The 141,236-nt window shown below is 46.8% G+C and overlaps 5 protein-coding genes and 3 long non-coding RNA genes across 14 annotated transcripts; 2 read left to right on the forward strand and 6 right to left on the reverse strand.

Moving 5' to 3' along the window:
* Window positions 1-247: 247 nt before the first annotated feature.
* LOC309352317 (maestro heat-like repeat-containing protein family member 7) lies at window positions 248-30,106 on the reverse strand (the record flags this gene model as incomplete). The annotated part of the gene is made up of 27 exons (XM_081880675.1): window positions 30,041-30,106; window positions 28,325-28,695; window positions 26,979-27,118; window positions 26,559-26,669; window positions 24,945-25,061; window positions 23,924-24,034; window positions 22,595-22,735; window positions 21,956-22,075; window positions 21,206-21,285; window positions 20,738-20,873; window positions 19,326-19,421; window positions 18,367-18,471; window positions 16,625-16,760; window positions 15,627-15,745; window positions 13,646-13,795; window positions 13,053-13,207; window positions 12,074-12,221; window positions 11,418-11,599; window positions 10,386-10,523; window positions 9,193-9,307; window positions 8,278-8,421; window positions 7,600-7,776; window positions 5,583-5,732; window positions 4,142-4,267; window positions 2,714-2,816; window positions 1,845-1,910; window positions 248-408 (listed from the first exon to the last, which is right to left on the reverse strand). Exons 1-27 carry the CDS (start codon window positions 30,076-30,078, stop codon window positions 248-250), a joined length of 3,636 nt encoding a protein of 1,211 aa, XP_081736801.1. The 5' UTR covers window positions 30,079-30,106.
* A 5,573-nt stretch (window positions 30,107-35,679) lies between these two features.
* LOC309352819 (aquaporin-7-like) lies at window positions 35,680-51,704 on the forward strand (the record flags this gene model as incomplete). Of its 4 annotated transcripts, XM_081881669.1 has the most annotated exons (7): window positions 35,680-35,791; window positions 39,286-39,406; window positions 43,191-43,317; window positions 46,472-46,609; window positions 46,857-46,975; window positions 47,606-47,823; window positions 49,756-51,704. In XM_081881669.1, exons 2-7 carry the CDS (start codon window positions 39,317-39,319, stop codon window positions 49,919-49,921), a joined length of 858 nt encoding a protein of 285 aa, XP_081737795.1. In that variant the 5' UTR covers window positions 35,680-35,791; window positions 39,286-39,316. The 4 variants fall into 4 exon arrangements, with proteins under 4 accessions (XP_081737795.1, XP_081737797.1, XP_081737798.1 ...); XM_081881671.1 differs by lacking the exon at window positions 46,472-46,609; XM_081881672.1 differs by lacking the exon at window positions 49,756-51,704 and having other exon boundaries at window positions 47,606-47,827.
* On the reverse strand, window positions 40,202-42,666 carry LOC309352919. The gene is made up of 2 exons (XR_014161480.1): window positions 42,584-42,666; window positions 40,202-41,435 (listed from the first exon to the last, which is right to left on the reverse strand). It is a non-coding gene; the product is annotated as an uncharacterized lncRNA (long non-coding RNA).
* On the reverse strand, window positions 51,673-62,812 carry LOC309352811 (tubulin polyglutamylase complex subunit 2-like). Its single transcript, XM_081881658.1, has 7 exons — window positions 62,609-62,812; window positions 61,019-61,098; window positions 57,560-57,647; window positions 56,551-56,682; window positions 55,833-55,946; window positions 55,210-55,370; window positions 51,673-52,057 (listed from the first exon to the last, which is right to left on the reverse strand). Exons 1-7 carry the CDS (start codon window positions 62,697-62,699, stop codon window positions 51,818-51,820), a joined length of 906 nt encoding a protein of 301 aa, XP_081737784.1. The 5' UTR covers window positions 62,700-62,812; the 3' UTR covers window positions 51,673-51,817.
* A 4,649-nt stretch (window positions 62,813-67,461) lies between these two features.
* LOC309352852 (maestro heat-like repeat-containing protein family member 7) lies at window positions 67,462-76,579 on the reverse strand. Of its 4 annotated transcripts, XM_081881732.1 has the most exons (4): window positions 76,457-76,505; window positions 69,673-69,759; window positions 68,419-68,498; window positions 67,462-68,227 (listed from the first exon to the last, which is right to left on the reverse strand). In XM_081881732.1, the coding sequence occupies exons 2-4, from the start codon at window positions 69,727-69,729 to the stop codon at window positions 68,005-68,007; spliced, it is 360 nt and encodes a 119-aa protein (XP_081737858.1). In that variant the 5' UTR covers window positions 69,730-69,759; window positions 76,457-76,505; the 3' UTR covers window positions 67,462-68,004. The 4 variants fall into 4 exon arrangements, 1 of the variants encoding a protein (XP_081737858.1); XR_014161422.1 differs by lacking the exons at window positions 69,673-69,759; window positions 76,457-76,505 and adding exons at window positions 68,831-68,952; window positions 69,995-70,418 and having other exon boundaries at window positions 67,462-68,498; XR_014161421.1 differs by lacking the exon at window positions 69,673-69,759 and having other exon boundaries at window positions 67,462-68,498; window positions 76,457-76,579.
* Window positions 68,197-69,786, forward strand: LOC309352872. The gene is made up of 2 exons (XR_014161428.1): window positions 68,197-68,316; window positions 68,736-69,786. It is a non-coding gene; the product is annotated as an uncharacterized lncRNA (long non-coding RNA).
* Window positions 76,580-81,977: 5,398 nt separating the features above from the next.
* LOC309352435 lies at window positions 81,978-88,664 on the reverse strand. The gene is made up of 3 exons (XR_014161316.1): window positions 88,623-88,664; window positions 87,413-88,252; window positions 81,978-84,980 (listed from the first exon to the last, which is right to left on the reverse strand). It is a non-coding gene; the product is annotated as an uncharacterized lncRNA (long non-coding RNA).
* Window positions 88,665-121,724: 33,060 nt separating this feature from the next.
* On the reverse strand, window positions 121,725-136,696 carry LOC309352813 (aquaporin-3-like). Its single transcript, XM_081881660.1, has 6 exons — window positions 136,499-136,696; window positions 125,372-125,498; window positions 124,623-124,760; window positions 123,352-123,470; window positions 123,004-123,221; window positions 121,725-122,005 (listed from the first exon to the last, which is right to left on the reverse strand). The coding sequence occupies exons 1-6, from the start codon at window positions 136,604-136,606 to the stop codon at window positions 121,819-121,821; spliced, it is 897 nt and encodes a 298-aa protein (XP_081737786.1). The 5' UTR covers window positions 136,607-136,696; the 3' UTR covers window positions 121,725-121,818.
* Between the last annotated feature and the right edge of the window lie 4,540 nt (window positions 136,697-141,236).

The following is a 141,236-nucleotide window of genomic DNA, read 5'->3' on the forward strand; positions in this document are numbered from 1 at the left end:
CATATAAAAACAATGGCATTCGGAAAGGGAAAAGTTGAAGCGAAAAGGTTGATTCCTAGAGAGAAAGGCAGACCACACAGAAAGCAATGTCTAGAATCTTCATTAAGTTCTCTAAAAGCGCTCTCAATTCAAATGGAAGCCCAGCTGCTCTGCAGCTGCTCTTTATGGCACTAGAAAAGCAAGGAGCCCTGCTCCTGCTTGCCTACGTTTTCTGAAGACCTCCTTCTGGGCATGCCAATTCTTGGTCTCACTGCCTTGCCATGTTGTTTTTTAGCATGGACAGGAGATGTTGGCTGGGTACAATCTTTGGATTGATCCGACCCCCGCAGCGTCTAAAAAGCTCCTCGCTGGCAGCCACTGCAGCGTTTGACACAGCCACGTCCAAGTCACCCTGAAGGTCCAGGAGAGCTGCAATGGAAGAAGGAACATGAGAACCACAGCAGAGTCCTCCTGGATCAGGCCAATGTCCTGAGTCCTGTTCTCACAATGGACAACCAGATGCGCCAACAGGAAACCCATAAGTGGGACCCCAGCACAGGAGCCCGGTTCCCTCCTCTGGTTTCCCGCAACTGGTGCTCAGAAGCATTTCTGCCTCCAACTGTGGAGGCAGAGCAGAGCCATTGTGGCTAGGAGCCATTGACAGCCTCTCCTCCAATCCTCTCTCAAAGCCATCCAAGTTGGTGGCCATCGCTCCCTCCTCTTGTAAGTTGCCCTAAGAACACGGTTATAAACCACACATAGATGTTTAAAGAGATAAATTCAAAAGAGGGACAGGGCTACATCTTGTCAGGAGCGAATGCCCCTCATGATAAGGACAGAAGGAGCTGCCTGAAACAGAGTTAGGCCCATTCGGTTGCTGAGCTCAGTATTGTTTACGTGGAAGATGTTTCCAGGACTGGCTGTTTTTTGATGCGGAGATGAGGAGGATTGACACACACAGACCCCCCCCCCTTACCATTGGCTCTGCTGACTTTGGCTGATGGGAGTTGTAGTCCAACAAGATCTGGAGGGGGCTGATGGACAGGACAGGAGAATTGCAAAACAGCGGGGTTGCAATGGCAAAGAAAAGCAGCCTGGGAAGTGAGCTGGGCTCCCTGAGTAGCGCATGCCATTTTAGAGGATGAAATGTGTTTATAATATGTTTTTGGGTGTGAGGAATTAAAATCTGCTGTTATTTTTGTGACTGAACAACATTTAGCATGGTAAGTCTATGTCTGATGAAGCAGAAAAAAATGCTTTCGGAAACACCAAAGAATTTTAACTTCTGAAGATGTAAGGTAATTGCGTTAATACTGGAATAAAAATAACTAAGTTCCTAGCAATCGTTTATAATGATTTCTATGCAATTTTACACTCATTTCACTGACCAAGCAAAAGCAAATCATATGCATTTCACCCAAACAACATCTGAATTCCCAGGTCATGTTACAACTTTTTAGCACCCCTCGCTTTCTGAATTTGGAAGCTGAAAAATTCAGCACACCCTACTGTGACAATTCATTTCGCCTTGGCATTGCTAGGTAAATTAATGCCAGGTGTTAGAGAGAGAAAGAAACACAGTTTCTGTTCAAGTCCAAGTGTACAGAAACAAAACTTTTGTTGTTAGGTCTAATCCAACTATATTATACTTTTCCAGTGCAATTTCTTGCCCAGCACAAACTCATCAGATTTCCCGTCATGTTAGTGGCTAGAACAACATGGGAATCACAATCCAGAAGGGAAACGAGACTGCAGGGGCTGATAGTAACTAAAGTGAGATAATCTGGGATTAATGAGATTGGAAAAAGTAGTCCTGTGATGAAAAGATCCCTGCAAGGAAAAGAGCCGGTTTGATCCTTACTCACCCAGATAAATGTCGTCAATTTGTTTGGTGCTCACCAAGTCGGGTTTCATATACTGTGCATTGCATGCTAGACGGATCAATAGAAAACGATCAGTTCCTGCATTTGATACTTTGTCCAGCTTAAAAACATTCATCAGTCCTGAGGCACATAGGCTGTTGGTACTCTAGAGAAGGGGCTAACAACTTCTGGATCACTTTAACAATTTGCTGGTTTAATCGTAGGAACCTGGGAAGCTGACGGATGCTGGGTCAAAGCATTGGTATGTCCAGCTCAGGACGGTCTACACTGAGTAACAGGGGTTCTCCAGGATTCCATACAGGGGAAATGGTGTGGCGTAGTGGGGGCTACTGGGGGGATTGCCCCAGGCACAAAAAGGTTGAGGGGTGTGTCTCTGTTTTAATACAGGCAATCCTCATTTTGGGTGGGAGCTATGTTCCAGACCCCCACACGCATTGGTGGGGGCCGCGTAAAGCATTCCCCCCCCCTTGTTTGCCCTGCCATACCCCACCCACATTCGACCCTTGCTCTGCCCTTTTAGTGACATCTTAATGATGTTTCGGTGACGTTTTCAGGCCACTTCCAGTGCGCACGGTGCACCAATCGCAAGAAACCAGTCACTGCCTGTATTTAAAAGTGGTAACCCACCCTGGGACCTTGGGGCAAGGGCCGGGTAAACAGCAACAATGGAGAAGCGCCTGACTTTCTGGGTGCAGCCTCCCTTTAGCGCTCTCCTTTGGACAGAGTTAGGCAGCGCATGACACATGGAGTTGCATCCCTGCCTCTCAGCCTCCAGGTTTTCCAGCTGAAATCCCACTTCTGGCTCATGCCCTGAAACCCCCTTTCCTCTCAAGAGCCTTGTTTTCAATTACCTATCAATATGGTCGCCGCCTCGCGATGTGCAGGGTTCCTGCTCTTTAGGTATTCCATCATCTGCGTCAGCATGTCCGGCAACCTCTGCCTGTATCTCCACAACTGGGGGGAGGGGGGAGTGGACAGAAAGGCAACCGAGGTGCCAGATTAGTCTTTTGTAAAACTCCAGCTTCTTCACGCATTTCTATCCCTCCTGGTGGCCAAACAATACTTGAAAGGTATGACCTAATTATTTCCGAATTGGCCACCCACAGTATTACTACTGACTTTATATTAATACAGAATCATACTCATTGCCCAAGTATTAAGAGCACAGAAATTTTTAGTTGGTTTAGTTGGCAGAACTATGGAGGCAGAGCAGAGCCATCAGAGCAGAGCACCCTCCATGAATTTGTCCTATCTTATTTTAAAGCCATCCAAGCTAGTGGCCAGCTGTGCGTCTTGTGGCAGTGAGTTCCATAGCATAACTCTGGATGTGACAGTGTTGCTGGGCCTCTGTTTGCAGCTATGCTACACATAGATAATAGTGACAAAATGTCTTAGAAGTCATTTGTGGTGAAGAAGGCAAGGGCAAGCTGGTGGCTGCGGCTGGCTGATGCTGATGCCACAGATACAGACACAGGGAGATGAGAAGGCAGATACTGCAGCCACATACCCTCCAACATTTCTCTGATGAAAATAGGGACGTACCATTCCATAATGATAATTTTACTATTTATACCCCACCCAACTTAGTGGGTTGCCCCAGCCTCTTTGGGCACCTTTCAACACACATAAAACCATAATAAAACAATAAACGTTAAAAAACCTCCCTATACAGGATTGCCTTCAGATGGCTCAGAGGTAGGGTAACTCCATACCCTCCATCATTTCTCCAATGAAAATAGGGACATCCTAAGGAAAAGTGGGACATTCCGGGATCAAACCAGAAACCAGCATGGCTTCTCTAAAACAAGGACGTCCCTGGAAAATAGGGACACTTGGAGGGTCTGCAGCCACAGCTAACCCAGGGAGATGCACATCAATACACCACAATGGCATAAAACTGGGGGGTTAATTTAGCAGAGGGAGAGAGGGAGAAGCAGCTGGGAGTGCTGCAGCTGTTGCACACCATCTTTCTAAGAAAAATCAACACACACACACACACACACCATTTCTCAAGAGTCTATTTTGAAGAATTTCATCTAGATATTCTTCCAGTTCCTCACCCAAGCCGTGATCTGGGGCATTGCGGTGCATACAAAATAGTAGCCAGGCAGTAGAATAAAATAAGCCTGAAACTCCCACTGCCCACACCAAACACACACAGTTTGGGAGGAAAGTAAGTGAGTCCCAGACTTAAGAAATGGTGAGGAAATTTCTTCTCTTCTGAAGGAAACTGGTGAAAGAGTCTGGAGGGAACAGTTGAGCATGTTAATTTTACTCACAATGTACTTGCAGATAACTGAGAATCTGTAGTAGAGTCTGTCTTGCTGCACAGACTCAAAGATGTCAAAGGGCAGCTCCCCCAGTTTCAGGAAGGTGACAATTGTGTTAAGGACAAATCGACACTCCTAGAATTGAAAGGAGGGATGACATTTTACTTCACATCAAGCCCTAGGCTTGCAACAGCTTTGAAAATATACATATCTGCATTGAGGCCGCAATGCAAATAAAATGCAGACAGTAACCCAGATAGAGTTAAAAACACAACTAGCCCACTGGGAATTAAGCACCTGGAAACCCTGAGAGCTCACCTTGGTTTTTAACAAGCATCAAAATGCCACTAATGTCGGGGCTCACCTGCACTCAGAAGGGAAGTGCTTCCATAGAGAGGAGCCACCCTGAAAAAGACCCTCCCTCTGGTTACTGGCTGCTAAATGAACCTCCACCAGGCTGGCCTAGTCAGCTGATCACAGTGGCAGCAGAGGTGTCAAGGCTTAGCTTCCAAACCCAAAAACTCAAGCCTTGATGTTTCAAATAGTGTCTAATGACCAGGTTTTGAAACCAACCCTGCAGGGCTTCCACTCCTTAAAGCTAACCAGCCTGGATCAGAAGACTTCCAGAACCAACTTCCTTGGAAGGTGGTGGCCTCTCTTTCACGGAAGGTTTTTAAGCAGAGGTTGGAGGGCCATCCGTCAAGGATGCTTGAGTTGAGATTCCTGCATTGCAGGGGTTGGACTAGATGTCCCTCGGGGTCCCTTCCAACTCTGATTCTGTGGTTCGATGACTCTGATGGTTCCAACCTTCTGCAGAGCAATCCCAACCACAGCATGGTATCTGCAGAGCAAGTGACTTGAGCAAGGGAAAAGGGGGGGGGGAGACCCCAGGATCTCTAACTTATCTGACCTGGACAGAAAATTCCTTTTTTAACCTCAGGTGTGGTGATGACTCAGTCCCCAAGCACAATTGAGGCCCACCCATTCAGTGGCGTAGCATGGGTTGTCAGCACCCGGGGCAAGGCAAGTAATTTGCGCCCCCTAACCCGTGGATTTGTGCCCCCTAACCCGTGGATTTGCGCCCCCTAACCCTAACCCCCAGATGTTGCGCCCGGTGCGGCCGGCCCCCCCTGCACCCCCCACGCTACGCAACTGCACCATTCAAGACCAGTCTACGCATTACTTGATCTGTGGGGCAACATGGGATGATTCTCCAAGCCCTGCTGGAACACGCAGAGCAATGCTCCTCGTGTGGAAATTCCCAGGAGAGGGGAGAGTTCTTCAGCTGCAACAGATGCTTCGAGGACCACCCAGCATTGGTATCGTAAGGGGTTTCCCAGGCAGAGAAACATTGCTCTGCGTTCCAGCTGCGTGCGAGAGTTGCCAGGGAGAAGGAGTTTGCCAAAGGGGCCAGGATATGCCCAGACTGGCCCTTCCAACCTCAACTCACCTCTCCACTCACAGGGTCAGTCAGCTGGATTATCAGGGGGACGAGGCTCCTGATGACAATGTCCTCCACCCTGTTTCTGTGCTCTTCCTTCACGCTCCTCAACAGCATCCCGAAAAGACTGATGGAGCAAAGCCTGAAGTCATTGTCCTCCTGAGGAGAGAGAGGAAGAGAACGCCAGTCAGTCCCAAGTGCTGTGCAGGGCAAACCCGTCTCACAGGTTTCAGGGAGTTTAGCTGAGCAAACGCTTCTCGTTCGCTATGGGTCTGGTTGTTTGAGGGTGTTAGCTGGGCCCACACACAGGGGACCAACCCCGGGGGCCTTTGCCCACCACCGTCAAGGAGCTTAACGGACTGAGTTCATCCTGGTGCATCTAAAGTTCTGCCAGCATCACCTGCTGGCAGACAGAGTCACCTGAAGTGCAGGTGAAGCAAGAAGTCTTGCAGATTAGGCCAGTGGGATCACTTGTGGGGGGGGGGTGAAAGAGGGGGGCTTGAGGTATAAATGCGGCATGCGTGCGGCACATGGCGTGGCACGTGTGCATGACATGCGCATGCTGCACAGCGCCAGCCCCCTCAGTCGCGGGGGCAAGCCGGCACAGCTGGTGTTCTGAATTTCACTATGTTATTATCTTCTTTATTTTTTCCCATAAGTCTTTATTAAGGCTTTTCCATAATATAAGAAAAGAAACTGATCTAAATAAAAACAGAAAGACAAACAGAAATGCAGAGTCTTCTCTCAAGGGTAGCTCTTAACCCTTGTCTCACCAGGAAAGAGGTCAACCCTCCCAGCCTCTTCCCTGTCTCTCAGTCAGGGTCCTTCACCAACAAGCCATCACCTTCCTTGGAGCCCAACATGGGCGTAGCCAGGATTTATGTTGGTGGGGCAGTATTTATGTTGGGGAGGGGGGGTGTGGCAGAAGAACCAAGCTATCTGTGATGCGATTGGTCAGTTAATTAAGTATTTTTATTTATTTACTTGATTGAAGGGGAAGTTGCCCCCCTCCCCCGTTGACCATGCCCAACGAACACAAGAATCAATGGCCCTGAGCAGAAGACCCCAAGGAAAACAAAGGAAAAGAGAGAAGAAAGAAGATGAAAGGAAGGAAGGAAGGAAGGAAGGAAGGAAGGAAGGAAGGAAGGAAGGGAGATAAAAAGGAATTTCGATTTTGTGTTATCATATTCCTTAGTGGGTCGTGCAAACCTCTATTCTGAATACAGTGGGAACTTGGTTCTCAAACACCTTGGTACTCAGATGCCTTGGTTCCCAAATGCCAAAAACTTGGAAGTATAAGTGTGCAGTTTTTGAACGTTTTTCGGAAGCCGAACGTCCGATGTGGCTGTCGGCTATTTTTTTCAGGGCACTTGTGCCACGGTTTTCGAACATTTCAGAAGTCAAATGGACTTCCGGAACAGATTAAAGTTCGAGAACCAAGGTACCACTGTATTTGGCACTTTTGTTTTTGCTATTTATTTTGCATTTTTGTTTTTGAGGCTTTTTTGGTTAGTTTTTGTGACTGTTTGGAACCTAGTTCAGCTACTGATAGATTGATTGTGTGACTGTGGAAATGGATAAAAGTCCCCCATCCAAACAAGGACTATCATCAGTGCAGGTAAGAAAAAAAATCATTTTAATTTTTATCATCTACAGTACTGTCTTATTTATTTTATAGTACGGTAATTGATTATTGCTTTCATTTTATGGATCAGTGGTCTCGTTAGAGAGTAAAATTCATGTTAAATTGCTGTTTTAGGGGTTGTTTTTAAAAGTCTGGAATGGATTGATCCATGCTGCATTACTTTCTATGCCTGAGTCCACCTTGGTTTTGAAACGCTTTAGTTTTGGAACGGACTACGGAACGGATTAATTTTGAGAACCAATGTACCACTGTGATTCTTTTCATAGTGTTGGGGGCACTGGGGATGAGGCTATGGAACCAAAGGGGCAGCCCCCCCCCCCCAGTGTTTGGGAAGCACCAGGGCACGGATGAAGCCCATTTCGAGTAGGCTTGTTGACTTACATCATTGAAGTGTTTCAAGAGTTGAGGGTAAAGGTTGCAGCCGGCCAAGCTGTATTCCTCCCCCTCCAAGTGCTGGAACATGAGTTGCAGGCACTTGATGGACTCCTTGGCAATACTCTTGTCCGGATTGTAAGCGCAGTTGATCAGGGGCGAGATGAAGGGATTCAAGGACTCTTCCTGAAGGAAGCAAGGAAGCAGGTGAGGGAACACGGTCATTGCAGAGAAGTCAGCGCACGCAGACGCAGTTTGCACCCAGAAAGCCACAGTGTAAGCATTACACAAAAGTAAACAACCCAAGTGGGTGCTCTCTCCTGAGTCCTTGTGCAGGGTGGGGGCCTCCAATAGGGGAAGGGGCCAGAGCTGGAGCGTCTGCTTTGCATGCAGAAGGTCCTGGGTTCAAGTCCTGGCATCTCCATGCAGGGTTGGGAGAGACTCTTGAAACCTTGGGGAGCTGCTGCCGGTCCGTGTGGGCAACCCTGAGGTAGCCAGACCATTGGCTTGACTCTCTTTAAGGCAGCTTCCTTCCTGTGCTTATCTGCACCTGAGAATAAGGCTGCAGCAGAACAAAGGAATCTCATTTTAACAGCCTCATTGAAAGGCTGATATGGCTACCTCAAAGCGTTGTGGGGTTAATTTGTACACCGCTTCCTAATGTGCCCCCCGCCACCAATCTCTTACCTCCAGCTGGTGCTGCAGCATGTAGCCCAGTCCTCGGATGCTGAAGAGCTGCATGAGGGGGCTGGCTTGCCCCATCCACTCCTTCAGGACGTCCATAATGTCTTGCTTCACGAAGAACAGGCCTATCTCTGAGTGGAAAAGGAGCTGCGGAAGAAAACACTTGATGTGTGCAAGGCCAAAGAAAGCAGGGAGGGCAGGGGGAAATCTGTGCCGCGGAAACCGAAGTCCTGTACCCCATACCCTCCAAGTGTCCAAGTTTTCCAGGGACAGCCCCAGAATTACGAAAGCCAACCGGAGCTGCCAGAGCTGCCAGGGGAGGCGGATAAGCCAGAGCTTGTCCCCAATGCCAGTGGCGGCTGTGAGCGGGCCTCTCGTTGCCCCTCCATGGCATCTCCGTGGCCACTGCTGCTGGCCTCCTCCCTTGCGCAGCTGGTAGAGCAGCGGTTCTCAATCTGTAGGTCCCCAGATGTTGTTGGACTACAACTCTCATCATCCCTGAGCTCTGGCCTTGATAGCTAGGGATGAAGGGAGTTGTAGTCCACTGACACCTGGGGACCCACAGGTTGAGAAAGGCTGTTGTAGAAGCTGTTGGAAAGCAGGTGAGGAGGAGAGGCGAGGCTGTGGCCACCAAAGCCCAGCCCTGTGTGCCATGCTGGCTCTGAGGGGCAGGCAGAGGGCAGGCCCCCCCAGGGTGGGAAGAAAGGGGGAGCAAAGCGCAAGGAGTTAGATAAGAGCTGAGGGCAGTGTGCATTAACTAAGGCCTGTAGAAATTGCTGCCCCAGGCAGAGGGCAGGCCTGCCAGCCATCCATGGTGGCGCAGGAGACCTTCTCACACCCTCTGCTTTCCTTGCCTGCCTGGGTGCAGTTGTTTCAAAGCAGGAGCGCCTGCAGGCATCCCCCGTTTCCGACTCTCACCTCCGTGAAGAAGGCCATCCCAACCGTCCTCTCCTTTACGTCGAGGCGACGCAAGTAGCCATTGGCCTGTTTGAAAGTTGTTCTGAGGTGCACTTTGGAGAAGGTGAATAAGGTCCTGAAACACAAAATCAGACACAAAGGATGCAGAAGCCTGAAGCTGGCAGGAAGAACCACTAAGTGTTCCTGAATAATAATAAGAATAATAATTCATTACAGTAGTGCCCTGCAAGACAAATGCCTCGCAAGACGGAAAACCCGCTAGACGAAAGGGTTTTCCGTTTTGGAGGCGCTTCACAAAACGAATTTCCTATGGGCTTGCTTCGCAAGATGAAAATGTCTTGCGAGTTCCTGCGGTTTTTTCCCCTCCCCCCCCTTTTTCTAAGCCGATAAGCCGCTTATCCGCTTATCCAATAAGCCGCTAAGCCGCTAAAAGCCGCTAAGCCGCTAATAGCGCTAATCCGCTAAGCCGCTAATGGGCTTGCTTCGCAAGACGAAAAAACCACTAGACAAAGAGAATCGCGGAATGGATTCTTTTCGTCTTGCGAGGCACCACTGTACTTGCACCCGGCCCACCTGACTGGGTTGCCCCAGTCACTAGTCTGCTCCTCTCCAATTTCACCCAAGTCCTATCTAGCTCTCTCTGTCAAGGAAGGATGTTTGAGAGTGCAGGGCAGTTTCTTGCAAATAAATCTCCAAAGCCAGCAGAGTTTTCAGTGGGGAAGGGGAAGGTTCATTACTTCACTACCCCATATATACCCACTCAACCTCTTTGATTGGTGGACTTGGCACTCTTTCAGGCACCACAGAATGCCTGCTCTGCATTTAGTGTGTCAGCACCTAAACTTTGGAACTCCCTGCCTATTGATATCAAACACTGTACTCTTTTGGGCCCCTGCTAAGAACGTTCTTGTTTAGACAAGCCTACCCAGATGTTTAGAAAGCTGGTGCAAATGTTAATCTGGTTTTAGTCTATTGTTATTTTAACTTTTCCAAAGTCTCAAATTATTGTTGTCAATTTTTCTAATCAATATTTTCCTATTTTTTCTTTTTAACTGCTTTGAAGTTTGTTTATTACAATAAAACAGCATATACATTTTCTGAAATAAATAATAAGTTTATCCCCATTTTCTAGAAAGCAGGCCTTGGTGGGCTGCTCTTCGTACCTCACCTGCCAGTCCTTTTCACCATCTTACCTTGTCAGAAGACGAATGCCATCGAAAAAGCTTTCTGGGTTTGACAGCATATCCCAGCACCTTTGCACCCCCAAAATGTTGTATTCTTTGACGTAGCCACCACATCCAATAAGGTTTTTCAGAGCTTGCACAGTGGTCCTGAATCAAGTGAAAGAATTAAGAATATTATATTTATTTATCCATTTTAAAAAAATTGTATACTGCCCTTCACCCGTAGATCTCAGGGCAGTTCACAACACAAAAATACAAGATAAAAAGCACAAAATAAATAATAAAAAGATGAACAAACCAAACCAATAACTCCTCTCCCTCTCACAAACACAGCTGAAAGGGCGTAGGGTGTTAATCTGCCAATGGCTTGACTGAAGAGGAACATTTTGGCCTGGCATCTAAAGGTATATAATGAAGGCACCAGGCAAGCCTCCCTGGGGCAAGCATCCCACTAATGGGAGCCACCACAGAAAAGGCCCCTTCTTGTGTTGCCACCCTCCGGACTTCAAATGGAGGAGGCACAGGAAGAGGGGCCTCCGATGATGATCACAAGGTCTGGGTAGGTTCATCTGAGGAGTTTTAGGTCCTTGACACCTTGCAGTCTCGAGCTGCTTGGCCTGACGGATCCAGCCACAACCACCAGCCCCCGCAGCCTCTCACATGTTTCCAGCACAAGCTGCAACCTTTTGGCTGTGATGGAGACTTAAGGTTTCATGACACGTGAGTCGTGCCACACCAAAATCAGCCCATCGGGCGGGAGAGTCTCCAACATCCTTTCCCACCCTAGTGTCCTTCCGATGTTTGGGACTACAACAACTCCCATCTTCGCCACAGTCGTGCTGGCTGGGGCTGGAGGGAGTTGGGGTCCAAAGCGACTGAAGAGCACAGGGGTTGGGGAAGCCTGGGTCTCTTAGCTACCCAAGCTAAGCAGAACCTCCATGTCCAAGTGAAGCCTATCTCTTGGGGGAGGGCTTGGTCAGGCTTGCAAGCGCCCAGAGAGAGAAGGGAGGGCCCCCCCAAATGCATGAGCAGGTCCCTTACGCCAGCGGCTGGAGATGCGAAGGGGGCTCCGGCATGAGACTTGTCGCCCTCGAAACTCTTCTGCTCGTCCCAAAAAGAAAATAGATCTGAGTGATAAGGGCAAGCAGCAGCTGGGGGAACTTGTTCTGCAGTACATCTGAAGCCTCAGGTAGTGACAGGATCAGGCACAAAGCATTGGTAGCCTGGAGGGACAAGGACAGGAGAACAGCATTCAGCAGAGGACATTGTCAGATCAAGATCTCCCAACTCTCAATAATAATAATAATAATAATAATAATAATAATAATAAATTTTATTTATACCCCGCCCTCCCCAGCCGAAGCCAGGCTCAGGGCGGCTATGCAGGATGTGACTCAGACCCCTGGTCCATCTCACTCAGTACTGTATACACTGACTAACAGTGGCTGTCCAGGGTTTCAGGCGAGGGACACCCCGACATGGAGATTCTGGGGCCCTTCTGCACACAAAGCAGGTGTTCTGCCCCTGAGTCAGGGCTGGGCTCCAGGAGACCCCCCCCCCCAGAGCGATGGACTACTAAGAACCCCAGAGGCCAGTTATTAAGATGCAACCCACCCACCCCCCAACCAGAAGCCCCCAGCCCCATCCAGCTCCCATTCAAGAACCACCCAGGAGAGAGAAACGGAGTGTTTTCGTACCGCCATTGGCATTTGAGAAGTGCTGCGTCGCCTGTACGTGACTTCTGCGTTGGGGTCTTCATCCTGTAGCCTTTTCAGGAGGGGTCTCAGCAGCTTGATGCTGGAGTACGGATCGGAGACCAAGGCCTTCCAGATCGCCGCAGCACTTCTGCAATTTTTCAAAACAGAATTTCCCCTTTTTCCTTTTCTTAAAAAAAGTCAGGCTTGTATTTGCTTTATATCACCCATGCATTAGCAAAGAAAGAAACTACTATTCCCCTTTTTGAAATGTAACTCATTATGAAACTGAAAAATAAATGAAGAAACCCCACTTAAATTCAGCTCTCCCCATTTCCACATCATGAAAACTTTGCAGATTTTCATATCCAGTTTTGCCTCTTAAACACCTTTTGCAAATCAATCTCCTCTAATTTTATGTCTTTCTATATGTTATTTCCACCAGTTCATGCATTTGTGTGCCTACTTGTGTGTGTGTGTGTGTGTGTGTGTGTGTGTGTTTGTGTGTGTGTACTACTTGACTGGAGAACTGCATTGAAAAATTCAGAATAGTGTGAATTTTGAAATATGACAGTTCTCGTTATGGAAACTGCAAATGATGTAAGCTCTCACTTAAAAGTGACCCAAACTGAATTTGTTCCCTGTCCCTCTCAACTGTCCAGAAGGTGTGTGTGTGGAATACCTGGCATGGCTTCCACCTGAATCTTGAACAGAGGTTTGATCCACAGTTGGTACTGCTTTTCACAGCATGGAAGAAAGCCTCATTCCTACAGAGGAAGCAGCTTCCTGAGGGCAAAAAGTTGGCAGCTCTACTTGAAAAACCTGGGAGATGCCACAGAGTTGGGAAATCACCATCCATGGCTGATGGGCTGTGGCCTGGCTTGGTGGATGGCAGGTTATGCAGGGCATCTGAGATGCCCTGAGATTTGCAGGCAAAATGGATATATCCCCCCGTAACACACTCATCTCTTAAGGCCCTTACTCATCACACTCCAGCGAGCAGTCCAACAGGCTATCTACGACCGGGTTCAGGCGCTTCGCAGCAAGGTTGACTACAGCTGTGAGTGTCTCATCCTTCGTGCGGGTGTCTGGGATTCTGTGGAGATGGTTGTAAATCTCCTTCACAACGATGGGCAGCTGGAAGAAGATAAACGAAGACCAGGATGAGAAAGCGTGGTGAACATCCCTAGAAACAAGCTAATTCTACACCTGAAGAGAATGCAGTGGTGCCCTGCAAGACGAATGCCTTGCAAGACGAAAAACTCGCTAGACGAAAGGGTTTTCCGTTTTTCGAGGCGCTTCGCAAGACGAATTTCCCTATGGGCTTGCTTCGCAAGACGAAAACGTCTTGCGAGTCTTGCAAGTTTTTTCCCCTTTCCCCCCCTTTTTCTAAACCGCTAAGCCGCTAATAGCGCTAATCCGCTAATCCGCTAATCCGCTAATAGGGGTGCTTCGCAAGACGAAAAAACCGCAAGATGAAGAGACTCGTGGAACGAATTAATTTCGTCTTGCGAGGCACCACTGTGTTTCATTTAGAGGAAACCTGCTTCCCCCTGCCTCCGTTTTGAGCCTTACATCTTCCATGTCCATCCCACATTCCTCAAGGAAGGAACTCAGCAGCTTCCCTGCAGCCTGAGAGACGGCTCTGTCTTCCACTATCAGGTTGTCAATCGCCTTCAACACGACTTCGTTGATCTGGCTGGGCGTGAGGTGCTCCCCAAAAGCCTGGCACAAAGAAGAAAGACGAGGGAGTTTTCTTCTGCTCCGCATCTGACCCCTTTTTAGTAGTCCAAGGGCGCCTTCACAAACCAAGTGAAAGGCACATCCGCTCTGCCTTGCGGAGGGTTGAACTAGAGGACCCTCAGGGTCAACTTCCACCTCTCCAATTCTGATTCTATTTAAATGTTTATTTAAGTAATTGAAAGATTTCACAACAAACAAAACTAAGAGTCAGGTGACGCCTTCCTATTTTCGATCCACATCTAAAACTGGTTATGACATTGGAACATGAAGAGGTACAATCTAAAGTCAGACTAGAAAATAAGATACCGTATTTTTCGCCCTATAGGACGCACCGGCCCATAGGACGCACCTATTTTTTGGGGGGGGGTGGAAATCAAGGGGGGGGAAATTCCCCCCCCCCAGGTTTGCGCAGCCATCCCCAAGCTAGAAGAGGGAGACAGAGCGCTCCGTCTCCCTCTTCTGCCTTCAGGGACAGCCTCTCTAGCCTCCGTGGGGCAGCGGCTTGCCCCGCTGTCCCCCAAGCTTGAGGGCTGGCCAGCCTCCAGACCAGGTCCGGGAATAGCGGGGTGGTGGCGCTCTGCCTCCCCGCTATCCCGTGAGCTTGTGGGGCTGGCAGGGGGGGAGAAGCAAGCTTGCTTCTCCCCCCGCCAGCCTCCAGATCAGGTTGGGGAATAGCGGGGTGGCGGCGCTCCGCCTCCCCGCTATCCCCCGAGCTTGTGGGGCTGGCGGGGGGGGGGGAGAAGCAAGCTTGCTTCTCCCCGCCAGCCTCCAGATCAGGTCGGGGAATAGCGGGGTGGCGGCGCTCCGCCTCCCCGCTGTCCCCTGAGCTTTTGGGCTGCGGGACCTCCCGCCGGGCTTGCAAGGCTTGCGGATAGCTTCCTGAAGCCTGGAGAGTGAGAGGGGTCGGTGCGCACCGACCCTCTCGCTCTCCAGGCTTCAGCGAAAGCCTGCATTCGCCCATAGGACGCACACACATTTCCCCTTCATTTTTGGAGGGAAAAAGTGTGTCCTATAGAGCGAAAAATACGGTAACTGTTCTCACAGAAACAGAGAGGGCGAGTAATAGTGGATATCAGTTATATCTCTATCCAGGGCTCACAGTTGTGGCAGTGGCTGAGTAGTTTGGGGTTGGGATCTATCTATCTATCTATCTATCTATCTATCTATCTATCTATCTATCTATGGTTTTGTGTAATGTGACCTAAAGTCATACCTCGGGTTACAGCCGCTTCAGGTTGCATTTTTTTGGGTTGCGGACCACCGAAACCCGGAAGTACTGCTTTGTGCATGCGCAGAAGTGCTGAATCGCAAGCCGCGCATGCGCAGACGCAGGTTGCGAACGCTGCGGATTGTGAACGTGCATCCTGCACAGATCAGGTTTGCAACCCGAGTGTCCACTGTAAGTAGAATTTGGCATGCAATGTAGACCAACGGGCACTTGGCTTCAAAAGATTTATTCTAATACAATGTATTTCCATATGTTATTTACACTAATATATTCATTTTCTGGACACTTTTAGCTTGCACAATCCTTTTTGTATACACTGTTTGGCTGGGAAATGGCACTGAAAAACTCAAGGATGTGTGAATTTCAAAGGCGGGTTATGTTTCTGTTCTCATATTGTTTCAAGAAGCCTGGATTTGATAGCTTTGGCTTTAAATGTGAACTGCTCTGAATCTCTCCCTTATTCCCTAGAAGGCGTGGGCTGCCTGAGGAGGTTGGTGGGGCCCCATTTGCCCAAATAGACGGACCTCTGCTAACTGAGAGCTGGCTGCGGCCTTAGCAAGAAACAGTCCAAAAAGCCACACCTACCTTGGCCACTTTGGAGATGTCGGTGTAGAAGATGGCGGGCCCAGGGATGAAGAAGTCTTCTCGGTACCATTTGACCACGTTGCCTTTCCTGTTCTTATGCCTCATCTCCACCTTCTTAGCTAAACGAGGTCAGGGTTGGGGATATGCATGCAAAAGAACACAGCATTAGTGCTCCCTGCACAAAACCTCCAGTTTCCCCACTGCGACCCACAAAAAGATTCTCAATTTCACCTCAAAAATTATAACTCAGAACTGGGAAAGGTTCAGAAGGGGGCAACCAAAAGGACTGGGATGGTTGCGGAGCTCTATGGTCGCAGCATTTGGGGGATTTTCTATTTAGAAAAACGGCGAGGAAAAGGAGATACAATGTATGGCAAGGTGAAAGTGGAGAGAGAGAAAGCTTTCTCCTAACACGAGAACTCCTGGACCTCCAATGAAACTGAAGTTTCAGGATGGTCCTCCTCCTTGCAGTGCACAGTTAAACTTTGGAACTCCCTGCCACAGGAGGCGTTGATAGCCACGGACCAAGATGGTTTTCAAAGAGGATTAGGGAAATTCATGGAAGAGAAGGCTACCCATGGCTATTAGCCAGGATGGCTATGCTCGGCCTCCATGGTCAGAGGCAGCAAAGCACAGGAGAAGAAAGAGCTCCGGAGTTCAAATTCTGCTTGCTGGTTTCCCACAGGCATCTGGTCAGCCCCTGTGGGAACAGGATGCTGGACTGGGGTGGGCCACTGGTCTGATCCAGAATGCTTTTCTTGTGTTCTTCAGCAGTGAATCCCTCCCCTCAGACTGACCTCTCGTCTCTGGCCAATGGGGTGTTTGCGTTGGGCCAGGGCTGGCACGAATTCTGGCCCTCCTGAGCTCCCATCACCCCCAGCAGCAGCCAGCATGGGCAACACTCAGGGATGATGGGAGTTGGAGCAGCCTCTGGAGGGCTACAGATCTCCCACCCTGCGGCTTACAAGAAACACGCCCTTTCCCAGCATCGCCCTCACCCATTTTGGCTATCATGATGTAATGGAGATGGTACAAGGCCTCTGCTGACTGCAGGCCAATCTCCTTCACGTTGTCTGCGAGGTGAAGGGACAGCAGCGCCACCAGCTGTCCAAGAAGGGGGAAATCCTGGGATATCTAGGAGATGGAGAGAGAGAGATGCACAGTCAGCCCTCGTCCCACAGAGCCCAACAAGAGAAAACCATCTGGCATGCTTTCAGTTGGCAAAGGTGGCAGAGGGGCACAGGGCAAGAGACCCGTGCTTAGGTGGCCCACCCAAGGCTTGCCCCAGGGCTTTTTCCCCAGCCAGAACTCACTGGGACTCAGTTCTGGCACCTCTCAGGTGGCCGCTATTGCCAGTATAAGAGAATGAGGGAGGTGAGTTCATGGTGAGTCCTGGCACCTCTTTTTCTAGAAAAATAGCACTGGCTGGCACCTTCCTCTGGGATGGCCATGCCACACAGCTTTCATCTAGTTCACACCTGAACTTTCCAAAGCAATAGGCCAACCAAGACACAGGTTTTCCTTCAAAATCCAGAAATTTGGCAATGCAGTTCTCCAAACCACCACAACAAAACGCAGACATTACGGGAAAAGGTATACAGAAATGCACAATTCATAAAAGCAACATGCTTGAATCCTGGGTGGACCAAGTCTCTTTTTACCTGTTCAGAAGAAGCAGGTGTCTAGTTTCTGGTACCCCTGGATATATCTTGGCAGCAAGAGCCCCAAATATCTTCTAGGGCTGGGCGTGCCTTTTACCAGCTTGGTTTCGTTTGCAAACTATGGCTCTTCCTAGACAGGGACAGCCTGACCACTGTAGTCCATATTTTGGGAACCTCAAGGCTGGATTACTGCAATGTATTCTAAAGGGGGCTGCCCTTCGATCTGCTTCACAGGCTCCACCTCATGCAGAATGCTGCGGCCAGATGGCTGATGGGGGCCTCGGGCTGAGAAAATGGGACACCATTGTTAAAACAGCTTCACTGGCAGCCCATCTATTTCTGAGGCAGATTCAAGGTTCTTCTATTCATTAACAAAGCCCTGACCATCTGAGGTCCAGGCTGCCCCAAGATGTCAGGAATTCGTATATCCCAGCTTGATCACTGAGAACATCTGTGGGAGTATTGTTAAACCAGACGGAAAGGAGGAGAGATGCTAACTTGCAATGTTAAGATATTTACATATATATATATATATATATATATATCTCCTCTCATGCACAGATGCAGAATCAATTTAACATCCTGGCTGAAATTTCCCAAGAAGCATCCCTCTGTCTGAAGTTGGAAATAGCAAGATGAACTAAATGGGTTTCTTGGCAAACCCAGCTAAGCGATTCTTCTGTTCTTATGATCTACGTAGGTCAGGAAGGGAATTTACACACACAACAATCATATTTGCTAAATTTACACACACAACAATCATAAATGCTAAATGGGTCAGTATAAATGCTAGCCTGTATCCAACCCTGTAACCTACCTTCACTGAATCTAGACTTACTTACCCTTTCCGGAGAAAATCTGACAAGTTAAAAACAAGTTAAAACAAGTTAAAAACGAAAACGAAAAGCCTATTGCCAAAGACCCATTTGTGATATCTAATCGGAATGATCTGTTTTTGTATTCCTGTGTTTTTATATTGTAAACCACCCTGTGATCCTCAGATGAAGAGCAGTATGGAAATTTAATACATTTTTTAAAAATCAAATATGAAATTGCAGCGTTAAGCCTTGGTCACTCACATCAAAGTCCAAATGCTCGGAAACATATTTCATCAAAAAGCTGGTGCTCTTGACAGCTCTTTCACGCTCATAGATTTTTGTGGAGTCAATCCAGCCATTTGTGTGCTGCGGGAGAGAAATCATCATCATTGCATGGAAGATAACCATTAATCCAGGTTTGCAAAATCACAAGGCTTCGGCTACTAGCTGGATCAATCATGCCGGGACCATAGAGGGGACAAATTGCAAAAAGGGGTTTTGTAAAGGAGAAAGTTTGCTGCAATTTGTTCTACATTCTTCTTCTTCTTCTTTTATCCCCCATCTTTTTCCCTGACAGGGACTCGGGGCAGCTTACAAACAAAATAAGAACAACTTGAGATATAGAAAAAAGAAGCCATTAAATGAAACACATTGAACATTAATAGAATTAAAAATTAATTGGCTCTTGGTTTGTTTTTGTTTTGTTGTGTATTTTGTGTTCTCATTTTGTATTTTCATGTTGTGAACCGCCCTGCGATCTGTCATTTGTGTGTGTGATAATTACAATAATACAACATACACCTCACCACACCCATAGTCATGGAATGCAGGAAGCATCCTTAAACCAAGCCCAGCCATTCATCCACCAACCTTGGTGTTGGCCACAGGTAATGATGATGGACAGCTGGCCCTTCGGGGTTTTAGACAGAGAGTCTTTTCCCAGCCCCACCTGGAGATGCTGAGGATTGAACCTGGGACCTTGAGCATGCAAAACAGATGCTCTACCCCTGAGCCACGGCCCTTCCCCTAATGCCATCAGCAGAAGACATATCTTTGAAAGGAAACAGATGTGTGCTTTGCACAAGCATTCCTAGCAGAACAGAGGCCCATTTCACCATCACCACCCACAACCTGTGAGTTGGCCACAGATGCCCCCCATGCAATCATTTCAACAGGATCTTCTGCCTCCCCCTGCTCTGACATCTTGGGGGCTCCCTTACCACTAATATATCCTGCAGCGCCTCCAGAGAGGGGGCCTCTGACAGCAAGCTGGTGAGCATGTTGAGGCAGGCGTTGACCGTTTGCTGATAAAAGTCCTGAAAGGAGAGAAGCAAAAGCAGTTAAAAGCTGAAGACCCCCGTGGAAATCCCATGTGCTCTGGAGCCTTCTAGTCCAGCATCCCCTTTCCACAGGGGCCAACCAATGACCCAGTGGGAAACCTGCAAGAAAGACATGAGCTCAACAGCGCCCTCCTGCCTTGGAAGTTTTTAAGCAGAGGTTGGATGACCACCAGTCACAATTCTATGGTTCTGTGCTGACTGGGGCCAATGGCAGCACATCTGGAGAAGCACACATTCTTCAACTCTATTTCTTTATAAAGAAAGAAGTCTTTTTGCAGCCCATAGCCAGAATGAGAAAAGAGGGAAAGAGCCATGGCGGGGGGGGGGGGGCTGTTGTGGTAAGACTTTATTCTATACCACCTGTCCATTGCCCAGGTGAGGGAACACCTTTTGAATGGCACACAGAATCAAGAGACTCACAGCAAGCTTCAGTATATTAGGGCTACTGCAATAGGGCAGCCTTGCCCACCAGCTGCTCAGCAAATTCGTAACAAAGCTTATGCAGGGGTTCAAACACAGCGCTCAAAGAGTCATAAAGATCAAACGTTCTTTGACATACATCAAGAAAGGTTACAGGTCATGGGATATAAAGATAAAGGACTCCACACTGGGCTCAACTTCCTTGGGGTGTCCCAAACCATTTGGCCCTAAGTATTGTACTTTAACCTCCATTGCCATAGCAATCAAATCCTCAGTGGGGGCTGTTGTTGTTGTTGTTGTTGTTTATTGAGAAGGCCTTGTGGCAGCTGCCTTACTGCAAGGGAGATTACAGGGAAGCAGGCAGAGGGCCTTCTTGGTAGTGGGGCCCACCCTGTGGAACACCCTCCTATCAGATGTCAGAGAGATACATAATTATACTTCCTTCTGAAGACATCTGAAGGCAGCCCTGCATAGGGAAGCTTTAAATATTTGATGTCTTGCTGTGTTTTAATTTGTTGGAAGCCGCCCAGAGTGGCTGGAGTAACCCAAACAGGTGGGCGGCGTATAAACAAGCAAGCAAACAAAATTAAATGCTACGTAGGAGGAAGGCATGAGAGTCACAAAATGCAGGCATGCAGAAATCATTTGTGGATGCATTCTAGGCAAAGGTTAAATGCAGTTAATACTGAAACATGATTAAAATCAAAAATACACACCCAAAGTCTCTGGTTGTTACATCATTGTGATGGGGCAAGTGTCTGGGGCAGCATTATTTGTAGCTTACACGGCCCAGACTCTCTGCCCTCAAATCATTTAACCTGGCAACCCCATTTTCCTCCATCCATATCCCTAGAAGCAGAAGGTCCAGTCACCTGGCTCTGTGATGATTGCGTGGGACTCCCGGCTTTGAGCTTTGTAAGTTTCAAGGACGGCAACGAAAAGACCTTCTTGATGCTTTTCTTAACTAGCTCAGACCGAAGCATGGAGTCCATAGGTGGTCTCACGGCACTGAAGGGGAAAGAGAAAGGAGAGGAAATGATCAGCACCCAGCGGTTCCTGGTGAGGAAATACGCAGTGTGTCTGGCCAAGTGTATGGCAAGGGAAGGGCCAGGAATAGGTGGGGTAGGGACAAGCTGTAGGGAGACTGAGAAGTACCATATTTTTCGCTCTATAACACGCACCCGACCATAACACGCACGTAGTTTTTAGAGGAGGAAAATCCGTAGGCATGCCACCCGTAGGCATTCCCTCCATAACACGCACAGACATTTCCCCTTACTTTCTAGGAGGAAAAAAGTGAGTGTTATGCTGCAAAAAATACGGTACCTCCCCGGACTTACGTCATGCATCTGATGGTGATGATGGCGTGGTGCAGGACAGAAATAGAGAAAGATCCCAGCGGCTCCTCTTCGATGACTTCCTGTTGTGGGGAAGCACACAGCATGTCAGAGACCTGGAGGCACCATCGCTGCCCCCACCACTCCAAGCCCTGAACGGTGCTCTCTCTCTCCAGCCCAGCCCACTTGACACCACCTTTGCAATTGGCAAGTGGTCCTCCTAGGGGAGAAGAGTAGGCTTTCTGGATCTGGGAATCCAATGCATCTTTCACCTGGACAGAGCTCTACCTCATAAGAACATAAGATCAGCCTTCTGGACCAGGCCAAGGGCCCTTCTAGTCCAGCATCTAGTTCTCACAGCGGTGAGAAACCAGGGAGCAGAACATGAGCCCAAGAGCCCTCTCCTCACCTGTGGCTTCCAGCAACTGATGTTCAGAAACATTGCTTCCTTCCTCTGCGGAGGTAGAACATAGCAATCATGCCTAGGAGCCATGGACAGCCCTCTCCTCCTGGGAGAACCTAGCCTCTTTTCCTTAGGCGCTGGTGACATCCTGCTGAGGTTGCCACAATGTAGGGCTGCCTTTCAAGAAGGTTTGGAAACTTGAGCTGGAGCAGAACGTGACCACCCAGAAATTGTTTGGGGCCAGATGGTCAGAACCTGCAACCCTGATATTTTACCAGAGCTAGACCTACACAGCTATAAAAAAAAACGCTCTGGAAAAAGCCCCCAGGAGATTCTTTTTCTTTACTCACAATGATGCAGATGGTGAGCTCCGCTTTGTGTGGGAAGATGACATGTCCCACATTTGTTTGCACAAGCGCCTTGGTTGTTAGAATGGCTGCCTTCATAAGGCCCTTTTTCAGAGCCTCGTCCTAAAAGGAGAAGGGATTTTATAAAATTGAGATTGAATCAAAATCACAAGGAAACATAAAGCCACACTGACCCTAACCCTAATTCTAATCCTTACCCTAACACTAACCCAACCCTAAAATTAACCCTAAGCCTAACCCAGAAATGGTCTCGTTAGAGAGTAAAATTCATGTTAAATTGCTGTTTTAGGGGTTGTTTTTAAAAGTCTAGAACGGATTAATCCATTTTGCATTACTTTCTATGGGAAAGCGCTCCTTGGTTTTGGAACGCTTTGGTTTTAGAACGGACTTCCATAATGGATTAAGTTTGAGAACCAAGGTCCCACTGTAATACCCCATTTGGTCCTACATGTGGAGTCAGTATACACCCCAGTCTACAACCCTTCGGTGGATGAAGCCAGAGACCCTGCCCTAGGGCACAGTCTGGAGGCATGTGGTGCAAGGACCTTGGCGGAGTTCAGGAGGTCTGCTCAGTGCCGAGAGAACAAACAACAGGAGTCCGTGGGGAAATGAGAGCCATACCTTCCTGGTGTTCTGGAATTGGAAGAGGAGCTCTGCCACGATGAGCTCGATGAAGCGCAGGAGGTCCTCAGGACGTGCCCCAAGAGCCATCTGCCCGTAGCAAAGCATGATGGTGATACTGGCATTCCTCTCCCCTGTATTCTGGAGGGAAAGGGTGGGGAAAGTGAGTTTGGGGCAACACACTCCTGGGTTTCATTTCTCTTGGCTCCTTTGCACAATCACAGTGAATATTAACCATCGTTTGGGGCGTTTGAAGTAACACTTGATGGAAGGAAAAGGTTCTGATCTCCTTCCACCTGGGTTGGAGGAGAAGTGGAGAGTCGGGGCACATGACCCCAAGGCCCCCTCAGGTTATGGAACTGTTATATCCACACGCAGTTACTATGCCTTTGTAATAATCCGCCTTATTTACAAATATATGGAGCTAAACACAGAGAGTGATACTCATCTATGCTTTGCTTCAAGTAGACCGGTGGAAATGAATGAGCCCAACTTAGTCATGCTCATTACATTCAATGGGTCTACTCTAAAGCATAGTGGAATGGGGCCAGCAGGCACTCCCATAAGGCAGATGTACTCTTGTCCAAGAGCAACTTTGGATGCACCCCATTTTTAAAGCTGGTTGCAGCTGAAACCTCTTCCCCTCTTTCTCTCTGCCTCTCCCAACCTGCCGACTGCCTTCTCTCTTGGGTTTTGCTCCCTCCCCTCAGTTGGAGAGGTGTCCCCCTCTTCCAAACTCTAAGAGGTTCTTCATTCAAAACTTTCGGACAGCGGAACACTCTCCCTCGGGAGTTTGTGAACTCTCCTTCGTCGGAGGTTGGAGGACCATCTGTCAGGGATGCTTGAGCTGAGATTCCTGCATTGCAGGGGGTTGGACTAGATGACCCTTGGGGTCCCTTTCAACTCTACAACTCCGTGATTCTATCATCTATGGTAACCAGGAGACAACCCCCCCCCACCAAAATTAGCTTCCACTATTGAAGAAATGCCAGCCAACCATCTGACAAACAACCTAAAAACATGATTCCCAAAACCTATGGAGGGCCGAGTTTGGGGATGCCAGTTCTAGATAATAGGAACCCAGAGACTGTTTTGTATGCTTTGGTGTGGATGTAGATAACCGCTAAAGACCCAATCTGCCAGGATCTTCTCAACCTGGTGCCCTTCCGATATTGTTGTGCTACAACTCCCATCGTGTCTAACCATTGGCCATGCTGTCTGGGGCTGATGGGAGTTCCAGTTCAAAACACACAGATGGGGAAGGGGCACCAGGTTGGGGGTGGCTGACCTACACTCTTGCAATGCTCCTTCCTCGTTTGACACTCTTACCTCAGACATCTCAATCTTCCTTGTAATGACTGCATGGCCGAAATCACGCAGTTCCATCAGCATCTGAGATAAATGGCAGTATGAAGCCACACCGACAGCCTCAGAAATTCCCTAGGGAGAATGATGCATGTGTTATAAAGGAAAAAACTGCTCCTTTTCCCTTATGGGGTGCCCAAGAGCCCATAGAGTCCTTTTGTAGGTTCTCTATCGGTAGGAGAAGATAACAGGCCAACCAGAGAATCTTGAGAAGCAAAGCAGCTAGTGCTCACAACCACACGCAGGAGGCAGGAGGGACCCCATACAATGACACGCAAGACATTTTGAATTTGCCCACCCTGGAGCCCAAGACCCGCCCCCCATATAACATACATACATACATACGAGAAGGGGAGATCCACAACAGAATCCTGTCTGACACAAAACCTGTTGGTGGGGTTACCTGGCTGTTAATGGGTTTACCTGGACAGCCTGGCTATTCTTTCGTGATGAAAACTACGGTACTTAATTCCTGTGTCCAGGTCACAGGCTCGCCCTATTCATATCTTAAATGTGCCCTTATGGCAGGATTTGTGAGCAAAGAGAAAATGGGGAGGTTTTTCTCATTTCCTCCCTCCTTGCAGAGAAACATTTGAGGTCAGTTTGGGAGAGACAAAATGGTTTCAGGACTTTTTCCTGTACTGTTTCAGACATGCGGTTTATGTATTTATTTATGTATGTGTTTGCTTGGTACATTTATTTTATATCTTAGACCGTATCATTCTTATAACACACGTCAATCTGCACTTTCAGAAACAATATTTGAGACAAAACATTGCTATCTTTCAAAATTTGCACAGGTAATTTTGTGATGCAGTCATGCAACCAATGTTTGAATAAATGCATATTTTAGGGGAAAGTGTTGCATTAAAAAAAATGTACAGAAATGTGCTCTATTAGTGGAATCTGCTGGCAAAAACGTGTACATTTGTCAAAACCGTGTAGCACTGCCTAGGACTTTATGGGAACACAGGAATTCACTCACCTCTCTGACTGTTTCCTCTTCAAGTGGCAACTTTAGAAGTAAGTGCAAGTAGAGGTGGACTGTATCTTTGTTCCTGGAATCCCGTAGTTTGAGTCCGTAGTATCTATAGAGGGCATTCTAAGGGTTGGGGAAGGTTTTGGTGAGTCACAGTGAGGAGACCCCACCAGTTACATAAACTGCTTTTCGAAAACCAAAGAATTTCAATTTTACCTTCTGAAAAGGTCAGGTAATGCTAAATAATAATAATAATAATAATAATAATAATAATAATAATAATGGATTGCAAGTACTAGACAATTGTTTTAACGATTTGTATGCAATTTGACACATAGTTTACTTACCACACAAAATTAAGTTATATAAATTTAACCACAATATCTTCTGAATTCCCAACTCATGCTACAACTCTTTAGTACCCCTCATTTGAGGAATCTGAAAGTTGAAAAGTTCAACATGTCCTAACTGCTCTGTTTCCACCTCTGGAGGCAGGAATTCTTCTGAATCCCAGTTGCAGGAAACCACAGGACGGGGGGAGGCCTCTGTGTTTTAATTCTGCTTTCAACTTTCCCATGGGCATCTGCTGGGCCACTGTGAGATAAGGATGCTGGACTGTGCAGGCCACTGGTCTTGCCCAGCAGGCTCCTCTTTCGTTCTTACGACACACTTTTGTTTTAGATGCACTAACCCTAGGTTCTTCCCACTTTTTAAGAAAACTAATACCTGCACCCGCAGCCTCTTATGGTCTCCCCACCCACCCTGCATGACTGAAATTGGGAGAGGGTGTTCTCTTTTCTGGCACCCCACCTACAGCACAGTTCTTGGTTGCCACGAGAGAGAGAAAACCTGAGCAGCAGGTTGCGTTCAGATGACCTCCTTGTATTCCCTGCGGGGGCAGCCAGAAGAGGCAGAGTTGGTCAACCTGCTCAAGGAGGGAGATTGCCAAACGCTCTGCCCCCTTTCTTTTCCCAAAGGGGGAAAGGGGGAGCCAATTGCTGTGAACCCTCGAGTTCAGAAGAAACCGGAGTTCCGTCTGCACCAGACATTAGAAGCACCCTCATGCCCCATGAATGGTCTTGCTTCCCCCACAGAATCCTTGTTCAAAGCTTCTTAAAATATTAGCATTAGATCAGGGTTTCCCAAACTTGGGTCTCCAGCTGTTTTTGGACTACAACGCCCATCACTCCTAGCTAGCAGGACCAGTGGTCAGGGACAATGGGAATTGTAGTTCAAAAACAGCTCTAGCTTGTCCCTCAGGGCCTGAGTGTGCTAAGCAGGAGTGGGGGGGATGACCCCCATGCTCCTTGAAGAAAATGTTTTGCTGGAAGTTTACCCTTCCAACAGGAGCTCATTCCAGGTGAATTGTGTTCATGTTCAAGCCAAATAACCAAAAGAGGGAAAGGTGGAGGTTTTGCTTGCTGACGCTTACTGAGGAAGCCTGCACTCTGATTGGCTTGGTAGTTCTGAGGGAGCTTTGCCTCTGAATGTTTTGTTCACTGTTTCCCTGCTATGTACAAGGCCTGTGCTAAGAAAGAAAGTAAAACTTCTCTGTTCATCTTTCCTCAGATTGTATGCTGCCCACCCCACCCGGTGTCATCTATGATACTCAGAACTTACCTTCTCATGTCCTGACTTAGAGGTCTTCTGCTGGCCAGGGACTGCTGCTCTCAGGTTTGAGGCAGCTGAATCCTGGGACAAGATAGTCGATTTTCTGTGGATACTGGCGGTCTGCTTTTAAAGTCGGAAAGAAAAGGGAATAAAATTAAGAAAAGTGTCATTTTTTTTGTCTAGAGAACAGTTGCCATTTATTTGCCACTTGTCTTCTCTTAAAAAAATATGCATGCCTAGAAATAGACTAGACTAGAAATATCATAATTATCTGTCTATGCATTTCTAACAGTATAACCAAATCAGTAGTTTTTGATATAACTGCAAAAAACAACCCTGAACATTTATTATTCCCAAAATCTTACTGGCTAGTGATATGAATCGTGATTTAAATAGATTTAAATCAACTCTATCCTGCATCACACACACCTGGGGACCTGGCTGGAGGTGTTTGAGGATGGTGTCCAAAATTTCCCGCTCATCCATCATCTCCAAATTTTCCCTGAGCGATCTTCCTCTCAGCAGCTTTTTAGCCGCCCACAAGTATCCAAATTTCTCATCTGAGAGTTCTTGAGAGAGAGAGAGAGAGAGAGAGAGAGAGAGAGAGAGAGAGAGAGGTGAGTACACGAGGCAGACAAGAGGGAAAGGTCAGTTCTTTGTCTAGTTGCTCCTTCCAGATGGGATTCAATGGCACGTCGGCAGAGTCAGGTCGCTCAGTTAAAGCGATTTGCACAACGGACCTACTTCCCGCTCCCCAACCGACTCCAAATTGGACATTTTTCGTGGTGGGAAAAGTGACAGCGAAACTAGAATGCAAAGTGGGAGCTAGCATTTGCTTGACGTGACATTGTCTCATCTCCCTGTGAACGAATTGGAACGAGCGCTCAGTCGCTGACCTCATTCAACATCCCCACAAACTTTGGCAAACGGATCCGGACGAAGGTTCAGGAAGCAGGTCGTGGGGAAGGGGCCACAGAACGGCCGCATCGGCTCAGTTCCTTGGACCGGCAATGGCAGCCCCAAAGGCCGGCCGTACCATGTCATCTCTGCATGCTTCAAATGGCACCACCTGGTGTCTAACATACTGGGGTAAACTTTCAGGGGAGGGGTCTTTCTGGGGCGGCTAAGGGTAATTTCCAGCCCTCACCAGGGACCTCCTAATGAAAGAGCTCCCCACGGCTCCTAGTACTACTTAGTCGTTGCTCTTCACTGTAAACTCCTGCATATCCAGAATTACAAGACACTTCCCACATGTGTGTACGTTCCATGCACCCTGGACTTCTGCTAGGACAACTGGGCTTCTCCCACCCTCTCTTCTCCCCATATGCCCCCCAAGCACCCCCTAATTGGCTCAGGAGTGGGCAGGCGAACCCCCAGAACAAAGCATGCAGGGGGGGAGGAGCGGGTAGGTTGTTCCACCAGGAAAGCAGAAATGTCTGAGCTAACGTAGCAATCTGCTTAGCGCTGTGTTGAATTTGTCCCCTTTCACCAAACTGGGAAAAATGGTTTCTGGAAAGTGCAGATAGCAGATGCATGCCATAACTGAGAAGGGATCGTAGAACATTAGCCTTTGAAGGGACCTGCGGGGTCACCTAGTCCAACCCCCAGCAATGCAGAACACAACAGGGGCAGCCACCTAGAAGTCCCTGCTCCATGTTACACGCCTCTTAAAAAGGAGGGGTGGGGTGGGTGGGACTTGTGCCCAGAGGTCAAGGAAACCAAGAGAGAGGCCTTGCCACGGGGAACCTGAAAGGGATCTGGCTCTGCCTACTCACCTGGGAACACTGGCCCAGAATCCTCAGGGCCCTTCTTTTTTCCCAGGGGCAAGTGCCGCTGCTGCTTGGAGTCCTGTCTGCTGCTGACTGGCTGAACAGTGCTGGTCTGGCGCTGGACCAGCTCTGGGAAGACTACCGGAGAGGCCTGAGATTTCCTCCTGGCCTCCGCAGGTGACTGGGAAGGTTTCACCAGCATGGGCAAGAGCTGGGAGGTTCTCCGGCCAGCCGGGTCATGGGTGGCACTCTGTTGCAGACTAGATGACGGGGCCTCCAGCTTGTCCCGCTGCCCCTGGTTGCTCTCCTGGATGTTTTCATTACTATCCTGGTCCTTCTTTTTCAGGCCCCGGAGCTTCTTCAGGAAGGAGGTCATCCTGCAAGAGAGGAAATGGCCCCCTGGTTGGTTTGCTCTTTGGAACCCCTTTGGACCCCCCCCTTCCTTTCACCACTTGAGGGGCAGCAAGCAAACCCTCCCTATTGCTGCACGCCAACCCAATGTCCATGGTGCGAGATTCCACGGGTTCCTGGCATTTACCCAGGGTTTGTGTTTCCTTTTGGGATTGAGGGGCAGCGGACACTGTGATGTCTTGAGGATCTATGGTTTATTTACACATCTATGCCACCTGAGGCTAGGATGGAGGGGTTCACAGCATCGACACCCCAAGAGAGTCTTGTGTCTCCCGTAGTCGCAGAGTGTCAGGCTGGAGCAGCAAGAAGAAGGTGATTGGGTTGGTGTGCAACAAGGGGTACGAATTGCTTGCTGCAACTCAAGTGGTGAAAGGAAAGGCACTTTGCACATGTTCAGAGGCCTCCTTGCCTTCATTAGTTCCCCTGTCCTAAGACTGAGGTTCTTTAGGGGTGAAAACACGTTCTGGGGCTAAGCGACGGCAACTCCAGGAGCAAATGGAATCCAAACTTCATGGAATCTCACTATCATGATGGGCTGTTATTTGGCCAACCCAACAATTTATTTTATTCCTTTAGGGAATAAAATACACCACCCTTCATCAAAAAAAGGAAAGTATCCAGGGCAGTTCAATAACAATCTGTCAGAATGAAGGTTAGCAACCAGGGGCAGCCAGTTTGAATGCGCAGGAGTTATTTTACCTGATATTCTCCTTTGCCTCTTTGTGATCTGTAATCTTCAGGGGGGGAAAGGAAATAAAAACTCTCTGATAATGTGGCTCCTCCTCACCAACGTTGCTAGGGGCCCCCAAGCCCCTGGAGACATGAGGTCACAGCATTATTTATGGCAACATCAGGAGTGCAATGATGTCAGTGGAAAGGAGACCTCTTGCTCGCCTGGCCTGGGACAATGGGCCAGGTGTGTGCAGGTGTGGCCTTGCAGTTTCACTGCCGTCCCCCTGGGTTTTGCTGAATCCAAAAGCCGTGTGAGATTTTTTGGCCAAGCAGGTCAAGGCAACATCATTGTTATATTTATTAAAGTAAATTCATCAAATTTCTATGACACCCTTCATCCAAGGATCATATGATTGTTTCACCTCTGCACTCTAAGTTATAGGTGGCCTTCCTCTCTTGCCAGCATTGTATATAGGGGTGAAAAATGCCTGGCTTGAATTTATTATTAGAATGATCACATATTTATTTTCCTGATGGGGACTCAAGGCAGCTCACGGATGAAAATAAGACAAGCTAAAAATATTTGGGCCAGGCGGGAAAATCAACAATTAAAAAGCAATTAAACACTAGTTGAATTACATCTGTGTGTTGTTGTTGTTGTTTAGTCGTTTAGTCATGTCCGCCTCTTCGTGCCCCCTGGACCAGAGCCCGCCAGGCACTCCTGTCTTCCACTGCCTCCCGCAGTTTGGTCAAACTCATGCTGGTAGTTTCGAGAACACTGTCCCACCATCCCGTCCTCTGTCGTCCCCTTCTCCTTGGGCCCTCCATCTTTCCCAACATCAGGGTCTTTTCCAGGGAGTCTTCTCTTCTCATGAGGTGGCCAAAGTCTTGGAGCCTCAGCTTCACGATCTGTCCTTCCAGTGATCACTCAGGGCTGATTTCCTTAAGAATGGAGAGGTCTGATCTTTTTGCAGTCCATGAGACTCTCAAGAGTCTTATGTAGATTTTTTCAGTTTCGTTGTTCTGTATGGGAGAATGACAATAAAGATGATTGTATCGTATCGTAATTTGACGGCGGGCCAGTGATAAGCGATGGCAAAGGCTGCCGTGTTTCCTGAGCATGTGCAGAGAACCGCCTCCGTTGCCTCAGGAAAGACGCCCCACCGAGCACGGAGCCAGACCCGGGGGTTACGGGGGAAGCCCCCACTCCCAGGGCGGGGGGACCTTGGCCTGCCAGCCTCTCTCTCTCTCTCTCTCTCTCTCTCTCCCCTCGCCCTACTCTGCAGGGTTGTTGTGAGGGGCCGGGGAGAGTCGCTTGAGATGAGTGAATGGATTTTAGTTCATGAACGATGTGAGCATAAAGATATCAAAGAGAGAACAACAGCATATTGTATATAAATGAATCATGAGGAAGGGAGTAGTGTACTGTATAAGGAACAGTATATGCAAGTGTAATTGCATAAACAGGTGCTGTTTTGTTTTCCATGTAATCATTATCTGCATATGCTGTTCCTTACTGTCATCCACATATACTTTATTCTTTCCCAAGATTCATGTATATATAATCTGCTGTTGATTTCTGTTTGGTACTAATATGCTCACATCTTTTTTGAACTAATTTGCATACATAGGTCTTCGGCTGATGTATTTAAACTAAAACTTTCCAACTAGATTTTAGTCTCGGTTTGGTTGTCCCCCTCTGGCCATGGGAGCAGAGTAAGATCTTTCCTTTCAGCATCTAGAAGAGATGGTGTGCGGAGAACAACTTCTTGGAACGACTTTGGAGCAACGGGTTATAAAATAAGATTGGGGGTCTGTTTGTAACTTTGGGGAGAGGGCTAGAAGTGAAAGAGTTCAAATGATAACTTAGGGATACAACCTTTTCAGGTCCTTTAGGGGGGCTGAAAAAATCATGGCATGCTTTTAGGCACCACCATCTCATTTTCACAGGTTGGCAGCCAGCCTTTAGGTGCTCCTCATAGAGCTAGAGAAATGGCTTAAAGCTGTCACTTAGCAACATTTGATCTCTAGCTGCTCATATTTACATGTTTATTTACTTGCACTTAACCTTCTCTTCCATCATGGAGCCCAAGGTAGCGTACATGCACCTGTGGTTCTCAGGCAGTCTCCCACCCAGCACTAACCAGACCTAGACCTGCTCAGCTTCCCAAAGGTGGTGGCATCGTGTTCCTTCTGGCCCTACCCTGGGAGTAGATCAAACTCTGAATAATTTCATTGTATGCACTGACTTCCTGATGAATTAGAGCTGGGCTCTGAGTTTCATTTGCCTGCCTAGCCAACTCCCAATTGGCCCTTCCTTACTCAGAGGTATAAGAGAAGGTGAGACAGAGGATGTTGGCCTACTTTGTTTTTGTTGTTTTTAAAATAATATTTATTACTTTTCCAACAATTTAAACACTACAAAAAGAAGAACAATACAATACAATACAAAAACAGTATCTTATCTTTCATTCACTTATTTCCGCGACCTCCTCACACCTCCCTTTTTGTATTCCACTTCTGTTAATTGTTTCAGCAATTCCTTTCCATCTTCCTCTGTTTTCTATCCTATAATTATCTTAGCACATTCTAACCTTATTTTTTCCTTTAATACTCTATTAATCTCTTAATCTATTTATACTTAATTCCTTATAACATTTCTACTAAAGCCATATAACTTCATTCCAACATTTTTCTAGCATTCATTAATTTTACAGTATTTCCGTAAATAATCTTTAAACTTTTTCCAGTCTTCTTCCACTGACTCTTCTCCCTGGTCTCGGATTCTGCCAGTCATTTCCGTCAGTTCCATATAGTCCATCAACTTCATCTGCCATTCTTCCCGGGTGGGTAAATCTTGTGTCTTCCAATACTTCACGATGAGTATTCTTGCTGCTGTTGTTGCATACATAAAAAATGTTCTATCCTTCTTTGGCACCAATTGCCCGACCACGCCCAGGAGAAAGGCCTCTGGTTTCTTCAGGAAGGTATATTTGAATACCTTTTTCATTTCGTTATAAATCATCTCCCAGAATGTCTTAATCCTTGGACATGTCCACCAAAGGTGAAAAAATGTACCTTCAATCTCATTACATTTCCAACATTTATTATCGGGCAAATGGTAAATTTTTGCAAGCTTGACTGGTGTCATGTACCACCTATAAATCTTTTTCATTAAGTTTTCTCTTAGGGCATTACATGCCGTAAATTTCATACCTGTGGTCCATAACTGTTCCCAGTCAGCCATCATTGTGTTATGTCCAACATCTTGTGCCCATTTAATTATATCAGATTTCACCATTTCATCTTGAGTGTTCCATTTCAACAGCAAGTTATACATTCTTGACAAATTCTTAATTTTTGAATCTAACAATTCTGTTTCCAATTTTGATTTTTCCACCTGGAAGCCAACTTTTTTGTCCAAATTGTATGCCTCCATTATTTGATAATAATGGAGCCAATCTCGCACTTTATTTTTCATTTTTTCAAAACTCTGCAATTTTATTCTGTCTCCATCTTGTTCCAAAATTTCCCAATATTTCGGCCATTTGGCCTCCATATTGAGTTTTTTCTGTGCCTTCACTTCCATTGGTGACAACCATCTTGGGGTTTTCTTTTCTAACAAATCCTTATATCTTATCCAAACATTAAACAATGCTTTTCTAACAATATGATTTTTCAAAGCTTTGTGTACTTTTACCTTATCATACCACAAATAAGCATGCCAACCAAAAGCATTATTGAAACCTTCTAGATCCAACACGTCAGTGTTTTCAAGAAGCAGCCATTCTCTCAGCCAGCAAAAAGCAGCTGATTCATAATACAGTTTAAGGTCTGGCAGGGCAAATCCACCTCTTTCTTTAGCATCAGTTAATATCTTAAATTTTATTTGAGGCTTCTTGCCCTGCCAAACAAATCTGGAAATATCTTTCTGCCACTTCTTGAAACAATCCATCCTATCCAAAATTTGCAATGTTTGAAACAAAAACAACATCCTTGGCAGCACATTCATTTTTATCACAGCAATTCAGCCTAACAATGATAACTTCAAATTTGTCCATATTTCTAAATCCTTTTTCACTTCAATCCAACATTTTTCATAATTATCCTTAAATAAATTCACATTTTTGGCTGTTATATTAACCGCTAAATATTTCACTTTCTTAACCAATGTTAGTCCTGTCTCCTCCTGAAACTTCTCTCTCTCATTCAGTTATTTTTTTCTCTAAAACCTTAGTTTTCATCTTGTTCAACTTAAAACCTGCTACCTGTCCAAATTCTTGAATCAGTTCCAATACCCTTTTAGTACTAGATTCTGGCTCCTGTAAAGTCAATACTAAGTCATCAGCAAATGCTTTCAGTTTGTACTGTTTAGCTTCCACTTGTATACCTTTAACCTCTTGGTCCTTTCTAATCATATTTAACAAAACCTCAAGGACCGATATAAAGAGCAATGGAGAAATTGGGCAACCTTGTCGTGTCCCTTTCTCAATCTTAAACTCTTCTGTCACTACATTGTTCACAATTACCTTTGCCTTTTGTTCTGAGTAAATTGCACCTATATCATTTTCAAAACCTTGACCTACCCCCATCCGATGTTGGCCTACTTTGACCTGCTTTTATATTCTGTTTTTACTTAAAATAAATATTGTCATGGATAATTTTAACAAGATAACACAGCTGACAGCAAGTCCAACGTGCTCTCTACTCCCATTATATATATACTTTATTTACATTATATTTGCTCATTTATGATCCGGCAAACCTTCACTGAAGATGAACCAAGAAACTATTAATGGATTGAATTTACTATTGGATTACAATTGTAAATGGAATGCAACAGGGACTTTACAAGAACTGTAGAATCTACCTATGGAGTTCTTCAAACAAAAGACTGTGTAAAATACTGTGAGGTTTTGTGGCACTGTCTCCTATGGAGAGCATTAATTTGGATTTATAATTGCTTTGGTGAGACATCAGCTTGTTAAAAATGAAGGGAAGATTAAAGAACAAAGAGCTGAATGTCAGCCCTGATGCCAGTATATTTTTGGCTCAGATAAACAAAATGGCGATGGCTCTGACGCAGTTTGGAAAAACAGCTCTTCAAGGGAGACAGCCCGCAAGAAGGACAATGGATTATAACAGGAAAGGGAGTACAAAGGAAAAATAATTTACACAGAAAACTACAGGTGTTAAATCCCTCTTGCAAGTTAATGGAGAAGGATTTTTTGAATACGAGTGAAGTCATTACACCAGTGGCTGCAAAAACAGAAGAAAGGATCAAGATTGGAATTGGTGTATTTGGATTATATATGAGATTCTGTGCAGGATTTAGGAATAACGATCTCCAGATTGTGATTATGATTTGACAGCTAGAAGGGGTACAGCAGGAGAAAAACATCATCTCCATGGAAAACAGGGTGGGAAGTTGACAAAAATTAAGAGAAAAGACAACATTGTGTTTTGGCTATACAGTGGATGCTCAGGTTGTGAACGTGATCTGTGCGGGATGCACATTTGCAGCCTGCAGCATTTGCAACCCACAGCTGCGTGGGTTGCGATTCAGCGATTCGGCACTTCTGCGCATGCGCAAAGCATGATTCAGCGCTTCTGCGCATGCGCGACCGCCAAAACCCGGAAGTAACCTGATCCGGTACTTCCGAGTTTCGGCGGTCTGTAACCTGAAAAAACGCAACCTCAAGCATCTGTAACCCGAGTATGACTTGTTACAGATAGGTAGCCGTGTTGGTCTGCCATAGTCAAAACAAAACAAGGAAAGGAAAGAATTTGTTTTGTTCCGAGTATGACTGTATATGTTTAAAATATTGAAACAATAAAATAAAATTTAAAAAATAGTTCTAACCGCTCAAGCTTCTGGGTAGGTAACCTCAATGGCTTGTAAAAAGAACCCAGCTTTGGCAGAGGCCACTGTGACTTCAGCGCCAGCCCGTAATAGACCTTATGACAGATGGAACCTGGGCTCTGTTCCGGCACCTCGGACGTCGAAGAGGTCAGCTCAAGCCCTGCTGTTTCAGAGGACTGGCAACTGGACGGTGTCTCTTCTCCCTAGTGAACTTTGAAGCACGAGAAGTCATTTTCTCCCCCCACCCCCCAGGTGAACGTAACCAGAAAAGCTGGCCAGAGTGATTTGTTGGAGGGAGGAAATGCATCGCAGGTGGGGCTGGAGTAGATGGCCTTTGGGTCCCTTCCAGCCCCACGGGAGTCGAAGCGGTGCTGGGACTCGGGGAGCTGGAAGCTGAGAGGGAAGGAGCAAGGAAGAGACATCTGGGTTGACCTGGTGCAGCAGCATCATGATAAAGAGGAATGGATTTAGACGGGGGAGATTCAAATCCATCTCTGGCCGAAATGCTCACCTTGTGTGTCACCTGGGTAAGTTACTCATTCTCTGCCCAACCTCCCTCCTAGGGAGAATTGCTCAGGGTAGCTCAGATGAGGCCTTGGCCGACGGAAGGATGTAGGGAGGGCTGGCAGGGACAGATAGGAGTTGTTATCTGTGGGGTAGTGTCAGAGGAAAGTTCTTCTCCTTTGCTCAAAGAATAAGGGAATTATGAGTTGGAAGGGACCTTGAGGGTCATCTAGTCCAACCCCGGCAATGCAGGAATCTCAGCTAAAGCATCCATGACAAATGGCCATCCTGTCATGGTCCAGTTCATGGGCGATTGAAGTCTCGGCTGGGGACGTCAGGACCGGGGGCAAGATGGTGGGGTGGGAGCAGGAATGGGAGTCCGGAAGCCAAGAGTCCGAGGGTCAGAAAGCAAGGAGTCACGAAGTCAGGGGTCCAAGGAGCAAGGAGTCACGAAGTCAGGGGTCTGAGGATCAAGAAGTAAGGAGTCACGAAGTCAGGGGTCTGAGTATCAAGAAGTAAGGAGTCACGAAGTCAGGGGTCCAAGGAGCAAGGAGTCAAAACACAGCAAGGCAGGGAACGTGTTGCTGTGGCAAAGAGCCGAAGGGAAATGCTGACCTTATATCCCTTCCCAGCTCTTGCCACCAGGTGCTGTGAGTTACCAATTGGCCTCACCTGTGAGGCCACACCTTGCGTCTTCAGCACAAACTTAGGAAGGCCCCAGTCTTGGTCACAGGGCCTGGCTCCTGCATGCACACTAAACATGGTCTTTCCAAAAGCTATGAGATTAGATAAAGGGAAACCCAGGGATGCCCTTATCGTGTGTGTGTGTGTGTGTATTTCTGGGTCTGGACTTTTGCCCCCTACTGCCATTGGCTAGCATTGTTACTTTGCTCTGTGCATAGTAAACATTTTTTTTTCAGCCAGAAAGCAGCATGCAGCTTTTGAAGTGTTTATGTCCATCGTAAATCAGTGATAAAACTTTGAGCAGGGTGGGTGCGGAGGGAATTAAGATGGATACTATTTAATAAGGAGCAAGAACAATCCAGAACTCCAGAAGTAGCAATGCAAATACTATGCAAAGAAGGAACAAACCTTCTGCAACTGAATGCCCATGATAGACAAGGTGGTCTTCATCAGGTAATCCAGTGCTTCAGAGAAAGTGCTTGCTGTTTGCTATGGCACTGCCCCCTAGTGGACTTCCATAAATTTTCATGCTATGTTTTTAACCTGGAATTGCTGGCTGCAGAAGTGATAGAACTTTATCCCTTATAAAGCACAGACAAGTTCCTGCAAATATACACATTCACAAGACACAGAATGGGGAGGAATTCACATTTAAAGGAGAACCTGCCCCATCCACAGTCTTGGAAACAAAATGCAAAGCAGAGCACAGCCGTCCTTCAAAATTCACACTTCTTAGAATTTCATATTTCCAGCCAATTAATTCCTACAAAAATGCACTGGCCAGGGTGAAGTGTGCACAGAAATGCATATATTAGTGAAACTAACATACACAAATTTGTTGTCGTAGGGAAAGATGCTTTGCAAAACTGTATTAGGAGAAAATCACACTACAATGCTGATGAATTTTCATGAGGACTTAAAAAGAAAACATGACGTATCAGAAACTGATGGATTCTAAGTATACAAATAGAGATTCCAGCTAAACATTAGGAAGGAATTTCTGACAGTAAAAGATGTTTCACCGTAGAACGAACCCCCTCCGAAGGCAGTGGTCTCTCCTTGGTTGGAAGTTTTTAAACAGAGGCAGGATAGCTATTTGTCAGGGAATCTTCAGCTGCAATTCCTGAATTGCAGGGGGTGGACTAGATGACACTCAGGGACCCCGACCATGCCACTTCAAGCCCTGGAGAGCAGCAGCCAGTCAGTCAGTGTAGAGGTGGTGTGGCATAGTGGTGAGAGCAGTGTTTCTCAACCCTGGGTCCAGACAACAGCTGGGGACCCAAGTTTAAGACACACTGGATTAGAATGTCGGTCTGGGGCCTGGGAGGCTGGGGCTCAAATTCCCTTTGGGCCACGAAGCTCACAGGTGGGGGGTCACGGTGCTCTTCAACTGCTTAGTGTAGTTCCTTTTTTTCTTTTCTTTGGGCGTCTTGGGTCTCATCTTGGATCCTATGCATGCGGGCTTCCCTTAAGGCGGGTCTGTTTTTCTTCCAAGCGCAGCTGATGTCGTCAGGGAGAGATGATAAATTGCTTCTGTGGTTCACAGGGGTTAAATTGCTTCTGTGGTTCACGACGATACATAGCTCAGTCGGCAGTATCTGAGACTCTTTTTTTAAAAAAAATAACTTTTTATTCAAAATTAAAACAAAACATATTATCCAGAAACATATCATCTTTATTCCCCCCCCCCATTTTTCCTCCCTCCCCCCACAGAAACCACCCACCCGCACCCCCCGACTTTCCTCAGTTCCAGTCTATGGTTTCTCTGAGAATGCTGTTTTCTGCATGTTACACAGTTGTATAAATCCTCAAACTATTTAGCTGATTATTATCAGTTAAAAGTTTGTGAATGTTTATTCAAAACCAGCCAAGGAGTACAGTTCGCTTTGTTGTGTCTTCAAATACTTTGTAAAGGGTTCCCATTCATGCTTAAAGTCACAGTTATCCTTGTCCCATTGCTTGTATGTCAGTTTTGCCAGTTCTGCATAGTCCATCATTTTTTCTTGCCGTGATTCTTTAGTTGGGGTTTCTTCAGTCTTCCATCCTTGTGCTATTAAAACTCTCGCAGCCATTGTCACATACATGAAGACGTTTTTCAGCTTTTTTGGCAGATCTTTCCCTACAATCCCTAATAAAAATGCTTCAGGTTTTTTAACAAATGTTAAATGGAACATTTTCTTCAATTCGTTGTATATCATTTCCCAAAATTTTTTAATTACCTTACAATCCCACCACATATGATAAAATGTCCCCTCCTTTTCCTTACACTTCCAACAAATATTTGAACTAGTTTTGTACATTTTCCCTAACTGCACTGCTGTTGTGTACTATCTGTACATCATCTTCATGTAATTCTCCTTCAATAGGGAACAATCTGTAAATTTTAAGTCAGTTTTCCATAATTTCCCCCAATCTTCCATCATAACGTTGTGACCTACATCTTGCGCCCATTTAATCATAACTGATTTTACCTCTTCATCTTTCGTCTCCCATTCTAATAGTATGCTGTATGCAGCCTTCAGTAGTTTCACTTTCCCTTCAATCACTTCCGTTTGAAACCTAGGTCTTGTATAACTAAATCCTTTCTTGCAGCAGAGCCCGAGACTCTTAATTTCAGGCCCGTGGGTTTGAGTCCCACGTCCAGCAAAACTTTTCTGCAGTGGATGACCCTCGTGGTTCCATCCAATGCTACAGTTTTATGCAAGACGGCAGGAAGTAAGGAAGGAAGGGCTTAATTGCCTTGTTACCCTTTAACCAGGCATCAGTCAGGGCTGGGGAGGAGAGGACAGTGACTCTGTGCCACCAGGAGTTATGACATCTGCCTTCCCAACAGGGACTGAATCTCCTGCCTGTCGGAGACCAAGATGCTGAAGAAAGTCATCGGCTGGCTGACGATCCGAAATGAAACCATCCGACAGGGACTGGCAGAGGCTCTGTCCACCTTCATCCTGATGGTGAGCAGGACAGGGGTGGAGGGTGCAGGGGTCATTCGAGGAGGGGGTGGCAAAGGCTGGGGCATGCACTCCCCCTTCTTGTTCCTGAAAAAGTGATGCGTGTGGATGAGGAAGGAGACAGGAAGGGGACCCAGTCTGCATCAGAAGCAGAATTCTTCAAGTTTGCAAAACATTAACGAAAATGTGCACATATCTAAATTTTGAGATATGATTCTCCAGTCTGTCAGTGTGTGTGCAAAAATGCATCTGTTAGGTCTGATCCTGCCTCGGGGCTCTTCTGAACACTGCAGTGTTGTGTGTGCCAACTATATCTTTAAAGCACATTCAAAGAACATTCCCCTCCGCTCAAAGAATTCTGGATACAGTGGTACCTCGGGTTAAGAACTTAATTCGTTCTGGAGGTCCGTTTTTAACCTGAAACTGTTCTTAACCTGAAGCACAACTTTAGCTAATGGGGCCTCCTGCTGCTGCCACGCTGCTAGAGCACGATTTCTGCTCTCATCCTGAAGCAAAGTTCTTAATCTGAGGTACTATTTCTGGGTTAGCGGAGTCTGTAACCTGAAGCATCTGTAACCCGAGGTACTGCTGTACTGTAGTTTGTTAAAGGTTGCTGGGAACTGTCACTTTGAGAGGGGCAAACTACAGGGCCCAGAATTCTTTGAGGGAAAGGATAGGCTTCAAAGGTGCTTTAAAGGCATACAGAGTCGGCAACGGCCATCTCCACCCCTTGTTCTGGACCCGAAGGATCAATGTCTCCCACACACAGGCTGTGACCCGCCGACCTGAGCACTGCTAATTAACCATGTTTAGTGATCCACCTGAAGATCAGCAAACCTTTCTTATGCTAAACAGTATATTTGGAATAGCAAACAACAACCCGACTCAAAGATGATATTATGGGAGAAAACAGGGGAGGACATTTCATACTGAACTTCTATTTGCATTAGGTATCTGGTTGTATTAATTGGTTATGGATTGGAACTCATTGTCTCATGATTTGGAGGAAGCATCTGATAAAAGCACCGTTACGCCCAACTTAATGGGGAACATTTCTTCAAGAACAGCTCATACAATGCTATATTTATTTTTTTAACCATCTTACCGGCTAAAAATATAGTATTATTATTGCAAGGGCTGTTTAATCAATTATCATTGCTATTAAATTCAGTATTAGACACTTTGGGATTAAACAGGGATAGTGACATTAGAATCTGGAAGAAAAATACAGTGCTACCTCTGGATGTGAACGGGATCTGTTCCGGAGCCCCGTTCACATCCTGAAGCGATTCGCTGCTTCTGCGCATGCGCATGATATAATTTTGAGCGTCTGTGCATGTGCGAGCGGTGAAACCTGGAAGTAACGCGCTCTGTTACTTCCGGGTCACCATGGAGCACAACTCGAAAATGCTTAACCTGAAGCTACTTCAACCCGAGGTATGACTGTAATATGCTTTTGACCTGGAAGACCAGGATTCACATCCACACTTAGCCACAAACCTCATTGGGTGACGTCGGGCCAGTCTCTCAGCCTTACAGGAGTGTTGTGGGGATGAGGAGGAGAACCATGTACACGGCCTTGAGCTCCTTGGAAGAAAGGGTGGTCTGTAAATGTCATACATTGATGTCAGCCTGGACAGCTCAGTGGGTTAGAGCTCTTCTTTGGCGATCCCTCCTAGCTGAGTAAGATTGTCTTCCATGAACACGGTTTTAACAGTGAGTCCCTAAGTGACTGTGGAGGCCAATTCTGGATCCACACGTCCTTCCACAGTGGGGACATAGGTTTCCGGGCAGGAGTTGATCCTGGTGAGAGTTTGCCAAGCATGTCTTCCTCTTAGCACGTTTCTCCCTTTTGTCCTGAGTTCGAGCGTCTTCAAAGCCAATGACACCTTTGGTAAAGGCTGTTCTCCAACTGGAGCGCATGCCAGTGTTTCCCAGTTATCAGTGCTTATACTACATTTTTAAAGATTTGCTTTGAGAGTGTCTTTAAACCTCTTCTGTTGACCACCAGTATTTCACTTTCCTTTCTTTTCTTTTTTTTAAATAATTTTTATTAACCGACCAATCAAATCACATCACATCACATCACATAAATTCCGAATTACAAAGCCGAATTTTAAATTTTGTTGAGGGGACCCATATTTCAAGTTCCAAAGGGGGATTCTGATCATCTTCTTGCTACTGCGTTAATGTCCGAATCAGTCCAAACAGAGTTCATAATTCTATCCAGTCTTATCTTGCTGTTTCCACATCTCATCTTGTTCGTATATTTTCTCTTTTTTCTTTATGATCTCTTCTGATAATCTCCTTAAGCTGATAAACACCAATAATAATCCTGTGTGAATTTTCTGTTCATCCAATCCTCAAATCGAGATGGTTTCCATATATCATCACATTCATAAATAACATCGCTCTTTCCATCATTAATCACAGAACTGTCGTTCTTATGTCCCTCTGAGAAGTTTCACCCACAATATAAAAACAGCTCTATTTCTCTATTTCTCCTCCCAGACTTAAGTCCTCCGACAGAACTTCCCAATATGGCGACGGTATTTTTAACTGCGTCATTCCAAAGCCCTTATACATTCCACGCTCTCTTTAAAGCATGCTTTGGTTAGAAAGTTTATCTCCACACAGACATAAATCCACAGCTTAAGTCCTTCAAACGACATTTCTGACTTGTGAGGTGGGGGGGGGGATTCTTGTTTAATCACATAGAGGAAAGAAAGGAAAGTTTTTCCCCCTCCCCCATCCAATCCTTTTGCCATACCGAGTCTTGGTGTGTCTTCATCTGGTTAATTATTGTTCTTCCGACTCGTCTCGTTTATCAGAGATCTCTTCTGTTAGCAGTCTTTACTCCCCCTCCTTCCTTGAAATATGTGCATTCGCATCATCCTAATCGTTTCTTTTGAAGTTCTTGCAGCTAGAGGCGCGGATCAGAGGCAGCGTCCAGGAGCGCCGATATCCACAGACGGGCATTTGGCCTACTGCCCCCATCCCCTCAAATTCAGGGGTGGTATAGGGCACAGCAGGCAAGGACAGCCCCCCCCCCCACAATCCTGGGGGGGTAGGGAGGCTATTGCTCCCATCACAACCTCCAAATTACCTCGTGTGGGTCGGAGAGATGTTATTGTCAGCCATCTTCTGATGCGCCGCTAGTGGCCCCCTTCACTTTCTTACATTGTGAATAGAGTAGTTGCTTTGGAAGACAATAATCAGGCATCAGTACAACTTGACCAGTCAAATGTAGCTGAAGCTGAAAATAATAATAATAATAATAATAATAATAATAATAATAATAATAATAATTTATTATTTATACCCCGCCCATTTGGCTGGGTTTCCCCAGCCCCTCTGGGCGGCTTCCAACTGAATATTAAAAACAGTACAGCATCAGACATTAAAAACTTCCCTAAACAGGGCCGCCTTCAGTTGTCTTTTAAAAGTAAAATAGTTGTTTATTGCCTTGACATCTGCTGGGAGGGTGTACCACAGGGCAGGCGCCACCACCGAGAAGGCCCTCTGCCTGGTTCCCTGTAACCTTACTACTCGCAATGAGGGAACCGCCAGAAGGCCCTGGATCTCAGTGTCCGGGCTGAACGATGAGGGTGGAGACGCTCCTTCAGGTATACAGGACCGAGGCCGTTTAGGGCTTTAAAGGTCAGCACCAACACTTTGAATTGTGCTCGCTTCAACACCAGTGATCTTTGCACGGGTGATGTTGTCCTGCTACCATGACGATGGATACCTTGACACATACGGGTCTCTCTTCCCCCTTCCCCCACAGGTTATTGGACAGGGCTCTGTTGCCCAGGTGGTAATAGGAAAGAATAGCTTTGGGGAATTTCTGAGCATCAATCTGGGATTTGGATTCGGTGTCATGCTAGGAATTCACGTAGCTGGTGGAATCTCAGGTGAGTCTGGTAGATAATGTGCCTGGAATATCTCCCTTTTAATATCAACTGTGCAGTTTCAATCCGTTTAGATCTGGACGTAAATTGCTTTGATCCCCCCCTCCCTTGCTGGTTTCTAAAAGGTTGATTTCTATATTATCTTAGCGCTTCTCTTTCTTTCCTTTCACTGTTCCAGAGAGGTTCTGTGTTTCATAACATTTTCTGGCGGAAAATGTTTTACTACAGGCTTCCCCAACCTGGTGCCCTCCAGAGGTAGATAGAGAAAAGTTTTTGGGGTTTTTTGTTTTTTATTCAAAATTATAACAAGACATATTTATCCAAAAACATATTATCCTTGTTTTCCCCCCCCCATTTTTCCTCCCTCCCCCCTCCCACACAAAACCTCCCCACCCCACCCCCACCCCCCAGCTTCCCTCAGTTCCAGTCTTTGATTTCTCTAAGAATGCTGTTTTCTGCATGTTACACAGTTGTGTATATCCTCAAACTATTTAGCTGATTATCATCAATAAAAAAAAGTTTGTGAATGTTTATTCAAAGCCAGCCAAGGAGTCCATTTCACTTTGTTGCATCTTCAAATACTTTGTAAAGGGTTCCCATTTATCTTTAAAGCACAGTTATCCTTGTCCCGTAGCTTATATGTCAGTTTTACCAATTCTGCATAGTCCATCAATTTTTCTTGCTATGATTCTTTAGTTGGGGTTTCTTCAGTCTTCCATCCTTGTGCTACCAGAACTCTCGCGGCCATTGTCGCATACATGAAGATGTTTTTCAACTTTTTTTGGCAGGTCTTTCCCTACAATCCCCAACAAAAATGCCTCAGGTTTTTAAACAAATGTTAAATGGAACATTTTCTTCAATTCGTTGTATATCATTTCCCAATTTTTTTTAATTACCTTACAATCCCACCACATATGATAAAATGTCCCCTCCTTTTCCTTACACTTCCAACAAATATTTGAACTAGTTCTGTACATTTTCTCTAACTGCACTGGTGTTCTGTACCATCTGTACATCATCTTCATGTAATTCTCCTTCAATAGGGAACAATCTGTAAATTTAAAGTCAGTTTTCCATAATTTTTCCCAATCTCCCATCATAACGTTGTGACCTACGTCTTGTGCCCATTTAATCATAACTGATTTTACCTCTTCGAGAAAAGTTTTTATCCCTCTTTCATGGCACTAGAACTGATGGACATTCAAGGAAGCTTTGGGACAGATAAAGGAAAGTGTGTTTGGGACAGATAAAGGAAAGTGTGGAACTCTCTCCCGCCAACATAGATGGCTCCAAGAGAGCATTAGACAGGTTCATGGAGGACAAGAGGGCAATCGATGGCTATGTTGCAGGAATGTATGTATAGGTTGGGGGGGTTGCCCCTTCAGCAGATATCATGCACGTGCAGCCCACTACCCAAACCAGCACAATCACTTTTGTGATTTGTCCCCACAAAACACTTCATCACAGTTTCTTCCTATCTATTCAAAGGGCCTTTGCTGCACGATACCAAAGGTAACAATTCCCTGATAAATGTATCTATGTACTGGCTCACAGGGAAAACTTAAGAAATTAATATAGACATGTGAGCTCAACTACTCAGCAGCCCCTCTGCCTGAGTGATAATCCCTGGCATCCTGATACCTGAGTGCCAGACAGGTAGCCATTCCAGAAATAAGAAACCCAGATGAAGACAAAAGGGTGTGATTAACTTGGCTGGGAAACAGGGAAATGTAAATATCTCTTTTGTTACACGATGGGTGTTTGGTGGAGGGCAAGGGGAACCATGGGGCAGGGTCCAGGATGCTCAGATTACTGCCACCAGACCTCCCCTTTCATGATGTAACCGTGATGTATGAGTGATGTAGTTTTGGGGGCGTGTAACATGGGGATTAGCAGCTCATAAAAGTTTGGGTTCTCTTTTGTTTGGGGCTTCCATCTTGTTCCACCTGGTGGCAGGTGGGAGTCCTGTCGCGACAGTCTTCAATCAAGACCAAGCCTACTGGGTGTTGTTTTGCTCTGGTATTCCTGGTTGGTGTCCTTGTTTTTTGTCCAAAGGAGCCCTTAGATTTCTCCGTTAACAGCTACTAGTCATTATGGTTATGTGCTGCCTCCACAGCTGGAGGAAGCAATGCTTCTGAACAGCAGTTGCTGGAAACCGCAAGGAGAGTGTGCCCTTGCACTCGGGTCCTCCTGATTTTGGGCTTCCCACAGGCGCACCTGATTGGTCACTGTGAAAGAGGGTGCTGGTCTAGAAAGGCAAGGGATCCAGTCATCTAGCAGGGTTCTTCTTACATTCTTAGTCATTTATACAGCTGTAGAATCAAAGCCCTGGAGGGCATGAGCCCTGGTGCCAACTCTAGCGGGCCTTGAGTGTCAGGGCACTCACAGTTTTTTTGGTGTGGGTGCTCAGCACCCACACGGTGGGACTCCGACACAACCTCCAATGCCCTACGAAGTCTTGGAAGTGACTTCCAGTAGAAACCGGAAGTAGACGATGTTGTGATGTCACGTTATGTCGTGGTTGCCATTGGGCACCCATAATCTGAGCACAAGCTTGAGGAAAGCTGTTTTCATCTTTGTGTTACATCCCTGTTTTATACTGATTTCTGTAAAGAATAAGGAGAACTTCCACACACCGGAGGTCTAGAAACGTACAGATTCAGCCTTGATGCAACATTGAGGCCATCTCTACACTCACAGAACCACGGTTCTCAGGATTAAGAAGCAGATCCCAACACCCACTCCATGATGCGTAGAACAACTTCCTTAATCTGGGGACCACCTTGCTGAGAGCTGCCTCTAGCAGCTGAGGGTGTGGAATGGAAGCGCGGAACTGGCTTGTTTTCCTTTTTTATTGTTTTATTTTTTATTGAAAATGTTCAGCATACAAGACCATAAAAAACAAACTAATCTAAATGAAAAGGAAAACAGGCAAAAAAGAGAAAGCTCTCCTTTTGCTTTCCCTTCACTTAGCATTTCCCTATGTTGTGTTTTTAGCAAACGCTCTCAGAATTGGTATTTGTTGTGTTTTTGTTTTTGCAAAGATAGCCCTTCTAAGAATTAGCAAGATGGAGGGGTGGCTTGCAAATGCTATTATTGCTACTACTATTATCATCATTTCCTCTCGCATTCCTGCCATTTCTTTTGCCCCTGAAAGGTGCTCACATGAACGCAGCAATTACGTTTGCAAACTGTGTCGTGGGGAATCTGCCATGGTACAAGCTTCCGGCGTATGTGATTGGCCAGTTTGTGGGATCCTTCTTGGCTTCTGCTACAACGTTTTCACTGTATTATGGTATGTTACTTCCCTTGACCCCCAACCCCTCACAAAGCCACTAAAATAGCTGGGGAGAAAGAAGGACTACCTGATTTTTAGTTGTTTCAGTGACACACAAACACCCTTATCTCTCATAAACACACACACACACACACACTGTGGGTCTATGCAAGGGCAGAGTGGTTGGATCAAAAAGTCCACTTGTAGCCTCTCCAACTTGTGCTTTTGCTGCTGAACGGTGTAATCTTGGTTGCTTCCCTTTCAGAGGCCCTGATCGATTATACCGGGGGGACCTTGACGGTTGGAGGACCCACTGGCACGGCAAACATCTTTGCTACCTATCCGTCTCCGTACATGTCGACTTTGGGCGGATTTATAAATGAGGTTGGTGCACCAGGATTGACTTTATTTATTTAGTTCATTGAAGTTACCGTATATACTTAAAAAAAAAACCCCCAAAGTGGTTTGCTGAAAGAATAAAAGAGTAGGATTATCAGGGATTATCAGTTAAAACACAACTATTTCATAGGGAGTCATTCTATGGCTTTTAGATAATAGACACGGACAGCTTTGACCATTGTCCTCATACGGGACTCCTCCTTAAGAGACAAATGTACCCAATCAGTCTTCAGAATGCAGGGGGGTAAGACAGGGTCGGCCCAGCCATGAGGCAAGGTGAGGTGATCTCCTCAGGTGGCAGGATCCACTGGGGCAGCAGATCCTGATGTCAATCTTTTTTCCTGCCTTTGTCCTTCACCACTTCTTCCCTGGCAGGGAAGGGGGACGCCATTTTGGTGTCTGCCTCAGGTGGGTTAAGAGGTAAACAAGCAAGGGAAAGGGGTTGTAATGACTGTTCCCCATTGGTCCCCACACTGGACTTTCCTCCACCTTGTTTTGGAGTGGCCTCTTCTGCCTCTGGGCTGCAATCTTTTATTACATCCTTCCTTCCTTCCTTCCTTCCTTCCTTCCTTCCTTCCTTCCTTCCTTCCTTCCTTCCTGGCCTCATCCCCGCAGTTCATCGCTACAGCTGTGCTATTGATTGGAATCCTCGCCATCAACGACCTGAAGAATGCGGGTGCTCTTCCAGGCACCCATGCCTTGAGTGTTGGGCTGCTGGTTGCGGTCATCGGCATGTCCCTGGGGATGAACACCGGCTACGCCATTAACCCTTCCAGAGACTTGCCACCAAGGATCTTCACAGCCGTTGCTGGATGGGGGCTGGAGGTCTTCAGGTGAGTTCCTTTTCTCTACCATAGAATCATAGGCGTGGAAAGCGACCCTGAGCATCATCTAACCCACCCCCCTGCAATGTAGGAATCTCAACTAAAGCATCCAGGACAGGTGGCCAGCCAACCTCTGCTTGGAAACCTCCAAGGAAGGAGAGTCCACCACCTTACGAGGGAGTTTGTTCTACTACTGAACAGCTCTTACTGTCAGAAAGTTCTTCCTAAGTTTTTATTGGAATCTCCTTTCTTGTAACTTGAAGCCACTGATTCATGTCCTACGCTCCAGATCAGGAGAAACCAAGATAGGTCCATCTTCCCTGTGACAGCCCTTTAGATATTTGAAGATGGCTATCATATCTCCTCCCAGTCTCTTTTCCCAGGTTAAACCCAGTTCCTTCAACCATTCCTCACAAGGCTTGGTTCCCAGACCCTTGATGATCTTCTGCACACATTCCAGCTTGCCAATATCCTCCTTAAATTGTGATGCCCAGAACTGGACAAAGTACTCCAGGTGTGGCCTGACCAAGGCAGAATAGAGTGGTACTATTCCTGTGATCGGGACACTATACTTCTGTTGATGCAGCCTAGAATAGCATTAGCCTTCTTTGCTGCTGCATCACCACTGACTCACGTTAAGCTTGTGGTCTACTAAGACCCCCTAGATCTTGTTCACATGTGCTACTCACAAGGCAGGTGTCTCCTAGGTGAATATTGCAGATCCCCACCTTTTCTGCCTCCCTTATTTGAATGGATTGATTAAATTTGATTACTGAACCTTTTTTCTTATTATTCCTGGTTTGCTCTGCCCGTCAGGTGCAGGGTGGCAACAACCACTTATTTAAATATAGATCAATTGAAACAAATTGGTTGATAGCTCTTGCGGATGCGAAGGTAGGTCTGAACCTCCTCGCCCAACGTTAGGTGAAATTTGAGAAGTTAGGTCGTGCATTGAGCTATCACATTTGTTAAGGACTGGAGTAAGGGTACAGAAGGTGCTTTTGATGTGCACCCTACCTCCTGTCCATGGAATTCAAGGTGGTGTACCTAGGATTTCCCCCTTTTAAAAGTGCAAAATGAGAGTATAAAAAAGCTGCGGGTGGAAACAGGTCTCCTGAACTTGATGCAATGCTTGGAAGCACAATGGGCCAATAAATTGAATCTGAATCCTGTTTTGTGTAATTGGGGGTGCAGAGTGGGAGACTGCCAGATCTGGATGAGGTTGCACTCCCCTCTGAAGGAGCAACATGGGGGTACAGCTGAATTCAACACTGTCAGCGGAGGCTCAGGTGGTCTTGATGGCAAGGAGCACTCTCCTGTCCCCCTAGCTCAGCTGGAACCCCTTTGCAACAGCTATGCCTTGGCCATTGCGCTCCATGCTCTGGTAACTTCCAGACTGGATTGCTGCGACACGCTTTACTTGGGGCTGCCCTTGGAGACAGCTCACCATGTATGATGGGAGTTGCACTCCAACAACCTCTGGAGGGGCTACTCTTGGGTTAAAGGATGGCTGATTTGTGATGGATGTAACTGAGCGGCAGTACAGGCAACGGGTGGTCCAGTTCAGGGATGGGGAAGATACGGACAGAAACCATTTTGTATGGGTCCGATAGATGCATGATCACACCCACACACACACTGCTCCCGACTTGGAAGTGGCCCCAAATTGGGGCAGGACGGGCTTATGAGTGCTCCACCGACACCCATGGGGGTCAGGAAGCAACCTCTGCTCAAAATGGTTGTCACCTGTAGTCACCATCCAGCAACAAGAGGTACACAGCTTGCCCATCTCTGGACCAGATTCTTTTGAATACTGCCACCAGGTCTACAGAGAACCATGTGGGCCCCAGTGGTGCTGTCAAAGAAGCAGCTGAGCTCAATTTCTGCTCTTGGCTTCTCCTAGAACCGAATAAAACCAGCTTTTCTCTCTCTTCCCCCCAGCGCATCAAATAATTGGTGGTGGGTCCCAGTGGTCGCACCGATGTTGGGAAGCCTCCTTGGAATTTTCATCTACAACATCTTCATTGACTTTCACAATCGCCCTCGGCTGGATGGGAGCAGGAAGCCAGACTGCGAGGGCGACGAGAGTGTCGAGCAGCGACTGTGAAATCTGGACTCCCGTCAACCGGAAGCTGAATTTGGGACTTGGGACAGATCCCTAGCAGAAAGCTGTCTGCTGTGGCCACAGTGCCCAAGAGCGTGCAAGCAGATATCAATCTATGTTCTTAGCTAATAAACAGAGGGCACTTTTTAAAGGGGAAAATAAGGGAAGGCTGGAAGGTGTAAGTTCCTGCCTGCCCTGTGCTCTTCTCACTCAGCTGCTGCCAGTGAGCTGCATGTCAGGGCTCATGTAAGAGCCTTGCAAAAATCCCTTTAGGCGGGGATGCTCAAGGGGTGTGCTGTGAGACGCTGCCCTTGAAAAATACACCATCATTTCAGTACTTTCAGTTATTATAGACTGGTTGACCCAACTTTTTTTCTTGTAGACAGAAGTAGCCTGAACTACCCTCCGCTGGTGCACTAATTAGACAGGTGCAATTTGTGAACTATGTGCATCAATTGTGGAAAGATGCAGGAGAATTTCTAGGCTTCGCTATGACGTACAATCAGGAGTAAGACGCCTGGTTGCATCTGCCTGTTCTCCGGCTTAAGGAGAAGCACTGCTGTAAGACACAGAAATACCCTCTTCCTGTTTAGCTCTTCAAACAAATTAAAATTCTTCAAAACCTGGGAGGTTACAAGTTCACCTTCCTTAGAGGTTGGGTGGCCCTGTGTCATGGATGCTTTAGTTGAGATTCCTGCATTGTAGGGGGTTGGACTAGATGACCCTTGGCTCCCTTCCAACTCTACAATTCTGATTGTACGGAAATCTCATCCCAAGGCAGAGTTTGGTAACTCAGCACCTCCCAGGTGTTGCTGGATGCCGTCTGCGCAAGTCTACAGTCCTGACTGGTGACATGGCCACTAGATCCCCAGCAGAGATCCTTCCCAGACCCTTTTCCCTTTAACTAGAGATGTTCGCAAACGAACTAGGGCCACCTGCATGCAATGGCTGCCCCCTTCCCTTGATGGTTCCAGCGGCAAACATCAAACCGCCAAACTCTCTTATCTGCAATTGCTCAAATTGCAGTTTGCGTTTCTTTCATCCGACGCCGTGTCAAGGATGATTGGGACACAATTCACGTGTGGTCTGGTTTATGACTTGAAAAGTGATCGGCTCTCAGCCTGGTGCACTTCTAGCTATTTGGGACTACAACTCCCACCAGTGCCATAGAAAGGTTGCTCAAAGGATGCTTCCCAGGGGAGGGTTGCTTTCCCCCCACCCTTTGTGCACTTTAGCTCCTCAATCTAGACAGGAAAGGGGATTCCCAGTAGGAATCCCCCATAGCCAGCCATTGCATTATGAACCTTAGACAGGCTTAGTATACCTAAAGGAGCGTCTCCACCCCCATCACTCAGCCCGGACACTGAGGTCCTCCTCTTGAAGGTCTCTGGCGGTTCCCTCACTGCAAGAAGTGAGGTTACAGGGAACAAGGCAGAGGGCCTTCTCGGTAGTGGCACCCGCCCTGTGGAATGGCCTCCCAGCAGATGTCAAGGAGATAAAGAACTACACAACTTTTAGAAGACATGTGAAGGCAGCCCTGTATCAGGAAGCTTTTAATGTCTGATGTTTCATTATATTTTTATATGTGCTGTAAGCCTTTCAGAGTGGCTGGGGAAACCCAGCCGGACGGGCAGAGTATAAATAATAATAATTATTAGCATTATTATTAGCAACGTTCACTCCAAGGAAGGGCCATGTTGAACCTGAGCCCACTGGTCACGTTTGGCACAAAGGAAATTCAACCAGACCCTAAAGCCTTTTAAATAAATACTTTTAGATAAATACATCTTGGTCCCGTTCAATGCTCCACCAGCCACAAACTAGGAGGCCTTTTCTCGGGGGTGGGACAGTGGACCGAAGCCACAGTGGGGTGGTGCAGGGTCAAAGGGCAAAGGTCAGTCAGGGCTGGGGTTCCCGTCTCCTTGAGGAGCTTCCGGCCTGCTGTGGATTCTTGGGGGCTGTCCCCGCCTGGCCCTTCTGGGAGGAGGGCGTCTGGGACGGCAGCTTCTTCTTCATCACCGGAGTTTTGCTTTTGCTGCGGAAGACCTTGTTTGGGTCCAGCTTGTTCACAAAGGAATCGGCCTCCTCAGAGAGCTGCTCCGTGTTGACGGTGATGGGCTTGTACATGTTGAACCATTGCTGGAAGAGGAGAAGGGAAAGTGAGGAGCAGCAAATGGCAATCACTGCAGGGTAGGCGTGCGGTTCTGGCTGCCTCATCTCGAGAAGGATGTTGGAAAAAGTTCATTAAAGGGCAACCAAAATTATCAAGGGGGTGGAACGAATCCCCTATGAAGGAAGGTGGCCAAGGTTAGGACTTTTTGGTCAGGAGAAAAGGCAAGTAAGAGGCAGCACGATAGAAGTTCACGAAGTTTGGCATGGCACAGAGGAAGTGAAGGGAGTCTCTCATTGGGAGATGCAGGGCAGGTAAAAGAAAGGTAAACCAGGGAACTCAGGATCCCAAAGAGGCATGGCTCTTGGGTTCAAGGGCCATCCTGACGCAGAGGATGACTCTAACCTCTGAGCCCTGCCTGTCAAGGCAAATTGCCCGTCTGATAACGCTGCTATCAAAATTGGCAATAAAAATAATGCTGCACACAGCAGAGGAGGATATATTGAGAGAAATATTGAGCTGTGACCTTGGGAGTAAAAACTTTGTTTTGAGAATGCCTGAAAAAGTTAAGCAACCTTGGTGGTGGGTGGGAAGCAGATAGAAGAGGATCAACACAGGAAGAGAAAAACAGACCCTAAACCAGATTTGGCAGACTTTGTAATGGAGCATTTTGCTCAACAGAGGAAGGATTTTGGATTACAGATGTAGGAGCTATTTCAGAAAATGAGTACTAACTAAGATAGAGGATGGAGCAGCTCAGCTGTCACAGCAGATAGAAAGAATGGATGTAAAGGTTAAAGAACTCGAGGAGAAATTGGCTGAATTTGAGAAAATCTCTGAAAAAATCGAGCAAGTGAAACAAGAAGTAGTGTGTAAAGAGGCTGTGGGTGGGGTTGTGGGTAGACTGGATCTATTAGAAGATGCTGTTCTTATGACACAAATGAGACAAAAAGAAAATACGGTGAGAATATGCAATTTACCAGAGCAAGAGGAAAACCAGAGACTAGAGAAGCATTTAGCAAAAATCTTAGATGAATGGTTAGGAGAAAGAGAGGAGTGGGTGGAGGAGGCTATACAGATCTGTTACTGGGTCAGAAATAGGAGAAAAAGAGGAAAACAGCAGCCTGGAGACTGCTTGGCTACTTTCATAACTAGAAGAATAAAGGAAACAGTTCTCCAGAAGGGATTTGAAACCGGTCTAAGGATGGGTGATAATAGGGTTGAGATATTTAAAAAAATTCCTTTTAAAGTGAGAATTAGACAGAAATATAAGTTCCTGACAACCGCCCTAAAAAAAGCAGACATACAATGCAAATGGGAGTTTCCAGAGGGACTCTCATTTATATACAAAGGCAGAAGGTATAGACTTACAACAGAAATGCAGGCACACAATTTTTTTGAAAAACAAGGCAGGGACTTAGAAAGACAAGAAACAGATATGGGAATACCGCTCTGGAAAAGCAAAGGCAGGCAATGGAATGGCTTGCACAAGAAGAAGAAAAAGGTGCAGGAGGAGGTAGACCTATCTTGAGAGAAGTTGATAAAGGCAAACCTGAATTGGAATGTGAATGGATTGAACAATAAGACAAAGAGGAACAAGGAGGAACATATAATTCTCAAACAAAATCTAAATATAATTTGCCTACAAGAGACACATAAAGCAAAATAGAAAGGTAAACCAGGTAAAAGAAAGGTAAGCCAGGGAACTCAGGATCCCAAAGAGGTGTGGCTCTCTGGTCCAAAGGCCGTCCTAACGCAGAGGAGGACTCTAGTCTCCGAGCCCTGCCTGTCAAGGCAAATTGCCCATCTAATAACTATCAAAAGTGGTGATAAAAATAATGCTGCACATGGCAGAGAAGGAAGGTGAGCGCCTGGCTCCTGGCTTGTTATCTGCCGGCCGTGGGACCGGAGGCCTTAGACAGGAATGCAGCTAGATGGGCTCAGGGACAGAAGGGGGTCTGCTTGGGATGGAGCAGATCCCCAATTTAATCCCTGGATGATCTGCTAAAATATTATTACCCTTTTCAAGGCTTTCTTGGCACAGAGCTGCAGGAGAGAGATCACACCACAGCATGGTAATCCTAAAACCATGTTGCATGGTGTATTTGAGGGAAGAGTCGTGCTTTGGTGTCAGAGTGTGTGTGTGTTGGATGCAGAGTTCAATCCCTGGGGTCTTCAAGAGGGGCTGAGAGAGTCAGTGTTCAGAGGCATATACACCTGTACCTGTGCCCAGCCAAGCTTGCTATAAGATTTCCACCAGGGCTCCACAGGGTCAGGGAAGCCACCTGGGAACAGTCCTATTGATGCCCCGGCTCACTTGACCATTGCACAACAAGACCAGGGTCTCAAGAACAACAGACATACCAGCCAGAAAATCCCTTCTGATTCTACAAGTCTCTGGGGCCTGGACCATCTCAACAGAGAGAAGTCTCTCTGGAGAGGAACAGCCACTTCCTGTCCAACTCTCACCAGGGAATGAAATGTCCATCCAGGACAAAGGGCTTATCTTAATCCACAAGCAGAGGCAGCCCAAGACATTTTGGCACCTGAGACGGACCACAAGTTGGTGTCTCCCCACCAGGGAACAATGAGGGAGTGAAGATTTCCATTGGGAAGAAGTGGGGGAATCAAAACAACCTCATCTCTGGGTTGAAGTGGGACTCAAAGGCCAATGTTGTAGGGTCTGGAGAGTCAGTGTCTAAATGCCACTCTGGGAAAGTGGGAGTGATACAGAACAGAGGAAGGGAACAGAAGAACTTCAGCCGTGGGTCAAAAGGATTCATTCAGCGGCAAGAGCATTTATGTTGCATGCAAATCCCCACTGGTATCTCCAAGGAGGGCTGGGAGAGACCCCCGCGATGCCACCTGAAGCCCTGGAGAGTAGCAGCCAATCAGTATAAAGGGCAACCTCTACACTGTGGCATAGTGATAAGAGCAGTGTTTCTCAAACTTCAGTCCAGACAACAGCTGGGGACCCAAGTTTGAGACACACTGGATTAGAAGGTCGGTTTAGGGCCTGGGAAACTGGGGTTCAAATTCCAGTTTGGCCATGAAGCTCACTGGGTGACCTTGGGCCAAACACTCTCTCAGCCTGACCTCCTTCGCAGGGCTTTTGTGAAGGCAGAATGGGGAGGAGCAGCAGACCCTAGGAAAAGGGACGGGCCATTTGTCGTTCTCTCACCTTAGCCTGGGGGCTGATGCCGTAGCTGGTGAAGGCATACTGCCAATGTGGCAGCCCCAAGTGGGTGATCAGGAGCCGGTAGTAAGCGGTGAAGGTTTTGGTGAGGAAATGCCAGTAGAGAGCTCGGTCCAGAAACCAGATCTCGGAATCCGGGGTGACAACTGGAAGAGAGAAGACTATTAGGCTGCAGGATGAGAAGAACGGACCGCCCCACCTCTCAGGGGGTTTTAATAAGGAACTCTGAGGCCTAGGAATGACGATCTGGGCCTCGGTGCTTTCTACAAAGGATAAAAGCATTTCCAAGGGAAATTCATCCTCTGAGGCGGTATACAAATTTTAATATTATATAATAATAATAATAATGGCAAATTATGAAAGCCAGGCATAGCTTGCTTCAGGAAGACTTCATCTCAGGCCATCATAGACAAAAGCCTTTGTCAACCTGGTACCCTCCAGATATTCTGGACTACAAAGCCCATCAGTCTCAGCCAGCACAACTGTATGGTGCTAGGTACAGTAGTCCAAAACGGAGATGTGAGAGATAAGGCAAAAGCTAACTGGGGTTTGCAGATGGGGCTGATTTGTGCAGGCAGCTCTTGGGCTTCTGGTATCACACAACATACCCGGCTTGGTGTTCTTGTACACGAGGCAGACCTTCCCATTCCCTCCGCACGGGTCCAGCTCAAACACCAGGCTCCGCGAGTCCAAGTGAGGTTTCTCCGGCTGACCACTGTTACCTTTGGGGAGAAAGAAAAGGCTGAGCAAGGCAGGTAGGCATTCTCATCGGGTGCAGGGCAAGGAATACTCAAACCAGGCAGAGCTTGGGAAGCTGGGCGTCGGTGGGGCTTGTGTATAAGGTCACGGAAACTTTTGGTGGGGTAGCGGGAGGTGTGGAGAGATGGACCTGTGGAGTTTGGAACTGACAGGGTTAAAACTCCGTGGTGTCCTGTATCTGGGAGGAGCTCAACGCAGAGAAGTGTGTCACAGTGTGTGAGCAGACTTGCTTTTGCTTCTGCCTGAGACACAGCTCAGCTCCGAGGCTGCAGGCTGTGTGTGTGTTCTGTGTGTGTGCTTTTGGAGCACGATGCCGGAAAGCTCCGATGGAATGAGACTGATTTACTGCTTGTAAATAAACGCTTCTAGAGATAAGAACCGAACTGTCTCTGGACTTGATTTATCCCTCTATCTCACACGGACAGCAGGACCGCTGCTGCAACTCTGTTTTCCTGCCCAGGTCAGCCTCCAGCAGAGCCGGCAGGGAAGCGCTGACTGGACGCAGGTTTTGTTTATACGAAAAGGACCGAGGTCTCCCATGGACAAAGGGGTGAGGTGGGGCAGTACCTTCTTCATCATCGGTGTCCTCCAAGTCAGCCAGCGTGGGGGCATTGGGCAAGGCGTAGACGGGCGATGCTCTGACTCGGTTTAGCTTGGAGATGCTGTTGATGGTCATCGAGCCAAGCGGCATTGGGTTGTCTGGAAGAAAGGCAGCCATTACTAAGTTGCTGGCATGGATGGCACTATTCTGTAGGAGCACAGAAGGCTCACAGAACATGGTGCCTTCTGAAGAAGAATCTCAGCTTTCTTTCTTTTTGCAAAAAGCAAGTGCCGAACCATCACGGCCGCAAAGATGGGATTGGCAGCACGCAGAGTGCTGCTGCTGAAATAGGAATCTTTCTGCTGATGAACAGTTCCTGTTTCATGCTCCCCTTCCCAAATTAAAGACAGAACACAACTTAAGCAAAGGAAATGGTGTGTGAATGCAATTGTTGATCAGATAAGAATGTGTTTTGTGTGTGTTTCATAGCATTTGTATACTGTTTGACTGTGAGTAAAACTCTCAGAGTGGTTATCGATAAAATGATCAACAAAAAGTTAAAAACAGCTATTTAGAAGCATTCAAAAGTTAGTTATTTGTATACTTCCCATCATTTGAAGATCCTACTGCGGTTCACAGCATAAAAACACAAGGTACAAACACAAAATACCCCGTAAAAACAGGAACAAAAACAAAACAAAACAGTAATCCCCTCTCCATTAATTAAAATCAATGATTAGCTAAAAACTGGATTAAAACACATGCCATACTTCTTTGTGACTGGATAGGCTTGCCTGAACAATAATATTTTTAGCAACTGCCAAAAAGAGTACAGAGAAACCACCTGCCTGTTGTCAATAAGCAGGGAGTTCTAAAGTGTGGGTGCCGCTGCACTAAAATATTAATTTATTACATATGCGGAATGAGTATTATGGGGTGTTTGTAATGTTGTCAGTTCTGCAGATCAAAATGAATGAGTGAAGAAGGCGACCTTGTGAGTAAACTGGTCCCAAGCTGTGAAAGGCTTATTCTTACCGTCAAACTTTACACTCCAAGTCATGTGGAAGCCATCCGTCATCAGGTAGAAATTCTTTAAATCCTCAGGCAAGACGCAGGCATTCTTCTGCAAGGAGAGGCGAGGGCAGGAGAAAAAGAGAATCAAGCAGCAGCCACTGTCTCCGTGGCAGGAATTGCCAGTGTGGCCCCGTCTAGATATGGTTGGACTCCAACTCCCATGGGCGCCAGGCAGCATGGGCAAGGATCAGGGGTGATGGGAGCTGGAGTACTGCAACATTGGGACATAGGAAGCTGCCTTATGCTCAACCAGACTGTTGGGCCACCCAGTTCAGTATTGTCTCCAGGGTTCAGATGCTCTCCAGGGTTTCAGGCAAGGAAGCTCTCTACCTGCAAATGATGGAGATTGAACCTGGGACTTTCTGCGTGTAATGCAGATGTTCTACCATTAAACTACAATCCTTTCCCAACATCTGGAGGGCATCCTTGCTTTGTGGAGTGTGCTAGCCTGCAAACAAGAGAGGTTGTTATTGGTTTGTTCTTCTTGTTTTTATTTTTAACTTGTATTTTGTGCTTTTCATACTGTGGTTTTATGTTGTGTAGGGCAGTGTACAAATTTAATAAACAAACAAGCCTTGATGTGCAGCTGGCCCTCTTGTCCGTTATACTGCTGCCAACATTTGTCTTTCTCCTATACTTTGCTTGGCCCCGATGGACAGAAACAGGCCTGCAGTATCCAGCTGTTGCCTGAGAGCCCTATCATCTCTCCCCCTCAGCATTCTTGTCGGCCTATGTCAAGACTGACCCCTTGCCCTGCTGCATCTATAACTTTTTATCCACAGAGCCAGCTCTGTCCAGGTTTGCATTGCTCCTCTTCTTGAGCTGCCTGCCTGCTGCCTGATGTCATCGCTATGTCCGGTTCTCTGCTGCCCTGGATTACATGCCCTGAAAACTCGTGCCTCCTAAACTAACAGCTATCACAGCGGCAGCATCGAGAGGAAGGGTGCATCGCACACACGGAGGGAGCTCTTCAAAGCAGGACCCAACAGCAGGTGAGATTCCCCTGATTCTTCAGTTCCTCATTATAGCCCAATTTAACAGAGGGAGAAGAATTGGTGGGGACATGTCCAACACCCCTGAGAGTAGTGTTTCTCAAAGGGGGTGGCAGGGGAGAATGGCAAGTGTGGCGGGGAAAATAAAAAAAAATTTAAACATTTCAGTATATTATAAAAATAATTTTTGGGAATATTGCCAGAAACAGTATCCATGCCTCTTTTCAGGAGCATTGGCTATTATTCTACAGTTCTCCATGACCTGTTGTTGCGAAGAGGGATTTTGAACTCTAACAAATATATAACATCAGAAAAGAAAAAGCTTTCTTTGTGTTAATAGGCATATGTTTGTCTCAAATTACACCTAATAATAATAATAATAATATTTTTTTATTTATACCCCGCCCTCCCCAGCCAAGGCCAGGCTCAGAGTGGCTTACAAACAATAATAAAAACAAGATGAATGATTACAACTTAAAAACAAAAATAAAATACAACATTAAAATAATGGAACATTAAAATATTAAAATGTAGCCTCATCGCAGGAGGAGAAGGAAAAGAAAAAAAAGAGAGGGAGGGAGGGAATCAAATTGGCTCCAAGCCAAAGGCCAGGCGGAACAACTCTGTCTTACAGGCCCTGCGGAAAGAAATCAGATCCTGCAGGGCCCTGGTCTCAGGAGACAGAGCGTTCCACCAGGCCGGGGCCAGAGTTGAAAAGGCCCTGGCTCTGGTTGAAGCCAATCTAACTTCCTTAGGGCCCGGGACCACTAGGGTGTTGCTATTTATGGACCTTGAGGCTCTCCGTGGGGCATACCGGGAGAGGCAGTCCCGTAGGTACGAGGGTCCTAGGCCGTGAAGGGCTTTAATGGTCAAAAGCAGCACCTTAAATCTGACCCTGTACTCCACCGGGAGCCAGTGCAGCTTGAAAAGCACTGGGTGAATATGCTCCCATGGCAGAGACCCCGTGAGGAGCCCCGCTGCAGCATTCTGTACCCGCTGGAGTTTCTGGGACAGCTTCAAGGGCAGCCCCGCATAGAGCGAATTACAGTAGTCAAGCCTGGAGATGACCGTTGTATGGATCACTGATCCGACCAAGTCGGGGCGGGAAAGGTAAGGGACCAACTGCTTGATGCGGCGAAGGTGGAAAAATGTCGCCTTGGCTGTTGCTGTAACCTGCGCCTCCATGGAAAGGGAGGCGTCAAGGATTACACCCAAACTCTTAACGGAAGGCAATGGCACTAATTGGACCCCCGCAAGAGAAGGGAGTTGGTCCCTCATCCCCATGCCATCCCGACCTAGCCATAGGACCTCTGTCTTCGAAGGATTTAGTTTCAATCGGCTCCCACGAAACCATCCAGCCACAGCTTCCAAGCATCTGGTCAGTGTGTTCGGGGCCGAGTCGGTGTGGCCATCCATCAGCAGATAGAGCTGAGTGTCATCAGCATATTGGTGACAGCCCAGCCCAAAGCTCCGGATAATCTGGGCAAGGGGGCGCATAAAGATATCAGTAACATTACACGACAAAAGCAAGCTCACACCTCTCACAGAGTTTGTAAACGTACTTAAGATACGTAAGAGGCTCGCTTATAATTACATTTTGGGAATGATTTCTGTTCTTATGTAGTTGCATTGTTTTAAGCTTTTTAGGTGCCCCATGATCATACTATAAAGTAGTTGTTTTCTGCGTTGTAAATCAAGCACTGCTAGGAGTTGTTTCTTTTTGTTTTCCAATATGTTTCTTATCACTAAAATAATTCTTGTTTTTATTCTGAAAGTTTGGCCCAGGGAAAAAAGTTTGAGAAGCATTGCCTAGAACGAACAACTTGAAATCAGTGCCAGAAGAGTAGCCAAGTTGGTCTTGCCACCTGGGCCTTAAGACTCTCCCAAACCCATATTTGCTCAGCCCTCTAGCTTCACACCTTTCTCAAGTGTTTTGCCTGGCTTGAATATGTCCCGGAGCTTATTAGACGACTTGCTTGCCAGGATGAAGGACAGAGCCTTCTCTGTCCTTCATCCTGGCAAGCAAGTCGTCTAATAAGCAAGTCGTGCGTGAAAGTGTGTAGAAAGTAGGCTACTTCACAAAGGTAAAGATTGCATTCATTGCTGTGCCCACTTTTCCCACAAGAGCTGGAGGGCACCAGGTTGGCGAGGCTGAGATGGGAAAGCCAGGAAGGATGGTGCCACCTAGTGCCAAAGGGACAAACTGCAAGCTCCTTTACTTCCAATAGTTTCACATCCAGTGCGTTGGACCTGCTCTGCTACCAGAGGGCAGCTCTGCATGCAGGCCCATTTAAAAAAAAACGACCTCACCTCCAGGTGCTCTGTTCTGATCACCTCAATGGAAAATCCAAACTAATAATACTATAAAAGCTGACTCGAGCACGGTGGGGGAGGAGAGGCAATATGCATAAATAATAGCCAGCCTTACCTGTTCCCATGAAACAATGGCATGGCGCTCGGCTGGCACCTTCTCCACAAACGTCACCTCAGTAACTCCTGGAGAAGCTTCTGCAAAAAGAGTAATCAGTGTAAACAAAACTTGCCCTGCTCTTCAACCAGAAAGATTTCCCCAAAGCAGTTTGCAGATGAATATAAACCAGACAGTCTCTCAGCCTCTAGGCTTGCAACCTTAAAGAGCCACAACATGAAAGGAAAAGGGATTGGGAGGGAGGAGGAATAGCATAGTGTGGGGGAGTCAGCATGGAGTCCTCCAGATGTTGCTGCTGGACTCCCAGTTCCCAACAAGCATGGCCAACAGGGAGGGGAGATGAGAGTTGTTGTCCAGCAATAGCTGGAAGGCCACATGTTGATTGGTTTATTTGCTTACAAATTTTTTAATCTGTCCTTTTGCAGAAATATAGAAAGTGGGAAAATAAGGACGGGAGAATCAACAAAAGATCCATAAAAATGTCTATCAATCAATACTCATTGGTTAAAATCATGTTGCCTGTTTAAACAAACAAACAAAGATTTCAAAAAAGGAGGGCTGGTCCCTGACAAATTTCTAGTAGCAGGGAGTTCCACAGGACTTGGCTTGTCATACTGAAGGGTACATCCCTAGTGAAGACTAGATGAAACTCAGGGGTGCTGGGAAGCACCAAAGATTCTCAGTGATTGAGGTAAAGCCTAAGGAATCAGGCTGGCCCTGAGATAATTTGGGTCCTAGTTGTTGAGAGCTTCTCTTTGATTCTATGATTCCAAGAGCCTTTTGGGGATTTCCTTGGGGGTTCCCAAGCTTCTCTGCATCCAGCCGGTCCATGACACCACTGCATTACAGCTTCCATCAGCTCCAAATCTCCCAGAGGTCACCGGTTTTGGGGAAGATGGAATTAGAGGAAGAAAGTCTTTGCACAGCACACAGTGTTTGGAAGGTATCAAGCAGGCAGATCTTAGGTTTCTCCATGGAAAACAGAAGAGGACAGATAGGGGGCCCCACCCTTAGAGAGCCCTTTGAAGCATCAAAGGTAAAAGATGGGGGAAATCCTGTTAGGTCATTTAGTCGTCGTCCCCCCCCCCCGGGCTTGAGGGGAAAAGAGGTTGGGGAGGTTTGGGGATAAATGTGTGTGCCTGAGATAAACTGTGGCTCATTTGCATCACACTAAACTCAACATTCACCCAATGTTAGGAAGAGCTAATGGCAAGTGTCACTGAGCTAGCAGTACCTTTGCCTGGTTCACTAGCTGCAGTAGGGCCATTCACTCCCTTTAGGTCTTCAGCCGCTCTTATTTCCCCGATAAACAAATAAAAACCCACTTCGCCAAGAATTTCACAGGATGAGACGTTTGGCGAGGTGGTCAGTCAGCCTGGCCTCCCTCACAGGACTGTTGTGAGGATAAATAGGGGAAAAGACAGGGTGGTTGGCGGGCAGTCCCTGCCTCTCAGCCTGGCCTCCCTCACAGGACTGTTTTGAGGGGGAAGCGCCATGCAATGAGCAAGAGAGGGAAGAAAGGCTCTTTGCGGCTCCATCCCTCGGCCGTTTCCATGGCAACCAGGGATGCCACCCCCGCCTCCGCCTTACCTAGGATGCGGGTCACCCCCAGGGTGAGCTTCTCCAGGTAGGGCTTGGTGCTGCTGGAGCTGCTCACGCTGCGCAGGGCCTTCTCCTCCATCCTCGGCCTCCTCCTCCCTCCCGCATCAGCCCCTGACCACCTGCACCTGCACACCTGTACCAACAGCCAAAGGGGGGGGGCGGCAGGACCAGGTGAGCGCGTTTTGCCCCTTCACGCGACCCGTAGCTCAGAAGCCCCGCCGCGGTGGCTTTCGGGAATCGCAGTCCTCCGTTTCATTCAGTTCCTTTCGGCGGCCGTTCTGTAGGGGGAGGAACGGAGAGCAGGCACTACGACTCCCAGAAGGCAATGGGAGAGCCGGCTTCACCTCCTCCTCCCTTTCCCCCCCCACCCCTTTCCGAGTCCTCCCCATTGGCCGGCTCCTCCGATCTGTATCTGGGCGAAGCCCGTTCCCCGTCAGCCAATGGGAGCCGAGAGTCGGGCTCGCGGGGGGCGTGGCTGGGCGGAGAGACGTTGGAGTTGGCGGTTGCTTCGAGGTGGTGGATGTGGAGTCAGGACCGTCTTTTTACCTCAGGAGGGGCTCGCGGGGCGGGGGGGGGGGCGGGGCGGGAGGAGAAGGAAAAGCGGGGGGGGAGGGCTCATTTGACGGCGGGCCGGTGATGAACGGGGGCCCAGGCTGCCGGGGTTCCTGAGCATGTGCAGAGAGCCGCCTCCGTTGCCTCAGGAGAGACGCCCCGCCGAGCGCGGAGCCAGGCCCGGGGGGGACGGGGGAAGCCCCCACTCCCGGGGCGGGGGGACCTGGGCCGGCCAGCCTGGCTCGCTCTCTCTCTCTCTCTCGCCCCTCGCCCCCCTCTGCGGGGCTGTGGTGAGGGGCCGGGGAGCGTCGCCGGAGGGAAGGAGAGAGCGCGAAACAGGGCTGCTTCCGAGCTGCTTTGCTTCTCAATATTCTCTGCTTGGCCTCTGTTATTCTCTCCTACCAAGAGGGAACCTATGTAAGGACTCTATATGGGCTCTTGGATACCCCATAAGGGAAAAGGACAATTTTTGTTTACAGCAGGGGTCTAGTTACAGATAGGTAGCCGTGTTGGTCTGCCATAGTCAAAACAAAACAAATTCCTTCCAGTAGCACCTTAAAGACCAACTGAGTTAGTTCTTGGTATGAGCTTTCGTGTGCATGCACACTTCTTCAGATACACTGAAACAGAAGTTTCCAGACCCTTCTATATAGTGAGAAGGTGGGGAGGGGTATTACTCAGAAGGGTGGTGGGAATGGGTGATTGGCAGATAGCTGTGATGAGCCTGTTGACGACTCTTAACGACTGCAATAGGTCTTACAGGGGTCTGTTTGTAACTTTGGGGAGAGGGCTAGAAGTGAAAGAGTTCAAATGATAACTTAGGGATACAACCTTTTCAGGTCCTTTAGAGGGGCTTGAAAAATCACGGCGTGCTTTTAGGCACCACCATCTCATTTTCACAGGTTGGCAGCCAGCCTTTAGGTGCTCCTCCTAGAGCTAGAGAAATGGCTTAAAGCTGTAACTTAGCAACATTTGATCTCTAGCTGCTCATTTTTACATGTTTATTTACTTGCACTTAACCTTCTCTTCCATCATGGAGCCCAAGGTAGCATACATGCACCTGTGGTTCTTAGGCAGTCTCCCACCCAGCACTAACCAGACTTAGACCTGCTCAGCTTCCCAAAGGTGGTGGCATAATGTTCCTTCTGGCCCTACCCTGGGAGTAGATCAAACTCTGAATAATTTCATTGTATGCACTGACTTCCTGATGAACTAGAGCTGGGCTCTGAGTTTCATTTGCCTGCCTAGCCAACTCCCAATTGGCCCTTCCTTACTTAGAGGTATCAGAGAAGGTGAGACAGAGTTTTGTTGGCCTGCTTTGACCTGCTTTTATATTCTGCCTGTTTTTACTGAAAAAAAAAATATTTTCATGGATAATTTTAACAAGATAACACAGCTGACAGCAAGTCCAATGTGCGCTCTGCTCCCATGATAAATACTTTTTGTCAGCACCAGAGACTAATCGTGCTAATTGCTGCCACCCACCCACTTCTTGGGTGCTGGCTGGGCCCTTCAAAGCCAGAAAGAAGTCCAAGGTGCAGGGTGCTTAGTGTTGGGCAGGGTTATAATTGGGCCTTTTCAAGTGTGGGCTGGTTTGTTTTTGTTCTTGTATTTTTCTTGGGCTGGGCTGCTGCCTAAGCCTTTTTTGGGGGGGGGGTGCTGTTTTCATATCCTCTTTTTGTGGGAAGCTTCAGTGTGGGAGGTGCTTTGTAAGAACAACTCAAAGTTTTCCTGATCTTGTCTGTTCAATCTCTAGGTATTTCCACAGAGCAATTTCAGAGCAAGACACCTGCTGAAAGGTCAGAAAGCGGAAGTGAAGGCAAAGGTGCCTGCAGCTGCTGCTCCTGCCCCAATGGATGCCTGGAAAAGCGCAGGCCAAGCACCTGGGCAGCAGGTCAGTACAGAAAAGGGCAAATGAAATCAGAACTCTTGATAGATTTGTCAAAAAGAGGCATGTCCTTCTGCTCCCCCTATTTGGGGCTGGAAGGGAGTGGGAGGGGGCAGATTGGCTGTAACAGCAGTAAGCATTACAATTGCATTTCATTCAGTTCCTAGGAGAAGGAGGTACATCTGGTGTCACCAGTTGTGGTTCTTGTGGCATCCACGGAATCCCCTTCCCATTAGCCTGGTGCTGCAAGGTTGTTAATGTTGTCACCAGGCAGACCTTCCTGGAGAGTAAGTGCAGGAACTGCGGTGAATTGTTTTTTGCCTGTATCTTCTCCATCCTTGTGCGTGATTCTTTCTGAGAGTTTATTGCATAACCTCAGAAGCGAAAGAAGGGGCATTTCTGCCTGAATCCTGTGGATCTTGGTGGCTTGGTAAATCCTTCTTGTTTTGGGATGCTGCTTCAGCTGCCAGATTCCACCTCAAATGTCAAGGTGAAGAGGAAGCTATGCTGTTTACTGTGCTGTTCTCTGCACAAAGTACCAGCAAACGCCAGAACATAGAGAAGAAGACTGTGCTAACCTAGTTTTGGTCAAAGCAGAATGACCTACTGGCATGGTTGAGATTGTATAAACAAGCAGTTGGTACCCTCAGCCTTACGCCCTCCTCCCCTCCTCTCACTCATGGCAATGCCATGTCTCTCATTCTGCTCTGTATGTCCTTTAGCAAAGTTCTCTCCATGGCTTAAAGAGCTGTCAGTCATTTCTGGCTTGGCTCAGCCACCCTTCTGGTCTGTGTGCAGCTCCTATATTGGAGTAATGCATCACTTACACTTACATCACTTACACAACATACAGTGCAGAGCTAATCATTTTATTAGTTTTTGAATACTTCTTTGAAAGGAGTAGCTGGACCCAGAAGGGCATGTTTTCTTGGTAATGTCTAGCCACAACTCCCAGTCATGCTCTTGAAGAGGCATCACATAGAAGAGATACACCCCCTTTGTTCATTCTTTGTGATCTGTGCCACAGGCCTCTGTTGGCAAGAAATGGCAAGCTCTTCGGAGGGGAAAAAAGCATTGTGTTGTTAGCCTTTGGCCAATGTAAAGTGGCACCTAAGGAGATGGAGATATCCATGGGTTCAAAGACTCAAAAGATGAAAGGGATCAGTTCTAAAATCACTGAAGACTGCCTTGTATTTGATGACTTGCCTAGTAGCCACAGGCAACCAGGATTTTCATGCAGGTGACTGAGCAGCCAGCTCACTTGATTTCTTGGCTAGCTATAAAGGAAGAGTAGTCTTCTCTCATCCACAGTCAGCACAAAAAAACACAGTGGGCTATCAGAGTGTCTCTTCTCCACCATCCATCATGGAAGAAGGCACTTTTTCTTGTGTTTCCATGCTGACTTCGGAGAAGGGGGCAAAACAAATATTGCAGGCTAGTAACTTTTTGACTTACAGTGGTACCCCGGGTTACAGATGCTTCAGGTTACAGACTCTGCTAATCCAGAAATAGTACCTCGGGTTAAGAACTTTGCTTCAGGATGAGAATAGAAATCGCGCAGCAGTGACTATGCAGAATTGGATAAATTAACTGGGAAAATCAGATATACTAAAGACCAAAAGTTCATCGAGGACTGGGGAAAATTTGTGGATTATCTGAAAAATATATGTGGTGTAAACACAACGCTATTGGGATTTAAAGAGGCACTGTAAATAAAAATAAGTATTGTTTATTAGAAATAATGGGAGTAAGGAGGAATAATGGCAATACGAAAGAAAGGAATGTGTATTAAAGGTATAAATATGGATGATTGTCAGAGACGCTGAAGGAAGTCAAAAACAGTCACAATTTGTTGTATGCGGGATTAAATGAATAATTGGATGGAAATTTATAAAATGCAAATTAAAAAAAATTATAAAAAAATATAAAGAAATCGTGCGGCAGTGGCGGTGGCAGGCCCCATTAGCTAAAGTGGTACCTCAGGTTAAGAACAGTTTCACATTAAGAATGGACTTCCAAAATGAATTACCAGTAAGTTCTTAACCCAAGGTACCACAGTATTTGTAAGGCTAGCTGAAGAAATACCCTTCTCCCCTTTGTGTACAAAATGGAAGCAGCAGGATGAAGGAGAACTGCTGCTGCTGCATCCTTGTTGAGCTCTTCTTGTCCTGGCAAGAGTACAGCTATGGGGCTGGGGCCCTGTGCTGTGGGATCACCCTATACTAGTTATAAGAGGGTTGAGTTGCTGTCACGTCACCAGAAAAATGGATGGTTGTTTTTAACCCTTGCACAAAGCAGAGACACAAATACCTAGGCAGGGGCTGGGATCTAAGGAATACCCATGTTTATATTCATGTCTGTATTGTGTATATATGTGTTTGTGTCAAAAAAAGGTTCTAAATTTAAATATATTTGTATTAAATTTTTAATAAATTTTTAACAAAAGTAACAAAAATAAAAAACAACAACCACAAACAAAAACACACATACAAGCAGCATCCAATCTATGCTTCCTTGCAGGAATCCCTTGCAGTCAACTGCCGTGTGTGGAGATAAACAGTGAGGTTGTGCAGTCATAGCAGCCAGCTTCTGTTTGAGGAACGAGCAAGGGAAGCAGCACCCAGGAATAGATGGGGCAGTGACAAGCTGTAGGGGGACTGAGATGTACCTCCCTGTACTTAGGTCATGCATATGATGGTCTCCAAGGCTTGGTGAAGGATTTCGCTGGAGAAAGACCCCAGTGGCTCCTCTTCAATAACTTCCTGTTGTGATGGATGAAGTTGCAGACTTCCTCAAACTTGGCCCTCCAGATGTTTTGAGACTACAATTCCCATCATCCCTGACCACTGGTCCTGCTAGCTAGGGATCATGGGAGTTGTAGGCCAAAAACATCTGGAGGGCTGAGGTTGAGGAAGCCTGGTCAAGTGTCTCTGGAAGCATTATTTCATGGCTCAGACTCTTTGCCCTCAAATCCTTTAATCTGGCAGTCCCATTTTCCTCCATTCAGATCCCTAGAAACAGAAGGTCCAGTCACCTGGCTCTCTGGTGCTCGCATGGTGGTCCCAGCTTTGAGCGTCAGCTTCAGGGATGGCAGTGAGAATATCTTCCGTATGCTTCTCTTCACTAGCTCTGACCCGAGCTGCGAGTCTATGGGTGGTTGCAAGGCACTGAAGAGGAAAGAGAAAGAAGGGGAGAGGAAATGATCCAAAACTCACAGGAAAAGTGCTAATTCAGCAGCTGTGGAGCATAATTATGGGTAAGTCCTGGTACAACACGCACCCAGCAGCACGGGAGGTGCCAGAAATAGGTGGGGCAGTGACAAGCTGTAGGGAGACTATAAGTACCTCCCCGTACTTACGTCATGTGGCTGATTGTGTCCATGGCTTGGCGGAGGACGGAAACAGAGAAAGACCCCAGTGGCTTCTCTTTTATAACTTCCTGTTGTGGGGGAAGTACACAGCATGTCAGAGAACTGGAGACACCATCTCTGTCACCACCACACCAAGCGCGCTCGGGGGTCCAGCAACAGCGGTTGCTTGGTATATGATAAAAAAGAAAAAGACTACCGGTATTTTATTCCCTGAATCTAATTGACTTTTTAATTTTTCTCCACAAATTTAAGGGAGCGGCTTATATATGTCTTTTTTCCCTCTCCCCCCCCCCCCAATTTTAAAGGTGCGGCTTATCTGCGGATGCGGCATATTTCTGGGCCAATACAGTATAATCGAGAGAACAAACAACAGGAGTCCATGGGGAAATGAGAGCCATACCTTCCTGACGCTACGGAACTGGAAGAGGACCTCTGTCACAAGGACCACATGTCATCTTGCTTTGCCCCAAATGCCATTTTCCCATAGGAAAGGATGATACAGGCATTCCTCTCGACCATATTCTGGACGGAAAGATTGAGAAAAGTGTGTTTGGAAACCTTAAGTGTAGTAGGAAGAAGTCACCATTCAATTGGGACCTTTTAGCAGTTGGGAAAATGTTAGTAGTCAGTAAGTGGTGGAGTTGTTCTGCAGACTTACAAGATTCATTTTTCCCCTCCAGGAAACTCATACTACTGGCAAGTCACGTGTCTCCCGTCCTATATTTGTGCATCTGGTTCTTCCTGCCTAAACGTAGAACCTGACATTTATCCCTACTGTACTTCGTTTTGTAAGTTTGAGCCTTGTTCTCCAATCTGTTGAGGTCATCTTGAATCTCGATTCTGTCTTTTGCGGCATTGACTACCCTTCCCAGTTTGGTGTCATCTGCAAATTTGTTGAGCATCCCCTCAATTTCCTTTGTCCAAGGCATTTATTTAAAAACAGGTGATCAACAACAGGCCCAACGCAGCTCTGTTTTTGTAGATAATAGGAACCCAGAGGCTGTTTCATATGCTTTGGTGTAAATGTAAACAGCAGCGAAGGACCCAATCTGCCAGGATCTTCTCAACCTGGTGCCCTTCAGATATTGTTGTGCTACAACTCCCATCGTGTCTAACCATTGGCCATGCTGTCTGGGGCTGATGGGAGTTCCAGTTCAAAACACATGGATGGGGAAGGGGCACCAGCTTGGGGATGGCTGACCTACACTCTTGCAATGCTCCTTTTTCATTTGGCACCCTTACCTCAAGCATCTCATTCTTCCTAGCTATGACTGCGTGGCCGAATTCCTTCAGTGCCATCAATATTTGAGATATGTGGCGATATGAAACCTAAGGAAAATGATGTGTGTCAATCATGTCATTTTCTTTATTGCAAAGTGATCATGAGGGATGGACGATAAATCTGATTGCGTAAGCACTGAAAGACAAACCTATCAAGGGGGGCCACTAGGGTGCCTTGGAAGCTGGCCGACAATACCATCTATCCAGCTTGTACGAGGTAATTAGAGGCTGATTATGGGGAGTAAAATCAGTCTCCCTGGGAAGGGGAAGACGCTGTACTCACCCGCGGATGCCATAAATCATCCCTGAGTTCGACTGAAGGAGGGGGTGAGGCACAGGGTGGAAAGCCCTCGAACAGGCTCGGAACTCCCGGAAGCTACTTTCAGGAGCGAATCTGTTTGTGTTGCTTAAAAAGAAGAAACAATTGGAGAAAGTAAATGCACATGCTTCAAGAGAGGTCAGGAGTGTTTTTAACTGCTAATTATTTTACCACTGAGATGAAGAAGATTGGGACGGAAGGAATAGAGGTAACATCAGAGAATCGCAGACATGTTGGTAGGTGGAACAGAAAGGAATGGAAAGGAGGGGGGAAGACTTTTTACTTTCTTATGTATTAATTTAACAACCCTCCCCCTTAAAGAACTGTCTGTTTTGACCTGCTAATAATTTTACCACTGAGAACGGGACGGAAGGAACAGAGATAACATCAGAGAATGGCAGACATTTTGGTACGAGGAATGGAAAGGGGGGAGAAGACTTTCTATTTTTTCATGTGATTAATTTAACAACCCTCCCCCTTAAAGAACCTTCTCAACGACTAATTTGCAAGAGGGTTTAAAAATGAACTGTGTAGGGAAAAAATATGAATTGAAGGTTTTATTCTGTGAAAGATTTGGAAAAGAAAAGAGTCTCTCTCTGTGACACAGTAAGAAATCGGACTCGATATGGACAGGCAGACCTTCGCTGCAGGATATAGGGTCTAGGGAGGAAAAGCTGTGGACCAGTTATCAGCTTGGGATCGTAAAACTTAAAAGCTACCCTCCTGGAGGACTAATTTATGATGCAATAGGTCTGGAAAGTTAATGAGCGGACATTTAGACTGTATTTCATTGGAGTGACAAGAAGGCGTGTCTGCTCGAACGAATGTCCTGATTATTGGATTTCTGTGAGAGATTTACGAGAGAGCATTACAAAAGCCCACACAGAGATATAAACTGTTTCTTTCAACCCACTTGTGGAGAGAACTCGGAGGTGACAGAAAAGGAAAATGAGTAACGACAAAGAGTTGAAAAGATGGGACTGGAAAACATAAGAAAAGCAGCAGAAATATAGATGTATGGACTCCGGCCAATCGAGAAGCATGGGTATCCCCCACAAAAATTTATAATCCGTAAAATATTTTGACTTTATGATGTGGACTGATATAATTTGGACTAATTGGTATGATATTTGTAATTTGGTAATTCGGTAAATGGAAACTTAATAAAAATTATTTAAAAAAAAGAAAGACAGTCAAAAGTCCGAGACTGGTTGCATTATCATCAGATAAATGAAGTATTTAAGCAAGATAGGAAGATAGGCTTTCAGAGTGAGAGGTCTAAGTTAGAAACAGAGCTATTAGATTCCAATACTAAGAATCTTTCTAGAATGTATAATCTACTGCTGAAATGGAATGTACAGGATGAAACGGTAAAATCAGCAATGATTAAGTGGGCGCAAGATGTAGGTCATGATATTATGTTTGCTGACTGGGAACAGTTATGGACCACCGGCATGAAATTTACGGCATGTTCTGCCTTGAAAGAAAACATAATGAAAATGATCTATAGGTGGTACATGACCCCAGTCAAGCTGGCTAAGATCTATCATCTGCCTGACAATAAATGTTGGAAATGTAAAGAGTCTGAAGGAACCTTTTATCACCTTTGGTGGACCTGCCCAAAGATTAAGGCCTACTGGGAAATGATCTATAATGAAATTAAGAAAGTCCTTAAGTGGACATTTCCTAAGAAACCAGAGGCCTTTCTCTTGGGTATGGTGGGCCAATTGGTATCAAAGAAGGATAGGACTTTTTTTATGTACGCCACTACAGCAGCAAGAATACTACTAGCAAAGTATTGGAAGTTGCAAGAACTACCCACTCTGGAAGAATGGCAAACGAAGGTGATTGAATATATGGGACTGGCAGAGATGACCGGCAGAATCCGCGACCAGAGGAAGGAGGCGGTGGAGGAGGACTGGAAGAAATTTAAAGTGTATCTTGAGAATTGTTGTCAAATTAAGGACTGAAAAGATGTCGAGGGGTAAGAAATAAAGATTTACAGCTGTAAACTATAAACCATAGGGAAGAAGTTTTAAGGAGGTGATATGTAAAAATTGACTGAAGGGTTGCTAGAGAGAATTGTGAAATAAGGGTGCAGAACAGGAGAGGTATGGGGAAGTCTTCAAGTTTGTATGATTTGTGTTTTTTCTTTTTTTATGTTGTATTGTTATTTTTTTTCGTTATGTTTATGTTGTTATGTTTATGTTGTGAAAACTTAATAAAAATTATTATAAAAAAAAAAAAAAAAGAAAGACAAACCTATCAAATCTACACTTTCAGAAAGAATATTTGAAACAAAACACTGCTGTCTTTCAAAATTCGCACAGGTATGATTTTTGCGATGTACTCATACAACCTGTGTTTGCATAAATGCATATATGGGGGAAAGTGTGCATTTAAAAAAATGCATAAATGTGCTACATTAGTGGGATTTGCTCGCAAAAACGTGTTTATCAGGAGAAATTTGCGGGATTAATGATTCATCTCTTAGAGTCCCTTACTCTTCACATTCCAGAGAGCATTCCAGAAGGATGTCTACCACTGAGTTCTTCCATTTTGAGACGAGGTTGAACACTGCAGTCTTGATGTGAGGTGGCCACTGCCATAAGTGTCTTTTTTCATCTAGGATCCTGTGGAGATGTCTGTAAATCTCCTTGACAATCATGGGCAGCTGGAAGAAGATAAAGAAAACCAGGATGAGAAAGTGTAGTGGATCTGAATGAAAACAAGGAATTTTGGGGAACGATATATGACTTTTATCTGTTCAAAGTGATTATACCCCTCAAATGAAAAAAACAAAACAAGCTTTTGGAGTTATAGGGCTAGAAGTTCAAAAAAAGGTGGTTATTTGTGTATGTAACTACAGCAGCTAGTATTCTCTATGCACAGAAATGGAACAATGAAGAAGTTCCCAGCAGAAAAGAATGGATAAGCAAAGAATAGATCAACAAAGCTGGCAGCTAAAATAAGAGAACTTAACCATGACTGTTTTATGTTTAATGGAAGTCTTTTTGGGACTATTTGAAGAAATATTATAATATCACAAATTCACGAGCAGGATTTGAACTATGAGCAATGGAAATAATTAGAGATGATTGTATTTTTGCTATGATACAAAAGAGTGAAGTTAGGGTGCAGCAATATGATAGAATAAAGGAACACCATGGAACATGAGATGGAGCATAGGAAAAAGAAAGGAAAATGTATTATGTACAGTGGTGCCTCGCAAGACGAAATTAATCCATTCCGCGAGTCTCTTCGTCTAGCGGTTTTTTCGTCTTGCAAAGCAAGCCCATTGACGGCTTAGCGGCTTAGCGCTATTAGCGGCTTAGAAAAGGGGGGGGGGACCCGCAGGAAATTGCAAGACATTTTCGTCTTGCGAAGCAAGCCTATAGGAAATTCGTTTTGCGAAGCACCTCCAAAACGGAAAACCCTTTTGTCTAGCGGGTTTTCTGTCTTGCAAGGCATTCGTCTTGCGGGGCACCACTGTACTAGAATTTTATGTATTCGAGACTGCATCTGCTGCTCAGTGGCTGGGCAGTCCCAGTCCTGCTGGCCCTCCTCCCCTGACATCCCTCTTGAGGACAGACCTGCAGTTGCTGAGTGACAGGCCAGGCAGGCTCAAAGGAGGAGCCCACCCCCTTGCCTCAGTCTCCGTCTGCTTGGGAAGCATCCGGAGTGAGTTTCTGAGGTCTGTTTCAGTCTCCAGCTGGAGCAAATCAAGCCAGAGGAACTGTGCTGTGTTGTTGCTTGCTGCGCATAAAAGCTAATTGCATTTCATGCCTCGTGTTCTTTCCTGCCCCATGAATGGCCTGTGCTCGCCCCCTACAGCTCCTTGACAGGTGTCCTGGCCTGGTCCAGAAGAGGAGCCCCCAGGCCAGAGACTGCAGCGCCACAGATTGCTCCAAGGATGCACTGAGGCCCTTTCAGACTCTGCTTCTGGTCTACCTCACCTGGGCTCCGCCCTTCTTCATGCTCTGGAAATTCTTGAGGAAGGTCATCGTGCAAGAGAAGAAATGGCCCACTGATTGGTTTGCTCATTTGGAATCCCTCTGGACATAAAGGACATCAGAAGAGTTCTGACGGATCCAGCCAACAGCCCATCTAGTGCGGTATCCTGCTCTCACAGGGACCGGCCTGATGCCTGTGGGAAACTCGCAAGCAGGATCCAAGCACAGGGCAATTCTCCCTTCGGGAGAGTCCGGGACAGTTTAATTGGGGAAAGACACAGTTCCTCTGGCTATCCCTGACCTTTTTGCCAGCTAGGTCAGGAAGATACATAACAATTCACTCCTCCTCAGGAAGCTAGGTTGCAACAATGGCATTGGGATAATTAGTAAGCAGAAGGGCACCACGAGCAGGTTTTGAAATCCTGAAGCCTCCGCTTTAAGATTCTGGTGCCAGGTTCCTTCAACCAACTGGGAATCCCGTAGAACTGAAAATACAATCTCGACAGAGCAATGGCACTTCCAGGATGAGTCAGGCAACCTCAGGTCAGATCACCTGCACACTCACAGGTGTGCGCACTCAGTTTCAGGAGCACTCCAGCAGGTGCCAAGAGAACTAACTTGTGACTATCTTTCTAATTAACTTCCCCTGTTTAATTTGGACCCTTATTTAGAATGCTTATTTTAGAAAGTTAGAATATTGCTTTTACGTGTGCCTAGAGTTGTGTGTATGCTGCTGCACTTTGTTGATAAAACTACCTTTATAATAAATTTCTTATTTTTTATATTATTTTCATGTGGACTCACCTTTGTCGTTTGGGAGGGTTCAGATACACACATTAAGGACAGCACTCTGTGTGACTCCTGCTGTGTGACTCCTTTGGGAGGGAGTGTGCTCTCAGGACCACATGGGTGCAGGTTTCACACAGAGTCTCCAAACACAAATGTTTATCAGGCCCCATGTTAGTATGTCACATGTTAGTATGTCCAAAGCAAGAACTTGTAGGTGCTTGGGGGGGAGCAGCAAAGTAAGATAGGGCACAACTTTTCAGGCCATCCATGACACAATGGGGACAAATTTTGTAGGAAACCCTTTGAAGGCCTTCCTTAAACAGCAGCAGTCTCTTGAAACACAGAGAGGCAGACAACCGCTCCATGCCCTACTTGATCATACCTGTGCCAGCAAGGAGTGGCCATATGCTTTTAATAAACATGAATGCTTACATTTCATAACCGTAATTGGAAAGAGAGTCTCATCTTAGTCGTGATTAAATGGGCACAATATGTGGGACACAATATTCAGATGGAGGAATGGGAAAAACTATGGAAGAGTGGGATTCAATCTACTGCATGTGTAGCGATTAAAGAAAATTATATGAAAGTGATGTATAAAGGTACCCATGCCCATACGGGCCAGTCGTGACCGACTCTAGGGTTGCGCACTCATCTCACTCAAGAGGCCGGGAGCCGGCGCCATCTGAAGACACTTCCGGGTCATGTGGCCAGCGTGACGAAGCTGCAACTGGCGAGCCAGCACCAGTGCCGCACACGGAAACGCCGTTTACCTTCCCGCTATAAAGCGGTACCTATTTATCTACTTGCACTTAGGGGTGCTTTCGAACTGCTAGGTGGGCAGGAGCTGGGACCGAACGGCGGGAGCTCACCCTGCCGCGGGGATTCGAACCGCCAACCTTACGATCAGCAAGTCCTAGGCACTGAGGTTTTACCCACAGCGCCACCCGCATCCCGAAAGTGATGTATAGATAGTATCTAACTGTAGTCAAATTAGCAAAAATGTACAAATCTAAAGAAAATAAGTGTTGGAAATGTAAAACAACGGAAGGGACGTTTATTCATATGTCGGGGGAATGTAAAATAAAAAAAAAAAACTATTGGGAAATGTTTTATAATGAAATGAAAAAAATGTTTAAAATAACTTTTGTCAAAAAACCAGAAGCATTCCTACTAGGAATTACAGGTGTAGATATACCTAGATTACAAAAGAATTTATGTATGAGACTGCAGCCACATAATTATTGCTTGCACAACATTGGAAAGAAGGTTTCCCAACCAAAGAAGATTGTTAAATTAATGGAATATGCTGAAATGGTGAAAATGACAATGAAACTAAGAAGAGAGGGCAATGAATTTAAGGAAGAATGGAAGGACTTTATTGCATATATACAGAAGAAATGTACACAGGTTAATACATTGGCAGGGTTCTAGGACTACTTGTAATTACATTATGAATGAACAATAATTATAATAGTTTTTATTTTACACTGGACATGTGGTATGTTGATAAACATTGGAACCAAGGAAGGGACTAGGGGAAAGTCAACTTTTTTGTTTGATATTGAATTTGTATTGATGTCGTTTTATTTTTGTTATATTTAGAAATTAATAAAATATTTATAAAAGAAGGAAAAAGAGTCTCATCCTAAACCTGATGCATTATCAGACAGTTTATCCTCACCTTGCAAGCTCCTTAATTAAGTTTGCCAAGTGCCTCTTGTCTTCAGGACATAAATCCTTCAGAGAAGCACTCTTCATTCCTACTTCGTCAGGGACCTGAAAATTAAAACCAGCATTTTAAAAAAGCAATCATTAACATGGAAGAAGTGTTTCTGAATCTACAATAAAGCCACAGGCTGTATATTTGGCCCCAGATGAATTAAGAACTAAAGAGAACACTAGTTTTTAAACAATAAAAAACCAACCAATTTGCCCCCTTTTTAATCCTTATTAATGATGTTATTTATTAATTGCTTGACAATGCAGTTTTTCCAGGAGCAAAAGATTGCAGTGCCCAAGGTGCTATTGACAAAAGTGTACAAAAGTCAACCCATGAATATATCATATAACTATCAATACAATATATGTGAATGTTAAAGGCTACCTTGCTAAATGCAGTAGTACAGGGGAAATGCTTACAATAAAAAAACAGTTACAGATAGGTAGCCGTGTTGGTCTGCCATAGTCAAAACAAAACAAATTCCTTCCAGTAGCACCTTAAAGACCAACTAAGTCAGTTCTTGGTATGAGCTTTCGTGTGCATGCACACTTCTTCAGATACACACTAAAAAGTTTATACACTTCAGATACACAATAAAAAAACAGTTACAAATAGGTATCTGAAGAAGTGTGCATGCACACGAAAGCTCATACCACGAACTACCTTAGTTGGTCTTTAAGGTGCTACTGGAAGGAATTTGTTTATTTTGTAATGAAAAAACAGTTTATCATTTCAATAAATGCTATTCAAGATTTAAAATGCTTGCATTTTTTTTCCTCTGTGGTTATTTCAGACCGGTGTTATATGGTCTCGCACCAGCACTTGTACTACAACACGCAGCAGCCCTGTTTCGCGCTCTCTCCTTCCCTCCGGCGACGCTCCCCGGCCCCTCACCACAGCCCCGCAGAGGGGGGCGAGGGGCGAGAGAGAGAGAGAGAGCGAGCCAGGCTGGCCGGCCCAGGTCCCCCCGCCCCGGGAGTGGGGGCTTCCCCGTCCCCCCCGGGCCTGGCTCCGCGCTCGGCGGGGCGTCTCTCCTGAGGCAACGGAGGCGGCTCTCTGCACATGCTCAGGAACCCGGCAGCCTTTGCTGTCGTTTATCACCGGCCCGCCGTCAAATGAGCCCTCCCCCCCCCGCTTTTCCTTCTCCTCCCGCCCCGCCCCCCCCCCCCCCGCGAGCCCCTCCTGAGGTAAAAAGACGGTCCTGACTCCACATCCGCCACCTCGAAGCAACCGCCAACTCCAACGTCTCTCTGCCCAGCCACGCCCCCCGCGAGCCCGACTCTCGGCTCCCATTGGCTGACGGGGAACGGGCTTCGCCCAGGTACGGAATCCGAGGAGCCGGGAATGGGAGGGGCTCGGAACGGGCGGGGGGGGGAGAAAGGGAGGAGGAGGAGGAGGACGAGGAGCCGGCTCTCCCGTTGCCTTCTGGGAGTCGTAGTGCCTGCTCTCCGTTCCTCCCCCTACAAGGACGGCCATCGAAAGGAACTGAATGAAACGGAGGACTGCGTTTCCCGAAAGTCTTCGCGGTGTGGCTTCTGAGATATGGATCGTGAGAGGAGTCAAAAAACGCCCACATGGTGCTTTCCCTCCCGTTTGGCTGTTCGTGCAGAGACATCACCTTGCCAACAAAGGTCCGTATAGTTAAAGCTCTGGTTTTCCCAGTAGTGATGTATGGAAGTGAGAGCTGGACCATCAAGAAGGCTGATCGCCGAAGAATGGATGCTTTTGGATTCTGGTGCTGGAGGAGACTCTTGAGAGTCCCATGGACTGCAAGAAGATCCAACCTCTCCATTCTGAAGGAAATCAGCCCTGAGTGCTCACTGGAAGGACAGATCCTGAAGCTGAGGCTCCAAGACTTTGGCCACCTCAGGAGAAGAGAAGACTCCCTGGAAAAGACCCTGATGCTGGGAAAGATGGAGGGAACAAGGAGAAGGGGACGACGGAGGACGAGATGGTGGGACAGTGTTCTTGAAGCTACCAGCATGAGTTTGACCAAACTGCGGGAGGCAGTGGAAGACAGGAGTGCCTGGCGTGCTCTGGTCCAGGGGGTCACGAAGAGTCGGACACAACAAAACGAATAAACTACAACAACATAGGTGTGCAGGCACAGGCTGCAACTGAGGGGAGGGAGCAAAACCCAAGAGAGAAGGCAGTTGCCAGGTTGGGAGAGGCAGAGAGAAAGAGGGGAAGAGGATTCAGTTGCAATCAGCTTTAAAAATGGGGTACATCTGCCTTATGGGAGTGCCTGCTGGCCACATTCCACTATGTTTTAGAGTAGACCCATTGAATTTAATGAACATTACTAAGTTGGGCTTGTTCATTTCAACCGGTCTACTTGAAGCAAAGCATAGATGAGTATCACTGTCTGTGTTTCCCTCCGTATATTTGTAAATAAGGCGGATTATTATAAAGGCATAGGAACTGTGTGCAGATCTAATAGTTCCATAACCTGAGGGGGCCTTGGGGTCGTGTGCCCCCGACTCTCCTCTTCTCCAACCCAGCTGGAAGAAGATCAGAACCTTTCCCTTCCATCAAGTGTTACTTCAAACGCCCCAAAGGATGGTTAATATTCACTGTGATTTGTTCAAAGGAGCCAAGAGAAATGAAACCCAGGCGTGTGTTGCCCCAAACTCACTTTCCCCACCCTTTCCCTCCAGAATACAGGGGAGAGGAATGCCAGTATCACCGTCATGCTTTGCTACGGGCAAATGGCTCTTGGGGCGCGTCCTGAGGACCTCCTGCACTTCATTGAGCTCATCGTGGCAGAGCTCCTCTTCCAATTCCAGAACACCAGGAAGGTATGGCTCTCATTTCCCCACGGACTCCTGTTGTTTGTTCTCTCGGCACTGAGCAGACCTCCTGAACTCCGTCAAGGTCCTTGCACCACATGCCTTCAGAAAAAAGGCTGCATAAAAAGCCCTGGGGCAAGCCTTGGGTGGGCCACCTAAGCACGGGTCTCTTGCCCTGTGCCCCTCTGCCACCTTTGCCGACTGAAAGCATGCCAGATGGTTTTCTTTCTCTTGTTGGGCTCTGTGGGACGAGGGCTGACTGTGCATCTCTCTCTCTCTCCATCTCCTAGATATCCCAGGATTTCCCCCTTCTTGGACAGCTGGTGGCGCTGCTGTCCCTTCACCTCGCAGACAACGTGAAGGAGATTGGCCTGCAGTCAGCGGAGGCCTTGTACCATCTCCATTACATCATGATAGCCAAAATGGGTGAGGGGGGTACAGGGAAAGGGCGTGTTTCTTGTAAGCTGCAAGGTGGGAGATCTGTAGCCCTCCAGAGGCTGCTCCAACTCCCACCATCCCTGAGTGTTGCCCATGCTGGCTGCTGCTGGGGGTGATGGGAGCTCAGGAGGGCCAGAATTCGTGCCAGCCCTGGCCTAACACAAACACCCCGTTGGCCAGAGACGAGAGGTCAGTCTGAGGGGAGGGATTCACTGCTGAAGAACACAAGAAAAGCCTTCTGGATCAGACCAGTGGGCCACCCCAGTCCAGCATCCTGTTCCCACAGGGGCTGACCAGATGCCTGTGGGAAACCAGCAAGCAGAATTCGAACTCAAGAGCTCTTTCTTCTCCTGTGCTTTGCTGCCTCTGACCGTGGAGGCCGAGCATAGCCATCCTGGCTGATAGCCATGGGTAGCCTTCTCTTCCATGAATTTCCCTAATCCTCTTTGAAAACCATCTTGCTCCGTGGCCATCAACGCCTCCTGTGGCAGGGAGTTCCAAAGTTTAACTGTGCACTGCATGAAGAAGGACCATCCTGAAACTTCAGTTTCATTGGAGGTCCAGGAGTTCTCCTGTTGAGAGAGAGAGAGAGAGAGAGAGAGAAAGCTTTCTCTCTCTCTCCACTTTCCCCTTGCCATACATTGTGTCTCCTTTTCCTCGCCAGTTTTCTAAACGGAACCCCCCCCCAAATGCTGCAACCATAGAGCTCCACAATCACCCCAGTCCTTTTGGTTGCCCCTTTCTGAACCTTTCCCAGTTCTGAATTATAATTTTTGAGGTGAAATTGAGAATCTTTTTGTGGGTCGCAGTGGGGAAACTGGAGGTTTTGTGCAGGGAGCACTAATTCTGTGTTCTTTTGCATGCATATCCCCAACCCTGACCCCGTTTAGCTAAGAAGGTGGAGATGAGGCATAAGAACAGGAAAGGCAACGTGGTCAAATGGTACCGAGAAGACTTCTTCATCCCTGGGCCTGCCATCTTCTACACCGACATCTCCAAAGTGGCCAAGGTAGGTGTGGCTTTTTGGACTGTTTCTTGCTAAGGCCGCAGCCAGCTCTCAGTTAGCAGAGGTTCCTCCATTCGGGCAAATGGGGCCCCACCAACCTCCTCAGGCAGCCCATGCCTTCTAGGGGATGAGGGAGAGATTCAGAGCAGTTCACATTTAAAGCCAAAGCTATCAAATCCAGGCTTCCTGAAACAATATGAGAACAGAAACATAACCCGCCTTTGAAATTCACACATCCTTGAGTTTTTCAGTGCCATTTCCCAGCCAAACAGTGTATACAAAAAGGATTGTGCAAGCTAAAAGTGTCCAGAAAATGAATATATTAGTGTTAATAACACATGGAAATGCATTGTGTTAGAATAAATCCTTCGAAGACAAGTGCCCGTTGGTCTAAACTGCATGCCAAATTCTTCTTATTTTAAAAGGTCACATTACACAAAACATTAGATAGATAGATAGATAGATAGATAGATAGATCCCAACCCCAAACTACTCAGGCACTGCCACAACTGTGAGCCCTGGATAGAGACCTGTATGCATTACAAGCTGCAACCTGCCAGGCCAATGGATCCTGCAGGAGAATTGTGGAGTAGCCCTAGCTGTGCATCTGATGGGCCACTGCGGTGAGGAGAGCTGCTTCCCTGCATGTCTGACCTTTGCTGGATCGAGGAGAGGCAGTGTGGTGCAGTGGCTAGAGAGTCTGACCAGGCGCTGGGAGACCTAGGGTTCAGATCCCCACTCAGTCAGGAAACTCATGGGGCCAGTCACGGTCTCTCGGTCTAAACTACCTCATGAGCATAAAATGGGGAGGAGAGAGAACCATGCATTGCCACCTTGGGCAGAAAAAGAGTATGAAAAGTTGACCCATTTGGTGCCCGTTTCATGAGGCACTGCCAAGCCAATGGGCTATGCCAGGCTTCCTCAACCTCGGCCCTCCAGATGTTTTTGGCCTACAACTCCCATGATCCCTAGCTAGCAGGACCAGGGATGCTGTGAATTGTAGTCTCAAAACATCTGGAGGGCCGAGGTTGAGGAAACCTGGACTATGCTAACACTGTGGTGGATGTTTTTGACATAATTATGAGAAAGAAAGAAATACACAGCCTGCAGGTTCCCACCAAATCTGACTTCGTTTGGCATTGATTGATTATATAACTTCTAGGCACTAACATGACGGGAAATCTGATGAGTTTGTGCTGGGCAAGAAATTGCACTGGAAAAGTATAATATAGTTGGATTAGACCTAACAACAAAAGTTTTGTTTCTGTACACTTGGACTTGAACAGAAACTGTGTTTCTTTCTCTCTCTAACACCTGGCATTAATTTACCTAGCAATGCCAAGGCGAAATGAATTGTCACAGTAGGGTGTGCTGAATTTTTCAGCTTCCAAATTCAGAAAGCGAGGGGTGCTAAAAAGTTGTAACATGACCTGGGAATTCAGATGTTGTTTGGGTGAAATGAATATGATTTGCTTTTGCTTGGTCAGTGAAATGAGTGTAAAATTGCATAGAAATCATTATAAACGATTGCTAGGAACTTAGTTATTTTTATTTCAGTATTAACGTAATTACCTTCCATCTTCAGAAGTTAAAATTCTTGGGTTTTTCCAAAAGCAGTTTTTTCTGCTTCTTCATCGGACAGACTTACCATGCTAAATGTTGTTCAGTCACAAAAATAATAGCAGATTTTAATTCCTCACACCCAAAAACATATTATAAACACATTTCATCCTCTAAAATGGCATGCGCTACTCAGGGAGCCCAGCTCACTTCCCAGGCTGCTTTTCTTTGCCATTGCAACCCCGCTGTTTTGCAATTCTCCTGTCCTGTCCATCAGCCCCCTCCAGATCTTGTTGGACTACAACTCCCATCAGCCAAAGTCAGCAGAGCCAATGGTAAGGGGGGGGGGTCTGTGTGTGGCAATCCTCCTCATCTCCGCATCAAAAAATGGCCAGTCCTGGAAACGTCTTCCACGTAAACAATACTGAGCTCGGCAACCTAATGGGCCTAACTCTGTTTCAGGCAGCTCCTTCTGTCCTTATCATGAGGGGCATTCGCTCCTGACAAGATGTAGCCCTGTCCCTCTTTTGAATTTATCTCTTTAAACATCTATGTGTGGTTTATAACCGTGTTCTTAGGGCAACTTACAAGAGGAGGGAGCGATGGCCACCAACTTGGATGGCTTTGAGAGAGGATTGGAGGAGAGGCTGTCAATGGCTCCTAGCCACAATGGCTCTGCTCTGCCTCCACAGTTGGAGGCAGAAATGCTTCTGAGCACCAGTTGCGGGAAACCAGAGGAGGGAACCGGGCTCTTGTGCTGGGGTCCCACTTATGGGTTTCCTGTTGGCGCATCTGGTTGTCCATTGTGAGAACAGGACTCAGGACATTGGCCTGATCCAGGAGGACTCTGCTGTGGTTCTCATGTTCCTTCTTCCATTGCAGCTCTCCTGGACCTTCAGGGTGACTTGGACGTGGCTGTGTCAAACGCTGCGGTGGCTGCCAGCGAGGAGCTTTTTAGACGCTGCGGGGGTCGGATCAATCCAAAGATTGTACCCAGCCAACATCTCCTGTCCATGCTAAAAAACAACATGGCAAGGCAGTGAGACCAAGAATTGGCATGCCCAGAAGGAGGTCTTCAGAAAACGTAGGCAAGCAGGAGCAGTGCTCCTTGCTTTTCTAGTGCCATAAAGAGCAGCTGCAGAGCAGCTGGGCTTCCATTTGAATTGAGAGCACTTGTAGAGAACTTAATGAAGATTCTAGACATTGCTTTCTGTGTGGTCTGCCTTTCTCTCTAGGAATCAACCTTTTCGCTTCAACTTTTCCCTTTCCGAATGCCATTGTTTTTATATGATGATTTTCTCTCCCCTGTCCCCTCCATCCAATGGAGAGCTGATCACATTCAGAAGGGTAGCATCCCTTACACATGCCTGCATACACAGAGTATAACCTAACGGGCAGGGGGACCTTCCTTCAAGAAAAAAAAGGAAAAGAAAACATTTGGGGCTGGGAAGGGGTCTTGAGACAGCTACGTGCTTCAATCATTTTCAGTAATATCTGTCAATTTGACTATGCATTGTCAGTCTGCTCCAAATTAAGGTTCAGAATATTCAGGACCTCTTGATTGAATGGTTGATTGATTGAAACAGTTCCTCTTTGAAACACCCTTGCGTTTTCCTGGCCAGTTTTAATCTTAACCTCATACCTGTCTGTGCCACTCAGGAAACAAGCTGGGATGCAATAGCGGCTTAGGAAATGAAGCAGCGGGAGATGATTTTACTTTTTAGAGGAGTCCCAGAGGAAGAGGAGGAGAATGTAAAAGAGTATTTAATTAACGCATTGTCTGAATGGTTAGGGATATAGGAGGAGGAGCTGTATGGTTCAGTTGACAGGATCTATCATGTTAAATCAAGTTTTGCAAAGATTAGGAAATTACCAGGAGACTGTTTGGTGATTTTTAATTCAAGATCAATTAAAGATAGAATAATACAAACCAACTACCAAAACAGATTACAAACTGGAGGAAGGAAATTCCAGCCTGTCTTCTTAAGAAAAATGCATAAATTATAACTTTCTAATAGACACCTTTGAGAAACAATAAAATACCTTATAGATGAGAAGTCCAAGAAGGAATTTCTTTTACATACAAAAATAAGAATCAGAGATGCAGAGACGTGGACGAGGCACAGAAGTTTTGGAAGAGATATAAAAATGAGGAAAAGCTAAACCAATGATAGGGGAACAGGGAGCAACAGGAGTGAGGAAGAGGAAACGTCCAAAGATATTACAGGTATTCAAGAAGAGAGAAACAAGATTCTAATTAAAAGATAAATATCAGAATGGCTGATCTCAAGATATTAATTTGGAATGTAAATGTTTTAAATAGTAAAACAAAAAGGAATAAAAGTAAACATGCAATCTTAAAACAAAATTTAGATATAGTTTGCCTACAAGAAACTCATGTAGCTAAAAGACATTAAAAAAGTGTTGATAAATAAAAGAATTGGAATGGAATTTATAACCTCAGATAAAACAAAGAAAAGAGGAGTAGTATTATACATTAAATCTAAGTTAGACCCAAAACAAGTATTTAAGGATGATCAAGGGAGGATGATAACGGCACAAATCACATCAGAAGGTGAGGAGATGATAGCAATCCATCTCAAGATGAGCATCTAACCTCACATTGGCTCAGCCAACAGCAATTCCAGCCCATCACAGACCCCAGGGCGTTTTCAGAACTTCTGTAGCCTCCCTTGAATTTGAAGAAAAAGGATTGAGTTGCATATCATCAGTATACTGATGACACTGCCTCCCAAATCTCCAGAAAACCTCCCTCAGCAGTTCCATTCAGATGTTCAAAAGCATGCTAGATGTAGCTGGTGAGCTGTATTTAGTCTGATGGGCCACAAATTGTGCGTAGAATCTTAGAGTTGGAGTCCTGCCCTCTCTGTAGAACCGCCTCCTCTCCGAATTGTGGCAATCAGCACTTGCTGCTTGTGCTGCAACTTGTACCGCCATTTAATTTTTTTTAACTGAGCTTTCCATTGACCTAGCAGCTGAGTTGTAATTTTATTGTACGTCTGTTTTCCTGTACACCAGCCTTGTTGTTGGCAATGGAATGGGGTAGAGAAATATTTTAATAAATAGAAATAGATATTAATAAACATGAAAGAGGTAGCCATAGAGCCTGGTAGTGCAAAACAGCGCCTAATCTATCCTCCTTGCCGGAGGCAAGATCTACCACGCCCAAATTGCTCATGACAGATGTCTATCGGGCTGTTCACAATCCACCCTATTACATGCAATTAAACCCTTGCCTTAAAAAGAAAATCCAAAAGAGCAGCCAGGAATAATAATAACCAAGTTATAGGTGTGCCTGGAAAGCATTGCACATAAATCATCTTTGTAGAATCAGAATAATTAAAGGCTCATATTCCTCTCCAAAGGACTGTGAACTGGCTCTCTTCCATAGTCAGCCAAATATTCCTCCCAAACTGAAGGCATCAGAGGTGGGTTATGCCAGCCACTGTACACATAGAAGGTTCAGAATATAGGATATTTCACCACCCTTATCTCACCCTGCTTCCCACAAATTTTTTGAGGCTCCCATTTTACAGATTGGAAGAACTGAGGCTAAGAATCAAGCCTCACAAGTTGCGCAAGGCTGATCCCCTCTGGAAATGATTCAGCAGGTTCAAAATGTCCACCCTAAATTCTGCTCAGCCTTCCATCCACAGCCAGGGATCTATTTCAGATCCCTGAAATAGGCTCCACAAGAACTTGTGTGGTTGGCAAAGCCAGGCATCTCTGGAGGAACATAGAATACTGACTTACACAGAGTTAGACCAGGTAGCTCAGTTTTGTCAACCCTGACTGGTAGCAGCTCTTCATAATTTCAGAATTTCCCAGCAATGTCTGCAGACTGGAGCTCTGGTTTTTGGCATGCAAAGCAGATCAGTCAGCCAATCAGTCGAATTTAGAAACCACCGGCCATCGGGAAAATACAAACAGCACAGAAGTGCATTTTGCCACAGGAGGTCCCCAGCAAACAGGACCCACCCCCTCCATGTTGTACGCTGAAATTCTGTCTGATCCATTGACTAAGGTGAACATGGAAGCTTGCTATGTGGTGAATTTATCCCAATCTATCAACAAAGAGCAGAATTATACAGGGAGCAATATAGCACACAATGAACAATATTTCCCTCCTCTTCTTAGCCACAGAAACGATGATTTGCAGGTGCTTTCCACCCAAATTATTTTTCATTCCATAAGACTCACCTGACCATAAGACGCACCTTGTTTTTAGAGGAGGAAAACAAGAAAAAAAATATTCTGAATGAAACAGTGGATGTATTATTTATGTGGTTCATGCTGTGGCCACAGACATGCTATGTGATCTGATGGTGAATTTGGGGTGACCAAATGCAAAAATCCTGAGGATCCATGGGCTTTTACCTTCCCCCTCCCAGGCAGCCTCCTTTATTTCTAGAGTCCCTTATGTCCCTCCTGATCCCTTGCCGATCAGCTGCTCAGCGGCTTTATTTCAACACCCCCTTCCTTCTTGTTTGCCTTAGTGTCTTTTCCTTAGCTGGAGCAGTTTTTTGCTGCTCCTTCTAATTTCTCTCCTCGTTGCTTTAATCTTCCTGCCTCCTCTCCTTGCAAGTATGCTGTCTTTACCTCCCCCCTCCCAGGCAGCCTCCTTTATCGCTAGAGTCCCTTATCTCCCCTCCCGATTGCTTGCTGATCAGCTGCTCAGCAGCTTTATTTCAACACCCCCTTCCCTCTTTCTAAAAAAAAGAAAAAGCACAATATCCTTTTTGCCCCTGGGCAATTCGGCTCCAGGGACCATGCATTCGCTCCATAAGATGCACAGACATTTCCCCTTACTTTTTAGGAGGAAAAAAGTGTGTCTTATGGAGCGAAAAATACGGTATGTTGTGGCCATTGTTTGAAATCTCAACACTGCAATTGCCTTCAGATTTCCCAAAATAAGAACAGAAGAAGAGTTTTCTGGATCAGGACAGTGTCCTGTCATGTCCACCATCTTATTTTCACAGTGAACAACCAGGTGCCCATGGGAAGGCTACAAGCAGGATGCGAGCACAAGAGCAACGCCCCGCTCCTGTGGTTTCTGGTAACTGGCATTCAGAAGCGTTCAGAAACAGCTCAGGACCGCCATACCTCAAGGACCTCCTCTCAGTGGCGTAGCATGTGGGGCACAGGGGTGGTTGCCCCAGGTGCAAATTTGTTAGAGGTGCAAAACTCCAACCCCAATGTTGCCTAAATACAGCTGCACGCTTCCATTGCTGGGCTCTGTTGAAAACGGCTTCATGTGAACCAGGAAATGATATCTCCAGACAATGGAACGACTCTCCTTATCTCTTTGGGTGCGATCTTCTGAGTGACTTGGACGCCATTAGGCAATTGAACATGCATGTGTATCCCATCCATTTCCCTCCTTCCCACGCCTCCTCTGTGTGGCCCTGGGCACTGGCAACCCACACTATGCCACTGCCGCCTCTCCCCATATAAACCGACCCAGACTCTAGGATCTTTCTCTGAGGCCCTTCTCTGTATGCCACCACTATGGGAAACAGGATTCCAGGCTAGGCAAGGGCTTGGCGTGATACAGCCATGCTCTCTCCTTATGTTCCTACTTGCTGGCAGAGTGACAAGAGCAGAGGGAAGGTAGCAGAAGAAAGGAATGCAACAGTGTAGGAGCGTTGCCTGAGTGAGACAAACTTCTGTGACAGCTTCCCAGTCCAGTGCCAACTAACCCTCATCAGTCTGGATCAACATGCCTTGCAAGCATCTAGCTGTGACCAGCTTTTATATAAACAGAGTTTCCTTGCGGGGAAACAACTGCCAGGAATACCTCTCTCTGGGAGCCTTCGGCATTCAAACCTGGCACACGGATGGCATTGTTGAAAGAGCGCTCTGGGCAAAACAGAGAAGAACAACAACAGGGATATCTTTCAGGAATGGCTGAGTGTTGTTTTGCGGCCTGTTTTAGGACTGTTTCTCACTTTCAAGGGACGCGGGTGGCGCTGTGGGTAAAACCTCAGCGCCTAGGACTTGCCGATCGTATGGTCGGCGGTTCGAATCCCCGCGGCGGGGTGAGCTCCCGTCTTTCGGTCCCAGCTCCTGCCCACCTAGCAGTTTGAAAGCACTCTTAAGTGCAAGTAGATAAATAGGTACCGCTTTATAGCGGGAAGTTAAACGGCGTTTCCGTGTGCTGCGCTGGCTCGCCAGAGCAGCTTCGTCACACTGGCCACGTGACCCGGAAGTGTCTCCGGACAGCGCTGGCCCCCGGCCTCTTAAGTGAGATGGGCGCACAACCCTAGAGTCGGACACGACTGGCCCGTACAGGGAGGGGTACCTTTACCTTTACCTCACTTTCAAATTCCCCAGCAGTTTGAGAGTTCCAGCGGCACACCATTTTCATGGGAAAATACGGAATCCTCCTTTGCACTTTGTTGGCATCTGTTTGTCTCAAGAGACACCCTTTAAGGGTGAAGTCCAACCATTGGAGTTACAGCACCTGCTGTGGCTGTAGAGACCGATACAGAAGAGACATGTTTTGTTGCAGCTGGGGCAGATGAAGGTGTCTGGTTGTGCTCCTTTTGATGCACCAGGGCATTTCTTCTCTTCTCTCCTCCCAGCGGTCATTCCTCTTCTGGTCACTGCTGTGGATACATGACCTGACTGCCTGTCTCCAGGCACTGCCGTCATCCGCCTGGGATTCCCACGCAGTGGAGTTGATGTTCCCAACCTTTCACATATCTCTCTCATCCTTTTTAAAGGGTGGGGTTTTAACACAAGCAGCGACAATTAGGGAAGCAAAGCTATCACAGCTCAGCACACAGCCTTTATGAGCCTTTGTGGTGCATACCATTCTGTGCCCCCATTTTTTGCTCTTGTCATTGATCTTTTAATTCTGACTAAAACATTGTTTTAAAAGCAAAATGTCTAAAACACCCTAAGGCGACTGCATTATTGTGGTATAGCATTATAGTATTCACCACAATGCATCAACTTTCTAGCAGTAGGGTGTTATACAGTGGTACCTTGGGTTACATATGCTTCAGGTTACACACTCCACTAACCCAGAAATAGTGCTTCAGGTTAAGAACTTTGCTTCAGGATAAGAGCAGAAATCGTGCTCTGGCGGCGCAGCGGCAGCAGGAGGCCCCATTAGCTAAAGTGGTGCTTCAGGTTAAAAACAGTTTCAGGTTAAGAACAGACCTTTGGAATGAATTAAGTACTTAACCGTTGTAGCACTGTATTCCATTCTGAAAGCATTTTACTGATAATTCAAATATCAGTTTAGAAAAATAAAAACAGGTGTCATAGGATGGTTATAATGGATGCATGTTGAATAGCAAATGCCCCCCACCCAAACACACAGCAGATACGTCCTTTCCACTGGACTATAGTGGAATATCATCAAAGAAAAAGCACAATACTCCCAATAGTGTACAAATCCAGTTGCAATTCTACATGTAGCTGAAGAGCAATGATTGGGTTGAACTAGTTCCTGCCTAGCCAGAAGCAGCTTAAGAAGGAAAACGGTGTTTGTTTGTTTTTTAGTTCTTCTTAACTTTATTTTTCAGTTTTTGAAAATACATAAAACAATCCCTATTAACATACAGGCAAATCTCAAGTTTTTAAAATAGTTTAGAGTTGATTACATCCATTTGGTGTCTTCTACTCTTTAAACGGCAGGGTTTGCTGATCAGAAGGTCGCGGTTCGTTTCCCTGCGACGGGGTGAGCTCCTGTTACTCGGTCCCTGTTCTGTCAACCTAGCAGTTCGAAAGCACGTCAAAGTGCAAGTAGATAAATAGGTACCGCTCCGGCGGGAAGGTAAACGGCGTTTCCGTGCGCTGCTCTGGTTCGCCAGAAGTGGCTTAGTCATGTTGGCCACATGACCCAGAAGCTGTACACCGGCTCCCTCAGCCAATAAAGCGAGATGAGCGCTGCAACCCCAGAGTCAGACACGACTGGACCTAATGCTCAGGGGTCCCTTTACCTTTACTCTTTGCCTTAATAGATTGCACCAGAGGGAGATGTTGGTTGTAGCTGGTGGCAAGAGAGCCACAGGGTTCTTTCCAATGAATAAACATGTCCCATACATGATGAGAAGCGATTTTTCATATCCAAAGCGCATGCCTGCAAACAACGTCACAAGGAGAATTCTAAGGAACAAGGAATCCCTTCCTGCCTTTGATTATCTGTGACACGATCCACCAAGAGCAATTTAGTAGGCTGTCCCTTCCTTGCGCCCTGCATTGGGTCATGGGATTAGCTACTGTGAAGCTGGAGGTGGAGTCAATGCCTTCCTATCAGCAGCCCAGCATCAAGCAGTCCAGCCAGGTGGAACTTTCAACAAGTTACGGCAATGCGTCATTTCTGAAGAAAAGCACTTTCCAACGTCACGCCCAAGTAAGACACACACACACGAAGATCAACAGATTGGGATAAATTATTGTTTTGAATTTCTGAGCCGCTAATTAAAGACGTTCATTGATGCCTGGGAAATTTAATTTAATTTAATCTGTGAAGCATATGACATGACTGGCGCTGTGTTCGACCCACCCTTGCTCCTCAGTTCCAGCGAAATTGCTAAACCACCGGCAACAAAAGGTTACAGGGAACTGAAATGTATCCGGTGGGAATATGAGCTGAAGCAGAAGTCATTGGAAATATGCCAATATTTACAGGGTTTTTATGCAGTCTATTAGCGAGGTGGAGTGGGGAGCCAGCCCAAGATTTTTGGGTACTTGAGATGGAAAATCCAAGCAGCACCCATGAATTAGCATCCTGAGAGGGATCTGAACAGCTGACTTAAGTACCTCCTTAAACTCAGAGACTTAAAGGCATTTCATCTTGGCTGGATAATTCCCATTGTGGTTTCAGCAATGGGAAAACAGTGTTTCCTCACAACTGCCACACTACCATGGGGAAATATATCTTAATAACTGTGGTCTCCAGGGAGAAGTAGCAGGTGTAGGTACACCTCAATTTTTGCTTCTATAGGTAAACAGTTGCCATTTATTCCTATGTACCCATGGATTGACCAACCTTGTCAATAGATGGCCTACTCACTAAAGATAGATCACAAAAGGGAGGAAGGTCCTCTTTCTTCTTCTGAAGACAGAGCTAGGGTCTATCCCAACTTTATAATTCTAGATTCTATGAAATGTCTTTGGTTGTCTAGGAATGTGCAGATAGTCTCTCCCTGTTGTTGCTCACCATGAATGCAGTTCCATGGAACAGGGGCAGCCATGCTAAAAGCTCTTCTCCAAGTTACTGTTGAGTGGCCTTCTGATACCTTTTGAACTTCAAGAAGGAGCTCTCTTGAAGACAGCATCTCTCAAATCATGCTAGGAAGTAAAGTCCTCCTGGAACGCAAATGGCTGGAGGAATTTAGACCTGGTCCTAAGGAAACATTTCCCCTCCTTTCCCTTGCTGGATCCTGGCTGGTGGACAGGCTTGTTGTCAGTGCAGCTAAGCTGGCTCAGAAACTAAAACATTTTCACCCAAAAAGAGAGGAGCACAGCATGGGTGATGTTAGGAGCTTTGATCTAGTTAGCGAAGTGCCCCAGTAGGGTACCAGGGAGAGAGGAAGAAAGATGAAGCCATAACCTTTTCAGGAAGGTAAGGTGCGATATTGATGCAATAAATAAATAGGTAAAGGTAAAGGGACCCCTGACCATTAGTTTCAGTCATGGCCGACTCTGGGGTTGCGGCGCTCATCTTGCTTTAATGGCCAAGGGAGACGGTGTACAGCTTCTGGGCCATCTGGCCAGCATGACTAAGCCGCTTCTGGTGAACCAGAGCAGTGCACGGAAATGCCGTTTACCTTCCCACTGGAGTGGTACCTATTTATCTACTTGCACTTTGATGGGCTTTTGAACTGCTAGGTTGGCAGGAGCAGGGACCGAGCAACGGGAGCTCACCCTGTTGCGGGGATTCGAACCGCCGACCTTCTGATCGGCAAGTCCTAGGCTCTGTGGTTTAACCCACAGCGCCACCCGTGTCCTAAACACGTGTCCGTGCAATGAATAAATACTTGCACTAAATAGTGATCATCATAAGCAACCTTTTCTTGCAGCAGAAAAGGAGACACATTTGGAAGCTCATCAAGAAAACCCCAAGGTAGGAAATGTGGGGAGTCTTCGAGTGGGAGCTGACTAAAAAGGTCCATGGAAAGAATTTGTTTATTTGAGAGATAATTAATAATGGGTTTTCTATTGCGCTGCAAGCTATGGGGGAAAGGTGCCAAATTGGCTGACGAGCAAAGGCATCCATACACCGTGGGGAACAGCTTGCCCTAACATCTGCCATTCCGTTGCCTCCTGACAACATCGAAAGTTGAAGTCTTTTCTATGCACAAAGATGGAAAGACGTATCATTAGCAGGAATGGAGGAAGGGCTGTTAAAGCGACTGGATTTAGCTGAGATGGTGAAGCTGACAACTTTAATCAGAGAAAAGCCATTGTCAACATTTACTAAAGACTGGAAACTTCTTGTGGACTTTTTGCATGAAAAAGAAAAGGAACTCATGATGTTTGGGTTTGAGGATTGGAGATAATGTTGGTTTATAGAAAGCGGTTTCACGGGGTGTTATTTTGGAGTGGATGTGTTGACTAATTTCTATATATACAGTAGCTGACAGATAAAGAATCAGAAGCTCTCTTTTTCTGTTCTTTTTCCTTCTTTCTTCCTATTTTTTTCCTTTGTCCTTTATCTTTATCTCTCTCTGTGTGTGTGTGTGTGCCTGCTTTGTGTTCTTATGTAGATTAGCCTTTTAGTTTTGATAAAAAGAAATTTGACAGTAATCTTTGTATTCCAAATAAATAAATAAAAAAATAAAATTGTCCAGTAGCACCTTAGAGACCAACTAGGTTTGTTCTGGGTATAAGCTTTTGTGTGCATGCACACTTCTTCAAATACAGTTGTACCTCGGGTTAAGAACTTAATTTGTTCCGGAGGTCCGTTCTTAACCTGAAACTGTTCTTAACCTGAAGCACCACTTTAGCTAATGGGGTCTCTACTGCTTCGCCGCCATTGCATGATTTCTGTTCTCATCCTGAAGCAAAGTTCTTAACCCAAAGTAATATTTCTGGGTTAGCAGAGTCAGTAACCTGAAGCATATGTAACTCGAGGTACTACTGTACTCTGAAATATTGGATTCTTGTCTCATTACACATGCTAAAGCTATTTTTGGTCATCTGCATACTATCCCTTGCTTTTTCCTGTAGGACTGATTGCAGTGATTAACAGTTGTCAACAGGTTTACTATACCCATTGAGTCAATCACTCATCTCCTACTATCCTTCTGAGAAATACCCCACCCTCCCACTGTATATAAGGGTCTGGTGACTTCTGTTTCAGAGTATCTGAAGAAGTGTGCATGCACACGAAAGCTTATACCCAGAACAAACTTAGTTGGTCTCTTAAGGTGCTACTGGACAATTTTTTAATTTAATTTGACCATGTCAGACCAACACAGCTACCTACCTGAATCTTTATATTCCTGTAGTTGAAAATCCTCTATAACCAGGCCTTTGGTCTTTAACTGTCTGTGACCTTTTAGATGTGGAATGTTTTTTAATGTATTTCTCATTCCTCTTGTACCTATGTGAAGTTTATTGTCTGGTTGGTTGGTTAGTTGGTTGGATGTACTGTAAGTCGCTTTGGGCAAGATTAAGCAACTAGCAAATTTATGTAGCAACAAAAACCCTTTGTATCCCTTCCAACTCTACCATTCTACTCTATGGATCCTTAGCTTGGATCGTGGTTGTCAAGCAAGCGACATTCCAGGGTGTGCAAGTTCTCCCAAAGGCCACTGACAGGTGTCTGGCTCTCAGTCCCATCCAGGCTGCAAAGAAAGCATGTCAGTGCCTGCATGAGTGCCATTGTTTCATGATCTCTTCCGTATACGTAGCTGCAGGTCACCACACATTCAGGTCATCTTGACAGTGTTGGGAAACACAGCTAAGAGCTGTCTCAGATTGCCATGTTGACCTGGGTGGGTGGACCGCGTGATCCAAGTGTTGAACCCTGGAATCTCTTGCTCTGCGGTGGATGATGCCAGCCGGGAATGCAATTCCTGAATCATATGCCTGGGTCTCTGGAAACGAAATAATAGCCTCCAGCAGCTGCATCAGTGTTTCCATTTCAAGTTGCTGCTCCTGGTATCATCATAATTGAAGTCTTCTTTTTCCCCAAAAAAATATTTATTAGTTTTCCACAAAATTTTAAACACACAAACAAATAAACAAACAAACATAAATCCTAACCTTATTAAAACTAATCTTATTAACATTGTTAATAATAATAATAATAATAAATAATAAATTTTATTTATATCCCGCCCTCCCCAGCCGAAGCCGGGCTCAGGGCGGCTAACAACAATCAACAATCAAACAATCAAATATTCACACATTCTAAAAATATTACATTATAAAATCAATTAAAATCAAATTAATGGCAACTAATTAAGCAAGATTCTAAGCAGGTTGCCAGAGGAGGGAGTCAGGCTGCGCCCTGACCAAAGGCCTGGTGGAACAACTCTGTCTTGCAGGCCCTGCGGAAGGATGTCAGGTCCCGCAGGGCCCTAGTCTCTTGTGACAGAGCGTTCCACCAGATTGGAGCCGCAGCTGAGAAGGCCCTGGCTCTAGTTGAGGCCAGCCCAACCTCTCTGAGGCCTGGGACCTTGAGGATGTTATTATTTGCAGACCGTAGGTTTCTCTGTGGGGCATACCAGGAGAGGCGGTCCCGTAGGTACGAGGGTCCTAGGCCGTATAGGGCTTTAAAGGTTAAAACCAGCACCTTAAACCTGATCCTGTACTCCACCGGGAGCCAGTGCAGCTGGTATAGTACCGGTTGAATGTGATCTCGCAGCGAAGACCCCATAAGGAGTCTCGCCGCGGCATTCTGCACCCGCTGGAGTTTCTGGGTCAGTCTTAAGGGCAGCCCCACGTAGAGCGAGTTACAATAATCCAGTCTGGAGGTGACCGTCGCATGGATCACAGTGGCTAGGTCAGGGCGAGAGAGATAAGGGGCCAACTGCTTAGCTTGGCGGAGATGAAAAAATGCCGCCTTTGTTATAGCTGTAATCTGCGCCTCCATAGAGAGGGAGGTATCGAAGATTACACCCAAACTCTTAACGGACGGTGCTGGCACTAGTTGCACCCCCGCAAGAGATGGGAGTTGCCCCCTCAATCCCATATCATCCCGCCCCAGCCAGAGGACCTCTGTCTTCGAAGGATTTAACTTCAACCGGCTCCCACGTAACCATCCAGCCACAGCTTCCAGACATCTCGCCAGTGTATCGGGGGCCGAGTCAGGATGGCCATCCATCAACAGATAGAGTTGGGTGTCATCGGCATACTGATGGCAACCCAGCCCAAAACTCCGGACAAGCTGGGCGAGGGGGCGCATAAAGATGTTAAAAAGCATCGGGGAGAGAATCGCACCCTGAGGCACTCCACACACCAAGGAGTGGCGCGATGACAATTCCCCCCCGAGCGCCACCCTCTGTCCCCGACCAGAGAGAAACGAGCGCAGCCATTGAAGGACTGTGCCCTGGATCCCCACGTCGGCAAGGCGGTGGTCCAGGAGTTCGTGATCGACCATGTCGAAGGCTGCTGACAGATCTAGAAGAATCAGCAGCCCCGACCCGCCTCGATCCAGCTGCCTACGGAGATCATCTGTTAGGGCGACCAGAGCCGTCTCGGTCCCATGACCAGCACGGAAGCCGGACTGGAATGGATCCAGAGCAGATGTTTCATCCAGAAACCTACCAAGCTGTTCAGCAACCGCTCTCTCAATCACCTTACCCAGGAATGGAAGATTCGAAACCGGGCGGTAATTGGATAGATCTAAGGGATCTAATGATGTTTTCTTTAAGAGCGGACGCACCACTGCCTCCTTCAGTTCCCCTGGGAATATCCCGGTGCCAAGGGACAAATTGATGATATCCCCCAGGGGGGCCCGCACCTTGTCCGGACACGCTCTAATCAGCCATGACGGGCACGGGTCAAGAGGACAGGTGGTGGGCTTTCCAGCTTGGAGGAGTCTGTCCACATCGGCTGGAGATATCCGGTCAAAATGGTCCAATACTGAACCCGAGGACAGTCGAGGGGCCTCCAGTTCCTTTATTGTATCCAAATTGGCAGGGAGGTCATGGCGGAGCAACAGGACCTTCTCCGCAAAAAAGCTCGCAAATGCCTCACAGCTGTGTGTCAGATTGTTATTTAAATTTGGCTGTCCTTCAAGGGACGTTAAAGACCGAATTATACTAAATAATTGCGCCGGGCGAGAGCTAGCGGATGCAATGGAGGCCGAGAAGTAAGACTTCTTAGCGGCCTTCACAGCCATCTCATAGGTTTTCATAAAAACCCTATAAGATGTTCTTGAGGCTCCGTCACGGGCACCCCGCCATACTCGCTCTAGCCGTCTGAGGTCCCGCTTCATTTTCCGAAGCTCCTCGGTAAACCAGGGAGCCCGGTTTCTGCGGGGTCGCAGAGGGCGCTTAGGTGCGATCTCATCGATGGCTGCCAGGAGCTGGGTATTCCAGCCCTCAACAAGCTCAGTCAATGAGTCGCCAGGGAGAGCAAGGTCCCGCAAGGCTTGACGGAATCTATCAGGGTCCATCAGCCTCTGCGGGCGAGCCCAAATCGGCTCGCCACCTAAGCAGGGTGGGGGTGGAAAGTCAATCCTGGCTTTCAGAGCGTAGTGATCAGACCATGGCACCTTCATCGAAGGAGACATGATCACATCTATACCGGCACCAAAGATCAAATCCAGCGTGTGGCCTGCTTGATGTGTGGGGCCCGAAACAAACTGGGAGAGCCCTAGTGTCGCCATGGAAGACACCAGGTCCAGAGCCTGTGAGGAGGGAGCGGCATCAGCATGGAAGTTGAAGTCTCCCAATACCAATAGGTTAGGGAACTCCAAGGCCCAGCCGGCCACCGCCTCCAGCAGGCCTGACAGGGTGGCTGCTGGTGCGCTAGGTGGCCGGTACACCAGCCAGACAGCCAAGCTCTCCTCGGAGCCCCACACTAGGCCAACACATTCAATGCCGGGGATCGATGGCGATGGTAGAGCCCTGAAAGGACAATCTTCCCGGATTAATAATGCCACCCCTCCCCCCCGGCCCACAGTCCGTGACTGGTGGAGGACAGAGAAACCCGGGGGCGCCATCTCTCGTAAGGTAACAGTTACCCCTTCGCGCACCCAGGTCTCCGTCACACAAGCCAGGTCGACCCCCTGCGAGGTAAAGAAATCTCGCAGAGTGGCGGTTTTGTTGCCTATAGACCTGGCATTGCACAACACCAGTGAAGGAGGTGAGTAATCCTTGCTCACCCTACCCTCGTCTCTCGGGATGGGGCGCAGATTGGAAGGGGTACGAGCATATCCGTATCTCGATCCCCTTCGCTTATAACATCTGCCCCCACCGCCATACCTCCCTTGCCCCTCCACGGTAGCAATCCCAAGCCTCATAGTAACCTCCATTTACAAAATAGAAAAAAACAACCAAAAAACAATTGTGCCCAAACAAAAACCAATCCCCACCCACTCAATATCCCACCCCAAAACAGAACAAGATAGAACAAAACAAGAATACATAGATAAAACCCACCATTCATGGTGGTACAACAAAATAAGCAATAAAAACACGTTTAAAACACATTAAAATATATAAAACATCTTTAGCATTTGCTGCAGCAGCACCGTCCTTATCAGGGAGGTGAGCCTGGGCCCCGCCCCCTAGGCCAGATGGAGTTGGCCTGAGGAGGGAGAGGCCTTACACTCCAAGCACTCACGATGCAGCAGCAGCAATGTCCCTGGCCTCAATGAGGCCTCTTAAAGCCGTGGCGAAGGTGAGCCTGGGCCCCGCCCCCTAGGCCAGGTGGAGTTAGCCTAAGGAGGGAGAGGCCTTACACTCCAAGCACTCACGATGCAGCAGCAGCCTGGGCAGCAGTTAAGTGGCTTCCTCATATCCCCTTGGTTGAATTTCAGTGTATATCATTTTAACGGTTTTCCAAAACCTATATTCTCATAAAATTAACTTAGTCACTATGATATAAATTATGGGCCCCCCATCATTTGAAGTTAGAGCTTAATAATTATTTCACTATTAATATACTACTTCTTAATTGTATTTCAGTTCAACAATTATTTGATAAAATACATATTTTGTTATGTGCAAATGGCTTTAGATACCTCTGAGGTCCATAAATTACCATGTAGCATATATTCAACACAAAAAACAGTGGCAGTTGGTTGTTGACAAAGGACAGCTGGGCATGTAAAGGGCCCCATCACCTTCAGTAGTTTAGGGGCCTCATCCAGCCTCAATCCGGCCCTGCTCAGGACCCATGCACAGAATGTGCAAAGGCACTTGCCATGCCCCACCAAAGGCTGACACAATGAATTGCCACCTGCAGAAGGACTTCTCCATCCCGACCAGCTAGGCACCACCCACAAATACAGGGCTTTGGAGTCCCAGTCAGTCACCCACCAGTCTTCTCCCATCCCTTCCCAGTGTGGGTGCATCACCTTCCATGAGCACCTAGCAGAAGCGGGCCTCCTCATTCTTCCAACCTTCCATCCAGTTCTCCACATTTCTGCAACGATTTCGTGAATTCCCGTAAACACTGACCAGCATTTTAGTGTGAATTTCTCCCAACAGGCACATTGTTATGCAGTTTAAAGTAATGTGTGCCTCTTTGCAAGCCATTTCCTCCAATATGATGAATTTTTGTGTGAGATTTTCACTGATACGCGCAGACTTCCCTCTAGTATGTGCATTTCAGCACACATCACTTGGCTGGGGAAATGTTTTGAAGGAGGACTGTGATTCGGTTTGCAAATGGTCAGTGTGGTATAGTGGTTAAGAGTGGTAGACTCGTAATCTGGGGAACCGGGTTCGCATCTCCGCTCCTCCACATGCAGCTGCTGGGTGACCTTGGGCCAGTCAGACTTCTCTGAAGTCTCTCAGCCCCACTCACCCCACAGAGTGTTTGTTGTGGGGGAGGAAGGAAAAGGAGAATGTTCGCCGCTTTGAGACTCCTTCGGGTAGTGATAAAGCAGGATATCAAATCCAAACTCTTCTTCTTCTCTTCTTTCAGAAAGTGTGAATTAGGTAGGTTTGCCTTTGAACTGGATAGAATTTCTCCCCCACTCCTAACACAAACACACACACACCTTTCTCAAAATTAGAGATATTTTTTTCTCCTCCAAGCATCTGTGCAGGACCCAACTAGCACGTCTGGAGGGCAGAACCGCAATGACTCAAGCACTTCTATGAGTTATTTATGAGTTTCTCCGTGTATTCAACTGGATGAAACTGGCTTCCTCCTTCCGTCCCCTCACCCTTTCCCTTCAGATTCCTCTGCTTTCAGCTCATCTGCCTTCGGTTTTGGGAGGGGGGAGTTGGTCCTCCCCAAGTCTTGAAAGCATACATCCTGCCTAGTGGAACTGGTTACCTCAGTCTGCCAACACACACCCTGACTCCTGTGTGTGTGTGTGTGTGTGTGGCACAATCTTTTCGCCAGCTCAGCCTGTTAGAGGTGGCACAATGAAGCAATTGTCTCAAGGCGGATTGAACCAGAAGAAACAGGACTGAACCAGAAAAAGCACAACCCGGAGTTGGCAAAGGCAGGCTGGTTGTGTGCCAAACCTGGATGTTTTAACATCTGCACTCGCTGCTCCTGCTGCAAACAGGAGGAAGTTCCGGGGGCATCCTTTGACAGAGTCACATCCCTTGAAAGCAGAGCGTCTCAGAGTTTTGTGGCACGCTCTTGTTGCAGAATCTGTCTCCATGCAGCCTGTGGAGAGAGAGATGGGGCAACCAGACTGAAGCAGCATCCGTTCTGAAGCTGAGCAAAGCGTTGGCAAGGGAGAACATTCAGATTATTTATTACTGTACAATTGCATCTTACATGGCGTTTCAATTCGAAGGGTACTGTGTATATACTGCAATCATGTAGACCACAGCTCTGTCCACTTGGAAGCCCCCCCCCCCCCGAGCATTCAGGAATCCATCAGGATCCATAAGATTCCAAGGGTGGACCATCTGAATTGGTCCCACACTCTTGCAGAGGGGAATTGCTGCCGTGAGTCCAGGCTCCACCAGTTTGGCCTAGGAGGAAAGACCAAGTCAAAGCTATGTCCTGTTCTCTGCATAAGTCAGATGATAATGACAGACAATCCCATTGTCACCATAGAGGCCATGATATCCTCATCTGGTTCAGCAGCTCCTGCTGCTTCTATCTTCTTTGGTGATCCCTCATAGCCGAGTAGAATTGTCTTCCATAAACATGGTTTTTAAAAGTTACAGATAGGTAGCCGTGTTGGTCTGCCATAGTCAAAACAAAACAAATTCCTTCCAGTAGCACCTTAAAGACCAACTAAGTCAGTTCTTGGTATGAGCTTTCGTGTGCATGCACACTTCTTCAGATACACTGAAACAGAAGTTTCCAGACCCTTCTATATAGTGAGAAGGTGGGGAGGGGTATTACTCAGAAGGGTGGTGGGAATGGGTGATTGGCAGATAGCTGTGATGAGCCTGTTGACGACTCTTAACGACTGCAATAGGTCTTACAGGAAAAAGCAAGGGGTGAAAAGGTGAAAAATGGCTTTGTCATGTATAATGAGATAAGAATCCAAGGTCTTTGTTCAGACCAGGTTTTTCCATGGTTTTGAGTTTGGTGATAAGTTGTAATTCAGCAGCTTTTGTAGGCCAGCCCTGCGCACCCGGGGGACCTCCCCCCGAGAGCGCAAGGCTTGCGGGCGTCAGCTGGCAGCGCGGAGCACGGGGCGCCCTTCGGAGGACGCCCCGTGCTCCACGCAGGTGTCCGCAAGCCTTGCGCACCCGGGGGATCTCCCCCCGGGAGTGCAAGGCTTGCGGGCGTCAGCTGGCAGCGCGGAGCATGGGGCGCCCTTCGGAGGACGCCCCGTGCTCCGCGCTGGTGTCGGCCAGCCTTGCGCACCCGGGGGATCTCCCCCCAGGAGCGCAAGGCTTGCGGGCAGCAGCCTGCAGCGCGGAGCACGGGGCGCCCTTCGGAGGACGCCCCGTGCTCCGCGCTGGTGTCGGCCAGCCTTGCGCACCCGGGGGATCTCCCCCCGGGAGCGCAAGGCTTGCGGGCAGCAGCCTGCAGCGCGGAGCACGGGGCGCCCTCCAGAGGACGCCCCGTGCTCCACGCAGGTGTCCGCAAGCCTTGCGCACCCGGGGGATCTCCCCCCGGGAGCGCAAGGCTTGCGGGCGTCAGCTGGCAGCGCGGAGCACGGGGCGCCCTTCGGAGGACGCCCCGTGCTCCGCGCTGGTGTCGGCCAGCCTTGCGCACCCGGGGGATCTGCCCCCGGGAGCGCAAGGCTTGCGGGCAGCAGCCTGCAGCGCGGAGCACGGGGCGCCCTCCAGAGGACGCCCCGTGCTCCGCGCTGGTGTCGGCCAGCCTTGCGCACCCGGGGGATCTCCCCCCAGGAGCGCAAGGCTTGCGGGCAGCAGCCTGCAGCGCGGAGCACGGGGCGCCCTCCAGAGGACGCCCCGTGCTCCACGCAGGTGTCCGCAAGCCTTGCGCACCCGGGGGATCTCCCCCCGGGAGCGCAAGGCTTGCGGGCGTCAGCTGGCAGCGCGGAGCACGGGGCGCCCTTCGGAGGACGCCCCGTGCTCCGCGCTGGTGTCGGCCAGCCTTGCGCACCCGGGGGATCTCCCCCCAGGAGCGCAAGGCTTGCGGGCGTCAGCTGGCAGCGCGGAGCACGGGGCGCCCTTCAGAGGACGCCCCGTGCTCCGCGCTCGTGTTGGCAAGCCTTGCGCACCCGGGGGGCGCATGGGGCGCCCTGAAACAGAGGGTTCCCCATGCTGCGGACTGTAGCCTGCCGCCGGACGCGCGGGGCGCCCTGAAGCAGAGCGCCCCTCGCGCCAGGCAGACATGGGCCAGCCCCACAAGCTCGGGGGACAGCGGGGAGGCGCAGCACCGCCATCCCACTGTTCCCCGACCTGGTTTTTTGGGGGGGAAATAAAGGAAAAATTTTTTTCCTTTATTTCCCCCCTCAAAAAAGTAGGTGCGTCCTATGGGACGGAGCGTCCTATGGGACGAAAAATACGGTACTTACTATTTCATAATAAAGTAATTATAAAATACTTTCTTTGTGTTTATTTGATTCCTATTAAAGAGAGTTACTTTATATATAGTCAATATAGGCACAGAGTTAATTTTTTAAACATTTTCTAATGGTGGTGTGCCTCGAGATTTTTTTCATGAAACAAGTGTGCCTTTGCCCAAAAAAGGTTGGGAAACACTGTTCAAAACCCATGACACCTTTGGTAAAGGCTGTTCTCCAATTGGAGGACTCGCAGACCAGTGTTTTCCAGTTGTCGGTGTTTACTTCAGTGTGACTGCTGAAGTCACCCAGGATTATCATCCAGGATTCCTTCAACACATATATAGGATGGGGGACACCTTGACAGTAGTCCGTGTGAAAAGGATTTAGGGTTCTTAATAGACCACAAGCTTAACATGAATCAACAGGGTGATGCAGCAACAACAAAAAAGCTAATGCAATTCTAGGCTGCGTCAACAGAAGTATAGCATCCAGGTTAAGGGAAGTAATAGTCCCGCTCAATTCTGCTTTGGTCAGACCACAGCTGGAGTCCCGTGTTCAGTTCTGAGCATCCCATTTTAAGGATGATATTGACAAGCTGGAATGGATGCAGAGGAGAGTGACCAAGAGGTTCAAGGGTCTAGAAACCAAGACTTAGGAAGAACAGTTGAAGGAGCTGCAGATATTTAGCCTGGAGGAGAGGAGGCTGAGAGTTGACATGATGACCACCTTCAAATATCTCAAGGGCTGTCACATGGAAGATGGCGCAAGCTTATTTTCTGCTGCTCCAAAGGGGAAGACCCAAACCAATGAATTCAAAAAACATGAAAGGAGATTCTGACTTAACATTAGGAAGAACTGGTTCCAGGTGTGCAGGTGAAGGCGGCGGTGGCAGAGGAGGAGGAAGAGGAGAAAGTAAAGCCTCTAGCCATGCCTTAAGTAGGAGACTCCCTTCTTTGAATTGCCCTGTTCTTCCATCCCTTCAAGGGCCTAGATCCTTCCTGGCTTGCTAGTTTTCACAGCCATGGCAATGGAAGAGAAGAAGCCAGATTCAGAATCAGCCAAAACACCATCGACACCCTCCTCTTCAAGCAATCAGAGCAAGCCTGTCTCTGTAAAACCAAACTATGCCCTGAAGTTCACACTGGCAGGACACACAAAAGCTGTCTCATCAGTGAAATTCTGTCCCAGTGGAGTTGGCTGGCCAGTTCCTCGGCTGATAAGCTTATAAAAATCTGGGGCACCGATGACGGCAAATTTGAGAAGACCATATCTGGCCACAAGCTGGGAATCTCTGGTGTCACTTGGTCATCTGATTTAAACCTTTTTTTTGTATCTGCCTCAGATGACAAAACTCTCAAAATCTGGAATGTGAGCTTGGGGAAATGCTTGAAAACCCTGAAGGGGCACAGCAACTGCGTCTTCTGCTGCAAGTCCAACCCACAATCCAACCTCATTGTCTCAGGATCGTTTGATGCAAGTGTGAGGATCGTCTTCTTCTTTGGCGACCCCTCGTAGCTGAGTAAGATTGTCTTCCATAAACACGGTTTTAACAATGAGTCCGTAAGTGACTGTGGAGGCCAATTCTGGATCCACACGTCCTTCCACAGTGGGGACATTGGTTTCCGGGCGGGAGTTGATCACAGTGTGGATTTGCCAAGCATGCCTTCCTCTTAGCATGTTTCTCCCTTGCATCCTGAGTTCAAGTGTCTTCAAAGCCCAGGACACCTTTGGTAAAGGCTGTTCTCCAACTGGAGCGCTCGCAGGCCAGTGTTTCCTGGTTGTCAGTATTTATACTACTTTTTCTAGATTTGCCTTGAGACAGTCTTTAAACCTCTTTTGTTGACCACCAGCATTACGCTTTCCATTTTTAAGTTCGGAATAGAGTAGTTGCTTTGGAAGACAATCATCAGGCATCCGCACAACATGACCAGTCCAACGAAGTTGATGCTGAAGAATCATTGCACGGGACATCAAAACCAGGAAATTCCAAAAAATCCTGCCAGCCCATTCTGACCCGGTTTCAGCAGTGCATTTTAACCATGATGGCTCCTTGATAGTGTCCAGCAGCTATGATGGCCTCTGCTGAATCTGGGATACAGCATCAGGACAGTGTTTGAAAATGCTGATTGATGATGACAATTCCTCTGTGTCCTTTGTGAAGTTCTCTCCCAGTGGCAAATATATTCTAGCAGCAACATTGGACTGCACTCTTTTTTTTTTTATAAGATATTTATTAAAGTTTTCAAAAATAATACGTTGTAAGACAAAAAGAAAAAAAAAGAAACAACAAAGATACAAAAACACAAAAATACAGAAATAAAAACAATTTAAAAACACATAAAGTTTCCATTTACTTATTTTCCTTTAACTTATTTTCCCGACCTCCTCACACCTCCCTTTCTTATATTCCAATTCAAATTGTTTATTCAGCAAATCCTCACCATTAGTTCTTTTACTTATTTCAAAAACCTTATTTTCCGTATCTCTTAAGCATTACAGCTGGAAGCCATTTAGTTTCTATCCAACATCATTCTAGCATTCATTAATTTTACAATATTTCTGCAAATAGTCTTTAAACTTCTTCCAGTCTTCTTCCGCCGACTCTTTTCCCTGGTCACGGATTCTGCCGGGCATTTCTGCCAGTCACATATAGTCGATCATCTTCATCTGCCATTCTTCCAGAGTGGGTAGATCTTGTGTCTTCCAATATTTTGCAATAAGTATTCTTGCTGCTGTTGTCGCATACATAAAGAAAGTTCTGTCCTTCTTTGGTGGACTGCACTCTTAAGCTTTGGGACTGCAGCAAAGGAAAGTGCCTAAAGCCACAAGAACAAGAAATACTGCATCTTTGCCAACTTCTCCGTTACTGGTGGAAAGTGGATCGCGTCTGGTTCACAGGACAACCTGGTTTACATTTGGAACCTCCAAACTGTACAAGAGACCATACAGCAGCTGCCCGGGCATAGAGATGTTGTGATTTCTATAGCATGCCATCCGACAGAGAACATCATTGCCTCAGCAGCTCTAGAAAATGACAAAACAATTAAACTTTGAAAGAATGACTGCTAAAATGCTTTCAGCATCACTTCAGAGACTGCTGGGGGGTGTCTGGAAAACATGGGGGTATTTTGTGTTTGTGTTTTTTGAAGACCCATTTGCCAGGAAGCTAAGCAACCTTTGAGAAGATGATGTCTCCTATTCTTGGTCCAAAAAACTTCTCTCTTTGGCTAGTCTCCAAACTGGGCAAATATAGGTGTGTGTTTTGGGGGGGGGATAATAAAAAGGTTCTGTTTTCTTTGGTGATTTGGTGGCTTTTCCTACTGGGAAGCCATTAACTATTCTCTCCTTTGAGAATAAGATGTCATCCTTATTGCTTGGAGGGAACTCTGTCTGCTAACAGCAACCACCGCCAAGTCATAAACTTAGAAAGAATCTGGATATGTTAATATTTTAAAAGAAAAAGAAAAAAGATCCAGGCAGGTAGGCCCTAGTTCATAAAACTTTAAATAGAAGAGCCATGGTGCCTAATTATTAAAGGCAATTTTTTTAACGTGACCAAACAAGTGTTCTTTTTTTTGCCTTGCGCCTCTTCTCATTTCCCACCCACCCAAGTTTCCAGAACCTGTGATTAAATCACCCTTTCTTTGTCCTTCTGTGTAGCGCACCCTGTTCATCACGCTCTCCAATAGATGTTATTTGACAATAAAAACCTATTCAAGCTTTCCACCCCACCCCGAATTACCAGTTCACCCCTGTCCTCCAAAGTCCTTCTCCAAATTTCACAAACTTTCTACAGTTATTTCAGTGTGAAAAAACAAAACAAAACACTTTTTTATCTTGGAAGCCTCGTATGAGCTCGTATTTGCTAATGGTATGGCTTTATTCTCCCCCCCCCCACTTCCACATTGGTATATTCCTTTTCTACCCTTTCTTCCCTCTCCTCTGCCCTTATCAATATGTTACCATATGGTTACCATATGCACAATAAAAGGTGGGGGTTTTGTGGGGGGGACGGGACATTAGGAAGAACTTTCTGGTGGTAAGAGCAGTGGCGGAGCTCCATGCTCCAGCACCTGGAGTGGCGAACGTGCGGGGGTGTGGCATGCATCCCAGGGGGTGTGTTGCACAACCCGCGGGGGCGTGGCACGCAGCACGGGACATGTGTGGCACGTGGCACACATCCTGGGGTGCACGGCGAGCCGCGCACGTCCAGAGGGGGCAGCCTCAATGTCATCCCCCCGGGATGGCACCTGGGGGGGCACTCCCCCTTCCCCCACTTTCGTCCGCCAGTGGGTGAGAGCTGTTTGACAGTGGAATGGACTCCAGTGTGGTGTAGTGGTTAAGAGCGGTAGACTCGTAATCTGGTGAACCGGGTTCGCTTCCCCGCTCCTCCACATGCAGCTGCTGGGTGACCTTGGGCTAGTCACACTTCTCTGAAGTCTCTCAGCCCCACTCACCTCACAGAGTGTTTGTTATGGGGGAGAAAGGGAAAGGAGAATGTTAGTCGCTTTGAGACTCCTTCGGGTAGTGATAAAGTGGGATATCAAATCCACACTCCTCCTCCTCCTCCTCCTCCTCCTCCTCCTCTTCTTCTTCTTCTTTCAGAAGGTGGTGGACTCTTACCCAGGGCTTCTAAACAGGAGCTGGGTGGCCACCTGTCAGGGATTCTTTACCTGTGGTTCCTGCACTGCAGGGCATTTTTAGGGCAGCGATACATCCGGAATTTCCCAGACACAGGCAAAATACTTCAGTTGAAAGCAGTGTCCGGGTGGAAATCACTAAAAATGGCAACAGACGTACGGCAACCTGTGTCGACAGTATACTTTAGGGGAAAGAAGCTCAACAACCTTTGTGTTTGGATTTTCACTTTTTGAAATATGGCAACCCTAGACTAGATGAGCCTTGGGGAGCCCTTCCAAGCTACAGTTCTGTGATTCTATGAGCACATTCCTCAGCCAGCTCAGTTCAGGAGGCTGTTGGGCGGCTGGGTGGACAGGACATTAGCGGCACCTCTGATGTTTCTGTAAAATCCAGCATCAGTTGAAGGCACTCTAGCCCTCTTCCAAGACTCAGAGGTTTCTTGGTGACCGAAAACGAGCTCTGGTGAAACACGGCAAAGGTCAGATTACTCTGATCCAGCCAGATAAAAGCGGGGGGGGGGGGAGATTGCATCATTTAGTCACTTGATGAGTGTGTGGAGGAAACCATTTGTGCATCACACGCATTACCCATCGTGGCAGAAAGGTATGAGCAGAAAGCATGACTCTTTGAACTTCTTCAAAGGAGTTCCTGGAAGTGAGCGTGTCACAGCGATTTTGGAACCGGGAATTGGTCAACGAGGTGAGTTCCAGCGGCCCTCACCCCCAGGCCTTTGATCCCATGAACGCAATAGTTCTTTAATCCCTGAAAGGAGGGAAAGTTGGGTGTAGGCTGAGATGGAAATCTGTCTGAGTGACAGGAAGGGAGGATTCTCAAAACTGAGATATTATGCAATGAAGTCTTGTAACGTGGAACCTTAGAAGATAAGAGAGAGATGGGATTGCAGTCTGCCCCAAATCCTTGAGAAAGAGTGGGAAATGCCCAATAAATTGCATCTTATGGTTGCTTCCTAAAACTGTTTCTCTTCTGCCAACACCGCCCATCCGTTCTCACTCTCTCTGCCTTCCCAGAACCTCTTTTCTTTGTTAGCCTTGCCTTTGGAAAGGCAATAAACCTTGTCAAGGAAATAAACAACTATCTGACTTTTAGAAGACATCTGAAGGCAACCCTGTTTGGGGAGGTTTTTAATGTTTGATGGTCTACCGTGTTTTAATATTCTGTTGGGAGCTGCCCAGAGTGGCTGTGGAAACCCAGCTAGATGGGCGGGGCAGAAATAAATTATTATTATTATTATTATTATTATTATTATTATTATTATTATTATTATTTGCCTTCTCCAGCCAAGTACAGTGGTACCTCTGGTTACGTACTTAATTCGTTCCGGAGGTCCATTCTTAACTTGAAACTGTTCTTAACCTGAAGCACCACTTTAGCTAATGGGGCCTCCTGCTGCCGCCACGCTGCCGGAGCACAATTTCTGTTCTTATCCTGAAGCAAAGTTCTTAACCTGAAGCACAATTTCTGTTCTTATCCTGAAGCAAAGTTCTTAACCTGAAGCGCTATTTCTGGGTTAGCGGAGTCTGTAACCTGAAGCATATGTAACCTGAAGCGTATGTAACCCGAGGTACCACTGTAATGAGTCAAAAGTGAAAACCACATTAGTGAAAACCACTTACAAAGAGGCATCATGTTGTGGGGATTGCTTTGCCTGAAGAAGTGTGCATGCACACGAAAGCTCATACCTAGAACTAACTCAGTTGGTCTTTAAGGTGCTACTGGAAGGAATTTTTTTATTTTGTTTCTTCCCCCTAAAACAATGATGGTTTTTTCAAAATAAATAAAAATATAATTGAAACTGATATGGAAATGTAGAGAACTAAACCTTAGATTATCAGGGGTTGGGGTGGGAGAAAGAAATGAAGAGAAACATCCCTGTGTTGATATGTGAATGTAATTCAGCTCTTGAACTGGTTGAAAGGTTATGTAGTCTCATCTACCTCCTCAGTTTCCGCCCTCCAAGACTTGTTCTTTTAAATTTATTTATTCATTAAAAAAATTATATATCTTCTTCTTTGGCGATCCTTGTAGCTGAGTAAGATTGTCTTCCATAAACACGGTTTTAACAATGAGTCCATAAGTGACTGTGGAGGCCAATTCTGGATCCACACATCCTTCCACAGTGGGGACATTGGTTTCCGGGCAGGATTTGATCACAGTGTGGATTTGCCAAGCATGCCTTCCTCTTAGCACGTTTCTCCCTTGCATCCTGAGTTCGAGCGTCTTCAAAGCCCATGACACCTTTGGTAAAGGCTGTTCTCCAACTGGAGCGCTCGCAGGCCAGTGTTTCCAAGTTGTCGGTGTTTATACTACATTTTTTAAGATTTGCCTTGAGACAGTCTTTAAACCTCTTTTGTTGACCATTACGCTTTCCATTTTTAAGTTTGGAATAGAGTAGTTGCTTTGGAAGATGATCATCAGGCATCCTCACAACATGACCAGTTCAACGAAGTTGATGTTGAAGAATCATTGCTTCAACACCGGTGATCTTTACTTCTTCCAGTAAACTGATATTAGTTCGCCTGTCTTTCCAAGTGATGTGTAAACATTTTTGGAGATCCTGTTGATGGAATCTTTTGAGGAGTTGGAGATGGCGTTTATAAGTGGTCCATGTTTCACAAGCATATAGTAAGGTTGGTAGTACAATAGCTTTGTAAACAAGCATTTTGGTTTTCCTGTGAATGTCCTGGTCCTTAAACACTTGGTGCTTCAATCGGGAGAAAGTCGCACTCGCAGAGCTCGGGCGATGCTGGATTTTGGCATCATTGTTGGCCATTGTGGAAAGATAACTGCCTAGGTAGGAGAAGTGATCAACATTTTCCAACGTTACACCATTGAGTTGGATTTGTGGCGCTGCAGAGGGGTTATTTTGTACTTGTTGGTGCAGCACTTTGGTTTTTTTGGATGTTAAGTGCTAGGCCAAGCTTTTCGTAAGCTTCTGCAAAGATATTTAGGATGGTTTGGAGGTCATCCTCTGAGCGTGCGCACACTATGTTGTCATCAGCATACTGAAGCTCTACATTACTTCCGAGTTTCGCTGCTCACGCATGTGCAGACAGTCAAAATAACTTCATGCGCATGTGCGGAAGCGGCGACCTGTGACCTACGCATGCACAGATGCACAGTCGCTTCTTACGTTCTGTTCAGGATGCAAACGGGGCTCCGGAACAGATCCCATCCGCATCCCGAGGTACCACTGTACTGAGGACTCACCAGCAAAGAGATGCTGAGACCTTAGCGCTTCTGCTGAACATCCTCTTTGACCAAAACAATTTGGCTCAGCTTTTTTGCTCTCCAGCAAAAGATCAAGGTCATTGACCTGCAGTCATTCTCAATTCCGGTCGTGAAAGATACTGAGGATGAGAATGTGAAAGAGCCTTGCAGCTCCTGATCCCCGGAAATGGGGTTGTTTTGTGAGTCACGGATCTTCCCAGAAAAAAAAGTGTGTCAACAAAAGGAAAAGGGTTGTAAAGGGCTCAAGAAAGGACACTAAGGAGGACTCTGGATGAGGAAATCTGAAATTGCATCAGTCGCGGCTTCAGCATTGTGAGTGAGGGATTAAAGAAGCAGAGATGGCTTGAGTCATACAACACACCGGTTATGGGTTACCTTGGGACAGAGCTAGGTGCACGCAGTTCCCTCAGAAATCAAGGGAGGTTAAGTTAGACTATGTGACTTAACTTCCATTGTTCCAGTTTAATGGGAACTAAGTGCATAAGAATGGAAGAGGGGCCTGCTGGATCAGGCCAATGCCCCATGTAGCTCAGCATCCTGGTCTCACAGTGGCCAACTAAAGGCCTCTTCTGGGAAACCCAGAAGGCTAAGGAGAAAATCCTATGGAAATCCGGAATGGAGTCCCTAAGATGGTTGGATGGCGCCTTGTACACCTCCTTCCAGCAACTCCTGCAGCCCAGCTGGTGCAGAATGTGTTGAATGGTTTCTTTAAATGTAAAGGTTCATCATTGTTCCACTCGATGTGTATGTCTTTAAGGGGCCAGAGCAAGGGCCAGAGCAAAATAACGAGACCCAGCTTTACAGCTGTGAAACATAGCAGGTGCTGCTGAGTTGTACTGATTAAGGTGTGTCAACATTTGGGTGTAGTATATAAGGAGCAGCACCTAGCTCTCCCATTACCCTGGGGGATGGGTTGGTGGTTGGGTCATGTTTGTTTGTTGATGTATTTAGTGTAAATGGAGTTTTTGTTTTTCTTATTAAAACCTTGTTTAAGTTATTTTTTAGTCCCTTTTTAATGCATGGTCTCCCCAGCAAGCTCTCTGCAGCACTACCATACTGCAAATAGCCAACAGAATGTATTGCTTGGCTTTCCTTTGGACCACATCAGCGTGGCCAAGAGGTCCTGGGGTCTTGTGGTCTGTGCATCCCAGGACTTCCATATTCATTGTCCAGGCTTGTGACCCAGAGAGGCATCTCGGTGCTACTAACGCAGCAAAAACAACATGGGAGGCAGCAGTTACAAGTTACCGGTTTCTGCCGCCACAACAGGCGCTGCGATTCTCCAGTGATTCGACCTCACCCCCAGAGGTGAACTCCATTGCGTGTGTTTTTGAATATTATTTTTATTACGTTTTCTGTTTTACAATTTAAAATTCTAATTTTACATCCTTAACATATCAGTGACTTCCCTTCTTCTCTTTCCATGGTTCATTTATTTTACAAAAACTATACCATTCAGTATTCCATTATTGCTTCCATCAAAACTTGTTTATACTGTTTGAATTTATCTTAATGCTGCCAGCGTTTACAGCTGAAAAGCGAACTCCATTGTGTCTTGAGACAGACGGATGCCAACAATACCGCCCTTCATCTGAGGATCATGGGGTAGTTTACATTATGAAAACACAGAAATATATACCGTACTGAGGATGCCTTGCTATCTTCTAGCTTGCTCTCTCTTGGCACTGCCAATTCCTTGCTTTTGCTATAGGATTTTGATGAGCTTCCCAACAGGTAGGCCCCTTGCAATCTTGACCTGGTTTTGCGTCTGTAATTTTTGCTTTATTAGCTTCCACAGAGGCGCTTAATCATCAAAGCACAGAGTGAGGAGTCAGGAAGACAAGAGCACAGACATGGGGCAAGTTCTGCTTTAGGTGGTAAAACTGCACCACTTTGGGCTGCATAACCAAGCCTTATGAAGAACAGTTGAGAGAATTGGGTAATTTCAGCCTAGAGAGGAGAAAATGGAGAGGTGATATTTAATATAATAATAATAGTTATTAAGAATGATATGATTGGCATCTTCAAATATCCCATAGGCTGTCGTACGGAAGAAAGAAAAAACTTGTTTTCTCCTGCTTCAGAGGGTAGGACCCAAAACAGTGGATTCAAATGACAAGGAGGGAGATTCCAACTCAACATTAGGAAGAACTTTCTGATGTCAAGAGCTGTTTGACAGTGGAATGGCTGACTTTGGAAAGTGGCAGACTCTCCTTCATTGGGGGGTTTTAAACCAAGGTCGGATGGCCATCTGTCAGGGATGCTTCAGCTGTGATTGCAGGGAGTTGGACTAAATAAAGGCCCTTTTCAAATCTACAATTCTAGGATAGCATAAGAAGAAGTTTCCAGCTGCTGGATCAAGCCAATGGTCACCTAGTCCAGTATCTCATTGTGAGTCGAGGACCTGCCACCCGCACAGGAGTATTATAAGACACAAAGACACGTTATTTTAGGTTAATGGGCAAAATTAGGCCACGACTTTTATTGGTTACAGCATGTGAGTAGTATTGGCTTAGGCATTGGATGAAACAGCAACACCAGACTCCACAGGAGTCATATCAGGGTTAACAACCAATGGGAGGAGCTTGTTGATGCAAATACAACTGGAAGCTTCCCTATGATGTCACTGGGGGTCGTGCCATGGCCCTAGCCACCAGCAGGGCATCGGACAGGATCCACGACCGCAGGATTTATTTAATGGAATATCCAAAAGAGGAGGGGTAGATGATGGCCCATACCCAATCCTCCAACACAGCACACATATTCCAATGCCTAACCACCAATACCAGAAAGTTGTGACGAGTTGCTACGAGGTAGGCGAAAAAACCAAGAGGCTGGTGCCAATTTGCCAAATGGATAAAAAAAGTCCTACCAGGCCCCTTGGGCAATCAAGGCAACCAACCGAAGTCCAAAGCAAGGTCAAAACACAAAAAGAAGCTGAGCTAAGAGAGAGGGAGGGCGGGAGGTCCGAAGAAAGAAGAAACAGGCTGGGAGCAGAGCGCAGCCACAGCTGTTTAAACGCATTTAGCCCCGCCCACCAGCTGGCCCTATTGGTTGGCCGGAAGGCTTGGCCGCAGCAGAAGAAGCAATCAGGGGCAGGGAGCCGATCACGCCCCCTCCCCCCCCCATGGGAAGCTGCGCCCACTCACAACTTCTCCCCTCTGGGAGGAGGAGAGGCCTTCTCAGCCAGATGCCTATGGGAAGCCTGGAAGCAGGACTATGCGCAAAAGCCCTCTTCCCTTGTGTGGCTTCCAGCAACCGGCATTCAGTAGCATTGCTGCTTCAGGCAGTGGTTGTAGAACATATCTGTTCTACAACTGATAGTTGGATTGGCTGTCGCTCTTCTACACAGCAATTAAAGATTCAGGAGCCCTGAGCTCTTTTGCATTTTGCCAGCCAGGGCTGAATTTTCCTCCGCACACAATGTTCTCCCCACCCGGAAAACGAGCTAGCCCAAGAGAAAGCTTTAATAATAATAATTGTAATAGTAATTGGTCTTCTTTGTCCAGAGAGTATTTTTGGACAGCAGAGGCGTTTCCCAGGCAATTACCCAAGTACTCCTCGACAGATGATGAAATGCCCAAATCTGAGTGTGGATGTGCTGCTCAGCATGAAAGCTTAGCGCACCATGGGAAATACTGTGTTCAGCAATAGTCAATGACTCCTGCATTCCCAGGGGTCATCAAACGGACAAAAGCAAGCACGGGTGTGTAACATTAGCCAGATCGTCTCTTGTCTATTGCAAAGCTCCCTCGGGAGGAAGCGATTTACAAAAGAGAAACTGGTGTGGGAGGGATAGGAGGGCTTAGCCCTTCAGCTACCAGTTACTTTTTCTGCGAGGTATCCTCCCCACAGCTACTTGCGAGTATTATTCCCAGTGCTTTCCCCCCAAGAAAAATAGGTGCCGAAACTCACCATGAAGTTGTTACGGCAAGTCGCCGGCTGACTGGGGCAGCCCTGAACAGATGCTGATTCGACCACAACCAAGTTGGCCGCTCCCGGGGGTGCTAAAAGCTACAGCAAGCTGTCTCCCTAGCTGGTTTGGGGGTCGCCTCTGGTTCTGGTGCAGGTCAAATATAGGCGCCCCCACCTCCATCATTAGGGACGCGGGGGTGCTGTGGGTTAAACCACAGAGCCTAGGACTTGCCGACCAACCTAGCAGTTTGAAAGCACGTCAAAATGCAAGTAGATAAATAGGTGCCACTCTGGCAGGAAGGTAAACAGCGTTTCCGTGCGCTGCTCTGGTTCGCCAGAAGTGGCTTAGTCATGTTGGCCACATGACCCAGAAGCTGTACGCCGGCTCCCTCGGCCAATAAAGCGAGATGAGAGCCACAACCCCAGAGTCGGTCACGACTGGACTTAATGGTCAGGGGTCACTTTACCTTTACCTTTACCTCCATCATTGTCTTAGATTAAGGCAGATGGTTAGGGCAGCTTGGAAGGCCCTCGTGCCAACATGTGTGCGTACAATAGCTGGCAAGCTTAAAGCCCAAGAGACAGACTGAAGGAAAGGAAGTACAAATTGGCCTTGCCCTGTTGCTTCACCAATTGTGCCTATGAATGGTGAGGAGTCATAGCTCACAAAAAAAGTGTAGACTGGCAAGCTTCTGTTTGCCTTGCAATGTTCATTTTGGGCTTCTCAGAAGTATATAAAGGCCTTGTCAATCCCCAGCATCTCCAGTCAGGGCTGCAAAAAACTTCTTCCCTACACCCAGTCGGTGTAGGCCAGCCACTCCCAATTTGGTGCCCTGCTAATGTTTTTGGGCTACAACTCCCAGTCAGCTCAAGCCAACATGACCATGCTCCCATCGGATTTGGTATCATATGGCTTTGCTGGGGGTGGGCTGCTTGGAGTTGTAGTCTAGAGAGAGCGTCTGGCTGGCAAAGGGGGGTGTAGGCAATACTTGGTGCTTATCCACACTTCCTGTTGTCCCACTGCTTCCCTCCGGGGGAAATTGTTCTCTAGTGCTCAGTCAGAGCAAACAGCAGTTCGGGTTTTCTCTGGATTGATGTTTGCTCCATTGCAGAACTAAAGAGCAAGTTTTTCCTGGGAAAAAGAGTGGCAAGGGGGGGGACCACTCTTTTTTTTTACAAAAACTTTTTTAAATTCAAAATTAAAACAAAGCATATTATCCAGAAACATATCATCCTTATTTCCCCATTTTTCCTCCCTCCCCCCACCCTCCCACACAAAACCCACCCCCACCCCCCAGCTTCCCTCAGTTCCAGTCTTTGATTTCTCTAAGAATGCTGTTTTCTGCATGTTACACAGTTGTGTAGATCCTCAAACTATTTAGCTGATTATCATCAATAAAAAAAAGTTTGTGAATGTTTATTCAAAGCCAGCCAAGGAGTCCATTTCGCTTTGTTGCATCTTCAAATACTTTGTAAAGGGTTCCCATTTATCTTTAAAGCACAGTTATCCTTGTCCCGTAGCTTATATGTCAGTTTTGCCAGTTCTGCATAGCCCATCAATTTTTCTTGCCATGATTCTTTAGTTGGGGCTTCTTCAGTCTTCCATCCCTGTACTATTAGAACTCTCGTGGCCGTTGTCGCATACATGAAGACATTTTTTAGCTTTTTTGGCAGATCTTTCCTTACAATCCCTAACAAAAATGCTTCAGGTTTTTTAACAAATGTTAAATGGAACATTTTCTTCAATTCATTGTATATCATTTCCCAAATTTTTTTAATTACATTACAATCCCACCACATATGATAAAATGTTCCTTCATGGGGGAACCACTCTGACCCATGCTTCCCAGGTGGAAATGTGGCTCTGAGCTTGATAGACCATCAATTTGACTCAATAAACCAGACATGAGACAGCCAGTCAAACTATGGAACTCGTTGCTGGAGGAATGGATGGCCACCAACTTGGGCAGCTTTAAAAGAGGATTAAATTCAAGGAAGAGAGACTACCAATGGCTACTAGCCACAGTGGCTATTATCTGCATCCACTGTTGGAACTGATAGGGACACTGGCACCCCCAACTATCTCTCACCCACTGTGAAAGACCTGTCTCCCTTTGCAACAGAGAACAAGATGCTTATGCCTGGTTGCGCTGTAGTCTGCCTGGCAGTCCAACTATCTAGCTATTCACACACCCCATTGAAATGGAGAGTCTGAGATTTAAATTGCAAAGAGCCTTGGGGGCAGGTAGCCGCACCTGCGTTTTCCAGGTGTGTTGCTTGCTCTGCTGAGATCTGCAAGATGAAGGAAGCCTCCCTCCCTCCCAACCACCATCCCTCCCAGCCGTCTTCTCAAAGGCACAAAAGTTTCTATGGATATATGTGTGTCCGTATATCTATGAATCTATGCCCCCAGTGACTGCCTCGAAAGGGATATGAAATACAGCCTTTCCGAGCCAACTTGAAACAAGCCCGTCCTGTCTTGCAGAGAGCCTGACAGGGAAACGAAAAACCCAGAAAGACGCTGAAAGGTTTAATAATCTGAAAGTGCTCCGTCCTTGACAGTCCCTTGCCCTGCCTCTCCCACACATGCAAGGAATCAAGGTAGAAACTTTCCCACCACTGGGAGAGGCACATCAGCCAAGAGAAAACAAAGAAACCTATAAATCACTCCTGCCCCCCGGGGTGGGGGGTGGGGTTACCTGTGGGTGGGGTGCTAATAGGAAAAAGAGTGACAGGGGGGACACTGAAGGTGTCAATGACTACCAGACTTTGAAAAGTTAGGATCACTGGGTCAAGTTCATAAAATATGTCGAATGAATTGAGCTTGTTGTTGTTTAGTCGTGTCCGACTCTTCGTGACCCCATGGACCAGAGCATGCCAGGCCCTCCTGTCTTCCACTGCCTCCCTCAGTTTGGTCAAACTCATATTAGTAGCTTCGAGAACACTGTCCCACTATCTCGTCCTCTGTTGTCCCCTTCTCCTTGTGCCCTCCATCTTTCCCAGCATTAGGGTCTTTTCCAGGGAGTCTTCTCTTCTCATGAGGTGGCCAAAGTATTGGAGCCTCAGCTTCAGGATCTGTCCTTCCAGTGAGCACTCAGGGCTGATTTCCTTAAGAATGGAGAGGTTTGATCTTCTCGCAATCCATGGGACTCTCAAGAGTCTCCTCCAGCACCAGAATTCAAAAGCATCAATTCTTTGGCGATTAGCCTTCTTTATGGTCCAGCTCTCACTTCCATACATCACTACTGGGAAAATGAATTGAGCTACATCGTTTTAATTGGATTTTGGGTAACTGTGAAATTGATTGTGGTCGTTTTGAATTTCATTGTGTGATTCTCTCCCTTAGTGGGTCAAGCAAAGCATTATTCTGAAGAATGCTTTTTGTAGCGTAGGGGCATTGCGCTGTGGCCTAAAGCACTGAGCCTCTTGGGCTTGCTGATTGCACGGTCAGCAGTTCGAATCTATGCAACGAGGTAGGCTTCCATTGCTCTGTCCCAGCCTCTTCCAACCTAGCAGTTTGAAAGCACACCAGTGCAAGTAGATAAACAGGTTCTTCTGTGACGGGAAGGTAAACGGCATTTCCGTGCGCTCTGGCACTCATCATGGTCCTCTGTGTGCCAGAAGTGGTTTAGTCCTGCTGGCCACATGACCTGGAAAGCTGTCTGTGGACAAACACCAGCTCCCTCGGCCTGAAAAGTGAGATGAACGCCACACCCCATAGTCGAATTTGACTGGACTTAACCATCCAGGGGTCCTTTACTCTTTTTTTTACCTATAGGGTAGGGAGAACTGGGGGCACATTTGTGGAACTAAGGGGGTGCAATAAAGTTTGGGAAACACTGCTCTAAATAGTTCTCCCATGAGTTGGGTGGAATCTTCTTCCAAGAGAAAATAAAATAAAATTTAACTCTAAGCAAGTTATTTCAAGACAAGGGACAGTGCTCGTTCCTGCAACTTGTAATGTCTCTGCCCAGAAGAATATCTCATGTCCTTTTCCCCAGTCCACACTCCCGGGATAACGCACCAGGGTGATTTAAGAATAACCAAGACAATATTACTATTGCTATAATTAATATCAACAGGGAAAGGTACTGATGCGGCATTTGAAATTCCAGTTCAGCTATGTCAGGAAAAATAGCCTTGACTCATTTCCAATGGGGTGTGGGGAAGCCAGGAGCACAACCATTTTCTAATCTCCTGCCTGGGCAAGAGGCAATTTATCAATGCCAGCAAGCAGAAGGCTTGGTCTGTGAGCCTAAGGGGTGGAACGGCCTGGGATCTTTTTTGTGTGGGCTGTGAGAGATTACCGATACGCAGGAGCACAACAGTGGACATTGTTGTACTCCAACTTCCAACAGCAGCAGGTAGAGTAGGCTATGGTTTGAGGCGATGGGATGGGGTTTTTTTTGCAGTGGCACAAAGCTGTTTTGTTTGCAAAATGCACAATCCCATCTTTGACTGCATCTTCCATTCACAAGAACACCACACTCTGTGCAGAGAAGTCTCCCGGGTCCAGACACACATTTGAGAGAAGGTTTAGGACCTGGACGCTCTGTGCAATTTAGTCTCATTGTCATTCCCTTGCAGCCTGACTCATGAACCACTGGACTTCCAGACATGGATAAAGTGTTTCTTTCCCCTCTTACACAGCCATGGTTTCGCCACCTCCTTCCTTCTGGCCCTTCTCTGAGGGAGACCCACTTCATCCGCTTCTAAAACTGAATTGATTTCTACCAGAGGCAGGGCCTTCTTTGTGGTGGCACCTTTCCCAAGGAATGCTTTCTCAAATGAAGCTCACCAGGCCCATTCCAATCAGATCCTTTGGCTCAGTCGGTGCAGCATGAGACTCTTAATCTCAGAGTCATGGGTTCGAGCCCCACATTGGGGAAAATATTCCTGCATTGCAGGGGGTTGGACTAGATGACCCTTGCGGTCCCTTGCAACTCTACAATTCTATAATTCTATGAAAGCTAGGGTTGCCATATTTTGAAGAACAAAAATGAGGATGCTAAGATGACTCTCATTTTAAATACCCCTACTATAATCAAAACAAAACAAATTCCTTCCAGTAGCACCTTAAAGACCAACTAAGTCAGTTCTTGGTATGAGCTTTCGTGTGCATGCACACTTCTTCAGATACCTGGTATCTGAAGAAGTGTGCATGCACACGAAAGCTCATACCAAGAACTGACTTAGTTGGTCTTTAAGGTGCTACTGGAAGGAATTTGTTTTGTTTTGACTATGGCAGACCAACACGGCTACCTATCTGTAACCCCTACTATAAGTAGGCTAGATAAACTGTGATATATTGCTGAAGGGGGTGGGAGAAGAGGAGAGGAGAGCAAGTCTTCAAGTTATGTCTATGTCTCATCCAAAAAGCAAAGCCAGAGACAATTTTAAAAATCCATCCGGACAGAAATTTTACTCCCAGAAAAAGAGGGTGTGTCCTGGAAAAAGAGGACATATGGCAACCCTAAGAAAGCAGCAATCTATCTGTCGATGAGTCAATCTCACCAGACCTCTGGGATCTAGTAGCACAGGTTTGTTTGTTTTTTTAATCTGCTGGGCATTTTTATTTATTTTTGCATTTCCCACCAACTTTTATTACTGACCAACTGAAAAAGGAAACCCCGAAGACTGTAATGAGACAATTTATATATGCATTTATTTTTATTTAAAAAAAACAAAGACAAATTGGAAATACATTACAAATGGAGTAGACATTACAAATTGTATTGGAGCAACACCACGGTGGATTGCAACTGCATCAAATCGGGCTGGGTGGGAAGCACACGCCTGATTATTTTTTTACCTTTCCCTACAGGAAGGAATCCCCCCCCCCCAAAGAGGGGCGATGTTCCGATTCCAAGGAATGCCGTGCAATATTTAAAATCACGATTGAAAATATTTTAGCAACACCTGGTTGCCTTATAAATTGGAGTCATGCAACAAAACGACAGCATTAGAGTGAGAGGAAGCCCACATCTGAGCACCTAACAGGTAATACCGCTCTGATTTGCTAAACGGAGAAGGTCTCCCATGTTGGGTCCTGCGGGGGGTGCCTCTGTGTCATAGGCATGAATGCTAAGTGTAGTCACTTAGGAATCAGGTTCGAATCCTGGCATCTCCAGCTAAGGCTGAGAATGTGTCCTGGAAAGCTGCTGCCAATCAGTGAAGACAATTGGCAGATGGACCAATGAGCTGGCTTTCCAGGTTCCTGGCGGGGGCGGACTTTGGTAATATGGTGCCCTGAGAGAGGACATCATTTGGCAGCACCCCCCCAAAATTATTATTTTCACAATAATTTGTTATTTATTGTTATCTTGTGGGCTCTCGGGTCAGCTCCCTGTGCAAGGAAACTGCCGGCACCGCCATAAATTCAGCACCGTTCCAGGCACCATTTTATCCCAACATTTTCTGCAATGAGTGCCTAGGGTGGAATTAGTGTTTATCGCAATAAAAGACCACAAGAGAGTGAAGGGCCTTTATGTTTCTTGATTTCAAGAGTGTAGAATTGCAGCCGGCATGAATGGAGCTGAAAACTCGCTAACTAGGGAAATGTGTAAAGGGGCATTGATATATATATATATAACACCCTGAAGTAAAAACTCAATTTACATGCTCTCTCTCTGTCTCTCTCTCTAACACACACACATTTTTCAAAGCCCGGATGCTGTGACAGAACATAACAAAGTGTTACATCTTTATATTTACAAAGCTTGATGCGGCAAAGAGCCTCTGTAATGAATCTTGCACCCTATGAAAACCAACATTTCCTTCAGGTTCTCCCAACGCCTCGTCTTTTTTTTCCCGTTGACGTTCCAGGCAGTGGTTTCTCATGCCCATCCCTAAAAGGAGCTCGAAATCACTCCTGCCCATAAAATCTTTCCTCTGCTATAGCTTGTTCTGAGGAAAAGATTGGCCATTGCAAGGCCCGTAACCCCACCTTGGCAGCCAGGAGATGACACCAGCCCTGTAGAGATTTGCCCTGGGGAGGAATAGGCAGCAATGGCATAATACTCTTCCTAACTCTAACCCACCTGGTCGCCCCAAAACTATTTAGAAAGGTGTTCCTGCATCAATATGTGCTTGCATGCATCTTGCCAAAGGGGGTGTCAGGAAGCCAAGAGTGAGGTTTGGAGTTGTTGGTACTTGGGAAAAGTAGGATTCAAGCTTCGAAGTCCTTAACGCTTTAATGACTTCCATAGCTGTCAACCTTCCCTTTCTTTGTGGGAAATTCCCTTATTCCAGCGTCGTTTCCCGCTGCTATCCCAGATTGTTAGCTATCCCGTAGACTATCCCCAGGACAGGTGAGGCTGCTGATCCCTTATTTTCAAATCTGAAAGTTGACAGCTATGATGACTTTCGTGACGCACACTATTCCCCAGTGCAGCCAGAGTGAGGCCCCAAATCCTCAAGCTTACAGCATACTTTGTAAAGCAAATGAACCAAGGGTGGCGTAGCAATTGGGGAAAGCAGGGGCAAAGTGGGGGGGGGGGAATGGGGGTAGGGAGAAGAAATTCCTAACTGTGTGTCTTGCTCTCTTCTTTTGGGTTCTATCAGTCCTTTGTTTATTTTTTTTGGCGTTTTTTGGTTGGTTTTTGTAACAAAAAAAAGTCTATTGGCAAACCAAGGGGTGGTCACGCTTCTGCAGGGAGCCTCAAACGTTGTCCCTCTGCTTCACCTTGGACAGCTTGACGGCTTCCTCCTCGTCGCATTCATGTTGGTGAAGGTGGTGCTGAGGCGGTTCGTCATGGCAACCGATCATCAGCTGGTAGACCAGCACGCCAGCCGTGGCTCCAAGGAAAGGAGCCACGATGGGGATCCACCACCAGCCCCTGCCAGTCCTGTGAGAGGCAAACACAAGGAAATGGATGGGTGAGATAGGAAGGTCGGCCAATCTGGTTGTGTGCTTCTCCTCTTTATTCTATCCAAAATTGCCTCAAGGCCCATTTCTCCTCTCAGAAGAGACTGCCTGTCCCATCCCAGGAAGCACTCCCCATCCAGCGACAGCCTCTCCTGTTATTAATTCAGTTTTTTTCCTAAAAGTAGATCTGAGGTCAAAGGACATCTGGAATTTAGCTTCATGTTTTCAAAAAATTGGGAAATATCACTCTTAACTCAACCATCCTCCATGGAGAAATCCCAAACTCCTCCCTCTCACAATGGCAGCTGGTACGTGAGACTCCATGGATGGTGTTGACCTCAAAAATATCTCTCAGGAAGTCAGCCAAGGACTTGCTTGCAATTAAATTGTCCTCAGATCCTACCTAGGTGCACAGACCAGGACTATGTCTTGACAGGGATATTGAGCCTCGGACACTAACTTTCCATCATTAAAGGCTCCTCCAAATTTCAGGAAGGTGAATCAAAGTCCAAAAGCCACCCATAAAAGTCTCCAGTTGCTGTCAGTGTGTCCCAGTAAAAAACAACAACAACAAAACACTGAAAGTGCTTGAGCTTCAGATGCCTCCCCAAAGTTGTGGACTACAATTCCCATCATCCTTGACCGCTGGCTATGCTAAGTGGGGCTGATCAGAACTGGAGTCCGAAACTGCTGGAGGGCAGCTATTTATGCAATAGCACCTCCGAAACACCAGCCTTTGAAACAATAGCAGTTGTGATGTTCCCAAGCCAGAGTTCATTATTACGAGCTCCCTGCTCACGAATGAAAATTCAAATACAAGCAAATCCTGTTGATGACGTTTTCTGCAAGGATGAAGAACCAGCCCTCCAGCTCTTACGTGCCTAAGCTACCATGGGCAAGGCCAAGGATGGTGGGAGTTGTAGTCTAGCAACGTTTGGAGGACCACCCATGATCTACTGTGAAGGCACATCAACTTACGTGAAAACCTCTGAGCCCCAGCCAGCAATGGCAGTGAAGAGACGGGGTCCAAAGTCTCGAGCCGGGTTGACGGCATATCCAGAGTTGAAGCCCATGGATGTTCCAATGACCAAGATGACAAAGCCAACGGTGAAAGCCTCCAGTCCTTTGGGGACTGGGTTGTTGTGGGGGTCCACGATAGCTAAGACGCACACCAGCAGGGCTGCTGTGCCAATGAACTGAGAAGGGGAAGGAGGAAGAGATGAGAATGTGGTTTTCCTCTGCCTCAAATTGTCTCCCTGTTGCACTTCTTACAGCATTCAGGCTCTTTTGGCTCGGAATGCCTTACAAAGGCCCTCCCATTCTTACCTGGTCAAAAAATCCATTGATGGGGGTCAAGTGCTTTGAAGGGTAAGTAGCAAATATCCCTGCGGTGGCGTTGGCACCCGTGACTAATAGCTGGCTCCCACCAAACTCAAAAATAGCATCTAGAAAAAAAGGAAACAAAGTAGACATCTCATCAAAGCCTTGCCACCATTCCCAGTTTCTTTATATCATAAATATATGGTGAAGATTAGTCTTACTCTTGAGGGGGGATATATCAGTAGATAGGATACAGCGTGGATGGGGATCCTGCGCTCCCCCAAAGGGTTGGTTTTTTAAACAATTATTTGTTTTTAAGAAACAAAGCTGGCTATTGTGGGGGGGGGGAATCATCTATGTTTAAACCAGGAAAATCACACACACCCAAGAGGTTGTTGGACTACAACTCCCATCATCCCTTGGTCAGGCTAGCTGGGGTTAGTGGGAGTTGGAATCCAGCAGGACCACAGGAAATTCCCCACCCCTGAATCCCAGTACACTAACTGGGGAGACTCTAGGCAAAGTCCCAACATTAAAGGCAACAGGACCTCAATGTGCATTCCTTCAGCTCAATTGCAGCTGCTCTTGATTCCCTCATTCTTATGCTGAGGTTTGTAAGGTTCTATGGAAACAGGGTTATTCCCCCTCCAGGGCCAAGATATAACACCATTCACTATGCTTGCCTACCAAAGGAAAGAGGAGCCCCACCAGACCAGAGGAGAAATGATGCAAAATAACGTATTTTACACTCTATAAGACGCACTTTTCCCCTCCTAAAAAGTAAGGGGAAATGTGTGTGCGTCTTATGGAGCGAATGCAGGCTGCGCAGCTATCCCAGAAGCCAGAACAGCAAGAGGGATTGCTGCTTTCACTGCGCAGATATCCCTCTTACTGTTCTGGCTTTTGGGATAGCCGTGCGAAGCCTCCTCGGGGCAGTGGGAGGAACGCTCCTGCTGCCCTGAAGAGGCTTTGCACAGCTATCCCAGAATCGCTGCGCAGTGAAAGCAGAGATCCCTCTTGCTGTTCTGGCTTCTGGGAGTCAGAATATTTTTTTTTCTTGTTTTCCACCTCCGAAAACTAGGTGCGTCTTATGGTCTGGTGCATCTTATAGAGCGAAAAATATGGTAATTCCTGAATTAAACTGCCATGTCCTAAAACTCTTATGAAGGAACTGTGCTAATTTCAAGCCCCATTACCATTCCAGATCTAATTCGGAAGGGAAGGCAGGTTCCAGAGGCTCGGGAAGACATGCTCAACCCATGCGCTTGCTCACTTACCATGGTACAAGCCAAAGACGATACCCGCTCCTAGGAATGCCCCGATGGTTTGTGCTAAGGAATAAATAGGCAGCTTGAGCCAAGGTTCCCGGGCCATAAGGCACATGGCGAAGGTGACAGCAGGGTTCAAATGGGCACCTGTGGAAAAATGCCATGGTTAGAGTGCTTGTTTTGTTTCCAAGCAAGCATAAGATGGAGAGGGTTTTGCACGGCAGAGAGCTGGGCTCGGTGGCCCTTCCAACTGTACAATTCTATGGTTCTAAGGCTGCTCATATTACTGGGGACATCTTGTAGGTTGTGCAACCCTCCAAGGATCAGGGATCCTTCTCATGACATGACTAAATGTGTCAAAGTCTAGACGCAAAGGTTGCTTCTTGGAAAGAGGACAGGTTTGTTTCAGGATAATGCAAAGCTGGAGCAAGTTTAATTTATGTCTAATTTAAACCACTTGCCTCAATTATGCAAAGTAAGCTACTGCGCAAGAGTTCTCTCATCACACATGACTTAAATTTAAATGCATGTCTGCTTTAGAATAAGATAAATTCATGTTAAGTCCATATCCCGTGAGGTTTCCTCCCAAGTAAGTGAGCCTGGGGCTGCAGCCTTCAAGTGCTGCTCTCAGTTCCTGGAAGGCAAAGGGAATACCTACTCACAGACAGTAAGATTCAGGCGGACCTAAATTCCACAATGGGAGGTCCTTAGTCAGCTGTGGCCAAATCTGTGTCCTATCATAAAGTTCAGGCACATACCAGAGATCTGTCCAGCGATCAGAATTCCAAGAGTCACAGCAAAGCCAAAAGCCAGGTTGATTGTCAGGAACTGTCCGCTTTTTCCACCGCTGAGTATGGACTGGGCCACTGAACCACAACCAAACACCTGAAAGGAGGGAAAAAATCTTGGTCAAATCCAGTTCCATGGATCACATCCTCTAGCAGTACCAAAGTATAATTTTACTTTATGAAAGGCACCCAGTGATTTCCCTTTCTGTTCTTCAGGCATTCTAAGAGCTGATCCTGCTGCAGATGTTCACTAACCACATTCTCAGGTGTGCAACCTTCCATCCTAAACTGAGCTTAGGAGAACCCAGTTTAGAGTGTTTACAGCGGAAGTTGGTTGTGCACAGCACTGATTGGCTGGAAGCAGTGATGTCACTAACTCATGCCTTCTGTCCTGGAGCAGTTTTTCAAAATGTAAATTGTTGGCTCTGATTTCATTGGGGAATTTGTGTAGTTGTTGTTTTTGTTTAGTTTTTTAAAATGCTTATAAGTGGTGTTTTAAAAATGATAAAGGAAGGACAGCCCACCTGTAACATGCAGGTGGGGCAAGACAGTCTATTGAATTAGCTGGTGGTTTGCTGGCCAGAGCAACTTTTGCAAACTTGGAATGAAGGCAGGCTGAAGATTTAAAATCAAAACCAAACCAAGATTCCTCTTTTGCATCTATGCACTACAAAAAGTGCCATAAGAGAAGTTGATCTCTCACATGGATATATTATTGATCTTGCTGTTTTGATTAGTAGCCTGTAGGTTGGATCTACAACTATGGATTTAAATATCCTCCAAAATATCACAATTCAGAAATAGAAAAACATTTGTGTCAATCCGCTGAGCCACGAATCATGCAGATCTTCACAAATCCAAAAATTCTAGGGTACTTCCAGATACTTGTATATTGAGCATTCACCTTAACTTGTTTGTGGGAAAATCAGACAAGAAGGTCTGCTTAATGTCTCTGCTTTCAGGGGGGCTAGACAATGTTCAGTCCCACTGAAAGCAACAGGGAGAAAAACACAGAACATCCAAGAACTGCAGCCTAGCTCAGCTTGGAATGAATTATCATTCTGCCACATTATCGCATAGCCCACATGGCAGGTGGGCTTCAACAGCTGCTGACAACAGAATCGACGGCTGGGTATAAAACAAAGATATATTCACTGGGCACACAGGAACCAGCATGATATTTGAGACACAGGATCCGGCCATCTGATTGGCACATATACGTTAGCAAAGCTTCAATCCAAAAATCTCAAGATGGACAGTAGAATAACCAAGCAAAAGAGCTGAATTTCTTCAGTCACAACAGGCTGCATAATTCCACATTTCCTGCTGCACAGTTTCGATTAGCTTGGCACAGAATGTGGACTTTAGTGATTTTGAAGTATGCTGTATGCACAGTGTAATGGATAGGTTTATCAGCGTGCCTACAGAAAAGAACTTTTATTTCTGCATTATGCAAGCCAGTCCTCTGTTTGCCTTTATGATTAGGGTTCCTCCCCTTCCTTAAACAGACAAAGTGGTCCCCCCCCTTCTGTTTTTCTGCTCCTTGTTGGACACAAAGAGCTCTGAAGGGTTATTTGCCCTTCAACTTTGTCCTACGACCTCTGAATCAGTACAGGACAAACAAACAAACACACACACACACACACACACACACACACAAAGTCTTTGCAGTGTGTATGTTCGACTAGCCCAGAAAGAATTTTATCACCCAAAGTCACAACTTCCCTGCGAGGGAGGTCAAGGTGACGAAGCATGAAGCGCAAACAGCCTTTGCAAACCAGCCTTAACCGCAGCAACAGGGGCCGATTCAAAGCTTCCGGGAAAACTGGATTCTTTTGAACAATGAAACCTGGCTCAGTCGGAGTTGCTCAAGGCTTTTGTCAAATCTCGAGGCTCCGAGACCTTGAATGAGAGAACGGCCTCACATAGTGGAGGGTGAGAGATGGAGATTAAAAGGAGTGACTGACAGGCCACAAAACCCCGCATTTCTTGAAACTTATTTCCTCCTGAGCCCAGTGTTGCTAAGAATCATAGAATCATAGCCATAGCTGTCAACGTTTCCCCTTTTTGTAAGGGAAATTCCCTTATTCCGAATAGGATTCCTCGCAAGAAAAGGGAAAAGTTGACAGCTATGCTAAAAGCGCACAGGAAACTTTTGTCCCAGAGTAGGGGTCAGCCCAGAGATTTACGGAGCCTGGCGTGCAAAGTTGAAATGGCACCCCAGATTGTGTGCCACCCATTTGCGGGGGTAGAAAACAATTTATCAGAGTGTTTTTCCATGTAAAAAGCATCAGGAAGAAAATGGACAGCTCTCCTTCATCCACAATTCCACTTTCCCATGCAAGAGGTTTTTCATTTCCCCCGCCATTTCCCCCAGGAAAGCCCACTGTTTACTGCTGAATCATCACAGACATCAGTCGGGTTTTCTGAAGACTGAGATTTGTTCCGATTCAGCAGCAAACGGTGGGTTTTCCCTGGGAAAGCGGCAAGGCAAAGGAAAAACCTCTCGGTTGGGACATGGGCCACATGCAAGTGTGGATGAGCCCTCCGTGGTGATTGACAGGAGGACTGCCCAAGGGAGAGCGGCCCCATGGGGCAGATCCGTCTATGTTTGCCTTTCTCCAGCGCTGCTCTTTTTGAAAAACAGCCAGGCCTCCTCTGTTCACAGCTCTCCTTTGTTGCGGTGCGTAAACAACAGCAAATACCAGCTAATGCTAATCCAACCTGCCAAAATCAGTCAGCTAGGCCATCCGTCACAAACACCCAGATAAAAACACGAAAGGCTGACATTTAAAGGAACAGAGGTTCTGAGCTCCTAGCGAGGAGATCCCTTCACGCAAAGAGGAGGTGGGGGATCAGTTCAACTTAAAGTTTAAAAAACTGGCGCCCTGGAACCAAGAGGGCTTTGCTTGCCACCGGTGATGGCTGCAACACACATTCTGCAAATCTCTGCTGGTGGCCAGTGTGTTGCAGCTGGAGAAGGCCATAGTTCAGTGGCAGAGCCTCTTCCTTGAATGTGGATGGTCGCAGGCTTAATCCCTAGCTTCGCCAAAGAGGCCTGGGAGAAAACCTTGCCCGAAAGCCCAGATAACTGCTGCCAGTCCGTGCAGACAATACTAGCTACATGGCACAGCTCAGAAGAAGGCAGCTTCCTGTGCTGCTATGTTGCTCAAGTCTTTTCAGGAGGTGGGGCTTCGGTGCAAGTGAACAGAAGTGCAAACCTTTTCGGATTGGCTGAAAGAAAATCTCTTCTAAAGTAAGCAAATTTGAGTACAACTGCGAGTTTCTTTAACCTTTGGAAGAGTATGGGTTGGAAGAAAAATCTTCCAAGCCTGCCACCTGCACAATGCAATCTTCCCCAACCTGGTGCCCTCCAGGTGTATTTGATTACCGCTCCTGTGGCCAGGATGGCTGAGGCTGATAGCATCCTCTCCAACATTTCTCCAGGGAAAAGAGGGACGTCCTATTCCATACCAGCCCGCCCCCAACATTTCTTCAGTGAAAATAGGGACATCAAAAGCAGGACTTTTGGGGATGATCACAAACAGAGATTGCTTCTGTAATTCCAGGATTGTTCCAGACGGAGGGTCTGGAGACCACCAGGATGGTTGAGGCTGGCACAGTGCATCGGATTTGGGGACTAAATTGAGGGGAGAAAACCTCTCTCTCTCTCTCTCTCTCTCTCTCTCTCTCTCTCAGATGCCTCATTAATCTCTCTGTGACCACAGTAAAAAGTCCAAATGGCATGAGTGTGAGCAAGTCTGGGATAAATCATATCGTAAGAACAGAAGGAGAGGATCCTGCTGGATCAGGCCAACCGTATCCTGTTCCAACGCCAACCAGATGCCTGCAAGCCAAGCACAAGAGCTCAGTTTCCCCTCTTGTGGTTTCTAGAAACTGGCAATCGGAAGCATCGTTGTCTCCAACTTCCTCTGTGTTAGAAAGCTACCTTCAGATCACTGTCTTAACGACAAGCAGCTTTGGTGGTGAGGGAAATCCCAGATGTTTGCCTTCCCCCTTTGAACTCTCCCCCCCTTTAAAAAAAACTTTCTTCCAGATGTCACTACAAAAGATCTGGACACTTTAGCAAAGGCAGGAAAAGAGAGCGGCGGATTAAGAAGCGACTTCCAGGGAGGACTTTATCCTTGCATCTGGCTCAGAAGCGAATAGTGTTCACCACCAGAGAACAAAGCAGGGCACCTGGCAATGGAAACAGGCCAGCACCCCAGGATTTGAGGGGAGAAGAGGTTAGGGATCAGCTGCGCAGCGCAGGACCCTCAGAGAGGTGCAATATCATAAGTTCTACTGATGCCTAAGGTCTGCACCCATGCAGCTGCAACTCAGCACAGCAAGTCCTGCAGAGAGCTGCATTGCTGTTCCCACGCAGGCACAGCTGCCCAAACAACGGATTCAAATGACAAGGAAGAAGATTTTGGTTAAACATTGAGGAGAACTTTCTGGTGGCAAGGGCCATTCGACAGTGGAACTGACCTGCTTAGAAGGTGGTGCGTTCATTTAAAAACAATTTTAAACAGAGGCTGGATGGCCCATCTGTCAGGGGTCGTTCTGTCCGTTCTACCCGGACACTGAGGTCCAACACCAAGGGCCTTCTGGCGGTTCCCTCCCTGCGAGGAGCCAAGTTACAGGGAACCAGGCAGAGGGCCTTCTCGGTAGTGGCGCCTGCCCTGTGGAACGCCCTCCCACCAGATGTCAAAGAGAACAACAACTACCAGACTTTTAGAAGACATCTGAAGGCAGCCCTGTTTAGGGAAGCTTTTAATGTTTAATAGACTATTGTATTTTAATATTTTGTTGGAAGCCGCCCAGAGTGGCTGGGGAAGCCCAGCCAGATGGGCAGGGTATAAATAAATTATTATTATTATTATCATCATCTTCATCGAAGGGGGTTGGACTAGATGGTCATCAGGGTCCCTTCCAACTCTACAGATCTGTGATTCTCGAACTTTCTTATTGATGTAAATATCCAGCGTTCGGAGCAGGCATAGTTGCATCCAGATCAAGGTGACAGCAGAAGGCGACAAAATTGCACGTTGTGTGCGTAACGCTCTGGTTTAGCCTCACGAAACAAGGCGACTTTTGCAACAGGACATTTCTCCCTGCTGTTTTGCAAGTTTATGGCACTCTCGAAGTCGCCACTTTCTTTTTCCTTCCAGGGGTTTGGGTCCCATTTTATTGGGGCTGCTGTGTGCTCAACTGCCCTGCCCTGTCGAGCCGGATGGGTGTGTACCCGCAGGTAGATAACAAGCCCTCCAGGTAGAGAGACCTTGCCCAACAGTTACTGCCTCTTGTGCAGATGTTTAAGGGCCTACTAGTCCCTGCTAAAGTTCATCTTCCTGTAGCTCCACACTCCTTATATATTATTACTCATTTAAAAACACTCCGATGGAAGCTGTTTCCCTGTTGAAAGCAAATCCCTGGAGCATTCACAGGGTGGACTGTTTCACCTGGAGGCTTTTGCAGGCTTCCTTTGCTCTAATGAAGATGTGATATGGATCTCGAATGATTGCAGGGCGTGTTGAGATTAATTTCTTAAACCTGGCACTGATGGAAGCGTTTTCTGAGAAGCAGGAATTCCCTAAGGCGTACAGGAGTGAAAGTTCTCACTGCAGAAAAAGCTGAGGTTCTCACTAAGGCTTTAAGAAACCCGAGTTGAGATTACCACACAGAGTTTTACACGTTTACTCAGAAGTCCCTCTGCATTGGTGGTGGAGGAGAACCTCAGCTTCTTAAGAAGGGTTTCCAGCAGGCAAAGTGCTTTTGCACTCAGCGCCTCCCTGCCTCCCACAATCCACCTCAGAGCGAGAGCCAGGTATTGAATTGAATTTATTACGGCCACAGACCAGTTCCGGCTCACTGACAATATCAGGGAAATAATAAAACACAACAGGAATCCACTGAATTGCAATTGGGTATAACAAAGACAATTCAGATATAGTGGCAATTAAAAATATATATTAAATCTTGATCACTAAAATATAACCTAAAATTGTCGTTTAAAACCTGAATCATTTTGGTAGGACAGCTTGTTCCCTGAGTTTTATGGCAGTCGCACAGAATTTGGCCACCCTTAGCGTGATCTCTAGATCCTTGGAGTTTTAGGCATTGAAGGTCGGACCCATTTGGAGATTTTTGTATTGAGATGAACTGCGAGTGAAGCCCTTTGCCTCCTGTCTCTGGGTGGAAATTGCAAGGATAATTTACCCCCAATAATCCTGTTCAGTCCTCTCTTGGTTCTGAGAGAGTTGAGATGCAGAAGCGGGTGAGGAAACCCCTGGCCCTTACTTTGCCTCTTCCTCCTCCTCTTCCTCCAGCTCTGAAGCTTCCCCTGACTCCGACTCTTTCCTCCTGGCCGGCCCAGTTCCCTACAAACCACTGCCCCCCTCTTTCAAGCCAGACTCCAGCCCCTCTTCCCCCAGAGTCCTGCCAATCCTAGACCACCCCTTTTGTGGGATCGTTGAGAGGAGCTCTGAGTTTGCGTCACCCAGGACATTTCCCTTACTGCTCCCATTGCGCCTTCATCTGTGCAATGGGTCTGTGGGGTGTGTTTTGCCCCTGCAAAATGGCTCTCGGACTGTGAGCTTCCAGGGCGTCTCCTGGGCTGTGTGCTCAGTGCCTGGTCCTGCTGCCTGTGATGAGCTGATAAAGAGAGCAGCTGGGGCCTGATGGCTCCTTGAGACAAGCAGCTATGGGGGCCTCCTGCTTGGCCCAGGGTGCCACACCCCATGGCCAGCCTCTTCCCCCCTCCTGCTCCTCAGCCCCACCAAGCTGGGCCCCCAGAGGAGGAGGAGGAACTTTGGCCCAAGGTATAAAAGGCTTCAGACACGGGTAGCTCTGTGGGTTAAACCACAGAGCCTAGGACTTGCAGATCAGAAGGTCGGCGGTTCGAATCCCCGTGACAGGGTGAGCTCCCGTTGCTTGGTCCCTGCTCCTGCCAACCTAGCAGTTCTAAAGCACATCAAGTGCAAGTAGATAAATAGGTACCACTCTGGCGGGAAGGTAAACGGTGTTTCCGTGCGCTGCTCTGGTTTGCCAGAAGCAGCTTGGTCATGCTGGCCACATGACCAAGAAGCTGTACACCGGCTCCCTCGGCCAGTAAAGCGAGATGAGCGCTGCAACCCCAGAGTCGGTCACGACTGGACCTAATGGTCAGCCTGAAAGGAGCTCCTGGCCCAGCCCAGAAGGTCTTCTCCAGCAGCCGAGAGAAGCTCCCAGTCCCAGCTCACAACCAGCCATTATGGCGCAGATCATCACCACTGCCTGGAGCAAAGTGGATGTGAAGTGAATGAGCCAGGAAAATAGAGGGGGAACTTGGGGGTGGGAGGAAAAGCAGCTTTTAAATCTGTATTGGATCTGTATTCATTTGGTGCATTGGTTGTGCTAACTCCTCCTAGGATTTCAGTCTAAGATTGCAATCCTATGCATGCTTCCCTGGGAGGAAGCCCCACTGAATAGAGTGTGGCTTACTTCAGAGTAAACTGCCTCAGGTTGGACTCATAGCTGTCAACTTTTCCCTTTTCTTGCGAGGAATCCTATTCGGAATAAGGGAATTTCCCTTTAAAAAAGGGAAAAGTTGACAGCTGTGGTTGGACTGTCCAATAATTAAATTTGCACACATTTTCATGCATCCTAATAAACACTTGCATTTAAAATAGTGCAATTTTAAAATAAATATTTACATTTAAAACAATACATTATGAAGGGGAATCTTTTGGCTAATTCACCCAGGTGTCTTTTCAGTCCCTGGAGAGGTCTTCCTGATTAATGTAACCAGGGAAGGCTGTGGTCCTAAACCCATTTACCTGGAAGCAAGCCCCGCTGCTGAATTCAAAGGGATTTACTTCTAAGGAGACATGGTTTGGATTGCGCTCTAATCAATTAAATTTACAGCTCTGGTTTTCCCTCAGCTAATTCCTATAAGGGCTTCTCTGGCATTCCGCCATGAAAGCTGAACTTGGGAACAGATCAGATGCCTTTCAGGACACTTTGAAAACGCTTCCTTGTTCCCAGCGCTCTGAAGGATCTCGTAACAGACAGCTCCTCCCATTCCCTCTGAAGTCTGGGCATACATATAGAGAAATTATACACAGTGACTTCCCTCTTTAATGCCATTTTAAAGGCTTCTCACGAAATCATTCGTTACCCCTTGCATTTTCCATCCTTCCCGTCCCCATGTCTGGTCCCACATTACTGTGAAACTTTAAATTGTAACCTTTGTGGGGCAGGGGCCTGTCTACTTGGGTTTGGGTTTGAGTTTTTAAAAAGTTATCCAGTAAATTGCCATGTACAAGATGGCAGATTTGCATGGGAATAATAATAATAATAATAATAATAATAATAATAATAATAATAATTTTATTATTTCTACCCCACCCATCGGGCTGGGTTTCCAACAAGACAGTGCAGTACAGTGGTGAGAGCTGGTGCCTGATGAAAATCAATTGCAGCCGGTAACAGATGGCTAAAATGGAAGGGGTAGGAGGGAGCTGTCAATGGAGTTGAAAAATAAGAAGCTAGAAGATGGAAAAGGTATAGTCAGGTCGCAATGAAATGAGAGGGATTCTGCCACTGAGTTGTGCTACAACAGCCCGAGACCTCTGGCCTTCAGGAATTCAGCCCAGGGGTAGATGGAAGATAATTTTATTCTTAGCGCTTCTGGCCAGACATTCCTGTGCAGGATGGCTTGTTACCGAATAATACCCGGCGGCTGGTGGGAGCTGGCCGATGGGGGCGAATGACAGGGTCCTGATAGCTGGGAATCTCTCTCCAGCTTTTGGAATGAGTTATGCATCACAGCTTGGTGAGCGTGACAACCCTCCAGCACATTGGAGGGTGAGGACAGAGGGAGCTGAAAGGAGGAATTTGAAGCTGAAGCCCTCCCTAGAGACCCCAGGAGTTCAATCAAAGAGCTTCCTCAATGTTAGACCTTCTATAAATTGAACAGTTAAGTGCCGAGGTACCAGCAGCGAGTAAGGCATTCTTAGGCCAGCTATCCCTTCTTCCAAAGTAAAACCCATTCAGACCAATCTCACATTCCCAGCAGAGAGGCAAAGCAGTCAACTGGGGCTGTGATAACTGTGAACATTTGTGTCAACAATGGCAAGTGACACACACACACATCTGAAAACACCCACCACACCCGACAGGAAAGCCAACAGCACTGACCGCACAACCCACACACATCGGGGTCTTTTGGACAAGCTATTCCTGCAGAATCCCCATCTCTAGACAACTCCAGGCTGCCACTCTTTTCAGCTGGGTTTTCAGCCAGCAAATTAACGTTGTGCCATTTGAGCAAAACAAGTCCAATTCCCGCAAAAGGGAAGGTTTTTGGAGACGAGGGAAGGGAAGGGAGGAAAATGCGCTGGAAAGCACAGGATGACGCTCACTTCATGCAACAATGTCTAACCTCCCTGCAAACATTTCAGAACAAATGCTCCGCCAATGGCTGACACCGTATCACCTCCCCACCCAGCAGACTTTGGGCAAGCAAATTGGCAGGAATGCTCAAGGAACAGGTCATCTGGAAGCCACTTTTCTTAATTTTTATGATTTTAAAACAGGGACGCAGCTTAGCAACAGCTCCCAGATGCAGATGCTCAGAGTCTTGGGAGCCTTTGCATTGAAAAACTGCTAAGCGGTTTCTGCAATTGAATTTCTCTCTTTCACAGTGGCAAACTTAAAAGAAGAAGTTTTTTTTAAAAAAACAACAACAGCACAACCACCCATATATATTCTGTGTTTCAGTCTATGTACACACCGTACATTTAAAGCACATGTAAAGCACACTTTCCCCCTCCCAAGAATGTGAGGAACTGCAGTTTATTTCTTCACAGGGCCACATTTCTCAGCAACTACAGTTCCTAGGATATTTGGGGGGGGGGGTTGGTTTTCTTGGGGGTGCAGGTTCTGACAGTATAGCTGCCTCATGCATTTTGGAAGAGAAAGGAGCCAAGCTGGGCTATTGCAAGTTACATGTGAGATTTACACAAGTAAAGGTAAAGGGACCCCTGACCATTAGGTCCAGTCGTGGACGACTCTGGGGTTGCGGCGCTCATCTCGCTTTATTGGCCGAGGGAGCCGGCGTACAGCTTCCGGGTCATGTGGCCAGCATGACTAAGCCGCTTCTGGCAAACCAGAGCAGCGCACGGAAACACCGTTTACCTTCCTGCCAGAGTGGTACATATTTATCTACTTGCACTTTGGTGTGCTTTCAAACTGGGCAAGCACTTGGGGTTCTTTCGCTTACGATGCAGAGCAAAGCGAAATTTTGCCACTCAAGGCTTGCTCAGCCAGGCGCTACTGCTGGTGTTGGCACCCTCAGAAAGTGGCGGCCACTTTCACAGTATAAGTGCACACCTAAAACTGCTTCTGCCAACCTCGTGGCCTCCAACTGTTTCGCACTCTGTGCTGGTTACAGTTGTAGTCCAAAATCTCTGGAGAGCACCAGCTTGGCAAAGTTACTTAGACTCAGTTCTCAATCTGTGAAACGGGATTTTATGAAGAGGGCATACCTTACAAGGCTATTGTGAAAACGAGACATTGCTCCTATGAATATTAACTGTAGAATTCTGCTTGTGAATTCATAGGCTGGAGGTGCTGCGGGGAAAGCTTACAGGGTACCTCGTAAAAAAAATGCAAACTTGCCTGCAGTTCTATCTTTTTGGAGAGTCAATTTGGCTGGCTGTGTGAACATGCAGGCTTTCAGGTTACACAGAATGCTTCAAGACTGTTTGCTGCCATTTTGTGTAACTCAAAATTTTTCCTGCTCCAAGACATTTTGACCTTTGAAAGTGTTTTATTTCCAATTCCTCCCTAGCTTCTGAAGACAACCCTTTCCACCAGGACACAAGGAAAGGGGAATTTCTGTTGCTAAACATCCCGTTAAAAGCAGTTGTGCAGTGGCCAGAGGGTCTTCCAGAACCAAACTTTCTGCCAAACCCTCTGAGGATCACCACTCAACAAACTATCCCGCAACTTTTCTGAGAAGCTGAATCTGGGCTCTTACATCTGTGCAATACAATAAATGCAAAACTTCTCCTGTCTCCCAAGCCCATTGCTCCCCCAAAATCTACTTACCACCAGGATCAAGGTTCCCAGACACTCAGCCAGGGCCTGACGGATAAGTCTATTCCTGATCCGCAGCCTCAAGCCGATGGCTGAGAGAAGGTCCTTCTGCCGTCCCATGATCTCTGCCTTGCCTCTTCTCTGCTTTCTGTGTCAAGTTGAGCAAGAGTCCCTCTCAGCTCTCCAAGCTTGGCTCTCTGTAGCTCTTCAGCAGACCTGCCTCGCCTTATAAACGTGCAGAAAGGGAGAGGAATCCTGGACACACCTCCCCTGAAAAACTCCACCCTCACCAACTTATCTTCAACTGCAATTTCTCCCACCCCTTCTTCCTTTTTTTTCTCGACAGCGTAAGGCTGAGTGGGCGGTTTTGCTAGCTCCTCTGCTCCACCCCCTCCAGTAGTATTACTCATGTGCAGTTAAAACCACAACCCAACTGATTCAACTCATTCCACCAGTGGCACTGCGTTTGCCAACCTGGTGCCCTCCAGATCAAGGGAAGTACAGTGGTACCTCGGGTTAAGTACTTAATTCGTTCTGGAGGTCCGTTCTTAACCTGAAACTGTTCTTAACCTGAAGCACCACTTTAGCTAATGGGGCCTCCTGCCGCTGCCGCTGCGCCGAAGCACAATTTCTGTTCTCATCCTGAAGCAAAGTTCTTAACCCGAGGCACTATTTCTGGGTTAGCGGAGTCTGTAACCTGAAACGTATGTAACCCAAGGTGCCACTGTAATAATAATAATAATAATAATAATAATAATAATAATAATAATAATAATAATAATAATTTATTTGTACCCCACCCATTTGGCTGGGCTTCCCCAGCCACTCTGGGCGGCTTCCAACAAGGATTAAAAATACATTAAAATGTCACACATTAAAAACTTCCCTAAACAGGGCTGCCTTCAGATGTTTTCTAAGTGTCAGGTAGTTGTTTATTTCCTTGACATCTGATGGGAAGGCATTCCACAGGGCGGGTGCCACCACTGAGAAGGCCCTCTGCCTGGTTCCTTGTAGCTTTGCTTCTCACAGTGAGGGAAATGCCAGAAGGCCCTCGGTGCTGGACCTCAGTGTCCGGGCAGAACGATGGGGGTGGAGACGCTCTTTCAGGTATACTGGGCCGAGGCCTTTAGGGCTTTCAAGGTCAGCACCAACAATTTGAATTGTGCCCGGAAACATACTGGGAGCCAGTGTAGGTCTTTCAGGACCGGTGTTATATGATCTCGGCAGCTGCTCTATTCTGTCTTGTTCAGACCTCACCTGGAGTCCTGTGTCCAGTTCCAGGCACCACAATTTAAGAAGGATATTGACAAGCTGGAAGGTGTGCAAAGGAGGGAGATCAAGGTGATGAAGGGTCTGGAAACCAAGCCTTACGAGGAATGGTTAAAAGAGCTGGGTATGTTTAGCTTGGAAAAGAGGAGACTGATAGTTGACACGACAGCCATCTTCGAATATCTAAAGGGCTGTCATATGGGAGAAGGAGCAAACCTGTTTTCTGTTGCTCCTGAGGATTGGACCCGAACCAATGGATTAAAGGCAAGAAAGGAAATTCTGACTAAATGTTAGGAAGAAACTCCGGATTGTCAGAGCTGTTTGACAGCAGAATGCTGCTGGGGGTTCCTTAGCTGTGATTTCTGCCTTGCAGGGGTTTTGAACTAGATGACCCTTTGTGTAAGGTTCCAGATTTTTTCCAATGAATCCGGGGACACTTTTCAACTTCAATGGATTTTGTATGGGGACTGATTTGTGAATCCAGGGACTGTCCCTGGGAAACAGGGACATCTGGTAACCTTACCTTTGTGTCCCTTCCAAGTCTTCAATCATATGATTCTATTACCTCTTCCACAGCAGGATAAATAATTTTTGCTCTGTTCTTTGGAAAAGTTCTGCTTGAAATGCTCAGTAGCTCCAGGTATATATCTCCTTCTGCCTGACACATTTTCAAAGGACTGCATCATCTTCCTTAGTGTTCAGGATCACAAACCAGATTCATGAGGGTGCAAATTAATCAAAGAATCATAGAATTGTAGACACATCCCAGCTTGTCAACATCCTTCCTAAATTGTGGTGCCCAGAATTGGACACAGGACTACAGGTGAGGTCTGACTAAGGCAGAATAGAGTGGTACTAGGTCCGTATAGTTAAAGCAATGGTTTTCCCAGTAGTGATGTATGGAAGTGAGAGCTGGACCATAAAGAAGGCTGATCGACAAAGAATTGATGCTTTTGAATTCTGGTGCTGGAGGAGACTCTTGAGAGTCCCATGGACTGCAAGAAGATCAATCGCATCCATTCTTAAGGAAATTAGCCCTGAGTGCTCACTGGAAGGACAGATCGTGAAGCTGAGGCTCCAAGACTTTGGCCACCTCATGAGAAGAGAAGACTCCCTGGAAAAGACCCTGATGTTGGGGAAGATGGAGGGCACAAGGAGAAGGGGACGACAGAGGACAAGGTGGTTGGACAATGTTCTCGAAGCTACAAACATGCGTTTGACCAAACTGCGGGAGGCAGTGGGAGACAGGAGTGCCTGGCGTGCTCTGGTCCATGGGGTCACGAAGAGTCGGACACGACTAAACGACTAAACAACAACAACAAATTACTTCCCTTGATCTGGACACTATACTTCTGTTGATGCAGCCTAGAATAGCATTAGCTCTTTTGCTGCTGCATCACACTGTTGGCTCATGTTTAGCTTGTGGTCCACCAAGACCCCTAGATCCTTTCCACATGTACTATTGGCAAGCCAAATGCCTCTCATCTTGTATTTGCGCAGCTGGTTCTAACATTTGTCACTGTTGAAATTCATTTTATTAGTTTGGGTCCAGTTCACCAATCCATTAAGGTCATTTTGAACCCCGAATCTGTATTCTGCGGCATCAGCTACCCCTCCCAGTTTGATGTCATTTGCAAATTTGATGAGCGTCCCCCTCAATTCCTCAATCCAGATCATTTCTAAAGATGTTGCACAGCAATGTAAAAAGAGAGGAAGGAAACAGAAACTTAAACCCCTGGCTATTTTCTGTATAATTTGAGCCGAGACCTATGACCCAGAGCCTCATTTGAATACAGCCAAACCTCAGTTCCCAAACACCTTCAGCTCCTAAATGCCGAAAACCCAGAAGTAAATGCTCTGGTTTTCAAACGTTTTTTGGAAGCTGAACATCCGACACGGCTTCCGCTGAATGGAGAAAGCTTTTGCAACCAATTGGAAGCCACAATTTGGTTGTCGAACGTTTCAGAAGCCGAACGGGCTTCCAGAATGGATTACGTTCAACAACCGAGGTTTGACTGTACCAGAACATGATGGTTAATTATAAAGAACTTCTCTGTGCATGGACGGAGCTGGGAGCAGGTTTCCATATGTCTGGGATAAGAGGACAGAGAGCCTCAGCTGCAATCTCTGGCCCTCTGCCGCAGATTCCTAGTTATGTTCTCACCATAGGAAACTGCCAAGTATGACAAGTCAACAGGGCTGGGTTTTAGACAAGGGACGTTCCCATCCCTGCTTGGAGATGCTGGGAAACTGAACCTGAGACATTCGGCAAACAAAGCAGTTGATCTACCACGGAACTGCCATGTCGCTGCAAGGAGCTAGTGACATGGGCTCTGCTTCCAAAATTCTGGGTTCAAGATCCATGCAGGACTTCTGGTGGTCTGTGGCTAGAAGTTCAAAATTGAGCACCAGATGATCTAAACTGAGCAGCTGTTTCATCACATTTGACTGAACCTGCAGTAGTTGATGTTGCAGGGTTATCAATCTGTGGTGTGTGGGTTAGGTGAGGTTGGTTCATTGTCTTGTGTTGTGTGTTCGGCAGGGCTGTTCTGTGAGTGGTACTTGACTGTCTTGGTTTGCATTGTCATGTCATTTCTGTTGTTTCTTCTTTCTCCTGTTGTTCACTGTATTTTCATCTTGGTTGTCGTTCGGTGGGTCTGATGGTTGCCATTCTGGTGGAGGTTTAAGTCTGAGGTTGTCCAGTAGTTGCAGGGCTTCAGGTATGTCGGAGGCCGTGTGCTGTGTTGTGTCAGTTGTTACAACGAGGCGAAAGGGGAAGCCCCATCAGTACTTGATTCCTTCTTGTTGAAGACACTGGATCATAGCTGTCAACTTTTTCCTTTTCTTGTGAGGAATCCTATTCAGAATAAGGGAATTTCCCTTTTAAAAAGGGAAATGTTGACAGCTAGGTTTCCTCTATTGGTTTAGGGTCTCTTGCGATAAATCCTGAAAGGCCTGGATGGAGTTTTCTCCATATCGGAGGTTGGTTGAGTTTCTGAGGATGTTCCATATTTCATCTTTCTTTTTGTATCAGGCAAAGCACACAGTGATGTCTCGTGGAGGGGCGTTGGCTTTTGGCATGGGTCTTAGAGCTCTGTGCGCCCTTTCCAGATCGTCTACTTCCAGTTTCAGGTTTGGGATTGTGGTGCCTTTTCTCTCTTTGAGGCTGGAATTTCTCAGAGCTGCCGAGAGTCTCAAATGATTTGTTGAGATGAGCAAAAGACAGGAGAAGAAGGAATGTGTTGTTACCCAACAGAGGTGTGTTTTCCGTTTTGGCTGTTGACCCATAGGTGGCACTGAGCCACGAAATTACGAACAAGCATTCGAGGAGTTTGGTGGCTGTCCGTTACACATCCAGTGCTTGCGTGCCTCCAGTTCTGACTCACTCAGAGCCCGATCCAGCCCAAGGCGTCCGTGGCTCATCACTGTAAATCAGCAACATGCAAAGCAGCAGCAAGTTGGTCCTGACTTTGCTGAGCAC

This window comes from Podarcis erhardii (assembly GCF_964252035.2).
Source record: "Podarcis erhardii genome assembly, chromosome: 11".
NCBI lineage: Eukaryota > Metazoa > Chordata > Lepidosauria > Squamata > Lacertidae > Podarcis > Podarcis erhardii.

Coding starts and splice junctions, on each gene's coding strand:
- LOC309352811 (XM_081881658.1), bottom strand. CDS start 62,699: ATGGAGGAGAAGGCCCTGCGCAGCGTGAGCAGCTCCAGCAGCACCAAG. Junction 56,683..57,559: donor TTGGAGTGTAAAGTTTGACG/GTAAGAATAAGC, acceptor CCTTTCTTCCAG/ACAACCCAATGCCGCTTGGC. Junction 55,371..55,832: donor GTACAAGAACACCAAGCCGG/GTATGTTGTGTG, acceptor TCTCTCTTCCAG/TTGTCACCCCGGATTCCGAG.
- LOC309352852 (XM_081881732.1), bottom strand. CDS start 69,729: ATGGCACTGAAGGAATTCGGCCACGCAGTCATAGCTAGGAAGAATGAG. Junction 68,499..69,672: donor GGAAGAATGAGATGCTTGAG/GTAAGGGTGCCA, acceptor CCCCCACAACAG/GAAGTTATAAAAGAGAAGCC. Junction 68,228..68,418: donor GACACAATCAGCCACATGAC/GTAAGTACGGGG, acceptor TTTCCTCTTCAG/TGCCTTGCAACCACCCATAG.
- LOC309352813 (XM_081881660.1), bottom strand. CDS start 136,606: ATGGGACGGCAGAAGGACCTTCTCTCAGCCATCGGCTTGAGGCTGCGG. Junction 124,761..125,371: donor GATCGCTGGACAGATCTCTG/GTATGTGCCTGA, acceptor ATTTTTCCACAG/GTGCCCATTTGAACCCTGCT. Junction 123,471..124,622: donor CGTCTTTGGCTTGTACCATG/GTAAGTGAGCAA, acceptor CTTTTTTTCTAG/ATGCTATTTTTGAGTTTGGT.